The sequence below is a fragment of the Homarus americanus genome, unplaced genomic scaffold, assembly GCF_018991925.1.
Source record: "Homarus americanus isolate GMGI-L3 unplaced genomic scaffold, GMGI_Hamer_2.0 scaffold24922, whole genome shotgun sequence".
In the NCBI taxonomy this organism is placed as follows: Eukaryota; Metazoa; Arthropoda; class Malacostraca; order Decapoda; family Nephropidae; genus Homarus; species Homarus americanus.
Genome location: NW_024722610.1, coordinates 4,164,432 through 4,275,407, shown reverse-complemented (window position 1 = coordinate 4,275,407; position 110,976 = coordinate 4,164,432). Strand labels below are relative to the sequence as shown.

Here is a 110,976-nt window from a genome sequence, read left to right as displayed (position 1 = left end):
TTTTTGTTGTTTATCGCTGAATCCCTTTCCAAGAGACGTTTCCTTAATGATGGTGAACGCTTCCACGTGTTACTCCTCGCCATTGCTGATGTATATCAACCTCAATATTAATTTAAGTTGTTTAACACGATAATGCATAGATCCTAATAGAACCTGACCTAACAAACCCATAGGTTGGCTATGTTAGGTCAGGTTCTATTAGGTTCCATGCATTGTTTCCATTTGTGTGTTTAATATCATATTATAGTGTGCAGAAAAAATTTCAACCAATTCGGACAATTCCTTCTGGTGGTCACCCTTTTCTGCACCTTTACCAAAAAATAATCCTATTGATAATGGTAAAAAATCTGGGTAATTATAGACAAACCCGCGAGCGAAATTGATTGAAAACAATTCTGAAAACGGGATTTTCATTGTTATATTATAGTGGACACTGTTGTAGTCTGGAAATATGTTAAAAACTGGATACTTTAAAATAAATGCTACTTAACTTTTGCGGGTATGAAGAAAAGACCTACCTAACCTACCTAACTTCCCCGGTATATTAACCAGAAAGAACTTACTATGATATGGTGAAATTTAAGGCATTTTCTGGGCGTGAGATGATACGGCCGCCTCTGCACTCTGCAGCCCTGGCGGGTTAGTCCTATATATTAACCAAAATCTAAAATATCTATTGGGACAAAAACGAATATTAACCTTATTAATTTTTGTCAATTCACCAAATCATCGACGGCAACTAATTATTTCTTACTACAAACACCAATATAAACTACACTAACACCAAGGCAGCATAATATATAAAATGGCGGAGTTTATCTTTGCAATTACCTTTTCATAAAATATCTTCACCTAAATTTCAATTGATGACGGAATAAAACTCTCAGTAACTACTTGTTGGGTTGACAAACTACCATGACGGTAGTTAACCAACTCTCTAACATCACATGTAACTCAATTATGAAAATAAAAATACCAACAATTTACTAACCACAGAAGACAGTAGCGACATAAACTTGTGTTTAATTAACTTAATATAAAAATACTAAAAATTTAATCACCACATAACAGCCAGTCATAACACGGCCTTCCTTCACGGCTCACTCAGGCAAATAGCCTGCTAGTGACGTCACAAAGACTATAATAAGAAAGACGGGAAAGCGTGCACCTGTACCGATAAAAAATGTGAGCCACTGAGCTCCGATCTGTTGGCAACACGGTTAACTAAAAGCCCGGGGCTCGTGAGGGTAGCATGCCCAAGTTTCCACACTAAACCCAGCTTGGTTGGAGGATGAGACTGGGGTTGAAACCTGGCGGATAGGGCATGTCGAGGGGGTGGGCGGACGAGGGCATAGCTGAGGTCATGCTGGGTTCGGTAGGTAACCTGTAGCAACCTGTGAGAGTGAGAAAGAAGAGGGCCTAGGATGGGTGGGTTGAGGATGGTGGGAAGTGGTTGGCCAGAGGGGAAGGGGTAGGGTTGTGGGGGAGTCAGAGAGGTGTGGTGGTACTGTTGTGGGTAAACTTGTTGTGTTAGTGGTGAGGTTAGAGACTGGAGCAGGTTTCAGGGGGGAGAGCAGGCACCCACTTGGAGGGGTGAGGATGTGCTTTCAAGGGGGTTTTGAGTGTGTGTGTGTGGTGAAAGCGTTCAATCAATTAAGGGTGGTACACTTACAATGAAGGTCATAACAAAGTAACATTGAAACCAAGCAACCGTCCAAACGGCCTTTCAATTAATTAAGCCGAAAGGGCGGCAGATTAGTAAGCTGATAAAGAAGGTGAAATGACAAATGCAAACCAATAAAATTTTTCAGCAATAGTGCAGGGTTGCCAAAACTGAGAACAAACACTCCTTATTCATTTAGTGTCACCCATTCACTCATTGAAATATTCCCATAAATTCCAACACTATCGTAAAAAGAATTACTGTATGTATTTGTCATGGTACTTCCTCACCATTCACTTATTGCGAGTTTGGTATTTTAAGTTAGGGAAAATAACCATTACATTTTTTTATTATAATATGGTTTTCATCAGAGTGATACAATTGATTTAGCATACTATAAACTTAAATTCTATTGGTTTTACATACACATTATGTATACAAACTTACAAATAAATATGAGTCCCCAGGCTACAGTACATAATAAAAATCTAGAAAATATTTTTGTCATTTTGTCATTGTATTTAAAATCTAGGATACACACATTTCATTTAATAATATATACGTGTAATTTATATAAAAGACAACTAGAAAGAAGAGATAACAAAGACAGTGTATGGTAGGGAGGTCGAGACGGTGAACACAACATCAGCTGTAAACATCGATCCAGTAGACCCAGATGGACGTCCCCAGCCAGTACTACCCTTGACACACCTCGCCATGACAGTTTTATTACCGTCAAGGTGAATACTAGCCTAGTACTGTACACCACTATGACAACGTGTCCATATCCAAGACTAAGATGTAATTTAATAAGCCAGTAAGATTGAATTAATTACGTGTGGAAGAGCTCTATTCTGTGTATGAATGTTAATTATTTATATTTGGTTTTATTTAATAATATTGATGGAAGATAACTATTAATATGTATTAGAAATAAGAGCTTCGTTATATTACTGAAGTTTTGGTGTTGGAATTTATCACATGTTTGAGGTAAAATTAGCTCAGATAAAGAGGGAGATTGTGAGGTCAAAGTAACAAGAGATGTAGCTTCAGTTTATCTTTCTGTTCTCAATGTCTTATATATTTTTTTCTCCCAAGTTTATGCAATTTTTAGAAATCTGTCTGCAATTAATTATTATGGTTAGATTAAATTGGTAACTGGCTCGACTAGTTAATGAAATATCTCAGTAAAGCTGGCGTAGACCATTAACACCAGAAGTAACTTATGGAATTGAGTATTTTTTTGACAAGTGGACAACCATGGATTTTAACATAGGAAAAACACATTGTTCAACAACCATAAAGCAACAAAACTAACCTAACCTAACAAATGTAACCTAACCTTACAAATGTAACCTAACCTAACAACGTAACATAACCTAGAGGTTCGTTGGTTGTCTACTTGTAAACAAATACCTGGAATTGAACCAAAATTTCTGGAGGTACTATTTGCATGATACTGAACACAAAAATGGAAGCAAGAATGCACAGAAACTATTAGAACCTGACCTAACCTCACCTAACTTTTTAACCTGTGCATTGTCGTTTTAATATTCTTACTATCCAAAACACATCTCTAGAAAAAATGAATGAATGCAATCCAATATAAATCATAAATAAATAAGCCTGGTGAGATTATTGTTTGCTTCTTGATATTTCTACAAAGACCCTGGACACTCCCGCATAGCAGATGATGTAAACCAAAACACGGTTGCTGTGGGTGATCCAACGGTCCCATAATTATGGCAAATATTTTATTTTTTCGCCTACAAAGGATGTAGAGACCTGAAACTACCGTCATATGATCAGTGTTTGGAGTGTTTTTACCCCGCCATTTCCTTCTTCTTTCATGCTCTGCCCACTAACAATTAATTTATGATCCAAGGATAAGCTAAAAAGAAGACATAAACTATAAGTACTACAATTTTGTTGCCTCAATTTTATTACTCATCATCCTTCTAGTGCTAACGGTCTCCTTCACCTTTACCAAAATCTCATTCTTTCATAAATCTCCCATGAATGAGAGAAAAATTACCCTAAACCAGAAATTTTCCTGTTTCTTGTTGAATTTTCTAAATTTTATTTGTGTGGTTGTTAAGGAACAAATCCAAACAGTGGATAATAAACTATAAAAAGCTTGGTGGAAGATAATTAAGAGGAGAAAAGTGATGAAATGTAATACATGTACAGTAAAACTTGTGTACAGTACTGTAGCTAGTGCACATTGAATGGTTCATTCCAGCCAAAATCAGACATAATTTAGTGTTCACAGTTTTTAATTTGCTGGTGCTGAGTAGTGTCTAAGGCAAGTGCAATCCACTTACCACTGTGACCATAAACCTAGCTTTCATTGCAGCAAGAAAAGGCTTAAAAGAATAAAGAAAGAAAAACTGCATGCACAATACAATATACAGTATTTTCCATACATTAGATATGTAAATGTTTTATTTTGTATAATTTCAGGAAATAAATCAACAATGACAGCTGTGGGATCCCCCCTGATATGGCAGGGGGGGATGGGCGGGGTCACACTCCGCCCTCAACCCCGTCTAGATGTGAAATGGCTGAAGTCAGATCTACAGAGCCTCCTACAGCCGGACAATCTGCCTTCATTATACAACCAAATGGTTAAAGATGGAGAAGTTGCAGGACCTCATGTTGAAGGCATCCTTAACTCTGCTGGAGTTACTGCCAGGAAAGGTACTGTACTCATGCAGTTGTCCCTCTTCATACACACATCAGTGTACCTGTTACTGTACCTTCTTTGTATCTATTGAAGATTCCTCCCAGCTTACACCAGGAGATTAACCACCCTCATGTTAACCTAACCTGATCCCCCAGGTAGCATTAGAGTGGTTAATTTTTAGGTAATCTTCCTGCCCTCATCTGTATTACAACTCAGTTCATCATGATTTGTTACAATTAGTGACTCTGGACTGGATAGCAGAGTCTGTAATCCCAGAGTAAGTGATCTGCTTTTATGCGAGTTAGACTTATGGAAAACAAAATTTTACTGATAAACCAAATTTTCTCACTTTTCAATCTGCTCTTTACAGGTGAGAGTGGACACTACTATTGCAGTATGCGAGTATTGACTTGTCCCTGCTGTGATGGTATATGTGGGCCACAAAGTGGATGCAACTGTGGGCCTTGTCAAAAGCTTGATCGGGAGGAAGCTGAACGAGAACTTGAAAGTGGACAAGGTGCATCACCTCCTTCGTCATCCCTCCTTGATGGCTGGACGTGGGGACCACAACCACAAGGAAATGGTTTGAAGAAATGTCTCGATGCACTTGTCAAGGAACAGCGTCTGATGTGTTTAGAAGCAGCGTCCACAACACTTTCTGCTAGTCGTCTTCAACAGCGCTTTATGGTGGCTCATAGGTATCTTAACAATGTTTGCTGTCGTGTTATTATTGGGAATTGTTTAGGTGACATATAGAAAATTCACTACATTTGTTCCAATGTTCCTGCTACATTCACATATAGTACTTGTATATCTGTTGAATGTAAAGTTAAGAATTAGACAGAACTCTTTGGTTAAGCTATTTTGTAATAAAGAAAAAATAGAAATAATTAGATACACAGGAACAGTAATTTAAAATATAATTCCATTGGTCACCAGACATGTTGGGAGATGGTGGGGAAAATTATTTTGAATTCTGTGTACACTGTTGCTTATATGGTTCATATGGTACCCCTCCCACCTCCTCCCTGATTTACCATCCTAAAAGTAATTTAATAAGAATTAAGACATAGTAGTGTGGTTATCCAATTATTGTCAACTTGCCCCAGTGAGTTGAATATGTTTATCCCTTATCTTTTTGCTGCAAACTGAACTTGAGTCTGGTTTCAAAGGGCTGATCCTGTACAGTATGAGGTAAAGTCTGGGTACAGGAGGTTTTAGTGTACAGTACAGTACTGTTGAATGATTCTGAGAGAGTGATTCATTATTGATATGTGTCTTTGTTTACAGATATCTTGTTGCCCTAAAGCGAGCCAGACCACCAGAAACGAAGCCCGGTGAGCCAGTGGGCAAGAAAAAACCTCAGACAGCAAATGTCTGGGGTGAAGGAAGGGTTGGCAGAGGGGCCGGGGCAGAACGGGCAACTCTTGGATTGGCTCGAGTTGGATCAAGAGCCGCACTCAACTTTGCCTTTGCCTTTCTCAGAAGGGCATGGAGGTCAGGGGAAGATGCTGACCTCTGCACAGAATTATTGCAAGTAAGTTATGATGGTTTTTCAGAACTACTGCTTGATTTTTATATCATCTTTTGGTGTTTCAGTTGATATTTACTGTCTGTCTCCGACTCTTCTCTGTAGATGTTTATCTTCTACATCCATGGATGACTGATTAAAGGATTGAAATTATGCTGTCAAGAATACAGTACATTTCATATGATTTTACTGCTCTAGTATTATGTCAGTGATTATGTTTTTGAGAGTATGAATATTAATCTCCAAATAACTATTTTTCCTTCAGGAATCCCTTGAAGCTTTAGAAACATTACCTGAAGCAACATTGTTTGATGAGTCTACTGTCTCATCCGTCTGGCTCGATGTTGTTGAAAGATCACAAAAGTTCCTCACCTCTGTTGTTCTCAGCCAAGTACCTGGAGGTAAGTTGGCGGGTGAAGGTCAAGAAATTTAATTCTCCACTTTAGCCCTATACTCTACCATGCCATATGCATATTCTACCTTATTACTCTACTTGTATATTCTCTCCTCATCATTATTTTGCTCTTGTTCCTCCTATTCTTTCCTTTAACTTACCTCTACAGTCACATGATTTTTGTACGTATAGGGAATGAAAATGAATCCATCTCAAGTGTCTGCAGAAGATGACACTATGATATCTTCCTCGAACAGGGACAGGCGGGAGCAGTGTGACACGTGTGCCGCTTGGTGATCGTCACATGGCACTTTCTCTCCTACTTCACCTGGCACTTCAGCGAGCTACTTTGTCAACCCTGCTAACTGTTATTACTCTGCTGCTGCAACTGTGGGACTCTGGCAGGAATCAGGTAGAAATTATTTTTTCTTCATATGGTGTACAGTAGTTTGTTGTTCTTTCTAACTAGTATCTTAGTCCAGTAATGGTTATATGGTAGCAAAAGAAACACAGGGTCAGATAGACAGCTTTACTTCTGAAAAAGTCCTTTGTGACTGAGGTATTCAGATCTCGCAGTATGTATTGTATTTGTCATAGGACTTGTTTTTATTATTTTTTAGGTGGATAATCGTGTGAGCAGCCATGGAACCAGTGCTCCACTCTTGCCAGTACTGCATAGGTTTGGTGCCATTCCTCTCCTCAAGACTCAGTCATCCTCTACCATCTGGGATGAAAATACTCCTATAGAAGTATGCAAACGTTTATTTCTTTTATTTTGTGTGTCCTTGGTGATAAGTAAATCGCACAGAAAAATAGAATTATGCTTATACTATTTTCAAGACATTTTTCATTGACAATTTTCATCGTTTTTGTAATTACAGTAGGCTCTCGCCAATAACGACTTCCACAATAACTTTTTCGACAATAACGGTAAGTTACAATAGATACCCATTTTCGATAATAACGTCTGGATTCTCTTGAATAACGGAAATTTCGCGGGAAGCATCCGAGCGCATCAATGATAGCATTTGTTTGCCGCCATGTTGACTGACGTAGTTGTCCACTCCGCCTCACTCTCACAAACGCTCAGTGGAATACAACGCTGCGCCCACGTGTGAGATTTTCGCCACTATAACCAGTGGTTGTTAGGGTCGGTGATCAATAATGGCTTCCGCATTTTTGCCTGTGGGGGCTTGGGGAGGTGGTGGAGGGAGTGATTTGCCACCTGAATGACTGGGAACTTTTAAAGTGAGGAAATTGAACTGTCCTGAGTCTACAGTGCGAAATATTAAGAGGAACTTAGAGGAGACCAAGAAGAGTATTGTGCTGGCTAAAAATATTTCGGTAGTGATGGAAATGCGAGGCGAGCTATGAATGATAAAGGCGATAGAAACAGGTTGTTAGTGATAGCAGAGCATTTTCTCGTGAAATGGTTAGCCTGTAGAATAAAAGACAAGGCAAGTGTTAGCGGCCCTCAGATACGGAACAATCATCACACCAAGCACCTCAAAAACTTAGTGTTATGTTACTCAAACTCTTTATTTTGATGATTGAATAGCAATTCTTTTTATTTCAGCTAACAAAAAGTGTTAGGAGGGCTTCATGGGGAAAAAATGGGTGAAATTCTTGTGGCAGCGGCACCAATAAACCCTTTTTACATGTATTTTAATGTCACACAAATAACGTTTTCACTAATAATGGTGTTTTTCAGGCACCTATTAAACGTTATTGGTGAGAGCCTACTGTATGATTTTTACATCTGAGAGTGAAAGAAATACTATTGTAAAAAAGCATCATTATAGATAAATTACTACTTTACCCAACAGGTGAGCCCAACAGAATGCCTCCTTCGTTATCTAGAGTTGCCTGAGGATGAGGACGTGAGTGTAGACCTGGAACAAGCTGCAGTCATCCTCCTGTGCCATCTTGATCGTTTGGCAGCTCCTCACACTCCTCCACTTCATACACCACATGGCAGACCCACACAAGGCCAGGAGGTGAAGTTATTCTTTTGTAATAATGAAATACCTGTATGAATTTGAAGCCCCTACCAGAGTGGTATACAAGAACTTTATTGTTAATAATGGGCACAAAGATAGTCACTTTACCATGTCCAGTTCTGATACTAAATCATCCCATTGTTCTTTGAGTTTGGCACTGAAAAAGTGTGAAAGTTTGTGTAGTAGATCTTTTTATGCCCTGATAGTTGTAGTAGCTGTATGGTACATACAGTATTGCAATATGGGTCATGTTTGAAAAAAAAAAAGTCTGAAACTTTGACTTTCTCAAAATATATGATATGGTCAATGGGCTTACTTTGTGAAATTGACTAATACAGTTTCCATAAAAGAAACAATAACTTTGTAAGAAAACATTTTAGAAGGATTGTTAATGTGCATACTGTATTACAACAAGGATCATATCAGGTGATTTCATAATGTATAAATTTGAGGAAATGGTTATTAAGAATTTAGAGTAGTTTTAATTTCTTAAAGATGGTTGAGGTGTGTGTGAATTGATGATAACCTTCATGAGGCCATTAGTGATGAAGATGACTTTTTCTTCAGGGTCACCTTATTTTACAAGCAAGATCTTTTTATATTCATGAAATATTGTAACAATTAAAAATGTTAAAACATAAAGGATTATTTTCAAGACCTCTTCTTAAGTAAGTGAAAATGGATGATAATGTAATTACTGTATTGCGAAGTAATTTTTTCCCAAGTGTTCTTTCTTGCCATCAACAGGTTTTGTCATGGGGATGGCTGGCTTGGTCTGGAGTCTCCAGTCATTCTCGACCTCTCAACTACTGTGACTCTTTGGCAGAGTTGGGCATCAAGTCATTAGCATGTGCTGAGCGCTGCCTACTTATCCTCACACAGAAGGGCACCATGTATAGTTTGTACTATAACTCAGAGGCTCCATGCCCTCAACCAGTCCCAGGCCAACCAGAAGAGGAGATGGTTAATATTGCTGCACACCCTGATGGAAAGCATTATTTGGCCCTCACTACTGGTGGTCAGGTAAGTTTATCATCGAGTAAATATGTTTTCTGGCCGTGATGTTCTGGAGGGGCAGTCATGTCATGTAATAAGAAATGTTTTAATAACTATATCCACAAGTTTCTAAAGTACTTAATCTTATGCTCTTCTCCTTGACTACTAATTTTTATTATATTGTTGTAACATTGATATTATTATTGCATCCTGAAGGTATACTCCTGGGGCAATGGAGATGGTGGCCGCCTCGGGCATGGTGACAGTAGCTCTAGGGAAGCACCAACTCTTGTGCAAGAACTGCAAGGAAAAACAATAGTGTCCATTGCTTGTGGATCAACCTACAGTGCTGCCATCTCCAACCAAGGAGAATTGTATACATGGGGTCGAGGAAACTATGGCAGGCTCGGCCATGGATCCTCAGATGACCACAGCACACCCACACTAGTCACAGCTTTAAAAGGTATTAATGTAGGGACTAAGGATTCACTTTTACTTGCAATTGGAGGATATGAGGAAGTACGGTATGCGAGGATAATTGTATTTTATCTTGGTTCTTCTTTCATTTTCTTGTCTTAAACTACAGGCATCCCCCCCGTTACGGAAGCCCAGGTCACGGAATTTCGCTCTTACGGAATTTGTAAATTATGACCAATAATTTCGCGTTACGGCCCGTAAATCCGCCCTTACGGAAATTTGGGTAAATTTTAACAATTTAAAAAAAATTTCTATATAAAATTATAATTTTTTATTAAAATTGATAATTTGTTTTGTGTGGATTTCGTGGTGTTTGCTACCGCCAAGCGTGGTGTCGCCATGTGGAGTCACTCCGTTGTTTACATCCAGTGTGCGCGCATGTTTCGCGCCCCAGCAGTTTGATTTAACTTTTACAAACATACCGTAAGTACAGTACAGTGCATTACCCTTATTCAAGATGACTGGAAAGAGACCATCAAGTGGAAGTGACCGCAGTAGTGCAAAAAGAAGCCACAAAGGCATTACATTGGATATTAAACTTGACGTTTTAAGAAGGTTTGATGCTGGAGAAAACTTACCCAGATTGCAAAAACATTAAGTCTTGCTACTTCAACAGTGGGAATAATCTGGGATAATAAGGACAATATTAGGTCAAGTGCTCAAGCTGCTACTCCATTAACTGCTCGAACCATGTGTTTTCATCGAAGTGATGTGATGTTGAATATGGAACGACTCCTGAGTGTCTGGATTGAAGATCAGACTAAACGCAATGTGCCACTAAACACTATGGTTATTGAACAGAAAGCCATCAGTTTATATAATGATTTGCAGGAAGAGGAAGGTGCATCTTCTGAGGTTGAACCTTTTCTGGCTAGTAAAGGCTGGTTTGAAAGGTTTAAGAAGTGCCTTAAATTACACAACATAAAAATGAGTGGTGAAGCTGCCAGTGCTGATACAGATTCTGCTAAGAAATATCCTGCTGAGCTGAAGAAAATTATTGATGAAGGAGGTTACACACCAGAACAAGTGTACAATGTTGATGAAACTGGGCTTTTCTGGAAGTGCATGCCTGCTTGAACTTTTATTTCCACTGAAGAAAAATCAGCACCAGGCTTTAAAGCATCCAAAGATCGTCTAACACTTCTTGTGGGAGGAAATGCTTCAGGTGACATGAAATTAAAGCCCCTACTTGTGTATCACTCAGAAAATCCAAGGGCTTTCAAGGGCTATGCCAAGTCTAATCTACCTGTGATTTTGTATTCCAATAAGAAGGCTTGGATGACTATGACCTTTTTCCAAGACTGGTTCACTAACTTTTTTTGCCTTGCTGTTGAAAGATATAATGCCAGGCGTAACATATCTAATAAAGCATTGCTCCTCTTAGACAATGCACCAAGCCACCCAGTCAATTTAAATGATCTTTCTGATAATGTGAGAGTGGAGTACATCCCCAAGAACACAACTTCCTTGCTCCAGCCAATGGATCAAGGTGTGATAGCTAACTTTAAGGCATATTATCTTAAGAAATCTTTTTTGCAGCTCATAAAAGCAATTGATGGGGAGGGTAAACCTACAATTAGGGACTTCTGGAAAAAGTTCAACATCTTGGATGCTGTGGATAATATAGCCAAGTCATGGGATGAAGCGAAAACCTCAGCTATGAAGGGTTCATGGAAAAACATATGGCCAGAGTGTGTCCATGAATTTCAAGGTTTTTCACAAGATGAAAGTTTACAGCAAGTTCAACAAGACATTGTGACGCTTGCAAATAATGTAGGCTTTGAAAAAGTCATAGAAAATGATGTGGTTGAGTTGCTAAGAGTCCCATAGAGAAGATTTGACTAATGAAGATCTGATGATGTTGGAACAAGAGCGAGCTGCAGGACAAGAAGAGGATATAGAATCTCCACCCACCCCACTGCAGTTGACAACAAAGGATATGTCTAAAGCGTTTGCACTAATACAGGAAGGTCTGCAAATCTTTGCTGATTACGAGCCCAACCGTAAAAGAAACATCAAGATTGCAAGAGCAGTTAACAATGCTCTCAGTTCCTACACCGAGCTGTACAAGGAGAAGGTGCGCTGTAAACGTCAAACAACATTGGCTGAGCTATTCACCCTCAGAGAAAAGCCAAAAGCAGATGATGATGTACAGGGCAGGGCAGAAGAGAGTAGTGCCTTTCCCTCCCAATAACTCCCTTTGCACCACCTATCCTCACACAGCAGTCAACACCTTTTGTGGTGAGAACAGTACAATATTTTTATTTATTCAACTGTATTTCTCTTCATGTTACATGTATCTCATAAATTATTAATGTACTGTATTGTTTGTGTTTATAAATGTCTATTTTCATTCATAAAAGTGCTTGAATTACGTTTTTGGGGCCGAAAAAAATTCCGTAGGAATGCATCTCCAGTTTTATAATGGAAGTCAATGGGAAAATACAGTAAATTGTCCAGGAACGGAACCCTTCCGTAACGCGGGGATGCCTGTACTCATATGTATATTCTTCGTTGAACCTATCACACAACAACAGGAGAAGTGTGACAAAAATAATGAGATAGATAGTACAGTATTTATATTGTGTTCCCTCTCTGTGCAGTGTGATCATAAGTACAGGCAATCACTTTTGTAATCTTAATAGAGTTAGTGATGTGACTTAGGGGATATTATAACCTTTTGACCACCATTAATTGAGGATTGAGATTATTTTACCTTAAACATGGTAAGAAGAAAGGCAGGTTAGGGGGACCACTGAATAGGCACAATTAGCCAGAGAAAACTGCCAAATTAAAATTTTAGCGGAATGTTGGTGTGAAACAGACTTCATGCTTTATCCCCCCATATTATCTCTTGACCCCTTATCCTTGTTATGTTTTATTAGCCAACACTTTTCTGTTGGAATGAAAATACCAAGGAAATTTGTAGCAAGGTGCAGTATTTACCTGATAATGAAAAGTCACACCGATTATAATGATACAGAACAACTTGTTATTTTAAGCTCGATTTATTTCAGCTGAACGAGTCCTTGACGTCGCTTGTGGCAGTGGAGACGCCCAGACAATTGCCGTGACGGACTCTGGTAACGTCTACTCCTGGGGTGACGGAGATTATGGCAAGCTCGGACGGGGAGGGTCAGATGGCTCCAAAGTTCCAAAATTGGTGGACAAACTGCAGGTTAGTACAGTACAGTAAAAGATCTCTATGATCATCTCTTGAGTAAATGATGGAAGAGATGACTGGAGGAGGTTATGTGGAAGGGAAGGAAGCAAAGAAAACAGTATGACCTGCTTCAGACTACAGAGGAGATTATAAAAGAATTAATCTGCCATATAAGAGAAATTTTTTTTATAAAATGTCAAAGGAAGTTACTAGGTTGTCATTTGTGGTTTCAATATTGTTTTTTTTTTCTCAGGGTCAGGAGATTTGTCGAGTGTTCTGCGGTGCTCAGTTTTCTGTGGCTTTGAGCAAAACTGGGTCCCTCTTTACCTGGGGAAAAGGTGACAACCACCGTCTCGGCCACAGCAGCGAAGAACACGTACGCTATCCAAAACAAGTCAAAGCTTTAACAGGTATGGTTGTTATTGTATAATATGGACACGAAGTAGTACCTTAAGCTGTGTATTCTTATATTACTCTATTAATTATGTATAGTAAAGTATTACAGAACATGTATTAATCCTATGTAATATTTCCACTTATTGTGCACCATGTTATGTATGTGAATTATCATATTTACATATTATGTATTCAGCTTGTGAATGCTGGCATCTGTACATGCCAGCGCGGAGTGATACAGAGAGTTGAGATCGCTAGTCCTTATGGTGTGGAAGCCGACTGTCTATTAGTCCCTCTGTATATCTCCCGTACGAGAATAAGAACCTATTTTCAAGATAACAAGTGTTTGTGTATACCCTCAGTAGTGTAGAACATTTTGGGGGTATCAAAGACAAACATAGAGTTATAAATTTGTTTTCCATCTTTTTTAGTTTTTAGAGAAAGTAAGTTAATTGTATCTCATTGTAATACATAATGTAGGTTGTAAAAATGTATTCCCATAATATTTTTAAAAATTTTGGTGAGCAGTAAATGGATCATTGGGCCAAGATTAGATGCATTACAGTATACAGCTTTGTATTTTTAATTTTCAAGTCAAATTCAGAAATGACTTTTCTGTTCACAGATGACAAAGTTGTTATTCTTCTTTGAATACGAAAAATTTCGGTTGTAACAAATATGGTTTTGATAAGTAACCTGAAATTGGGTTGAGCTTAACCACATCTCAAAGATGAGTCTGATATTACTTGTTATGGGTTTGTTTTTTCTATAGCTTTATGCTTTTATGAAACAGACGAATACATTTCTTATTGTTGCAGGCAAGAAGGTCCGGGAGGTTGGTATGGGCTGTATGCACGTAGTGACTCTGACGGAGGACGGGGAGGTGTACGTTTGGGGGCGCAATGACCAGGCCCAATTAGGAGACTCCCCACATGTTGCTCTGGCAGAACCAACACTCATGTCATCTCTGCAGGGCAAGAATATCATTGGAATAGCCTGTGGCCCATCACAAGTAAGTAAAATAAACTTAAATTTTGAACTCTGTATGGTTGTTTCATTAATCAATATTTATGGATTAGAGGAGGAACAATTCTGCTACCACCAGAATCTAGATCCACAATTATATCCTCATATAGTTGAAATATACATCCAGGTAAGTCTTGAGAATAATAGTATTCATATGATGCCTTATGATTTTGCTTTTGAATATGAAAAAAATCTTCATCAGATTTTAAGGAGCAAGGATATGTGGATTATTTTTTATACATTACACCTGTATCCTCATCCTTCATCAAGATGTAACTTATTAGCTCATTGTCATAACTATATACAGTACATGAATAATGCTCTTGGTCAAATACCACTTAAGTGCACCGGTACTGATAATGTTTTTTTTTTTTGTGTCAAACAATTTAATCTTCTTTTATAGATAAGGACAATGTTATAATCAATATTATTTTTTTTTATAAATTTGTATTACCTTTATTTAAATTTTGCAGACTTTTGCATGGAGTACAAAAATGTCGTGGTCTGTTTCCATTCGGATTCCATATGTTGTGGAAGTTTGTGAAGAGACCTTTGTGAGGCTAAATGACCTCTTGGCTCGTGTTGGAGAAGGACTGGCTGATGATCGTATACCATCACAGGAGCAGGAGTGTATGGTAGTGGCAGGGCTCAACCTTCTTAGATTACAGGTAAGTACAGTAACACTTGTCTAGCTTGGACTAATTATGGCACTCTTTCCTACTTGCTTGAGTAACCTACACTTGAGACTTTTCACAAGATGGAGGGAATTGGGAATAGTTAGGTGGTGTCAAGTCAGAAATTAATATACACTATATCTGGAGATACAAATAAGGATAGAATAATAAATTTACAGTAACTCGTGCTATATTTACCTCCAATATTTTCTTTTAGCTTCACTCGGCTGTACAGAATCACACTGATGTTGACACTGTGGCTTTACATGTGGGATCATCACTCTTGGGCAGCCTCAAGCAGAGAGTTGTGAACCTGGCCAGCAGCTCTGGAGTTCTGCCTACAATACAGGTGAGAAGCTTTGCTGAACTTCTTTACAACCCTTTTCTTCTTTGACTTATGTTGCATGGTTTTGGACCAACTTTTTGAAATGTATTTGTGAAATTTTTTACAGTAATGCAATATTTTAAATGTTTCAACAACTACTGTAATGTGACCTGCATCCAGAACAGGAAATTAACCCCCACTCTTGAACAGCAACACCATCCTGGGTCCAACTGCTGGCAGTGTTGTCATAAGCTGTATGTGTAATGTGTCAGTAATTTTTTGGGTGGTAAATATTTTATTTTTATTCCAGGTTGCTGCTCAGGCGACTCTCCAGACAGGCTGGTCTATTTTACTGCCTACAGCAGAAGAAAGGGCAAAAGCACTCTCATCTCTTCTCCCAAGTACAGGTAATAATAGTTTGGAAGCTTTGCTAATGTCAAGTTGGTCATTTATCAGCAATTGAATAATGAATTGGCAGATTATTATATATACAGAGTACACTTGCTCCAAAAAGTGCATTTACGATTTTGTGTTAAACATTATGATACAATGGAGGAAGCATTTTGACAATCCTACCTAGACAGCAGGAGTTACAGTGTTCATTTTGAAATTTATTGGACCTATTCATTAAAATAGTTATTGTTGTGTGTACAGTACATTTATATGATAAGAGTTTGTGCTGTATCTACAAATGTTTAGTTGTTTGTTATTTGTTTGTGTTCTTCATCCCTCAGGATCAGACATCTCCAGCATGAGCTCAGGGCGACGATTCATGATTGATTTACTGGTGTCGAGTTTGATGGCAGATGGTGGTTTGGAAATGGCTCTTGGCGCTGCTATTAAGTGTATGTATTCATGACTATTGGGTATAGTGGCCCAACATGTGTCAGGCACCAGCTCTCTATGTACAGTACATCACTGAATTAAAATGGCAAAGGAGAACAAGCAGTTATATGTAAGGTTGAAATTCAGTATTTATTCAATATTGAAGTAAAAATATATAATTAACAAGTGATGAAAGATTGAGGAGAAGATTTGAAAGTAAGTAATGGTTAGTGATTAAATCTATTGAAGTTAAGAAAGATCAGATACGTACATGAGAGTAAAGGTGAATATTCAAGTCATATGCCAAGTGTGATCAATTCAGTGCTAAGACTATGATATAAATAAACCAATAGATAAAAGTTAGTTTGGAGGTAACATTGAAATGGGTTCGGTTGCATCCATACAAATATTCACTGGGTAGGTTTATTTGTATATACAGTGGTCCCTCAGTTAACGAGCACAATCCGTTCCAGCAGGTTGCTCGTTAACCGAAAAACTCGTTAACCGAAACCATTGTTTCAATGGGTTTTTGGGTAATTGGTTCCAGCTCACCGAAAATTGCCTAAATTCAACAAAAAAGGTAGAAAAGTACACTTACTTTGAGGTGTGTATGTAGAAGGCTCCTGGATGATGATGATGATGATGATGATGGGAATTAGAATGGGGGTGGAGGAGAAGGGAGAAGAGAAGGCATTGGGGTGGAAGAAAAGTCACCCCATGCCACCATTTCACCCAAAATTTTAGTTCTCTTGGTGTAATTCAAGATTATTTTCTTTAAATCAACACTGCACTGCATTATATATTGTCAATATGTAAAATAAATTTCAAAATGACCAATAATTTGCTTGGAAACACAGAAAAAAAGCGTTTAGTTGAAGAGAGTCTCAAGCAAGATGTTACCTCCACTGAAAACAGAGAGACTAACGCCTGTCTGGTGTGTTAACAGGCTGGATGGCACGCCAGAAACTAGTTTCTTTACCTTCAATTATGTTCAATAATTGTTAAAATGACTAAAAAAGTTAATATTAAACTTTTAAAATTATTGAATAGTATAAGCTTCTTGATATTTACTAAAATAGTAAGGAATTTAAGCCCTAAAACCGATTACTGTATTGGCGGACTAATACGCTGGTGGACCGCCAAATGCAAGCGAAAACATGTTGAAGTTGGCTCGTAAAAAACTCGTTAATCGAGGGATTGCTCGTTAACCGAAGTTAAGAATCTTATGGAAGGTAAATCGTTAACCGAAATCTCGTTAACCGAGGCGCTCGTTAACCGAGGGATCACTGTACTGTACTTGTACCATAACAACCTTGCCCATTTCTCTTGTTCTTTGTATTTGTCTTGCATCACCCTCCTCAACCTTTACTTCCTATTCAAGCTATGATATTTTTGTATCCAGGGGATGATAGGTTTCTTGCTTATACTTATATAAAATTTATTTTTATTTTGCCTTATAATGAATTTATTAGATGATATGAGCTGATTATTTTCAATTTTACCTGAATAGATAATATAATGGTTCTCTTACCTGGTCTAGTTGAAGTACAAGAAGCAGAGTGGACCGAGAAGAACAAGGTGGCCCAAAGTAGCACCATCAGCAGCGGCAACAGTGTGTTGGGGGGGTCCAATGTGAGCCCCAGGAAGAATGTGAGGGGTGAGGCTGCCTCTTCTCGCCGCTCTTGTGATAATTCTATGTCAGATGACCAGTCGGCTACTCTCCCTCTCCTGCATCTAGTCCGCCAGCTGTTGAGAAATGCCTCCACTCAGACACTGATGAGACTACAGGTAAGTTTTTATGGTAGCTCTTCTTTTATTTGGTAATAAATAAATTGAGTTAAAAAGTTAATTGAATATTGGAGCAAAATGATGTAATTGTGGGTCTTCAATAATACTTATTTAAAATTTGAATATAGACTAAGTATAGACTTTGAAATAAATCCTACATGTGTTCTTTTCCTCTGAATGGCAGATACAGAGTCTATTGGTACATGGATACAGAGCATTTCATTTCACTATTTATCTGTGATTAGATGACTTCTCAGTAGAAATCTTTAAACTTACTTCCTCTTACAGGCTATTGCTCCTGACAGCATGTCCATGATATCCTCGGCCGTGCTGGTAGATGGACACAATGAGCGAAACGGGGCCCTGATGGGAGGAACTACAGGGACTCAAGGGGAGCTCTCCCCCTCTATACAGTTACTCTTAAGGTTTCAAAGGTTGCTAGTCAGTCAACTGTTCCCTGTGGAGAGCAATGTTAGTCCAAAGCACATTATGCAAGGTAAGAGTACATGAAACTAAATTAAGGTTTATAAATGAAATATATACAGTAGTCACCCTTATCCCACAATGAAATTTGATCCAGACTGGTGTTGATTCCTCTGCATATTTTGCCCTCTTTTGTTGTTTATGTTTTGTAGCTGCTTAACACAATAAGCAAGGTAGCTGGAATGAAGAATGACATTGACTTAGGGAGAGTCTGTGTTGCTCTTTATTCTGGCTACCCTCTACAACAAAACAAATTGGTTTGGCTAAAGATTCCCTTTTATATTGTGTGATGTAAATGAAGACGTGATCAAGTACCAGTATATGCTTCTTACACACACAGTATCTTGCATCACTCTGACCTGTTAATTCCCTCATATCTTTTAAGTTTTATTTACGTTTTGGTTCACTCAACACAGGTGAGGAGGACAGTAAACGTAATATGTTAATTTACCTTTACCGTACAGAGAGTGAGGTTGAGGGAGCAGGTTGGCTACTCAGGAAGTACTTGTCCCTGTTGGTGGGTCATGTCTCTGATACTCTCTCCATTGCCACCTCCCTGGCCACCATCAACACCCGCCTCACTGCTCTCACCTGTACCATCCTGCAGAGAGACATAACAGGTAAAGTTCTTTGTTTTTACTATGGAATAACAATTGATTTAAATTTTTGACCCTGCATGGAAGAAAACTATAGAATGATTGTAAAACCTGTTTAATATTTGGCAATGGAGGATGAATATTTGAGAATTGATAGATTTCTGTGGACAGGTATTTAACTTTAGTTGTATATTTTGTAACCATTCATGTAGTTGTCCATACACTTACAAATCCCAACGACCACACATCACTGTTAACATAGTGATTAGGGTTATATGTATTAAAAGAATTACAATATCCCATTAGTTTTAAGACTAAATAAATGGATGAAAGGTAGATAAAATGCTTAACTTTTTTTTTTTTTTTTTTTATATGATCAGGTCTTCTGCTGAGTGAGCTCTTCATTTCCCTGCTGGTGGTGTCAGTGCACAACCCCAATGTCGTCCTGTCATGTGACCTTATCTCACCTCTGTTAAGTCTCTTGGAGCCTCTCGACCGCTTCAATCAACTTGCTCCCGGGGCCGACAGAGAAGATACAGAAGATATGGCTTGGCCGGGAATAATTGGTTTGTATTTTTTTTTTGTGCTGTTTGAATAAGATTACCTCATGTTTTGTACCTATTCATTTTGTGTACCACTTTCTTATGTTTGTACAGTACAGTACAATAATACAGTAATACTAATAATTATTCAGTAACATTGTCATACTGGTTTACAATTAGATAGACTGTACCATATATAAATTATGTAGGTATACAGTTGAGCATGAATATAGACACTATAGGTATATGGTGTATGTAGGCCGTGTGAATATACCGTCTCCTGTGTGCTGAGACAGTGCAGGTATACAACAATGGTAAACAGTAAGACAATTTGACCAAGGATAACCGACAAAACTGTCACATGCTAAATTCCAGGATGGCCCTTTGCTTTGTTATTAGATTATGAAAGATATTATTTTATTTATTTTTGTTTCTTCAGTGAACACCATCAAACAGACTGAAGAAATGCCAGTAATTCGTAAAGCTGATCTAGAGAACCACAACAAGGATGGAGGTCTCTGGATTGTAGTCAACGGGAAAGTGTACGATGTTCAGGAATTTAGGTGAGCTGGACATTTATATACTAATGTTTGTGTATATTTACTGCTACAATAAAACATAATTGACTCAATATAATTAGTGTCTTTCTTGAAATAAATAGTTAATAACCTGTAATAATCTCAAATGCCCCTCATGCTGTTATAGAAGCTGTGCTGGTGGTTAGGGGAGTCAAATTACAAGTGAACACATTTGAGTGAAGCTTTTTTTATATTGTATTGATTATGTTTACAAGAGGAAGAAGATGTTGTTGAATGGATTGGATGCTGATAAAAGGTTTCCTCAATGTCCATGATGACTTAGATACTGTGTGACTGTGATTTTATATTTCTCCTCAGTCACCCATACTCACTCTTATCAATGCCTCATCCATATGTATAATGGATATCAACAACTCGACAACCTCACACACACACACACAGATGACACTTAATCAATACAAAGTCTATTTTCACCTTATAAAAAGAGTCTACAGTAAGTTATATATTATCCTTGGTATCTCAACAGATCAACAGCTCCGTGTGGTAGTGATATCTTACAGTATTATGCTGGTCAGGATGCCACTCAGGTCTGGGAAATGGCTAATCACTCAGCCCGGGCCAAGGAAATGATGGGTAGTTATTTTGTCGGTAACTACATGGACCCCGAGCTGGAGGTGGTTCAGGTAAGGCTGTGGTGGTGGTGAAGTTGTGTTATATATCATATGTGTGTGTTTATAAAAGAGACCCCTCCCTTCCTTCCTTCCTTCCTTCCTTCCTTCCTTCCTTCCTAAGTTCTATCAACATCTGCTTCCTGGTACTAAAACATGTGAGTCTCTGGTGCTCCTGTTTTAGACCAGCCTGCATCATAAGGACTTCCAAGAGTAAAGAAAAAAATATGTAAAAAGATGTAAGATTTTTTTCCTCCCTCCTCCCTCCAGTTTGTCTAATAATGTTAGGTAACTGTTTATGTAATTGAAAAAGTCTCCTGGAAAGCCACCTTTAACACACATCACATAATCCTCAGTGCACCAACATTGGCAACCCTCTCGTGTTGTTTTTTGACTATCTTTTATTATTCCTTATGTCTGTTCTTGTGTTTTCCAACCTTTATAAGTAAGTCTAATGAATGGCCTGGTTTACCTTATTCACAAACTCACCACATTACTGAGATTATTATTATTATTTTTTTTTAACCTTTTGCAGGTTTTAGATGCAAGTACCCTTTCCTCACCATTGGTAGACACCGAGAGGGCTCTAGCAATGTTGGTGGGAGTGTATGCCAGCTGCCTTGCTCGTGGTCAGCCGGCAACACCTTGGGAACTTGGACACGAAAAGTGGATATCAGCTGAGTTCATGAGGGCTGGGTGTCAGGTACGCTATGAATGAATGTATTTAATATTCCTACTTTGACACTGGTAATATTTAATTACTTATATAAGAAGAATGTTGAAAAAAATTAATTGATGTTCTTGTAAGATAGCTTCATGCAAAATAGAAAAAGACTTTGACCAGGTAATCTGAGTGTTGATATGATCCTGTTTTTGATAACACAGACAGTTCAGCCACCTGACCCATATGACGAGGAGAAGGGAGAAGCAAGAACTGGATCCTCGGCCACCACTCCAGGTTCTGTCACAACTCCTGGAGATGTAAGACTACCCCGTCCAGTTGATCCTCTCTCACACAAGAAATCAAGAACACAGGGACCAAATTCAAGTCCTCAGGTGGAGATTGAGTCATACTTCTCAAATATGGCTGATTATTTCTTGTCGGCCTTGATGGAAGGAAAAACACAGGTACAGTAGTTATTTCAATGTTTCATTTACTAAAAATACAAAACAGGAAAGTACAATAATAGAAAAATTTGCTGATGTGTGAATAGGTTGTAAATTGGATGTGCCTGGTTAAACTGCTTCTAACCTGGTGAAATGAATACTGTGTAAGGAGAAAAATGAAGAGGCTTAGGAATATTAGCCATCATAGGTCTGTAATGATATGGCAGGTGTAGCCAGACACTTGAGATGAATTTTATGAAAAGTGAATGTTTGTAAAGTTTAAGGAATAAGTAGATTGTTAGCAACATGACTGTAGGGGATGGTTGAGGAAGACTAGTGTTGTAATAGTAAGGTAGTGTGTGAAATGTATTAAATGCAGAGATTATACTCTAGTGCACAGAGGAAGTATTGCATGAATCACCTCAAAGAGTTTTAGCCAGGGTCCTGAGGCCATTTTTTTGCAGAAGATTTAATTTTTCATGAGATTTTCACTTGTTTCCATTCAAATAATGAAAAATGTAGCTTGAATACAGATCATAAAAATCTCTTTGAAGTGTTAACATAATAAGTTTTCAAATTTTGTCTTTCAGGATCCGTACGTCCAGATGTTTCTCTCGGTGAGTGATCGGGAAATACGTCACTTAGGACGGCACTCTCTGCACACCAATTTTTCTCTGGATCACCCAATAGAAGAAGCTGGGCGTCTTATGTCTGCAACTCTCCTGCGTCACACACATCTCACACCTCAGCTAATTGAGGTTCTTGAGCAAGGTGAGATTACATGATGTCAGGGAGAGACTGTTCTTCCTCTCAAATATCTTCTCAAAGTTTTAATAATTATAATAGTGTCTTTATTTAATCTATCTTTCTTTGGGGAGACATCCTGTAAGATAAGACATGTTCACATAATAGTGGGACCTGTGAATATGATGATTATAAGCTCTAAGCAACCTGTAGCAGATGATGATAAATTCTAAGTAGTACAGTATACTCTAACAAACAGCTCTGCAGCACCATTAAATACATGACAAAAATGTTTACCCTGTAGGCCTGGCCCTGAGTGCAGATGACAGCCATGGTTGGGAAACAACCTTAGAGTTGCCTCGAGGCTTGCAGGAACTCATCCGTCACGTCCACAACACAAAGTGGCTGTTAATTAGAAGAAGACAAGAACTCACTCGATCTTACAAGGAGGTGTGTGCCCCAGTGATGGAAAGATGCAGGTGAGTAAAAGAGAACATGAAGTATCAAACTAGTGAAGTGGAAACTTTATGTATCATCGAGTTGTTACAATATGTTGGGACCAGATTATTGACTAGCCTTTAGAGATAGTACATACTCAATGGATTGGGTTTTGATCCCTTCATTATTTTTATGCAGGGAGTTTCATGTGGACAGACCACCTGATCTGAAATTTCAAATGCCATAGTAAAATTCTTTTCCACCATCCTTCACAGTTCATAGATACGTACAGCAAAATTTTATGTGTTCATTGCATTTTGATGATAAAAAAGGATATTGTACTCACTTCTTTACTGAAATTTACTTAGTACAGTATCAGCGGTCATGTTCTTATATTGAGTAATAACGTATGACAGATTGTGTCCTTTAAGTACAGTACTTTTACTGTGACAAAAGTAAAATATCTATACAGTTCTATATTGGTATTGGAAAATTGAATTTATACTTAAATCTTTTATCTTAATTTTCACCTCAGGTTTGTCTTTTATGAAGTTCGCCCTGCCAGCTGTGGAGAGGTTGAGGCCTTAGATAAGTTTGCTGTGCGTGGCATGTCAAGGTGGAGAAAAGCTACTCAGTTACTTCGTCTGCGGTCCAATGACACCACAGCCACAACTCAGGAGAAGGATGAACCGCAGGTGAATCTGTGTGTACCTGTTGTCAGCTGCTTCAACTGTTAAGAGTATGGATACATGGCAGGAACATGGGAGTGGGCAGAAATTTTGTCACCAGACAATTCACCACCAGTCCATTGAATATCGTTTTATATTCTTTATATTTAGATAATATTGTTTTTATTTTGGAGATGATAAAGCCCTGGCTAGGTTAGGTTAAAATATGTTTATACTGAACCGGTGACAAAATGTATTAAAACTGAATGTGGGATATCTGATCTAAGAAGAGGTAAGGAAATATGAAGGCATAGAAGAAAACTGCTTTCAGGATGATGAGAATCATTGTCAAAATATGTAAATTCTTTGCTCATTAGTTTTAGGTGTTAATTTTTAGCTTCTCTGCACTACATGTAGAAGAGCTTATGGCTTACCCTCATTGTCATTGTACTTTTATACAGTATTTAACTTGTGTTGTATAAAGTGGCAGGGATAGACTAGCTTTAGGGTCATGTGGAAGGGCAGTACCATGGCAGGACACATCTCTTGTCGTAATAACAATAAAGTAACGACACTGAATGGAATGGAAAATGTATGTGTGTTTGCTCTTGTTTCTGGCCACTTTGCATTTAGTGGAAAAAGACTTCAAAGAGTAAACAAAAAATATTGAAATGTTCAGCTCGTGATTAATGTTTTGTTTTTTGTTTTTTTAAAGGGTTCCAAGGAAGCAAGTGGTTCCATTGAAGATATCAGCATCAGTACTGGCAGTAATAGCAACAGCGAAGACAGAATTAATGGCCCTGGCGGCTGTGACGATGTTAGAAGTGGGCTCTTGGACAAACAAGAGGATTTGTGTAAGGACTTGACTGAACCCACCACCGACCTGAGTCACCTGTCTGAGGTCACCATGGACGACAACATGAAACTCGATGGGGACATGGACGCTCTAGAAAAGGAATTGAAGATTACTGCAGATACTAAAAAACAGCAAGGTGAAGGGAAGAAGGCATCTGTAAGTCTAAACCTGAAGAGATCTCCATCACCATCAGGAGCCACACGCTCGCCCTCCAGACCCTCCTCCCGTAAGTTATAGAAACGTTTAGTGTGGAGTGATGTGTAGTTGAAGGAGGTTGTTGAGGATAAGATGGAAGACTGACACAGTATTATGGTGTCATTACCTGTCTGCCACATAATATTCTGCACACACACACAACACACACACACACACACACACACACACACACACACACACACACACACACACACACACGTTATACTGTATTATGACATGGCATAACATTGATATTTTGATGAGACTTTGTGAATCTGTCAATTTAAGTCAAGCCTACAGGTTAAAAGGTCAAATGTGGCAGTGCCGTTACGGTATATTGAGGTATGACTCTTGTTAATTCTTCTTATTGCATTAAATCTGAATTATGATGAGGTTATTCCAACAGTTCTGACACCAACTGCTCCACCTCCTACCGCAAAAATTGTGGAAATCGCAACAAAAGTCATCGAATTTGTTTGTTCCGAAGAAAGCATTAATATTGAAGCCATGCGCAAAGCTTTCTTCACCCAGGTCAGTAATAGTGGTTCTCCTTTAGTAGTGTAGTGTAAGTAAGAGTGAACCAAATTAGAACTTTTTTTTTTTCATCTTTATATTGAACTCGGACATTCTGAAAGATAATTGGGATCACCTCAGGAGTCTCAACTCAATTTTATTTGACCTAAAGAATAACCACCCTAACATTAACCTAACCTAACCACCTTAATACTATATAGGGGGGTGAGGTTAGGCTGGGTTTGGATAGGATAGGTTAGGTTACTTTAAGGGTGGTTAATATTTAGGTGAAATAAAACTGCATTGGAGTTAGCTTAGGTGATTTGGTAATTTTATTTAGTGGGTTCTCACAGTGGCAATGATCCGCTTTTCAGATGGAGAGAGCAGAGATGCGATTGCGTGGTATTGAAATGTTCCTTGGCTTAGTTCAGAAGAGCAACTTCTTGCCATCTGTAAGGCTCACTGTCATCAACGGATGGCTCGGACTGTTGCCATTTGCCCCCAAAAATACGTAAGTAAAACTCTCAAAGTAACGAGCTATGTTCGTTCACGTACAGTAAACCCTCGATAACTGTGAGTATACGAGGCTCTAACCATTCTGATTTATCAAGGGTTTGCTGTTATTTTTATGTGTATGTGGTATGATACAGTATTGGGGATGCATCTTTGGTCAGATAAAGAAGTTTGCTATTCAGGGGTTCTTGCCTTGAGCAATACATTGCATTCATTGATGGTGCCTAGTTCATTACATATACTGTACTTTACTTATATTTTGGTATGTTTTGGGTATGTCCTCCTTCATGCAACACCATTAAAGTTTAGGGAGAATCTAATTTTGCTTAAGAATTTTTTCCCTGTCAACAGCCTTGTTCTTCCGGACTGCCTGGAAAACATTCCTCTAGTTCCTGTTTACCAACGGGCCATGCTGAAAGCATCATGGGCTAAAGTGTGGGAATGGTCTGTTGGTGAACTACGGGCTCATGTGCTGAAAGCTGAGCAATTCTGTGTTGCCGCCCATTCAACAGGCAGGTTACTAAAGAGCAAAGACAACCCTACCTACAAAGACTCCAACATCAGCTGTCGGGACCACAACATTTTGGCTTCCATGCCTCTTTCCAGGTGCTACACTGATTTTATATTTCAGATAAAAGATTTACTGTATGTAATATATTTGTCATTACAGTTGCCAGATCTTATATAAAAGTTTCTAAAATATCCTTAAGCTTGTGATCTGTATAATAAGTCTCCCAGGCTCTAATGAAAGATGTGTACAGGTTTGTTCTGGCTCTGGTGTGCTTATCAACAAGAACACACAGTGGAGCTGACCTGAGTCTCCTTATATCAGGTGGTCTGCTGGCCTTGATGCAGACGCTATTAAGACTCATTGGTAAGGGATTATGTTGAATTTATGTATATATTGTTTATTGAAGAATGGGTTAATATCTTATGAATTACTTTGAAGTTACATTGATTGCTATCTGTATCATATGTATTAACTTGGGTTCAGGTTAAACAAATTATATAATCAGAAGAATGCCATTTGATAGATGATGGTATTCCACTGCTTGATATGATACTATTTATATTACTTGGGATCTCTTACTGTTCCATTAATCTATTGGTTTACTCCATACCAAGTCATTCTCGAACTTGCATCATGGTGTTTATATTTTACGCTCCTCTTGCTGTCGGTAACGGTGCATTAAGTGTTTCTTCCGTCTGGTCCATTTGGTTAAAGTTTTTCACCCCAAATTGGATGCATGTATTTAACAAACAGTTTCTACCTTTGACAGTACAGTATCGACTTTTAGATTAATTGTGGGAGGAAAATCAACAACACGTAGCTGGCCTTACTCACTCACTCACTCTCTCTGAATGAAACTGTTTGAGGCAGATGTGGGTAAAAGAATGAGTGAAGTTACTATGAAAGAATAGGATGAAGGAGTACATATAGGAGGGGAGTTTTTAAGTGAATGTTTACAGTGTCAAGCGTTTTTGTCTGTGTCGTGTAACCTTATTTTGTTCACGTATCTTCGGTCTTTGATAATGAGATTTCATTGTAAATAGATTTGACAATGATACTTTTTAAATGTTGGAAAACTAAAATAGATGTGTTTGTGTAGAGGAGAGCATATAAGAACCACCCAGCTAAGTAAAGTATGAGAAATCTTTAATTAGTAGAGATATTTATTGAAATGAAGTCTATTTAAACAAGAATGTTATATGTATATTACAGGTCCATCATGTGCATCAAGCAACAGGAGTGACGACAAGGAGGAGATTGTGGCAATATTTGAAGAGGCAGCCAAGAAGCCTCGTGTACCGCCGCCTCCACTCTCTGGCCCAGAACTTGCAGCTATGATGAAGGTTTGTTTCTGATGGATGACCTTTGTACTTTATGTTTTCACTCCTTGACACTTCATTTATATGACAGAGAAAGGCGTAATTGGTAATCTACAAGCACCTACAGATTACCTCGTGTAAATAATATGACTTGTAATTTAGTAGTACACAGGCATATTGCTATTGCTTTCATTGACTTTATTATTTCTTGAATTACTCTTTTGTCAGCTGTGTTCTTCTCTTTTTTGATTCTCTTAATGTTACAACCTTCTCAAAAAGAGTCTTATTGAATTAAATGATAATGAATTTTCCAACAATACTGTTCCATAAAATTAACTGTATAATATAGTCTTATTTTTCATATGCAGTACTAGAAAATATTTATATGCAAATTATTGTTAATTTTCAATTCACCCAAAGATGTTGAATGTATTGATTGTCTTTATGTCAGGTGGGGACGAGAGTGGTCCGTGGGATAGACTGGAAGTGGGGTGATCAGGACGGTCCATTACCAGGTGAAGGAACTGTTATCGGTGAGTTAGGGGAGGACGGCTGGATTCGCGTCCAGTGGGACAACGGCTCGACCAATTCATACCGCATGGGGAAGGAGGGCAAGTATGACCTGAAGCTGGTCGACTCCCCCCTCCCACCAGCCCCGGAGAGTGACTCGGACACAGAGGAAGAGGAAGGTAGGTTGACACTATCATATAATTTTTTATTTATTTTTTCATGATTGGTTTATGGTTTTTCATGATTTAAATTATCTCAGAATGGCCATATTGAATACTGTACTGCAAAGGTTTTATGTTGAAGCTTGAATAACTGATTAACTATGACTCATCCAGGCTTATTTCTTCTTCTTGTATCTCCCCTTTATATATATTTTTTTATCTCATGAACAGGAACTTCTTCTTCTTCTTCTTAGTGTCTGTCTCCTCAAAACTTTGATGGGATTTCCAGGGGGTGAAGTTTTTAATTCATAAAAGAAGCCGGTATCCTATCTCATCCGTGCGGTGTTTTTTTAATCAGTCGTTGTTTGGAGTACCGGTATTTAGTTCTACGTTGATTTGTTGTTAATCTTGAACACTCCTTTTTCATATATTTTATTACATTAAAAATCTTAATAATGTGTCAATAATCAAAGGTGGGAATTTTTACATTTTTTTAGAAGGTGATCAGTTAAAGAGGTCAGCCATGTTTGTAGTCATGGATTTCCTTGAAAGATTATCTTCTTTGAAAATTAATGACTTGGAGTGTATCAGTGTTCTCTCAAAGTTATATTTATTTTATTGAAAAAGAATTTTATTTATGATTTATTGTTTGTTAACTACTGTATACGTACTGTATTTTATTACTAATAGTGGATGCCATAGCTGTAGAGCCTTTCAGAATACTTGTAGTGTATATTTTCCTCGTGACACAGCTTTCTTCAGCTCTAACTTCTGCCATAGTTACTGAAACACACAAGAGTACCGTAGTTATGAATGTCTTCATTATCCCAGTACACTACTAAAGATGCTGTTTGAACTTCCTCCATATATATTTTCTCTATATCTTTAGTATAGTAGCTTTAATTTGGTTTGTTATTGACTTTCACATATACAGTATTACACAACTTTAACCAGTCGATGATATCCTGTAATTTTGTTCTTTTTCTGCGCATTTTATAATATAATTTGTGACCTACGTGGAGGATTGGGTTCCCTCCTTGTGCACTAGCCCTTGATAACTCAGCAGTAAAAGAGAACACTGTCAAGTGTGCCTACTGGTGGTGGAACAGCTCTTAAATGGATTAGCAGCCTGTCTCTTGGGTTGGGTAATCCACTTGCTGCTGTAATGCTAAGAAACTTGGGATTTGTACCTGTCCAGCTACCCTGTATCATGGTAGGAAAAGGCTTGTACAAACTATGCATGACAAAAAGGTAAACGATATTGATAAATAAGTATTTTTAGCATGTACTCTGCTGCTGTCCACATCTCTCATACTGTTCCCTTGGTGAATTCACAGAGCAGCCTTACTAAAAAGAACATCTCTTCTTGACTACAGCTGCTGGTAAACCAATCACTCAGTCCTCTGATCCACCTAAAACAGCTCAGCTTCCATTATATGACTCCTGGTGCTACATCAGTATACATTGTGCATTAACTTGTTAATTTATAATGGGATGAAACCTTTTCAGATATTTATCAAAGCTTCCGATAATACGACCACTGATCTTATCTTCAAGTATATTTTTGTGTCTGCCTGTGTGATCCATGTACTGTACTATACAGCTGTCAGAATATGCAGCTTTTCTCTGACCTTGGTACACAATGTACATTATCACCACTCGGGGTTGAACTCTTATGTTGACATTTGTATTTCCTCCATCTGTTGTACTACAGAACACAACACAGGGCTTACAACCATGTTGAGATTTGATTTATAAGTTATCAAAGATTCTAGATATCACAGCAGTTGACTCTGAATGTATTAGAAGGTATTCTGTATTAACAATAAATAGTTTCACAAGAGAGCATTCAGTCACTATTTAACAACGAATAAATATTATATGAAGCTTTATAAGTTCATACAGTCTGCAAACACAAAATTAAGTGTTTTCTTCCTGACCTCTGGTTTAATTGTAATATACTTCTACCACAGCTGCTTCAGGGTAAAGTTTGTCACATTTTCAGTGGAAATTTTATGAAAATTTTGCATAACTCTTGTATAATCTGGCTTAAAAAATTTTCAATTGTCTTTTAGAGTCGTGTTAACAGTTCTTGTGTAAGGAGATTGTCATATTTTGATTAAAGTATGGAAGGAAGAAAATAACTTGATGTACTGTACTGTACCTAAGATGGTTATATTTCCACTAGAGTTTCCATCATTACAAGTCCTGCAATAAATGATCCAAATATTAAAAGCATTTTTTGTTTTTTTTTGCAAACATATTAGATAGTTGTGTCATACATAGTACAGTGGTCCCTCGGTTAACGAACACAATTCGTTCCAGAAGGTCGTTCGTTAACCGAAACCATAGTTTCAATGGGATTTTGGGTAATTGGTTCCAGCTCACCGAAAATTACATACAAACTAAAAATAAATGCAGTAAAGTACACTTACTTTGAGGTGTGCATGTAGAAGGCTCCTGGTTGATGATGATGATGATGGGAATTAGAATGGGGGTGGAGGAGAAGGGAGAAGAGAAGGCATTGGGGTGGAAGAAAAGTCACCCCATGCTGCCATTTCACCCATAAAATTTTAAGTACACTAGGTGTAATTCAAGATTATTTTCTTTAAATCAACACTGCACTGCATTATATATTGTCAATATGTAAAATAAACTTCAGAATGACCAATAATTGTACTGTAAAAACATAAAAATAGTTTATATTCAAGAGAGTCTCAAGCAAGAAACTTCCTCCACAGAGCTGGGACACACAATGACGCCATTTTGGGTGTGTTGAGTGGCTGTTTGGCGTGCTAAAAACTAGTTACCTGTTCTTCAATTATGTTAAGTAATTGTTAAAATGACTAAAAACTTTAATATAAGACTTGGAAAATTATTGAATAGTACAACCTTCTTGATATTTACTCAAATGGTAACGAATTTAAGCCCTAAAACCAATTACTGTATTGGCGGACTAATACTACAGCTGGTGAGCAGGCGAAAACATGTTGGGAAAAATTCGTAAGGAATTCGTTAACCAAAATTTTTTCGTTAACCGAAGTGAAGAATCTTATGGAAGGTAATTCGTTAACCGAGGCGTTTGTTCACCGAGGGATCACTGTAATATTTTAGACTACCTGTAGCTTAACATACAGTGATAGTGCACTTCAGGTCCTGTATATCAAACTCTATATACTGATTAGTTGTATTTAGTCCACCTCAGTACAGTATTACCACATGGATTAGGATAAATGTTAGATTCATGTGTTGTTTTTGTAATGTTGTGTCCCTTACAAGGTTTTAAGTAACTCACTTTCAAGTACTGTATATTGAGGATAAGAATTATTTCACTTGACCCTGATTGTAATTTGTAAAGTATCAGGTCTATACAATACAGTCTAGTTATTTTTGAAAACTTAAACCCTCAAAATTCAGGTTTTTTTTTTTTTTAATTAATTGGGAGATTTAGCAAACCTTCCTTCCCAGTGCAGCAGAATATTAATGTTTGCTGCTCACTAAAAACAGATGTACCGTAAATGGAAACTTGTTGACTACCTAAACTCGTACGTAAACTATACATCAAAAAGTTACAGACAAGGGTGTAGAGTTGGTTATGTTAAGAACCTCAAACATCACCATTATCTTATAGTATCACAGTGTCACAGTGGTTCATAGTAGTCTTTCATAATATCATCATTTACAGAGAGTTGTTCACTTACAAATTTCACACGATGTTCCCAAAAGGATTGAATGAATGTCATTTTTTTGCTCTGGTACCGTATTTCTTTCACCTCGGCAGTCACAATATATAATACACTAAAGCAGAAATGTACAGTACAGTAATAATATTGTTTGAAAGTGAGACTGCTTTCACTGATACTTAGGTCCTGTGTCCCCAACCTTGATTGACCATTAGTATATGTGATAAGGCTTGATGACACCACAAAGTACTCGTGTTAGTGTGTTAACTAGTATTTTTCTAGCTCTGAAATTTTAGTAGCTGTTAATTGAATGACAAATTTTGTCAGTGGTCCTTATTAATAGTGGTCCTTGAATATAAAGTACAGTATTCTCCCTTAAGTCTGACCATGTGTAGTCAGTGTCATGTCATGGGCTGATGGTAGTTTTCATGGTGTGTGTAGACTTTAGATATGACTCAATGTTTCTGTTTCTCTTTGATGTAAACATGTTGTGATATAGTTTCTCTCACTCTCTTACCTCTTTACATGGCCCATAGATTACATTTTTTTTATTTAGTTATCATTTGTTTGGGTACGAGTTGACCATTTGACTTTCTTGTCTATGGTAGAGTATCTTTGGAAGCTCTTGTATTGATCACATTACCAAAACTCCTCAACAACAGTATATTTTGCTGATTGAAGTCATAGCGGTTGGTATTATTCTGCTGCACTGGTCCCTGAAGTCATATTTTACATCATTCTTATTCATGCAGTAGTATATCATCTGATTAAAAAAAAACTCTTGCTTGTGCACAAAGCACCATTGAGTTTACAGCATGTATGATTATGAATTGTAGTCACAAGAGCCGTTTTCTATATTTAAAGCATTGTGGTCCATGCGGAATCTCCTCCAAACACTTCGGTCACGACATATCTCCGCACCTCCTGGTATGTCAGACCCAACACCAATGCTTCAGAAATTTGCCCAAGAATTTATGCATGTTGGCTTCTTATCATACAAGTGGAGCAGTTACATATTGCCTGCTTTATGAGTTAAAACTGTTACTATGTGAAAAGGATGAGGGATGCCTCTAGTTGGTGTGGTAACACAGGTAGAGAGAGAAAGAGGAAGAATGAGCATCAGGAGAGCAAGGGATTAAAAAACTCTGAGAATTAGGAAATAGTGATGATTGCAATTATGTTTTTGAGTCTGAGTTTGTCATTGACTACCAAGTCAGACATAACAGCAGTGTGAGTGTAGCCTAAGAAAATGAATCATCAGGTTATTGAGGAACACTTTGAGAACATTCTTCTCTTTTTCAGCACTACCCTTTTTATTTTTACTTCTTTTACTTGCACATTTATGCATCTCAGCCTCTAGTTAATGAACCTTATGCCTTTTCACTAGCAATCCCTAACTATTGTAATATGTGCATAACATCCGTTTGTACTTCCATCCTCACAAATCTTTGCCTAATTGTCTCAAGTGTTTTTCTTTCCCTTCTCTCTCTTAGACAAAATTCTCTCGTAACTTCACCTTAATTTTGTCTTTTTATGACTTTTTCACTACTACACTTTTAATATCTTTTATTCCTGTGATCTGTGTATTAGTCCTGTTTTCTGCTGACAGTTAAATTCTTCTCACTTTCACCACACACACACTCACTCACTATAGACAAGGCTAACACACACACACTCACTATAGACAAGGCTAACACATCATTATATCAACTGTTTTTCCCCAGAGACAGAATCAAGCTGTATGAGGAAACATCCCATCTTGGTACTTCGAGATTCTTGCTTGCAGTTGTTAAGATCAATCACCATATCAACCGGTTTGAGTGCTCACAGCATGACCCCAGCGAGCGTTCGGACAGTTGCCGCTCTACTTCATAGTATTGTCCAGGTTAGGATTTTCGAGATGATGTTTTGGGACGATATTGTTACGGTAAATTTGTGATGCACATCTTTTTAGGTGGGGTGAGTGGTGGGGAGGATGTCTGAATTACTTATGAGTTTGATGCCTAAAACAACCAAAAATTACTAGTGCTGTATATTTTATTGAGAAGTATAAATAATTAACAGGAGAGAGTAGCATTACATGGTTTAGGGGTTTGAACATGCTGCTGAAGATGGTTACTAAAGGGTATGTTGTAATACCTCAGGCTGGTACAACTCAGTCAAAAGAACGTGATCATCTCCTGGAGGAACAACATCGCTCGTGGTGCACCCTGGGTCTGGTGCGGTCCGTCAGCTGTTCTCCCTTATTGTGTAGGAACTTGGCCACTCCTCCTTGGGTCAGCTTACTCCTTAACCTAGCACAAACTTTCTTGGGAGCATCATCTCTCTATCGTCGGGTAAGTACCATTTGTGTATGCTTCCATGGTGGGACTTTTATGTTTGAGTTTTCATTGATCTTGATTAGAGTTGATGTGTTTGCTGGGGAACACTATAAAAGAACACCTTTGCTGCAGCAATTTGAGAGAATGAAGAGGGAGTCTTGTTTTTCTGTTGGAGTTTCTTTCACAGCCAGTGCTTTTAACATGCTAAAGTTGTATTAAAATCGCAGATACTTGCTTTGCGGCTCTTGACCTCTGTGCTGCCTCACCGTATTGACGACCTCGAGGAGAGACAACTGTTGCTCGACCGTATATTTTCACTACTGGGCAACACCATCCTTACCTGTGCAAACGATCCAGCTATTAGTGCAACAAGTATGTCTTCAGTTTTCTATTTATGTTGTTAATTTATGTACTATTGAAGGAAGTTTAGTGGAATTATATAAAAATGTTTGATGATAGATTCTTATAGAGTGAAGCATTTCCCAGAGCCTTGAAACCTTCCAGTTGCTAAAGATTTGGGCTTATGTATTATCTTTACTCCTCTCCCTGTTCCATGAGGGGTGGGCTAAGGGGCACTGATAAGGAAAGTAGTGTAGTGTAGAATAGACATACTGTACATAAAAACAGAAGAGAGGCAAAACAACAAATAGAAACATCCTCACTTATTTATTTTTATCCTTGACTTTGTATGATATATATGGACACAAAGTAGTACCTTCAGCTGTATATTATTATATTACTCTTATATTACTCCATTAATTATGTATAGTAAAGTATTACAGAACATGTATTAATTCTATGTAATATTCTATTTATTGTGCACCATATTATGTATATAAATTATCACATTTATACTTTATGTATTCAGCTTGTGAATGCTGGCATCTGTACAGGCCAGTGCGTAGTAATACATAGATAGATGTAGTAGAGAAGACCGAGTCCTGGTGGCGTGACCACAGGCTTCTGCGTCCTACTGTTTGTATATATCTCCCGTACGAGAATAGAACCTACTTTTAAGACAACAAGTGTTTGTGTATACCCTCAGTAGTATAGAACATTCTTTGGGTATCTGGCAATACGCTAGAGACTTCACCTCCACTACAGGGATGCTACTTTTGATATTTCACTTGGCTAATAGCAGACAGTTTTATTCAGCTCAGAGGCGGCCACATACACAATACATAGAGTGAATCTTTAGCATCCTCATTTTAGTAAGTAATTTTTTATAATACTCATTGATTTATATAATGATTTCTTTGTCTTGTTGTAATTTGTCTTTCTTTATTTGACAGGCAAGAAGGTTCACGGTACCTGTGTGGCCATAACGTCAACTCACTCGAGCACTGTTGTGGAAGCTGTAGTCTCCCTCGTCAGAACTCTTCATGCTCTCCCGGTCTGGAACAATGTTATTAATGATGCAATTATTGATCGTCTCGGCTTGGTGGTTCAATTGTTGTCTGATCTCTCACAGTTTCAGTTTAAGGTTAGTCTCAAATATTAAATCTGTAATCTGCCATGTGAAATGTTTTTATATACCCCGTGGCATTGTTATTTTAATTGTAATACTGTACTATTGTTTTTAGTATATATTTTTTCATAGGGTCTACCTCACCCACTGACCTGTGTCCATATCCAATGTAATAATACCACATTGGAGACTGTCAGCTGCTTGAATTACTAACTGGTACTGTACATAAAGTTGAAATAATTTGTCACCCAAGCTTGATATAGTGAAGCCTTACTGCACCATAATTCTTCCTATACATAATTGAGGTTGTATTTTTATAGAGTTTGGTCTAAAAGTATGTACAGTGTTATGTAGAAATTATGTAAGTAGTTAGAAGTTATTTAAATTAAAGGTTTATTGTATTTTTATCCTATGATAATTTCAGTAGTATTGCATTACCAGACTAATTAGTTTCCAAATTTGCAGTTTGATGATTGTCGTCCCGGCAGCTTAGCAGGTCAGGCTACAGGCATAGCAGCATCACTGGCAATAATTGGTGGTGTTGATGGTCGTCCCAGACTTGGGGGTGATGTTATCTTAGAGGAGGGGGCACTGGGTAAGTTTTAATCTTTGCCATTATTGAACTCTACTTTGCTTTTAGCTACTTTTGGTTGGTATTACATGACTAGAACTAAATATTAATGTTGTAATATTAAGATTTTCTTTAGTATTTATATGAAAACAACTCTTCCTTACCAATGTCCCAACAGGTACAATTGCTCGTATTGGTCAACACAAAGTCTATGTTCAGCCTCATGAGGGCGGGAACCTCCTCAGATTGAGTTTATCGTCTGTGGTGCCATCACCCACAAAACGTTTCACTATCGGTAAGTTGGGTCCATAAGTTATATGACCGCTAGCCTAATGGTTTGATTATGGCTGATCATACAGTATTTGAGGTTTAAGGAAGGTATGGGTACTAAAATTGTCTGAAATTATAAGTATGACAAAGAAATCCAAGAATGAAAGTAAACTATAAAGCTAGCATTTGAAGTCATTGTAGTGCTTAATCCCTTCATTACAGGGATGCCACTTCTTATATTTTATTTGGCTCAGAGGGGACCTGTACACAAGGGGTTATAAGGAGTCACTAGAAAGTCATAATGATACTCTCTGGCTAGTTGTGAAAGTTCTGATGTACAATTAGTTCTAAAGGAATGAGGTTTAGAATGATGCTCAGCCTTCTCATTTACAGTAGTGTTGTTCTTCAGTTGGAACACTATGTAGATGTAACTGGTAAAGGTAAGGCAGTAGAAAGCAGGAGAACATTAACAAAGAAACCATTCAAATGTATGAATGTAAATAACAGAAGAAATGCAATTGTGTTTGAGGGAACCAGAGTTTGAAATGTGTTCAGATGGTCATAAAAATGTTAGAGAATTGGAGATTAGTTACAGTATTTAATTAGTATTATTCAACCCACCTTAGGAGACAAAAGTTTTAAGTTAATTTTTGTTTTATTTGGCATTTTACAAGTGCATTAAAAAGAAGAGAGAAAGTGAAACACAATATAGATATACAGTACAAGGAACATTAATCTACATAGCATTTTTTTATCCTTATATGTGTTTGTCTGTCATGACTTGCAACAGCTGAATCACCACTGTAGGTCTTTAGTTAGTTCTGATAATGTACTGTGTTATTTACTATACATACTGTACTTTGCAGATCGACTTAGTGTAACAACAGCTTGTGTGCAAGTGTGGGTGTCCCTGGTGGCTCTTTCAGGAGACTATTCAAGAAGTTTTCATGTTAGCAGCCCTCTAGCTCTGTCCCCTACTCTATTAAGAATACAACAAGTAAGAAAAAATTATGTGTTAGTACAGTGTTGGTTTGTTGATGTGAAGTGTAGAGATATATTGACACTTTAGATGTATACTGCAGAGAGATACATCAATAAAAGCCAGAGTACTTTTCAGATATATACTATTTATATAACCTTTTGCTTGCAGTAAGTACCTTGTGTAAAACTCAAATAAATACATGGAAAAGGAGGTGAATTTTGTACCTTATTGTGCTTAGGATGGTATTCAGATCTTACGAATGGAACTAAGGCTTAATAAGGTATAATAACCAGTTGCAAATTAATTGTTCCAACAGGTAAGTATTATAAGCAGTATTAGATAAACACCTGTTAACCCCTTCACTATGGGGACATCATTTTTAATACTTTATTTGGCTGATGACAGATGATTGTATTCAACTCTTGGGAGACTGTACACAAAGGGGTTAAGTCTTTCTCTCGTGTTTCTTTAAAGCTACGAATGTTGGTGATGAATGCCTGCCGGGCACTCTTAAGTCATCAGTCTCTTCTGCGGCTGGTCCTTCTACAACACACAGCTGACATCAATAACTCTACCAACAACCTCGATTCAGTGGTCGATGACACCAGCCAGAGTTCAGAGGTCAGTGCCACCGAGTCACCCTGCAGTGAATAGATGAGTGACGGATATGTATGGAAAGTATGTATAGTGATGCATTATGGGATGTATGGAAAGTATGTACTTGTATAGAGTTGGATTATTGGATACATTACTAATATGTATTGGTATCATTTTCAGATTCTTTTGATCCAGAGGATGATCACGGCCTCAACCCCTCCATCTCCAGTGAAGGCAACATATACAAGGGAACAGCTGGAGGTAAGGTTATCTCAAGGCTAGTTCCAGTTCATAGTGTAGCCTGTGGTGGTATATGCAAGATCACACATTATGTTTGTGGTGGTGGTTGTGGTTTCAGAGTCGAATATTGTTGAGCAAATTCCTTGCGTGTTATTGATTCATTATTTTATTGACTCCTAGAGAATTTCAGTTAACGTATTTATTTATTTATCGTTTTACTTCTTTTCAATTATAGGTGTTTTTGTATTTTTTATTTTTTTTTACTTTTTACTTTCCCCCTAAAAATATGTTGGATTTTTATTATATATATATTTTTTCCTTATGCTTAATAGTTGAAGGAAAATCTTACTCGATGATAAATACAAACTTTCCAGACTGCCGCCTTAGCTCTTTGTGAAAGCCTCACGGAAGAGATATCCCAGCCTTCACCAACCACCCCTTGCTCCAATGACGACGTCTCTACACCTCTGAGTGAACATTCTCTGGGTGGACCGCCTTCACCTGGGATTCCAAGTGATAATCTGTTAACTCAGACTCGCCCAACTCGCCCGGCACAAACAACACGGGGGAAGAGAACGCGAAATGCCTCGCCGTCTCCTTTGGTTAGACAGTTCATGGAAATGGGATTCTCACGGAAAAGTGTTGAACATGCCGTTAAAGCTTTAGGTAAGTGACCAAATTACCCGGTACGGTACGTCGATGGGTCTCATGTCTGGTTCCTCGGGGTCTCCTCCGTGACAGGTGACCAGTAGTAAAAGGTTCACATTTGAGAATGGTTATATGATAGTAAAGTATCCAGACATTCATTACTAAGAATTGATAGAAGTAAACATATATGGGATGAATTGTTTCACCACCATCACATAAAAAAAGTTATCGCTGGGTTATAAATACTGTAATTGATTATAAGAACACAATTCTCTCATTTTGCAGGAGGTCTTGGCACAGAAATAGCCCCAAGTCCTGAGTCACTGGTCGTGTGGCTTATTGAACATGCAGACATTACCTTATCTGACTCTGATACTGCCCCAGAGGTTCTAGATTCTGATGCTGATTCTCTGACAGATGAATTCAATGATGATCCACCAGTATTAGAGGTACAGTATAGTAATTCTTTTTGTCTTGTATGGGGAATATTTAGGATTGTAGGGGATGTGGTAGTAGAGGAAACACAAGTGGACTTTAGGAGTTTTACATTTGACACGTGTTTCGTCCTTACAGATGAAGACTGTAAGGTCATAGGTCAAAACAGATAGATAGATGTTTATTCAGTAAAATTATTATACGAGCTTATGTTGATTCAGCATACACACATATATAGGCAATGCAGGTATACAACCAATATAACAGTGGTAAATGGTAAGTCAATTCGACCAAGGATAGCCAAGGTATTTTGTTTGAATAAAGACACGTAATGCATTTTGATTGAAGCTTGTGGAGAAATGGATTGATTGATTGAGTGTTGGAGTGTTAAGTGTCCATTATAGATGAAAAAAAATTGGAATTATGGAAGAAAATATACAGGAAAATAAAAGAGATAATAAACACAAAGAATGAGGGAATTAGTATCAGGGAGAGTTGTCACAGTTGATGAGAAATGTAAGAGAATGATATGTCTATGCCACTTGGAAAAAAATTATCTCTTAAGAATATGTCTAGATAGTGTTTGGTATTTAAGTATTTCTCTAACCCCCATAGACCTCTCCTGTTGTTGAGGTGTATCGCAAACGGGTGGAATTTACAAGCAACGATGAATATGCTGTGTACGTACGGGATCATATATCACCTGGTATGACCGTGCATTGCTGTCGCACATATGAAGAGGTTTATGAGGGAGACATCGGAAGAGTTGTTCGAGTGGACAGAGGCTCTTTGCATAATCTCAATGTCCAGGTTTGTAATTATTTAGCTTTGGCTCTTGTGTGAAATGAGATTATGTATTATTCTGTTGTGAGTGACTTATACATATACACTGATTAACTGGACATCATGGTAGTTATTACTGAAACAAAATCCCCATTAATTTGATTATAGAAAAATTATTAGTTTGATTTCAGTTGATGTCCATGTACAGTTATATTCTTCTCATCAGGCCTTCTTCATTTTATGGAGGGTGATGTTACTGTGTGATGAGGGGTGTAGTTTTAGACCGAGTAAGGTGCACTTAACTGTATGTCTCTTTAATACTGGAAAACTTAATAATTTTTTAAACAGGTTGACTGGCATCGAAAAGGAGGCACTTACTGGGTTCGATATATCCACATCGAGCTCTTGGACCAGTCACCACCACCCTTAGCTACCAATGGTCCTATTAGAGTTGGAGACAAAGTAAGAGTTAAAAGTTGTGTGGTTACTCCCAAGTACAAGTGGGGCTCTGTCAACCACCGCAACATTGGTGTTGTTACAAGTAAGTGTTGAGGACGTATTGTCTTATTGGAATTGGGTAACCTCATCATTCATTACCTTGTCTGTATTTTGATGAAGGCAGTTATGGTTTTCTCTTAATATTGCATTAATAGATTATTTTGAGGAGTGAGTGTGGTGACAGTTGATCATCCCCACCGCCTTGAAACTGACTAACGTGTGATTGATAAGTGATATTTTTATCATTGAATTATAACCTCAAGACTCTATTAATCTCCATGTCAGACAATTAAATATCAGGAAAATAATTACCAGTTTACTACAATGAATTTTTTGGATGACAACCTGATATGAACTGATAACCTTGGCCTTAATAAGTTTTTGTCATATTTTTTACTTTTTCCTTTGACCAGGTGTGAGCAGTAATGGACAAGACCTGATGGTTGACTTCCCACAACAACCCAACTGGCAGGGCCTAGTGAGTGAAATGGAAGTTGTACCATCGTGTCACCTTGGTGTTACCTGTGACGGATGTGGGGTCTCACCTGTTACAGGCAAGTGACTACTAAGTAACTAGAGACTTTTTTATACTTCTGGGTAAACTAATGGTCGTCCATTTGTCAATGTGATTGTAATGAGAAGCTTGTTGAGGAGAACTAGCCTGGTGAGTGGTTCATGCTTCTCTCTCTCTCTCTCTCTCCTTCACTGCTGGGATAGTTGTTTCTTGAGTCCTCATTCTTACCTGATATAGTGTGAGATGATGTGCTTAGTTAAAACATATTTCTATTGTGGTTTAGAATACCCACATCAAAGTCTGGAGATGTATCATAAGTTTGCAATCTTGCATATAATGTTCCTGAAAGGTACTGTAGGTAGATCTTCCCATAGATATAAACATTACAGCTATTGGGGTTGCATGTTTGGTTTACTAATTCACATTGAATGGATGACCAAGCAGAGCAAAGCATTGGCCTCACCATCCTCAAGTAGTTGAATTATTCTTTTCACAATTTCCCAGGTTCCTTACTTGGGACATCTCACTGTTGAGGGGAGCACTGCCAGGATGTTTGGGTGGTTGTATTATGTCAGACCAGTAAGATATATGTATGTTGAAGCACCATGTGAATATTATGTTATAAACTCATCATCTAGAGACAATGAGTACATGTTGGGTCTGGCTTAACCTTCTTGAATGATGTTTTGTGTGTGATGAATTAATACAGTACTCATGATAAATTGCCTCAACTCTGCAGGTGCAAGATTAAAATGTAAAGTGTGCGATAACTTCGACTACTGTGAAGAGTGTTATCAGACCAAGAGGAGTCATCGTCATCTCTTCAACAGGATTGCCGAGCCAGGTGAGATTGGTGTATAATTAACTTAATATTTTATTCTGCTTATTGATAACTTTATTTTGGAATTAAAACATTTTCTCACACGAATAGTTTTCATTTTATTTGTTGGAGATTTCTCGTAAAACTAAGAATGGTTACATTGTTCATATCATGTGATGGCAGGTAGTCCAGCAGTCTACGCGGGTCCTCCTGGCAGGGGTCGTTTCCGCAAGAAGGAAGGTATCTTGGGAGGTATTGATGGCACGGTGGAAGACTGGTATCGATGTGTACGCAATCTTAGTGTGTCTTCTCGAGAAAACTGGGCCCACAGGCTTATTGATGGCACTGGAAGCTATTGGCAAAGTTGTGGACAGGAAGGGAAGGTATGAATCAAGGTCATGTTCTGAATAAAATGACTTCACATTGACTTGGCTGTTCTAAAACTACATCTCTTAATGTTGTAATGATTTTGAGCTTTCTTGGTTTCACATTTGTGCATTGTAGTAAGTTAGAAGAGAAATAAAAGAAGTCTGGTTGTGACATTTTAAACAAGTAACACCATTTTAAATCTACAGCACTGGATACGTTTAGAGATGCAGCCCAATATTGCGGTCGAGTGGCTCCGATTGCTTGTAGATCCTGCAGACAGTTCCTACATGCCAACACTCTTAGCGATCAGCGGTGGTGACTCCCTAGCTAAGATGCGGGAGCTAAACACTGTCAGAATCACCCCATCAGACACATGGGTTACCTTACTTCGAAGTGTGAAAGAGGTAGGTAATTTCAGTGTTTTATTTTTCTTTGGTTTTATATTGAGGAAGATGTCATGGAGAACTTTAGGGACTTATTAAAAGGAGAGGTCTACTTGGCCTTTGAATTTTCCTGAGCCACGGTGTTAAAACTCTTGATAATTGGAAGATTTGAGTGAGTATGTATTGGTACTTTTATCTTGCTGACTTATCTCATTCCTTTTACTCTGTAGCTACAGTACTTGTCTATCACCAGTCTTCCCCTGTCATTTTCTGTCTTTCTTTGAGGTTTCTGTTCCCCTTGATTCAACACATGAAAAACTAGCAAAGGAGTTAAGGCAGTAGATAGATAGACTCTGCCCTGTGTCATACAATTAAATCTAAAATGGTAATGATAGTTCTTGTATTATGATTGATAATTATTGGTGAAAACTGGTTCTGGACTTCACAGTATTAATGACTTTACTTTACAAAGAAATGTGAGAGAGGAAACTTGTAGGAAGGATCATTAGAGAGCATTTTTATTTTTCAGTATGTCAAATACATCGAAATCAGCATTAAGCAGTGCAAAAGTGGTGGTATAGACTGCCGGGTCCATGGTCTGGCAATGATGGGGAAGATCGTGGATGACTTTGGTGACCCAGCATCAAGTGTTTCATTCCTAGCCTCTGACAATGAGGATGTGGAGGTGAGACACTAAGCAATTTTTTTTCAGCCAATAGATGAAAAAGTGATTGGATATGGTAATGTACTTAATCTCTTACAATGGAATAGATGTGATAGTTTACACTGATTGATAATATTTTGTGTGGACATTGAGTACTGTATATCAGAGTGTCTACTGGTCTGGAAAACCTGGAAAAGCCAGTGAATTTTACTTGGGGCTGGAAAAGCCAAGGAATTTTATAAATAAACCTGGAATTTTATGCAAATTCAGTTCAACTTCAAAATATTGTTATTTTGAAAGCATTCTTACTATAAATTAATAATATGCTACATAGTAGGTAATTAATTAAACTTTTAGGAACAAATTCCAGTAAATAGTCCACTCCAACAACTGAATAATTTTTGTACCTATCATATTTCATGTTAACGATCAAATAGCCAAATATTACAGGTTATACCTACTAATTCTGCAGTGAGTATTGTCTGAGATGAATTGTTCTTATAATTAAGTGACTTTATTTAAGTGGATTATTCCATATATTAATCATAAGTCATATAGGTGGATCAGGAATGTGATTTTTCGGTTTTTGATTGATTTCCGGCTTTTTTGGAATGTCCAGGTCGGTCTACGTGAATCGCACAAATTCGAGGAGAAAAATATGGAGGTGGGTGGGGGTTGTCAAGGTCTTTGCCGATGTTCATCACTAGGCTAGGGGTGTATCACAAAAGGGTCTTTAATTTCTTGATTAATATCATCTATATCATCTTTAAATTTTTCAGTAGTACTGTATATACATATTATTGAAAACCTTTAAATTTGTTATTCTGTCGCAATAAATACCGAATTAAAATACTTGGAATTTTTCAAATTTACACATGGAAAAGTCATGGAATTTTGTTTTGTCTGGCCAGTAGACACCCTGCAGTTCATATAGTTCATGGTTTTTATGTAATCTAATTCTAAGTGTTTTCTTTCTTTACCAGGATGACATTACTGATATGTCTAGAAAGAGTCTCACCTCAGTGATAAGCTTTGATGGAGAACCTAAGGTACTTGTCTGGGGCCTTAATGACAAGGATCAGCTTGGGGGTCTCAAGGGATCAAAGGTCAAAATGCCAGTACTGTCTGAAACACTAAGCAGCCTTCGCCCTCTCCATGTTGCTGGTGGATCCAAGTCCCTATTCATCGTTTCTCAGGAGGGCAAGGTGAGGCATATATTTCTTTCCTCACATTAATTTATTTATTATTTAATATTATTATTTATTCATGATTTTATATATTTTTTTTATTGGGGTTGGCACAACACACATCAATCAGAATTTAAGCTATTTGTTATTAGGAGAAACCAGGTCTCTCATACCCTCAAACTATCTTTTTTGAATAAGGATCTCTAAAGCATATGACATAGGACCTGTCTGGGTCAGCTGGCTACTACCCTCACTTAATTCACTGGTGGTTCTAATATGATTGGTAATACCCACAGAAAATATATGTTTGCATTATAACAGTACAGTAGTCCTATGGGCACTTGATGGAGCAGAATTCAATTGGCAGACAAAGACTCACAAGTAACACATGAAGAAAATGTTGAAATACCCAGTACATATTCCATTCACTTATTTCATATATATTAACTCTGGCTGCATGTTAATTGAGCTTTGTTAACTAATACAGTACTGATAAAACACATCTGGTATCCCACACATTATTGAATCACGATGAAAAGCTTAGTATACCAAGTAAGCAATATGTATTGGACTAAATTGGTCTTCACAGGTGTATGCATGTGGAGAGGGCACAGGTGGAAGACTGGGGCTTGGTCATTGTAGCAACATTCCAGTTCCACGACAGATAACAGCGCTTAGTCAGTATGTGGTGAAGAAAGTTGCTGTCCACTCTGGTGGCCGACATGCTATGGCACTTACTGTAGATGGCAAGGTGAGGTATAGACACTGAGGGTATTATTGAAGTTTAATATTAGTTCATTATCCCATGGTTGTTAGTTAAGTTTAATATTACTACATTATCCCATGGTTGTTAGTTAAGTTTAATATTACTACATTATCCCATGGTTGTTAGTTAAGTTTAATATTAGTTCATTATCCCATGGTTGTTAGTTAAGTTTAATATTACTACATTATCCCATGGTTGTTAGTTAAGTTTAATATTACTACATTATCCCATGGTTGTTAGTTAAGTTTAATATTACTACATTATCCCATGGTTGTTAGTTAAGTTTAATATTAGTTCATTATCCCATGGTTGTTAGTTAAGTTTAATATTACTACATTATCCCATGGTTGTTAGTTAAGTTTAATATTAGTTCATTTTCCCATGGTTGTTAGTCAGGTTTGAAAACCGCTTCTTATCCAATCAGCAAAGTTAGCAATGTTGGGTCTTGTTAGTACTTGGACTCTACTGGAAACAAGCTTCTCTTAGCTTTGTCAGCTGTTCTTGGTCATATTGACTGAATATCAATTATTATCCCAGCCTCTGGTATAGTAATATAATCTTTTGTGGTTATTTTCAGTGTAGCACAGTTAAATTTAACTAAAGTATGTGTTTCTGTGTTGAATTGTAATGACATACTGTACACTTAAACAAATGTATACTGCATATACTGTAGTGGGATATTGTTTCTTTATGAATCTTCATGTTTGGTCTTAGCCCAGGTTTGCTCTTTGTATATTTCTGAGCAGCTTATAATCTCTGATTCATTTACTAGGTCTTTTCTTGGGGTGAAGGAGAAGATGGAAAACTAGGCCATGGAAATCGTTTAAGTTATGACAAACCCAAACTTGTTGAATCTTTGAAGTCAAAACGTATCAGAGACATTGCCTGTGGGAGTTCGCACAGCGCAGCTATTACCTCCAGTGGTGAACTTTACTGCTGGGGCCTTGGAGAGTATGGACGCCTGGGTCTTGGTGACACCACAACACAGCTCAAACCAAAGTTGGTGAAAGCTCTACTGGGTCAAAGAGTTGTACAGGTTAGCATTAAATGTGAAATATTTTTTAATGTTCATAGATTTAATAGAGAGATATAGTTGTCTTTGTCTTCATTTGTGCAGGTAATGCAGACAGGTCTATGTTGATATTTTTTCCCCAAATTCTCATGTAAGTGATACCAACCTTAATTTTATTGTACGATACTGTACGTCTAGCTTCCCGTATTTCTGCAAATGAAGCACTTACCCTCTTAACTCCTATCAATCGACAGGTGGCTTGTGGCAGTCGTGATGCACAAACACTTTCCCTAACCTCAGAAGGAATGGTTTATTCGTGGGGTGACGGCGACTTTGGAAAATTAGGACGAGGAGGATCAGAAGGATGTGCACTGCCACAGAACATTGAGAGACTGAACGGCCTTGGTGTGTGTCAGATAGAGTGTGGTGCCCAGTTTTCTCTTACTCTTACAAAAAGTGGACAGGTTAGTATTTATAATGATTACCGTATTACTGTTGATATATGAGCACGGCGGTTGAGTGCATTACCGGCCATGCTGCCTCCTTGTGTACCGAAGGCTTGGTATGCAGTGTGCTGTATCCACAATATGTCTAGTGGACAGTGAGGCCTTCGAGACTCATTTTCACTTCATTGAATCACTGTTGATATGATATATGATATTTATATAGTTATAAGGTGAATTAATGTAGTTATTTATTGAATGAGATTATTATTTGTTTCGTCAGGTGTGGACTTGGGGTAAGGGAGACTATTTCCGATTGGGCCACGGCACAGACCAGCACGTACGGCGACCGACGATGGTGGAAGGACTTCGAGGCAAAAAAGTCATTCATGTAGCTGTTGGAGCTTTACATTGTCTGGCTGTAACAGAGGCAGGACAGGTAAATATTATGTATTGTAATCTCTTGGGCATGAAGGGTCTCTGTGCTGAATAAAATTATCTGGTCTTAGCCAAATAAAGTATTAAAAATGGCATCCAGTAGTGAAAGGGTTAAATGGGTCATCGGTTTCATATATTTATTGAAAAAAAAAAGAAGGCCACTTGGTATGAATTAACTTAATTTGTAAACAAACAAAATGCTTGAAGGAAGGAGAGGCACGGCCATTTCTCTTGCTTGATGATGCGTCAATTTTTTGTAGTGTGGATTCTGGTGTAGTTGATCAAGGCATTTACATCACAATTTTTATGTAGCACAGATCTACAGTATTGCAGCCAGCACTGTCTCACATTAACCCAAGTGAGGACTGTGGGAGGCAAAACATAAAAAATAGCCCATCATCTGCTCTCCTCAAGTGCCCAGTTTATTGTTATTTTTTTTTTTAGGGGTGCCAATTTTTCTGATAATTTATTTCTGAATTTTTGTGGTTCTACTGACAATAAATGGAGCATCATGTACAATATTAACAATTACAAACCTGAATATACTGCCACACTAACTAGAAACAAAATATGGATATTGATTTAATAACTTTTTCTGTTTTTTATGTTAATAGGTATATGCATGGGGTGATAATGACCATGGGCAGCAGGGTAATGGCACAACTATCGTCAATCGCCGGCCTGCCCTGGTGTGTGGCTTGGATGGAGTAAAAGTGGCGCGTGTTGCATGTGGATCTTCTCACAGTGTTGCATGGATGGCTCCTGACCCACCTCTACCAGCTGCCACCGAGCCTGTCATGTTTACTACCACAAAGGATCCTCTTGGGGCTTATGCGTTAGGTACGATTTTGTGTGTGTGTGTGTGTGTGTGTGTGTGTGTGTGTGTGTGTGTGTGTGTGTGATTCTACTTCATGATGGGAACAGCCATGCCCCCCCCCAAAGACAAATTAATGATGGGCATAGTACAGTGCAACCTCAAAAATTTGAATTGCATGGGCCAATGAAGTACAGTAGTACCCCGATTTACGCGGTCAATTGAACCCACAGTGTACCGCGGAAAGTGAAATCCGCGTAAATGGAACAACAGAACATATGGGATTAATTCCAATAGAGACTGGCCTGACCCCCAAACTCCACTTTTTGACGACACAACTATGTTGTAGTAAAAATTTTATCAACTTTATGATGGTATGCACAAACAAGTACTATAGAAGAGGTTAGGTTAGGAAAAATAAAGGTTAAGTTAGGAAAACTAAAAGTTAGGTGTAACACTTACGTTAGTAGAAGAGATGGGTCGGCATACGGGGATGGAGGCTGGTTCCTAGGCAGAGGGCAGATTACTGGCCCTCAGGTGAATCACCATTACTAGGTGCATCACCATCACTTTCAGTTACAGTTGTCAGGGCTTCCCTGACAAATCCCTCAAAGTCACCTTCACTGTCACTGGCTCTGGCTGGCTGTGGTGGGTTGCGGCAGAGGGGGGTAGGGATGCATGGCCAATCACAGTCCGATACGTCAAATGACGTCAGTGATAACGCAACAGAGACATGCACTGCGCAACCTTACCGCGCGGCTTGCCCAGGCGGAGGAGGGAGGAGGCGGGAGCAAGCGGGTGGGGCGAATCTAAAAATAGCGTCGAGCCGGAAACTCTGCGCGTATATGGGTAGATGAACTGTGGAAAGTGAAAGTTCGGTTCTGGCGAGGCACCGCGTATATGAGAAATCGCGTAAAGTGAAACCGCGTAAAGCGGGGTAATACTGTATACGAATTTTAGATAAAGTCGAATTTTAGATGTATGGAAGCGCCAGAGCAACTTGTTGTATCAAAACATGCTACAAAAATTATTTACATATCTAAAAACTGTCAATAAGCAATACCCGGTAAGTATAATAATTAAAAGTATTACTGTATTTATATTCAACAACATTTATTCCAATATATTTTGAACATTATAGCTACAGTGGTCTCCATGTAATCCTGCTAGTCTCCAGTACAGTCTCCAAATACTGTACTGTACAACACTCCGTCTCCATCCACATTCACTGTACTGGATACAATGCGTGACCTAGCATGTCATAGAACCAGGATGTGGTTGTTGTGCTCAGCATTATGATCGCATTTGAAAGCTTGAATTATTATGGCGATATTTTCAAATTCTTAAACTAAAATTTTGGCACTTATTTTTAATCAGATGCTATTCGAATTTTAGATGTATCCGAATTTTTTAGGTTTCACTGTAGTATTACCCAAGTACTGTACATCCATCCATCCGTCCATCCATATTTCCTATCATTAGGTTGCATTCAACAAGACGAGAATATGTAGCTACTTGAATTTTAACTAAATTTTGCCAGAGTATGATATCCATAAGAGATAAATCAAGTGAGATGTTGGTAGTTTTGTCTCTGTTCTCAATTTATGAAGTCTATACAGTCGCTGATGTATGTTCAGTAAGGACAGTGTGTTGTGGTGAATCTTAATTAGGTTGGTAAAATTAGGGTGAGTTTGGTGACGATAGTTGTGGGTGAGTTCTAGAATGAGTTGTGGCACTCAGGTGATTTAGAAATCCTGTAAGGATGTCGTGTCATTGTTGTCACTCAGTAACTACTGAGCACTAATAAGACTGACTGTGTGATTTATTATAGAGGTTTGAATGTGTAAAAACTAAATCAAGTTTGAAACATGCAGTTGTCAACCTGTTTCTGTAAGGAATAATGCCTCTTTTTGACTTGTAATGTCTCAATTGTTCATGAAGTTTTTAATAAAAAAAAAGAAGACATTTCAGAAGGGAAGGAAAGAAGACTTGGATAAACTATTAGAGGTGGTGGTAAATGAGACAGAGGGCCAGATTAATGTAATCCAACAGAGATGGTGATGAATGTGTCAAATTTTCTTTTACTTGCATTTATAGAAAGTACTGTAGTCTAATTCAAAGTATAGTAAGTTTAAAATTTTCTTTGGTGCAGGAGTAACAGACCCCCTTGGAGGAGACTCAAGTGCAAACTGTGGGTCATCCAGTAATGCAGGAGGGATGCCGCTCAACCCCTCTCTGTCACGGGTGGTACTGACGCTTGAGTCATCAGCTGCCAGGCAAGCATCACTCCAACACATCCTCAATGCTCTTCAAGTGATGTTTGCCAGGGATTGTGTGATTGCTGCTTTGGACTCAACAGTTTCAGCTTTAAGCCACACCAAGGATAACTTTATTAGTAAGTTACAATATTGTGGAAGACTTCAGGTCATCACTTAGATATATGAAGGTTCAGATAATGTTCAAAATGAAAACCTTGAAGTCTACTTGTATTAATTTAGCTTGTTTTCTGTTTTTAGGTTGTGAACCTCTCCCCAAAATTGGGGGACTTCCAACTCCAGAATCCATGACTGATGCCATAGCTGACTCATCCTCTTCTTCACTCTCCAGTCCCAATGGTGGGGAAATAGCGGAGGGTGGTGGCGAGGCCCCTGCTTCTGCCTTGGAGGCTGCTGCAGTTCCTACAGCTTTGGTAAATTTTGATGGGCTAATTCTTAGGCTTACAGTAAACCCTTGATTTCCACAGTTGTCCCTGGAGACTGCAGACCTGATATGAAGCTGATAATTTTTTTTTATACTTTATTCCTCTACTGTGGTTGTACTTTATTTATCTAATTGTTATTTTAATTCTACTGAAATAAAGGTACAGGTACATACAGGTATGGGACCATTTATCTAGCCTCCCAGTATCCAGAATGCTCCAAAAACTGGCTATGTTCTAGAGCAAATTATTTAAAATGATCTCCAAATATAATTCCCAGGCTGAGTGGGGAGATTGCCAACCATTCTCCACTTGTGAGCTATATGTCCTCTTTTTAGTTTTGTATGTATTATTTATCATAAACTAAAAGATCTCAAAAATTTCCTCATGGGTGTTTTAATGACCAGTACTTTGTTATACAGTATTATAATAGAACACATCTGTTATGGAAGTTAGTTAGAACTAGTGAAAGTTTTCATAAGGAGAATGATTTTGCTTTTATTTTCAGCATCGGTGTAGGGAAAGGCTTGTAAGACTGAAAGATAAAATGGATATACATTACAGATAAAAACTTACATACAGTATTAATTTTGTATTATCGAATTGACTCATACAGAGTTGTGGCACGAGTCCAGACAGTGAGGAGAGTGTGCTGCTTCAGTTGGCATCAGTTCCCTCCACCGGGTCCTTGTCCTCGAGGGCATCCCGTCTCTCACATTCTGCGATGAGCATTCTGGCAGCTACACTCACAACAAAAGCTGATGTGGTAATATACTCATTAAATTGATTTGAATATTACTTGCATTAATTTGATTATTATTATTATTATAGCAGACAATTAAAGTGTCATTTGATTTTCATCTGTCCCTCCTCATTAATGATCTCTGGCAGAGGGGATATAATACAAGACTCCATCTGTCTGTAATTGTTCCTAAAAATATATACCTGTAGTTGAGTATTATTTAACAGCATCTTACATGCCTGAAGGTGGTTGTTAGGGCAATGTTTACTTAATGTTTACTGTACAGTACAGTACTTTACAGGACCTACTTTTCAATGAGGCATTAGTATAGCTCATTGACTGTACACTTGCCAACCCAAGAGACACAGGTTTACATCTGGGTACAGGCAAGGTTGATGGGGCATTATCTGGTGTGATTTCACTGAGCCAGCCCATCGCCCCATCAGTGCCCCAGGATAGGTTTATCCTCCTCATCTAGAAATTACTACACCTATGAATTATGGGAAATAGTAATAGGACATTAGGTTTTCAGCATATATCTAGTAGAACTGATAAAGCAGATCGGTGCTCTGGCCTTCAATGGCTTCTTCCTTGATAATAATACTACTAATAATAATAATAAATGAACGGTAAAAGCAGTTTTTTGTATGTTAATAAACCATTGCAGGTGTCGGAGGAAGTAGATGCTCATGAGGATGATATTGGTTCTAATGGACTGGATGAGTTCACAAGGAAACTTACTGAAGATGATGCGCGAGTGCTGGTTGACCTTCTGAAGTTGGCTGTTGCTGGACGAGCTGGACCTCGAGCTGCTGCTGCCATCACAAAAGTCTTGACAGGTGAAATTAGTGATCATATTGCATAGTAATTTATAACTGGTAGAGAATATTGAGTATATTTCAGTGGAGTTTTCTTGGCATCATCTGCCATCTTAATGATATACTGTATAGTACAGTAAATATAGATAGATAGATAGATAAATATACATGTATGTGTTGTTGTGTGAATGTCTTTGTGCATAGATATATACTACAGGTTGAAGCTTCCATATCCAGCATTCTAACATACTACAACTCCCCAAAAATGGCATTGTTTTCAGAAATTCTACCCGGCAAACCTCTCATCAAGCAGCAGTTTCTTATAGTTCGCTGGCTGGCCGCTAATATTTTGGAAATTATATAAAATACAGTGCGTTATATACTGGTATAGGTATACAGTGGCCCCTCGGTTAACGAACTCAATCCGTTCCAGAAGGTCGTTCGTTAACCGAAACGTTCGTTAACCGAAACCATTGTTTCAATGGGTTTTTGGGTAATTGGTTCCAGCTCACCGAAAATTTCCTAACTTCAACAAAAATGGCGGAAAAATTTACTTACTTTGAGGTGTGTATGTAGAAGGCTCCTGGATGATGGTGATGATGTGCATTTGAAGTGGGAGGTGCAGGAGGAGAAGGGAGAAGAGAAGGAAGTGGAGGTGGAGGAGAAGCATTTTACTGCTTCTTGGAAGGTGAGTCACCTTCCATGAAAATGTCAGGAACCTCTGGACTGACAGATTCTCCACCATGAACATCCTCTCTCCTTCTTGAAGTGGAAGGCTGAGGGCTAGCATCTTGTTCCCTCTGCCTTTTACTGAAGAAAGTGTCAATTGTGGTCTGTGGGGCATCTGTCCTCCTCACCATTAACTTATGTTTAAAGAAGGAGACCACTGAGTCCTCAACATGACACAAAGCTAGTTCAGTTTTTTCCACTTCTGGGTGCTTTGAAGCCAGTTCCCTGAACTTCTCCCAGTGGTAAATCACATCTTTCAACTGTGTAGCTGACATATGGTCATCACTTTCAATTTCCTCCTCACCACTGTCAGCCTCTACCCGTAACATCTCATCCAGTTCCTTCAAGTCATTAGGAGTAAGTTCCTCCTCATGAGACATCACAAGCTCTTCCACATCCTTCTCCTCCACTTCAAGACCCAATGACTGACCAATGGACACAATCTCCTGGTCCAACTCTGTGTCATCCTCAAATCCCTCAAAATCATGGACTACTGATGGCCACAGTGCTTTCCATGAAGAATTGAGGGTTCTATTGGAGACTTCTTGCCATGATGACACAATCAATTTTACAGCCTCCAGGACGTTGAATTGTGTCTTCCAGAACTGTTTCAGTGTTAGTTCAGGATCAATGGAAGTTGCCTGATGACACCTCCTAAACATTTTCTTCATGTACAACTTCTTGAAGTTGCTGATCACATTCTGGTCCATTGGCTGTATGAGTGATGTAGTGTTTGGAGGCAAAAACAACACTTTCACAAAGTCAAATTTATACTCCAAATTTCTGGCAAGGTCAGGGTCATGACCAGGAGCATTATCCATGAGGAGAAGAGCCTTTACAGGAAGTTTATTGGTGGTTAGGTAGCTCTTGACAGAGGGGCAAAACACATCAATAGCCCATTCATTAAAGAACTGTCTTGTCACCCATGCCTTACGGTTGGACTTCCAATAAACTCCAAGCATTGTTCTTACCACTTTCTGTTGCTTGAACACCCTGGGGTTTTCAGAGTGGTAGACAAGCATAGGCTTCAGTCGGAAATCCCCTGAAGCATTGGCACCAAGCAATAGAGTGAGACGGTCTTTCATGGGTTTATGCCCAGGTAAAGAGGCTTCATCCTTGGTGATGAATGTTCTTTTGGGCATCTTTTTCCAGAACAGCCCAGTTTCGTCAACATTGAAAACTTGCTGTGGAAGATAATTTTCTTCTTCCATCAGTTTTTTAAATTCAATTAAAAACTTTGCTGCCCCTTCTTTATCAGCACTAGCAGCTTCACCATGCCTAACAACACTTAAAATGTCACTTCTTTTCTTAAATTTTTCGAACCAGCCTTTGCTAGCCCGAAAATCTTCAAATTCTGTTCCTGAAGAACTAGGTTGATCTGTCTTTAAATGTTCATAAATCTCCCTGGCTCTTTCACAAATGAAATCACCAGAAACTGAATCACCTTTCATCTGTTTTTCCCTAATCCAGATGATAAGTAACCTCTCAGTTTCTACGATTAGGGATCTACTTTTAAACACTCTTGTAGATTTGTCTCTCACGTTCACTTCCTTAAATTTGTCTTTTTGTGCAAGAATTGTCGACACAGTTGATGCCGACATGCCATATTCTTTGCATAGCGCATTTGATTTAATACCTTGTTCGTGTTTTTTTATTATTTCCTGCTTCATTTGGATTGAAATCACTTTTCTTGATCTCTTAGGCCCCATGCTGGATTCAAACAATGGCAACACGTATTTTTCAAAGTTAAACTAGCTGTAAATAAAGAATATTTTCTTTAAAATAACACTGCACTGCACTATATATTGTCAATATGTAAAATAATTTTCAAAATGACCAATAATTTGCTTGGAAACACAGAAAAAAAGCGTTTAGTTGAAGAGAGTCTCAAGCAAGATGTTACCTCCAGTGAAAACAGAGAGAGACTGACGCCTGTTTGCTGTGTTAAGAGGCTGGATGCCGCGCATTAAACTAGTCACTTTACCTTCAATTATGTTCAATAATTGTTAAAATGACTAAAAAATTGAATATTAAACTTTTAAAATAATTGAATAGTATAAACTTCTTGATATTTACAAAAATAGTAAGGAATTTAAGCCCTAGAACCGATTAATGTATTGGCGGACTGATACTAAAGCTGGTTGCCCGGTCAGTGCAAGCGAAAACATGTTGAGGTCGGTTCGTAAGAAGTTCGTTAAGCGAAATTTTTTTCGTTAAACGAATTGAAGATCCTTATGGAAGGCAGTTCGTTAATCGAAATTACGTTAACCGGGTGTTAGATTAAGCGAGGTCACTGTACAGTGTATTGGTAACTTGTTACAAGCACTGTACAGTTTCTCCTCGACTTACGACAACCCGGCCATGGTCATATAAAACATTTATTACATTACGTATTTTCGAGTCCCGACGTTAGTGATCGCTCTGTGTACTGACAAAATTTTCTTTTGTAATTCCATATAAAATGGCTGGCAAGCGTAAAAGTGAGAGTTCTCGTGGCACTGAGAAGAAAAAGAGACCCATTTTAGAATTTCTATGTATTATTTTCGCCTTTTCGACCTAGTCGTCGGGGTGGAACCCCTCGTAAGTCGAGGAGAGACTGTAATTTACATAAGAAATAGGGCCTTCTAAATAATGGTAATTTCCTTCATCCGGCTCGGAGCTGGTCCCATGGTTGCTGGATATGGGAGCCTCAACCTGTACTGTACAGTACTGTATGAATGATAAGTAAATGTAGTTTGTTGTCATAATCTGTCGTGTGATTTTTCCAGGCTTGGCTCGGGAAAATTCTGTCGTGGCGGGGATGCTGACCGAGCTGTGTGTAACAGAGCTCGAAGATGCGGCATCTGATACAGAAGCTATGCGCTCAGTGCCTCAACCTGTCGTCCAAGAGAGCTCACATCCATACACAGATGATGTCACACTCACTGGGGTGGTCAAAATTCCTGGTAGGTGACAATTACTATGAGTTATTGTATATACATTATAGTACAGTCAGCATTTATGAAGGCAATTTGTGATTTTTTCATGTATCCAGTAAGGAATATTTAAGTTACATAATGAAAGTGAGAAATCTTTTTGTATATACAATTGTGAAATTTTTATCTTTTTGTATTAGGTGCCGAAGCTTTGAGAGTTGAATTTGATCGTCAGTGTTCAACGGAGAGAAAACATGATCCCCTTACCATCATGGACGGGGCTAGCAAGATCATCTGTACTCGGTCAGGAAGGGAATGGTCTGATTGGTCAACTGAAGTTCGTATTGCTGGTATGTATTTTCTTATATCATATACTGGGTAATAAATATGGGTTAGTATCAGCTTCTTCTTGATTTTACTTTGTCATGTTAAGATTGATCCTTGATTTTACATCTACCAGTACAGTAATGTCCTAAAACATTAGGCATTTGCTATGTCTCTGTGGTGATGTCTGCCTCATTTTCTTTTGCCTTATTGTCTGGAAAAATTAGCAAAATTGGCAATAATTTATTTATATATTTTTTAAATTTGAAACTATCAGAAAATATTGTCAATGATATGAGAGCTGTGTTTTACATGTTTGAAGGTGAAAAAGAAGAAGAAAACGTTATTTTGCAAAACTTGAGTCTGTAAATATATTTTTATAGAGAATAAAAAAAAAAATGTAAATAAACTTATTACTTTCAATCATCATCAAAGAATTAGGTGGTAAGTTCATGAAATGAAATATCTCTCAAGAAATTTAAATGGTTGGGGCCAGTTTGATGTTGATATTAATATTTTATCTTCAGGTGACGAACTGAGGTGGAAGTTCACCAGTGATGGCTCCGTAAATGGCTGGGGTTGGCGCTTGACGGTTTTCCCCCTCATGCCGTGTGCGACTCCACGAGACCTACACAGCGACCGTCGACTCCTGTCTCGCCCCTTAGTGGACCTTCCCATGTGTCTTCTGGATTCTCTCTTACCTTTATGTACCCAGACTGCCATTCTGTCACGTCTGGCTGCATCTCTGGCCTTGTGTGCACAACTATCATCTCTAGGTAATTTATACTGTATGGTAAAAAAATATATAATTTTTTAATATATGTTCTTGCTTTTTTGTAATTTGTAGATACAAAAAATGTATAATTGAAATTATATTTGCTTTGAAGTAAAACAGTAGATGAAGTTTATTTACTTTATACAGTGAACCCTCGCTTTACGCTGTCAATTGAACCCACGGAGGCCCGCGTAAAGCGAGAAACGCGTAAAGTGAACAACATAACATATGGGATTAATTGAAATAGAGACCGGGCCGACCATCAAACTCCACTTTTTCAGACACAATACCTACGTTGTAGTAAAAATAACTTCTTGATTTTATGATGTTATACACACACAATTAATAATTAAGAGAAATATCAATAATATTAGGTTTTTTAACACTTACATTAGTAGAAAAGATGGCTGGGCACATGGGGATGGGGGGGTTGGTTCCGAGGCAGAGGGCAGATTAATTGGCCCTCACCTGTTTCACTTGTATCAACTGTATCACTATCCACCACAGAGGCTTGCAGGGCCTCTTTGTCAAACCCCTCAAAGTCCATATAAGTCCATTTCCTCACTATCACTGACTTGGGCCGGCTGTGGTGGGTGGCGGGTGAAGAACTCGGTAATGTTTTGATGACTGGGCGACCTTGTGCGCACCCTGCCCACGCCGCTCTCCGCGTAAAAGAGTACATGCACAGCGTAAAGTGAGCATTCCGGGTCTGGCAGGGTACCGCGTGAACGTGGAAACGCGTAAAAAAAAAACGCGTTAAGCGGGGTAATACTGTATATATTTTTAAACTTTGTCTCTTGAATAAGTTAGTGGTTAGTATGATTATCTACATTAACTATTTATTGCTTTCATTGCACAGAAAAATACTTAAGTAGCACCAATGTTATATTATTCCATTATGAAACACTTGGTATTTTACAGCACCTTGTCAGCGCATGTGGGGTCTCAAAACTCTTCGAAAGATTGTCACCACTGACCTGGGATCTGGCCTCAATATTCGAGCTCTTCTCTCAGCATCATATTCCTCAAGCTCTACTCCTGCTCCATCTCGACCCATATCTCCAGTCCCCCAGTCTTCATCTGTTTCAAGTGTGCCGACCTCAGCTCCCCAGTCCCTTGCTCCTCCCGCTCCTCCTTCATTACGTGGAAGTACAGAGAGCTTGGAGTCGTCCGGCAGTTTCGTAAAGCCATCAGTAGAGGTTAAAACTTCCCCCGAGATGCCACTTGTCAGTCTGCTGAAGGGGTTGCCAGAAGCTCTTCTCCGTCAGGCTGAATATGAAGATCCTCTTGTTCGTGGAGGAAAACACCTGATGCATTCCCAGTTCTTCAAGGTAAATTATGAATATTTCCTCTTTACAGTATTTTATAATCTCTATTTTATAATGGTATTGATCCTAGTCTCGCTTGAATGCTTTTCTGTCAGAAAAGAACTGATTGATCTCCTAGTAACCGTTCTTCCTTTATCATTGATTTCATCGTTTGTATTGGTTTGTGAGAAGCAGTGTGAAGATTGACATGTCAAGCCATGTAACTTCTCATCTTTGTAGAACTCTAGTTGGGCGCATAAGCTGTGGAGAATCGGAATAACACTTTACTCCCATTACCACAGTTTGATCCCATTATCGTATGAGGCATTGCCTGAAGAAACTAGCACTTGAGCCACCCAGTCCACAATCATGTTTATACCTGGAAACTGTTCTTCAAACACCCTATTTTCATGAATTGATGGATGAAGTGCAAAAACGCCACTGACCGTATGGTTCAAAGTCCGTAGACAAAAACCTAACTCTGGTCCGCATCTCTATCAAAGGTTAGGTTAACAGTATCGTTTCAAAAAATTATTTGCATAATTTGCAAACATTCAGCTTCATTTTAAAACAAACTGCAACATTCTAGCTAGAATACTTACCGGGTTATCAATTTCTGAATGTTGCAAACTTTGATTGCATTTCCTGACAAAAACTGAGAATGGTGCTTGTGCCTCATATCTGTTTAAGGAATTGTATTTGTCACTTGAGTGATACTAGCAACAGGTATTAACTAGATAGGTATCTTTGGCCCTTGCTGTGGAAGGGGAACACCATAACAGAACACATCTGCTTTGGTTGTTAAAATGATAGATAGGAATTGAAGTCTGGTTTACTCTGATTTTTGCTTTTGTATATACAATAGAGTCTTAGAGTATGCAAGGGTTATGTTCCTGGGATCCCCACATAAGTGTGAATTTGTGTATATATTCTGGCCCCCCTGTATGTATACAGTTTGTAAAACACCTTTTTAGTACGAAGGTAACCGATGCGCAACTTCAAAATTTGATGCGCCACTCCTAAGTAAGTCCAAAAGTTCTCACAGTATGCACTTTTTCTTTACTCTCTTACTATCATTGCAGTAAAATTCACTGGTAGGGAAAAACTTTACCAGTGCGAATGCCTGGGAGATGTTTACAGTACCAATGTGAGAGAGAGGACACCAAAGTTATGTTATAGATACTGTACTGTATTTGTCAACTCGTAATTTAGGGTCCACAAATGCACTCCCAGGCTCTTTATTTATTTTATTTTATAGTTTTATATTATATTTTCTTTATTTCTAAGCCACATCAGATATTGTAATGATTTTATTTTTTATACTATTTTATTTATCAGACGAGCACGGACAAGTGATAAACACGCTGAGCTAACGAGAGATGCTGGGTGGGTCCGCTAACTTGGGAGCAAGTCCCAAGCAGAAGGGCAGTTCAGGGGGTCAGACACGTATAAACAGGGTCCCTTACTTTGGATACGTGTACTGTGAGACTTTACTGTAATGTGAAGACTTACAAGTGAAAAGCAGGTTAACAATGAAAAAAAATAACATGATCATCCACTTGAACAATTTCCTTATTACAGGTACTTGTTGGACTTGCCTGTGACCTGGAGTTAGATAATGGTGTTGGTTCTGGTGAAGCACACAAGTGGGCTTGGTTTAGACGATATTGTGTTGCTTGCAGAGTCCTGAAATCACTCATTGAACGCACACCTCTGCCATCTGGATTTTGCACCGATGTATGTAGTACAAAATTGGTATATATATTTATACATATATATAATCCTTAGAAAATAAAATGAAACTGACACAATATTTCATGATAAAATATTTCTGTAAATAATTTAAATAGTTTGCCAAAATTTATAAATCCATTTTAAAGCTAAAATTGAATACATGAGAATCTAATGTTGAACAGGTAAGAAAGAAACTGTGTGAGATGCTTGGTGAAGGGGAAGTGTTGTCTCTTGAACAAGAAGATCAGAATCAGTTCCTACATCAACATGATGAACAACTACTACTGTGGTTTAGCAGGTACAGTGTATACAGTACAGTACATACAGAATATTTAAAATGTCAATTACATTGTGCCTGTAAGTTTTAAGTTGCCCTTTTATACATTTTCTACTGTATCTTTACGCTTTAGACATGTTAGTTTTTAGTTTCCAGAGAAAAGCGTTTTATTGTGAACATGATAACTGAACCTTTACCCATTGTCAGCATATGATGTCAAAATGTGGATTTTGTTCAAAATTTATACAAAGGTATTCTTTACGTGCTGGTTAAGGACTGGGTTCAGAATTTTAAAATATTAGTAATTAGTGTTATTCAATGAACTTTGAAATAATTTAGTACCTGTACCATTATTTTTGATGAATGTCTTTGTGTTGCTCTTTCTGTTTTGTGATAGCATTTACATAACATAACTGCATTTTTTTGTATAAATTTTGCTGATTTTCACCTGTAATATATCCAGTATATCTACGATATATGTTATACCAGTAGCTAGAAAGTAGTCTCAACAAAATTTAACCTGAAAAATATAACTGGAGTGCAGGAGTTCATATTAATATGGTACGTATTCTAAACATGACTAATCATAAAAGACTCAGGAAATTAAGTGTTATGAAAAGAATCCTATTTGAAGTACAGTGAGCCCTCAATTTAATTTTATTTTCTTATGGAAAACCACTGATACAGTTAAGCAGCCTTTTACTGAAAGGCTTAAGGGTCACACATGTGGCCCTCAGACCATCCATACTGTGTTCCATATTTAAGTAATTTATTTGTTGTTTGATAATTCAGTTCAAGAGATTGACTGTTCTGCACTTTACAGACGCCCTGAAGATTGGACCCTATCATGGGGAGGAAGTGGCAGCATCTATGGGTGGGGACACAACCACCGTGGTCAGTTAGGTGGAGTTGAAGGTGCCAAAGTTAAGCTGCCAACTCCTTGTGATACCTTGACAGCTCTGAGACCAGTACAGCTCATTGGTGGAGAACAGACACTCTTTGCTGTTACTGCTGATGGAAAGGTTTGTATAAATAATTTTGATATAACTGTACTCTCATAATTATATACTGTGAACTGGGTTATTCTTGGTTTATTTTAAATATGAACAGAACCAGAGATTACTGTAGAACCTCAGTCATCCAGTAATGTGACTGTTATAAAACTTGACAAATCCTGTTCATTGTTGATTTCAGTAGATCTGGATTACAGAGGGCATGCTATAATCTTTTAGTACTGTATCAAAAAGAATTACTGTATTAGTGTTTAGATCCATGAAAATACAGTATTAGTAATGTATCATAGAGGAATGTTAGATCACAAAGTAGAAAGAATTGTTTATGAAAGAGACCTTAAATTTAGCATATCTAGATCATCAAGAATGGGTTTATATTATAGATTACTACAGCTCTTATTCGTCTATTGTTATTAATTTAATGTGTGACGAATTAGGTATATGCCACTGGATATGGAGCAGGGGGACGACTAGGTATTGGTGGAGTAGAATCGGTCTCGACCCCCACTCTTCTGGAGTCAATCCAACACATTGTTATCCGGAAAGTGGCTGTCAACTCTGGTGGGAAGCACTGCCTTGCTCTTACTGCTGATGGAGATGTTTATTCTTGGGGTGAAGGTGATGACGGTAAACTAGGTCATGGTAACAAGAGGTGAGCCTTGGTTATGTATCTTTGTTAACATCTGTATCCTATTTTTACATTGTGTTATATTGAGTAATTGAATTTTAAGTTATTTAGTTTAGTAAATAAGTTGTGAATTATTTTGTTTTATCAGTCACTCATGTTTTCAGCCCCTATGATCGTCCTCGGCTAATAGAGACACTACAAGGGAAAGGAGTGATGGAAATAGCATGTGGTGGAGCTCACTCTGCTGCCATCACATCCTCGGGAGAACTGTACACATGGGGTAAAGGTCGCTATGGCAGACTCGGCCATGGCGACTCTGAAGTAAGTGTTGCTTTCTCATTATGTAACGTGTCTTCTGTACATGGGGATAGCATATATACAGTATATATATATATATTACACTAAATTCTCTTTACCTACGTCACTTGGTTATTGATTCCCTAGACTGAGAATCACAATTTTTAACACCATCAGTACTAATATGATAGCAAAATGGTAGGTTAACATTTCTAAAACTACTTAATGTGTTTAAATAATTCAGTCAGAAATAAAAAGTACAGACTTTTACCCCAATTTGTTTCGAGTGAATCAGGAATATTTTCTAGTTATTATTTCGAATCAGTTGCCGAGACAATTCAACTAATTTTTACACCTGTTTATATTTTTCATGAACTTGACTTGAGTTAATATCTAAATGTGTCTGTACACAGTGAGAAAACCAAGAGACAAAAGATGGAAATATTGTACAACTCTAATGCTTTTTCTTGCATCTGGTATTATGAAGAGCTTCTTTTGAACCTAATGTAGAGCTTAAATAAAAATGATGTAGGTGGAATTTGCAAAATCCAATAATTAAATATTGAGTAGAATCAACTGAAGTAGAGTGGGGAATAATACAACTTCAGGAAGTTTTATAGCAACTGATTTTATTGGATGTTGTGAAAATAGGATCTTGAACACTGTCTATAAATAATTCTTCTTCTTTCAGGACCAGTTTAGACCAAAACTAGTGGAGGCTTTAGTTGGCTACAGAGTAGTAGATGTGGCTTGTGGATCTGGAGATGCCCAGACCTTGTGCATTACTGATGATGATAATGTATGGTCATGGGGCGATGGTGACTATGGGAAACTGGGTCGTGGCGGCTCAGATGGATGCAAGGTTCCGATGAGGATTGATGGACTGGCAAGTCAGGGAATTATAAAGGTCAGTAGACAAGATGGTTCTGAATGCCTTTTAGTGTGATTCCTGTGAATATGATTAAAAAGTTACAAGTGGAAAATGAAGAACATGACAGTACAGTATGGTACAGTACAGTACATGTGTTGCTTTTGATAACCCAGTGCTTGTCTCATTATTTTGTTTTCATATGTTTGTGGTTCACTCCGTGCGAGTCGCGTTATTCTTGCTATCCGTCTTCTTACACCTGATATTGGTACATCTCTTTAACAGGTTGAGTGTGGATCCCAGTTTTCTGTGGCTCTGGCTCGCTCAGGTACAGTGTACACCTGGGGCAAAGGTGATTACCATCGCTTGGGTCATGGCACAGATGATCATGTTAGACGACCTCGTAAGGTTACAGCCTTGCAGGGCAAGAAAGTCATCAGTATTGCGACAGGTGTGTTTTGATATGGTTCTGTGTAATAGTGTGTATCTTGGCTTCAGAAAAAATACATTTAGTATATTTAAATGTTAATTATTTCGATAATACTGTATATGAAAAAAATCTGAAAATGATTATACAGTGTTTTTGTTTTTTTCTCAGGCTCACTTCACTGTGTGTGCTGTACAAGTGAGGGTGAAGTGTACACTTGGGGAGACAATGATGAGGGACAGTTAGGTGACAGTACCACAAACGCCATCCAAAGACCACGATTAGTTATGGCATTACAGGTATGGTGTATAGACCATTATAATTTACTAAGTAAGAACTATCTTTGGATTAAATATAACATGTGACACAGCACAAGGTTTTCATTTAAAATAAAAAAGTATGGTTTTATGCTGAAACAGATTATACCAAGATCAGTTGAGGGACTTACACTGAGGTGAATAAGAAAATTGCTTTGAGGACAAATATAAAATTTTAATTATGATATGGAAATGCAATTACAGGGTAAGAAAATCAATCGAGTGGCTTGTGGATCAGCACACACTCTGGCGTGGAGCACCAGTCGGGCAGTGAGTACAGGACGCCTTCCATCTGAGGTGCCCATGGAATATGACTTGCTGAAGGAGATCCCATTACATGCACTGAGGAACAGATTGGTATGAACAGTTGCTCTCCTATTCTGTGTCTGTATATAGTACTGCTCTATATTCTTCTACTCGTCACGTTGATAGTGGGTTTTTATATAATATTGTCTTCCTTGTATTTCTAGGTTCTTCTACATCATTTCTCTGATCTGGTTTGTCAGAGTATTTCAATGTTTGACCTTTGTACATCACCGGAAGAAGAAGGAGATGAACCAATGTTAGCCAGACTACGAGCTATTGTTGTGTCCACAGCAAAGGAGACCGCATTTAAGAAGGTGGGAAGACTTGATTCTCTATTTCATTACTACACACTACTTGTCTTGTAATTCAGTAATTAGAGGAAACAATTTTGTCATCTAAGAAATAAGATACAATTTATCATTTCACTGCTTCGTGTAATACAGTACAACTAACTACTTTATGAATATATCTTCTCCCTCTAAATGAAGTGTGTTGCCTTTAGGTTGTACAAGCCACGATGGTGAGAGACCGCCAGCATGGACCCATTGTGGAACTAAACCGCATCAGTGTTAAACGGTCGAGGTCCCGGGGAGGTTTGGCTGGTCCAGATGGTATGAAGTCTGTGTTTGGTCAGATGGTGGCCAAGATGTCACTTTTAACACCAGATGCTCTGTTCCTGCCCCATCGTGTGTGGAAAGTCAAGTTTGTGGGTAAGAAACATTGTGTATAACTTGCTATTTTGTTGTATTATCAGATTATATATTTGCTATATTATTAGACTGTGTTACATTACTGTTGTCCTCTGAATGCCACATCATTTTCATCAGGCTGCCCCTGAATGCAACAGTCAGCCATGTATTGGATCAGAATAGTTCATAGTACAGTATTAATATAACAGTTACGATAAATTAATTCTTTTTCTAGGTGAGAGTGTTGATGACTGTGGTGGTGGGTACAGTGAGAGTGTGGCAGAGATGTGTGATGAGCTTATGAATGGATCATTGCCACTCCTCATCCCTACACCCAATGGCAGAGATGAAGCTGGAACTTCACGAGACTGCTTCCTTTTGAACCCACAGGCCAATTCATCTCACAACCTGAACATGTTTACATTCCTTGGTAAGTAATATCTATATGCCATCAAGTTGTACAATTAATATGAATCTTGTAACCCACAGAAAGAGCCCCTTATCTGCTCTCTATCAGTTACCATTAACCCCACAATGGCTGTTAGTGCATGATACTGCTGGTTGGTGTCTAATATGTGAATTCTGAACAGCCACTTACTGTAGTGCATACACCCAGAACTTTACTCTCTGTTTATTATATCAGTATATATTTTCTCAGGTGTGTTGATGGGGATAGCCATAAGGACAGGCAGTCCTTTAAGTCTCAACTTGGCTGAACCGGTGTGGAAGCAGCTGGCAGGGATGTGTTTAACTCCAGCTGATATAACAGAGGCAAGTCCTTTATGCAGTGACAAAAGATGTGTAGATTTTGTTTTATTTAGCATTTAACAAATTCTTCCTTGGTATTTAGTTTACACTTAACAGTATACATATTAGTAAATATGAATCTTTTTTCTGCATTCATAGTGCTGTATTAACAAAAGCTATCCACTCAGCTGCCACCTGATCAAAAGTCACATTGGCAAGGTTTCCCGTAGGGGTAGGTTGAGATGCGTGAGCTTGAATATGGAGGGGAAGAGAGCCAAGGGTAGGCCAAGAATGATATGGGGAGAGGTTGTAAGAAATTATCTGAGATATGGTAAGAACCTGACAAGAAAGGCTGCAAGAGACTATGGTGCATGGATATTTGAATGCATTTATATGGTAAGATAGGAAGTAATTTATGGTTTTTGTTATTCTTCTTTGTTTTCCCTAACTCTGTCTCACTGACGCTTACCTGTAGGTTGATCGCCACTATGTCCCGGGGCTGATGTGTGTTCAGCAGATGGAAGGTGATGACAAGGACTTCTGCAGCATGGCCTTACCTTTCACGACCACTTCAGCTGCCGGTCATGATGTGCAACTTTCTACTCGACACACAAGGATTACATTGTCCACTAGACATGAATATGTTCGTCTGGCTCTCAATTACCGGTAAAACAATATAATCTAGTGTTAACAAGTCATCATGTAGAATTAGCAAGAGAAAGTAATTTTATTGGTGAATTTGTTGGGTGTATAGAATTGGGTGTTAAGTGAAAATAAGATAAGGTTTTAAATGATGGTAATAAATCATCAGTTAACATAAATTGAAACAAGTTATGGTATTAATAAATTCTTTGTTATTTTGTGTTGCAGATTACATGAATTTGATGCCCAAGTGTCAGCTGTGAGGGCAGGCATGGCTAGGGTCATTCCTGTGCCATTGCTGTCACTGTTCACACCATATGAACTAGAGACAATGGTGTGTGGCTCACCTGACATTCCCTTAAATCTCCTCAAGAGTGTTGCTACATATAAAGGTAAAACAAATTCAGTTTCTTTGTCATTAGTGTCAGAATTTCTATTTCATTAAATTTTCACCAAGCTTTTGCTGGCAATAGCATATTTTTGCCACGTCTTTCCATGGTTTTTTAAGGGCAAGAGATGAAGTTAATGAGAATGGATGCCCCAAACCTTTTCTCATCAGAGGGAGTAGAAAATGTTGGGAATGAACTATTGGATGTAGAGGCCTCTAATACCCAACTCTGGAAAAGAACCAGCCCACCACTAGGTCAAAGACTCTAGGGAGTTTTATTTGCAGGTATACAAACAATTTAATTATTTCCTTAGGTGTTGATGGAACAGCACCTCTAGTCCTGTGGTTCTGGGAGGTAATGGAAGAATTCAGCACTGCAGAAAGATCACTGTTTCTTCGTTTTGTATGGGGTAGAACACGTTTGCCTCGAACTATTGCTGATTTCCGGGGACGAGATTTTGTATTCCAGGTAAGTTCGTCACAACTTTCTGTTGACAAATCATAAATTACAAGGTACCTTAAGTTTGTCATACTGTACTAATTTCTGTTTACAGAAAAAGGCTTCACTAATGTCATGTATAATACAAGAATAATGGAACTGAAACTAAATGATTAAGCCAAACTTCTCCATGAATGTACAATACAGTAAGTAAAACTGAGATCCCAAATTTTAAATTTTACAGTATCTGAAGCTCTGATATGATACTAACCTTATATTGTTTTATGTTTTTATTGCACAGGTTCTGGATAAGTACACTCCACCAGATCATTTCCTGCCAGAATCATACACGTGTTTCTTCCTGTTGAAGATGCCACGTTACTCCTGCAAGGTGAGTCGTGTATTATACAGTACTGTATACAGGTATATTAATTAATCAGGGAAAAAAAGGTCTAACAACTGTTACCTAAAACTTTTTTTAGGTTTTTTAAATTTTAGACCGTATGCTGTATGTATGAGACGACCAGGAAAGCAAATTACATTTTTCCCATACATGTACGGGACAACCAGTTACCGGTCAAGCTCTCTAGCACTTTCCTACCCTGATCTCACATTTTATAACCATTATTTTTTCCCCCTTTTCTTTACAGGCCGTTCTGCGAGAAAAATTAAAATATGCAATTTACTTCTGCAAAAGCATCGATACGGACGACTATGCACGAGTGGCCATGATTGGTGCAGGAGGCGAAGACAACGTGTCATCAGAATCTGACACCGATGACTGGGACTCCATTGGTAGTGATGATCCTTTGGCATGCGTGTCTATATCCTCTACATGATTGTGCGATCAGCATTGACACTTGATCTGCACATGAACATTATGTGATATTGGAATTTCCATGTGGTAATATAGGAGGAGGAGGATACTTGTACTCTCTAATGCAGTGAAAAATGCTATTAGTGTAAAAAGGTGACACCTCTCATGTACATGTGAAAATTAAATTAATTTTTATTAATGAAGTGTAATATCTGATAACTAAACAATTACAAGTAAAGACAGTGCAATTTACTTTGTTACACTTCTGGGTCTTCCCATAATGTCTTGTTTTATCTGCCTCCAAGTTTTTCAATGAGATGAATTTAGCTAGCTATGCTGTGAATGAATTAAGTTTAACTAATTTATTTACTTCCACTCTATGTATTAACCTGCTGTCATGCTATTATACATCTTACAGAACCAAATGGGCAATGCTGGAGTTCTCTAGTTTGGGGGTACAATATAAACAAGCTTGTCGAGCATTTTTACTTACTTTTAACGATGTCATGAATCAACTGCAAGAAAATTCATCACACTTAGACTTCTATTCTGTCTTAGCCAAGTTTTCATCCATTGAATGCAGAACTAAGTTAATCCAAATTATTTAAACTTGATAAAAAAAAAAATAAAGACCGTTTGTGTTCAAAAAGTTATAAAACCAACATTTGAGGCGCCCAGTGGAAAAGTGATTTTTTTGACCAACCAAGGAAAAATAAGACATTTGTTTTAACCTGCTGCCAGAAGAACTTCTGTAAAACCAGAGACATTTTAGAAGGTACTGTCACCTTCACTAGTACATTTACAGGGGATTGTCAGGTTTTGTGCAGTGTGACAGCGCTGTATTTGTTTACAGGAAATGCGCAATGAATCAAAATAAACAAATATTTCAAATAATATATAAATATAAAGATTTATGTAATGTTTATATGTTTAATAAGAAATGCATTAAATGGACTGTTATTAAGATGGGATGTTTTGCCTAGTACAGTCATGGTGTTTGTGAATGATGAACTATTAACACTCAATTGAGGCTTAAGTTTGTCTATTATTTTCCTCGTCTCCTATATTATGCAGATAACATTCATACTGTTCATGTTAAACTTTGCCAATGCAACATTTCTTATTCATTAATCACAGTCGACAATGGGAGGTTTTCTTCTGATCTAGCATTTTGGTGTAATCATTGTATCGTGGTGACCAATGGCATATATCACTGCAATTAACTTCAAACCTCCTCTTGTTCACACTATGGTCACAGTTTAACATGAACAGTATGAATGTTATCTGCATAATATAGGAGACGAGGAAATTAATAGACAAACTTAAGCCTCAATTGAGTGTTAATAGTTCATCATTCACAAACACCATGACTGTACTAGGCAAAACATCCCATCTTAATAACAGTCCATTTAATGCATTTCTTATTAAACATATAAACATTACATAAATCTTTACATATCTATATTTGTTTTAATATATTTTTTACTTTGATTCTATAGTGTGTTTACTATTGCGAGTTTCCTATAAACAAAAACAGCGCTGCTACACTGCACAAAACCTGATGAGCCCCTGGGTAAACACATTAATGAGGGAAACTGTACATACAGTATGTCATATGGGATCGGTAAAAATGCCTTGAAAAATTATAGGATCATTGCCCTAATGTGTAGCACTAGCGTTACACGATAGGTTAACCGGGTGGGGTAATACTGGCTTATCAACAATGGAACATAGCCACTCAGCGGCGAGCAGTGCCGTGACGGACATACAGCCAATGTGTGGCCTGTGATGAAAGGGTCTGTGCAGTGGTATGCAGAAAAAGTTAAGTTTTTGTTGTCTTCTCATTAGCAATCATGGGTAATCGAGGTAATGTTTTCATGACTCCTCTAAGTGGAAGAAAGAGGTACAGTACATGTACTGAAGAAGAAAAGAAATCATGTTGAAGCATATGTAAGGATGATCAGCAATAAAGATGGAGATTGGGCCTTCAGCAATAAAGATGGAGATTGGGCCTCTCTCTAAGTGCGGCTGCCTAATACGTACAGTATACTGTACACCTATCTTCGACTTGTATTTCATTAACGTGTTTAATGACCATTTATTGCAGGTTTCAAGGTGACTTACTTCCTAAGTCATACTCTAATTTATAACTACTGTACGTATTGTGATCTTGATGACTTCAAATTTCTTTACACATTCAAAAATTACATTAAATTTACTATCATTTGACACGTACATTATTAAAATTGTGCGTTGGGTTATGGTGATGTGCTAAAAGTAGTATAAGTCAACTTTAACTGCAATTATCTCTGCTCACGGTTTTGGCGCATATGTCACTCTTCTACCGCTTGCCTCATTTCCCCAAGGTATATGACTCATGCCAAGACAACTTTTAGAATAATATGATTAATAATGAATTTTTGTAATAAAAAAATTATTTCTAATGCAAAAAAATGTTTTTGTAATACAATGAGCCTCCTAATAATATTGCCTCAGAATTTTGATGTATGGAATACTGAATACGAAAATATTCTAAAATTGTAAACAAGTTCACATGGCTTGACAAATTCTTTAAATAATTTTGAAGTGCATTTCACAGATTCCTATTCAACCCCTGAGAGTAGATATGAAACATTTTCATCAAATTAAGGAACACAATAATATAAGACCAGTTGCAAACACTTGATTTAAAAGACCATTTTGCATTTGTATATAATGAAATTTACTCTTTTAAATAAAAAATCATGAACAGTACGGCAGATACTTACCCCTACTTTATTACCTATTAGAGATTTGCAAGTTTGTTTTGTACTTAAAAAAAAAAATCTAATTTAGAAACTAAAAGAATTTTCTGCACATAATGTCAAGGAGTTTTTTTTTTAATCTTTAAGTTTGGTTTTATCTAAGAAAAACTCACTTTTTTGTGCCTTAAAATTATCAAATTTACTTCCTATGCATTGTCTGAATACTGTATCAATTTCTATGTAGCAATTTTGTTCTAAAGTTTTGTCATAGGAAAACCGAAAAATACAGTCCAGTAATAATTATATCAATGATTCAACTAATGTACTGTACAGTATAGTCTCGGTTTATGCGGATATTTTATACGCGGTTGGTCATTTACGCGGCACCTGTCCAGACGTGCCAATTATTAGTTATGCGGTACATTCCTGAATTTACACAGGAAGCGGCGCGGGCAAGCTGCGCGCTAGGTCGCTCTGACGTCACCACTGACGTCAGACTCGTGCTGATGACATTTCAGACTGTGATTGGGCCACGTGTCCTTACCACCCACACATCCCCTCCGCCGCGAGCTGTGGTTGGTCTATTTAACCTTGCTTGCCCAGTCAACAAAGCATTACCGAGTTCTTCACCCGCCACTCACCACAGGCAACCCAAGTCAGTGATAGTGAGGATATGGACTTTGAGGGGTTTGACAAGGAGGCCCTGCTAGCCTCTGTGGTGGATAGTGATACAGGTGAGGGCCAATAATCTGCCCTCTGCCTCGGAACCAGCCTCCCATCCCTGTGTGCCCAGCCATCTCTTCTACTTATGTAAGTGTTAAAAAACCTAATATTATTGATATTTCTCTTATATATTAATTGTGTGTGCATACTATCATAAAATTAAGATGTTATTTTTACTACAACGTACGTATTGTGTGGGAAAAAGGGTAGTCTGGGGGTCGGCCCAGTCTCTATTTCAATTAATCCCATGTGTTCTGTTATTTTGTTTACGCGTTTCGCGTTATACGCGGACCCCCATGGGTTTAATTGACCGCTTAAACCCAGACTATATTCTATTATAATGAAGCTTCAAATAACAGTATTCTTCCCTGTATCATGGCCTGCCTCTCACTCTCCCCATTGTATTTCTTCTAAATAGCAAAAAATTTATTAAAAAATTTGAAGACAAACAAATGATTTTTTGGTCAACGAACATGGGGAGATATTGAATAAGCTGTATGAAACTCGGTGACATTGAATAAAACACTCAATAGCTTTAAGTTGTACTCACTGTTTGTGGCTCATTAGTTCCTTTGCACAAAGTTTAGCTGTGTGTTGTAGGGTTTAGCACTTGTTTTTTTTATATTTTTGTAAATATATGTGTAACAGTAAACGAGTGAATCCTTATGTCTTATTTGGTAATCATAATTTCTGTGGCATTTTAATTGGAATGGAAGACTGGCTAACATACTGTATGTAAAAATTTTAACTGAGAAAGGTCTATCATTACAAACACTGTGGTTTGTGATTGTTATTCTGAAAATACAAAAATAAAAACCATTCTAAATATATATGAAAATATTTTTGTCATGTACAGTACAGAACATTTTGGAGGGACTCTGTCACCTTAGGTAGCAATAGTAGCACATAATGCAGTTATATGAGTGTTAAGTACTGTATAATATGATGTAATGTAGGCATTACTGCTACAATGTTGTGTTCAACCAGGAGTCCCAAGCAATTTTAGTATGATTCATTTAGTGCTTTGAAACATCTTTGTATTATGTGAGGCAGAGTTAATACTGTTGTCTAGTTTTATGTTAAAAAAACAAAAATAAGTAAATTTACTTATTATGAATTATTGAAAGCGGTAATAGCCAGTTTCATGCCAGATAACACAACATTTGACAGTTATATTGTTGTGGTCCAAGTTACTCACTTCAGTTTCATGTACAAACATACTAGATCTGATACCTTGTATTTCTACTTCCTTTAAACTGATATTTACTTCCTTTCCATAAGTGTGAAGCATGTAATAATATGCAATGAAAATATATTTATTTCATATTTCATAATATGCAATATACTTTCTTCTAACTTTTGTATGTAAAATTCAACCCTTTCTTTAAGCCTTTCATTATGTAAAGACTAGAAATTAAAGTAATTTACCGTGTAGCCGATGTATTATTTACTATTGATTTCCTTTGTCTCAAGATACAGTACATTAGTGCCTCTTGACCTACTTTTTAACTTGCATGAAATTAGGTATACCCAAATATTTCTACTGTATAAGTTTGAACAATGGATAACCTAATCTTGGCTGTAGGGGCTAACCCAGAGTGAGACAATGAAAGCCACATGTAGTAGGTAGCAGTCAGCTATCAAACAGGGAGGTACTACTGCCTGGGGAGATATTGGAAGCATAATGTGTTGTGTAATGGCACCCCTTTGTTCCAGCACTGGGCAACAGTGCTAGAACTAGAGCTGTTGGTACTGGTGTATGTGCATTCTCTGCACCAATCCTCATTCACCATGTACCTTGATGTATTGACGGTACTGGCCCCATGGTTCAATGCCCTAGACCACACTAACTATGCAAGGTGGGACATGTTCACCTAAGAGACATGGCAGAACTTGAAAAAAAAAAACCCAGATGTAGCCAGAGAGTTCAATACTGTACAGGCAACTTCACGGTGCAGAAGACGAAGAAGATATTCTCATCAATCCCGATTGATCAGGCTCACGAACAGAACAACGCCTGCATCAAAGGCGATGGTTTCTGGTCCAGAAGTTGCAAAAGTGATAGAAGAGTTCAAAGATGAGCACCGGTACTGGAGCAGGCAAAGAGACACTCACCATCATGACCAGATTCCTAGTGTGCAAACTTCATTCATCAAAGATGTCCACTCCCTTGTCAGTGTGGTAGAAAAGCTTGGTAACCCTTTTGAGGAGGAAAGCCTGGATCTGGTGGCCCTTCACACCAAGGAGATCGCCAGTCCTGCAGCTGAGATTGTCAGAAATGCGAAGAGCATTGGCCAAGACCTGTTCCATACCTTCGCCAGAGAACGTCTGATGGAAGGAACCAAGCCTGTCGATGCTCTTCTTCATTGAAACAAGCTGAAGGTGTTCAGTGTTTCCATCTCAAGTAAGGGAAGCAAAGAAAAGGAGCAGCTGGCCTCTCTCAAGCATGATGTGAGCCTTTTCTCGCGGCTGTATATTGGCTGCCAGACAAGGGATGGAAACCTTGAAGAATTCTTTAGTCACGAAAATCAAGCATGTCCTCCTGCACTCTCTGATGGAGGTAGCATCCGTCTATGCTGTTTCAAGGCCAGACTTGACCAACACTGGAGCAGGTTCAGAGACATTAAGGAGCCAGTGCATGCCCAGTACTTGCCAACAGTGCGTAACAGAGACGTGACCGATCACCTGAGTGGCTCGATCAGTGGCAAAGAGGCTTAAAGTAAAATTATACACAGGGAGGGAGGGAGGGAGGTAAGGGCTACCACCTCGGCCGGACACAACTTAGCTCCATAAATACATCATGCAGCATTGCTTTCAACATTCTAATACCAGCTTTTAAGATGTATGTTATGTATGTTTTTACGCATCGCCACCAAGAAGAACTGTATGTATACAGACAATAACCACTCCTAAGGATACATGAAACAAATGGTGTTTGTATATTTTGTATTTTGACTATAATCCTTAAGATATCACATTAAAAAGTCGCCGACCAATTTGTTAGTTTAATTTATAAATACTTACAAAAATATTTATGTAATGAATATACATACAGTACATAACGGCATAAAACAATAACAATTTAACTGAAGACAAGCACTGTTATCACGTTGAACATAATAAGATTCATTTAATTAGTTTGTGCTTGGGAAAGATAATTAAAAAGTTAACATTACTTAAATTGGTGTCAACATCTCTTCTATTCCTACGTACTGTATATAGCACCATTAGCAGGCTGTTGGTTCACTGTCTCCCAAGTTAACATTAACATATTATTACAGCACTGTTTAACATGATTTTATGAATATCCCTCCTCTACATACTAAACCCAGCACTACCACATCATGTTACAGTAGGCCTATCCTCACTTGTAACCTCTACTACAGGTACTACAATGTATGTTATAACCAACCACACCTCTACTCGCATTACATTGCCACATGATCACATAACGCCTCAGCTCTCACATTAGTCTATAACTATATTAACATACACAAGCACCAGGCACTTGTTATATATTCACATACAGCAGATTATGTTACATGTTATTTAGAGGTTAAATTAAAAATGTAATAAATAACGTATCATTTCAAAAGAGCTGTGACTCTTAAAGATTTGTTTGATTATACAGTACAAGTTCCTTCTCAATTTTCCGACTACATAAATAGTTCCAGTTGTCTCACTTAAAAAATACGATGATTATACACTAAACATAAGACAGTAGATAAGGGGAGTATGTGGCGAGTCATATCCCCTGATGAGTGACTTTCCACCGAGTCACTTCCTTTGATGAGTGAGGTCGTTTGGCGAGTGACTTTCCGGGGTAAGTGACGTCCCTTGGTGAATGACAACATCTCCCGGAGAGGAATGATTCTGAGTGAAGTCTTTTGATGAATGAAGTCCAAAGGGAATAACATCCCTGCAAAAGTGACTCTCCCTGTCGTAAGCTTATTCGTACATGACCAATGTCTGTAAGGAGGAAAATTTTATAACATACTCCCACAGTCTGAATTTAAAATGTTTGTAGAACCCTTCCCCTGAGTTTTGTTTATAATTTGAGTGGATCGTATACATCAGCTTCCCTGTAAACATTGCATTTACTGTTTGATCTGTACATCCACGAGTTAATAAAAAAGTAGGATCATATAAAAATTGGGCACCCGAGCTTATTTCACACAATTAAATTCCGTAATGCTACCTGGGGAAGCTATGTTAGGTAAGGTTAGCGTTATAGCATTTTTATAGTGGTCCTCGTAGCACCTGACTCTAAAACAACAACACTCCACAGGCTCTTCATGATGCATAAAACAATGCCATTTATTTAGCTGAACTCGGAATTAGATAAGAAGTAACAATTATATACTGTTAACAAATAACACGAGTGACTGACCGTATAGCCTCTCCTAGGTGGCTAGATATATATTGAACAAATGGTAATATCATAAGTTAAAAGATATTAAATCCTCAAAAAATAGCCAACTAAATATCTCGGATATCTAAAATATATAATATTGATTATAATATATGTCTCTCTAAATATATACCGGGTACTCATTTATACCGTTGTGTCTATCTTTTCCATTAGACTGTGTGTGGCGGTAGGAATAGACAGAACACTCGCCCCTTGTTCCAGGGGTTACTGGTTCGCATTCAGGGTACTTTACAGTTGGAGGAAATAAGAGCAGTCGAGTGCAATACTGACCACAATATTATCAGTGTGATATATATATAGGGAATGGTTAGGCCTAAGAAACCTACTTTCAAATTTGCAAACAAGAAAAAGTAAATACAATAAATAAACAACTCTACATGTGCCGGTAGAAGACTTGTTAGTTTATAACTAAAGTGTGTATACTGTATATAGTAATTTGGAATAATTTTCTAGAATTTTACTTTATTAGACATGTTTAAATGTACTTTCCTGGATGCCACAGTTTAGCACGGGGTCGTTGGCGACACTTGTGTGCTGGCGGTCTACCATGGAGAACATGTAAACACTAGGATAGGTATTACATATAATAACAAAGGCAAGAAATGTGACTAGCCTACCGGGTCGAGGCTGGCTTACTAAGTTTACAATAATAAAAACAAAAATTATGCGAGATTCAATCTTTTCCATTAAAAATATTAATTTTTACTTTTTTCTTTATCCATAATCCCTGATTAATAAAGGAGCCTATACTTATATTATAATATTCTAGACAAGATGCATTGGAGCCATAGGAGTGTCACACAACAGTAAAAAATATGTAATTATGATATGTGAAGATGTGCATTGAATATTGACTGTGTTTTGGAGTTTTTACACTTGACTAAGAGGTAGTGATGAGCATGTCTCTTTACTCCACAAGAAATACTGACAGAACAAACAAATACTATTAAGTTTTAATCTTACACTTTCCTCTGAGTTAGTTTTGATTACGGAGTGTTTCATTGGGAGAATTCTTTGATAACTGGAACATCTGCTATGAAGATTTGCTATAAGAAAATATAAATATAAATTAATAAGAATGAATGTCTTTAACCTACAGTACGTCTACATACAGCAGCTAGATCTATGGTAGCGACGGTTCTATCGGACTCTCGGACAGATTCTATTGGCTATTATTCTTACAGTTACAATACACTATTGTTAGCATTGCCATTCCCTGGTGTGTGTTCAATGCCAACATTATCTGTACTTTGGACTTGTTGCTGGTCTTTCTGGCAGTGTGGGGACTCAGGTGTATTGAGGCCACTTGTCGCTGCCTCCAGGAGCGGCGTCATGTTGGTGTGGCAATCTGCTGTTTCCTGTCGCTGGCGCTGTGACCGTTTCCGTCTGCTGAACAAGAACTTGCACTGTCTGTTTTCTACGTCCTGCAGAGTCTCCGGCAGCGGTCTCTTGTTGGTTTCGGGAAGGAAGGGCACTAAAAGACTGCCTAGGATCCCAGCACAGCCGAAGGTGACGCTGACTGCCCACCAGGCGTATTCTGCCTGTCATTCAAGTAGGGAAAGATAGTTTAGGTGGTATAATTCAAGTTAATACTGCAAAATTAACAAAGAGGTTTTTTGTTAGGGCTGAATTAATAGCCAAGCGAGCTCTCAGATGCGGACGTAGAGGTTAAAGTATTTGACAGACAATAAATTGGAGTTTCTTGTGGGTGTAATAATGAGCAATATTCATAACATTGGCTCTCACTGAGTTATCTATATTGTACTTAACAACTATGTTACGACAATACTTGCACTCATTACAATAAAGTTTAATAAAGACGTTTCACTGTTTCAATGCATACTTACTATAGTGGATAGTTATACACCTCAAGATTATGCCCGATTGCATACCTTGGTTAGAGAGTTTATACACACTGCAAAGAGTATACACACTAGCCAAAGCGTGTACAGCAACCATGACGTGTACACTAACTACGAGATGCTACGAGATGTACTGTACATTATGCTTACCAGGACGTAGGTGATAAGAGGGGCGCAGGAGAAGCCGACACTGCCCATAACGTTGACGAAGGCGAACCCCCTGGCCCTGGTCTCTGTGGGGAAGAGCTCCGGAGCATACACGTAGTTGACCTGTGGCTCCGTCAGAAGTTGCGAAGGTGGGTGGGAGAGAATAACCATATTGGTCAACTAGTGAGGTTGACCCGAACCACCGCAAATATGGTGTTGGTGGTCAACTTTTATCAACCAATGTATTAACTTTATCATGTGTAAGATGTTTGAGTGTTAAGTAATAATTTATACTTGAATTATTGGAAGACACAAACAGTTGAGAAAATGTTGGATAAAAATACTGAAAATTTTTAAGGTGCCATTGATGATTATTTGTCTTACCACAGATAACAGACATCAGTAAGGAGTGCCAGGTAGCAGTGAGGAGTGCCAGGTAGCAGTAAGGAGTGCCAGGTAGCAGTGAGGAGTGCCAGGTAACAGTGAAGAGTGCCAGGTAGCAGTGAAGAGTGCCAGGTAGCAGTGAGGAGTGCCAAATAGTAGTGAGGAGTGCCAGGTAGCAGTGAGGAGTGCCAGGTAGCAGTGAGGAGTGCCAGGTAGTAGTGAGGAGTGCCAGGTAGCAGTGAGGAATGTCAGGTAACAGTGAAGAGTGCCAGGTAGCAGTAAGGGTGCCAGGTAGCAGTGAGGTGCCAAATAGTAGTGAGGAGTGCTAGGTGGCAGTGAGGAGTGCCAGGTAGCAGTGAGGAGTGCCAGGTAGCAGTGAGGAGTGCCAGGTAGCAGTGAGGAGTGCCAGGTAGTAGTGAGGAGTGCCAGGTAGCAGTGAGGAATGTCAGGTAACAGTGAAGAGTGCCAGGCAGCAGTGAGGAGTGCCAGGTAGCAGTGAGGAGTGCCAGGTAGCAGTGAGGAGTGCCAGGTAGCAGTGAGGAGTGCCAGGTAGTAGTGAGTGGAAAGGACCCTTGTCACTCACCTGGAAAGCACCAGCCACCAGTAAGAAGCCAAGCATGACCAGAAGCCAGTCAACCCAGAAGTATCCAGAGTCTGTTAATAAACACAATATACTGCTAACTTTTATGTCATCTAACTCTCCACATTTTGCTATTCTAAAGTCATAATGTGATATATAAAAGAACAGTTGACCCAGATATTTTACATGTACTATACGCTAAAGCGAGAGAGAAGTGGTCAACTTACCCTCTGGGACGAGGAGTTCGAGCATGAGGAGGGCGCCACCCAAGGCTAAGCCCGCCCACACCATGACGCGACGACCCAGGTAACCGGTAAGGGGAGTGATAACCACGATGGCCACCGCCTCCATCAACCCAGACAAAGCCAGATACAGGAACGGATCAGTACTGAGGACAATATATACCGTCACCACCACACTACCAACACTGGTCACCACCTACACTGGTCACCACCACACTACCTACACTGGTCACCACCACACTACCCACACTGGTCACCACCACACTACCTACACTGGTCACCACCACACTACCTACACTGGTCACCACCACACTACCTACACTGGTCACCACCACACTACCTACACTGGTCACCACCACACTACCTACACTGGTCACCCACCACACACTACACTACCCACACTGGTCACCACACAGTACCTACACTGGTCACCACCACACACTACTACACTGGTCACCACCACACCTACACTGGTCACCACCACACTACCCACACTGGTCACCACCACACTACCTACACTGGTCACCACCACCACACTCACCACCACTACACTGGTCACACACCACACCTACACTACAGTAGTCACCACCACACTACCCACTGGTCACCACCACACTACCTACACTGGTCACCACCACACTGCCTACACTGGTCACCACCACACTACCTACACTGGTCACCACCACACTGCCTACACTGGTCACCACCACACTACCTACAGTAGTCACCACCACACTACCTACACTGGTCACCACCACACTACCTACACTGGTCACCACCACACTACCTACAGTAGTCACCACCACACTACCTACACTGGTCACCACCACACAACGCCGCCTTTTTAATAAATCATTGGATTTCTTCCTCACTCAGATGTTTCCAATCACGTTAGTAATTGGACAAAAGAATCGCTACAATATATATAATGTCGTTTACCCTGGCGCTGGTGCAGTGAACATATTCATTCTGTGTTAACTTTACAACTGACAACAAATCTGTGTAAATGAGTATAAGGTGTCGTCAGAAGCACCTTCAAGAGTCAGTACTGACCTGGTAAAATTATTAGCATTGATAAGGACACCCAGGTAAAGACAGCTCTGCAGGAACCACAGTATTGGAGTCACGATGATGATGGTGCGCATGGCGGGTGCGCGCAGGTACGACCACACCTGACGTACGGCAGATAGTAACAGGCTGGAGCCATGGGAAGCCCCGCTGGAGGTCGCTTTGCTTTCCTGGTGAAGTCCGTTCACCATAAAGTAACAGAAAATAAACAAGAGAAAAAATCATTAATGGAATTTGCACAAGCTTCTAAAATTTGGTTTCCAACATTTGCTGGCAGACACATATATGAGAAAAAATGATACTTAGCTTCCAAATACCGACGGCAATTTGTCCACACTATTGACAAACGGACGGACGGACAGGTGTCATAGTCATGGTCACAGTAGCACCTATATTCTATTAACCCCACCACTCATTTATATTACATAAAACATTATTTTCATGAGTTACCCGTATGACGTTTTCTCCACTACAGTACCCGTATAAGAAAAACACGATTTATCTTGAAATATATTTACATTAAGTCTTCAAGTATAAATTATTCAAAACCCCGAATGTTTAGCATTAAGCGCAGGAACAACATAATAGTGTTGTGAGTCTCTGAGAGCCAGTCAGAGGAAGATGAGAGTAGGAAAACTCACAATAAGATGGGGTTTGAGAATATTCGTACAGAGGCTCTGAAACTGTTAGCCCCCCCTCAAGATGTGAGGAGGCTAGGACAAAAGCAGGAAAGTGAGGTGCTTCCCCATTTGGGGTAATGTCACCCCGTTTGGTCCCAGAGGTATGCGAGAGACTGCTGTAGTGGACGTCTCCCCTACAACTGCGTAGCCGCATTCCAATGCCACAGTATCCTAGCAACCAGCCACCTACTACGTCTTCCCTAGCAACCAAACGAGCGGCCCAGGGGGGAGGCCTCACCAGATGCCACAGTATCCTAGCAACCAGCCACGTCTTCCCTAGCAACGGAGTCAAGAAACCGGCGACTTTCCACGGATTTACTTCCGGCGGCTGTGTATATAAGCTCTGTCTCTCCATTGAGATTCATTCTGGCCTCGGTTCCTGAACACGCAACACCTCCTCCTCCGCCGCTGCCTGGCGGCCCTCGCTTCTCCTCCGCCTGTCTGGCGGTCCTCGCTCCCGCCGGCGAGCATGGCGACCCACCAGCTGTCCTTCTCTGAGCGTCCTCACCAACCAGCTCTCTCATTCTACTCTACGTTCCTGAACACGCAACACCTCCTCCAAGCAAGCTCCTCGCTGTCCAGCTTTCATTCAACCAGGAGGCCAGCAACAGGCAACATCTTCTCTAACGAAGCTCCTGCACATCTACCTCCTTCAACACGCTACTCACCGAACGTGTCTACTGAGCAGCTCCTCACCACACGGCATCTCCAGCACCAGACTGTCTACCATATAACTTATATTATATAAGAAAACCACCACCTTAGAGTTTCCATCCATCCTGAGTGCTAGACAACATAATATCACGAAACCCTACACTGCCAATTGATTGAAAATGTCCAGATTGGTGCCTGCTCTATGGAACCTCAGTTACCCAGAAAGATTAGAACGCCTGCAACTTCCTAGCTTGTACTACAGACGAGCTAGGGGCGACCTAATCGAAACGTATAAACATCTCAGGGGGCACAACTCGATCGAATTTACATGCCTGGAGCTGGCGGACGCCCAACCCACAAGGGGTCACAGGACAATGTTGAAGAAACCACAAGCCCAGAAAACGGTAAGGGCAAAGTTTTTCCGAGTGCGATTTGTGAACTCTTGGAACATTCTGCCAGAGAGTATTGTGACAGCACTGGGCATGAGGTCATTCAAGGCCAGACTTGACCAACACTGGAGCAGGTTCCAATATATAAAGGAGCCAGTACATGCCCATTACTTGCCAACAGTGCGTAACAGAAGCGTGACCGACCGCCCAAGCGGTTAAGGAGCCGATCAGTGGCGAAGAGGATAAAAAGTAAAAGTAACAAGCTTCGCCCCCTCAGGATCACACTGATCAGTGAGGATAAGAAATGGAAAGCTATTTGGCACGCAAAACACTTAGCAAGGAGCGATGCATTTCGGAATATATTCATACACCCAGATCGCACGGTGATGCAGATAGAACAGCACAAAAAACTTCTATGGTATGGGGACGTACAGTACGTGCATGAGTTATGTACAAGGGGAGGGTAGTGGAAACAAATGCGCCAACACAGAACCAGGGGAAAGCAGAACACCCCCATCCGCTCTACAGGAGGAGACGAGCTCCATGTGAACAATATTATCTCTGACCACACCCCACAAAGTACAATGTATTCAGTAAACGCTGCAGCTACTGAGAATGGGGGGAGGCCGAAGTCACTACCAAGATCAGAGACATTACCAAGAAAAAATTTCGCATTGAAAGTCATGTACACTAATACTAACACGTTCCTTAATAAGAGAGCGGAGTTTGAAACACTACTGAAAGTACATCAACCCGATATAGTATGCGCTGTAGAGCTGTTGTATAAGAACAGAAGAATTAACCTGGAGGAATGCGAGTTCAATATAGACGAATATGACTCATTTACGAACCTTTCTTAAGCAACTTACAAGAGGGGTGTGGTTATCTATGCTAGGCAAGACCTTAGAGCCAGCCAGGTGAGGATACAGGGGGAGGATGTTTTTGAAGAATCAAAGAAGTATGAAATTAAATTAAAGGAGGGAGGCTTATTTATTGTTGGATGTATCTACAGATCCCAAAACTGTCGCTTTTTAACCAAAGAAACTCATGAGCCTTAATAGACAATGCAACGGTGCTCAATCCTAGCCACCTCCTTGACAAGGGGGACTTTAACTATGGCGACATCGACTGGAGAATTGAAACCACGCCAGCTGACCTTAATAATCCCGCGACCCTTTTTGTAGAAACTCTAGAGACAATTTTCTATTTCAACATGTTAAAGATCCGACTCATTACAGAGGGGAGCAAACACCCAAACCACTGGACCTCATCATAGCTAACAAGGAGGGTATGGTGGTGGCCAAGCTGGAACACCTAGCCCCCGTTGGAACCAATCACTACGTAATGTTGTCCTTCAGATTTAACTGTTACTTGGTTCATGATAAAACGAGACCGAGGTTCAAATATTACAATGGTAATTACGACGGGATAAGAGAGGAGATGGGGGGTATTCACTGGCATTCAAAATACCGTATGTTTGTGGTATATCGCACAAAGAGTGTGTAGTGGACGTCTCCCCTACAACTGTGTATCGCATTCCGACGCGCTGCCGTATCCTAGCAACCAAGCGAGAGCTGACACCAGATGGTACGGTAGCCTAGCAACGAAACTATTCACCGGCGACTTTCTGGGTTTTCCCAACATGATTCATAGAGGACTGGCGGCTGCTGCTGGGTATATAAGCTCTGTCTCTCCATTGAGATTCATTCTGCCCATCTTCCTGAACAAGCAACACCTCCTCCAGCAAGCTCCACGCTGTCAGCATTCATTCAACCAGGAGGCTATAGTGGAATTCTCCCCTACAAACGCTGTTTGTCGCTGCCTAGCCGACCCCACCAATTCCCCAGTGTATGCCTCGTGGTCTAGGTCAACCAGCGCCGCCATACACCACGGAGCGGGGGTCAACTGCTAAGCCACGCCTACCCCCGCTATTTAAGACCTGACCTCGTGGTGATCTCTCTCTTTCTACCTACACCAACCAGCCAGCAACACCTCCGCCTGCCTGGCGGTCCTCGCTCCTCCGCCTGCCTGGCGGTCCTCTCTCCCGCTGGCGAGCATGGCGACCCACAAGCTGTCCTTCTCTGAGCGTCCTCACCAACCAGCTCTCTCTACATCACGCTTGTAACCATGCTGCCTTCCCAGCACCAAGCTGCATTGTACATCCAATACAACATGTATATAGAGAGCACATTGTGAGTTTCCTTTCTCCATCCCATCCTGAGTGTGAACCAAACAATTTCATACCCCACAAGGCCAGCAACAGGCAACATCTTCTCTAACGAAGCTCCTGCACATCTTCCTCCTTCAACACGCTACTCACCGAACGTCTCTACTGAGCAGCTCCTCACCACACGGCACCTCCAGAACCAGACTGTCTATCATATAACTTATATTATATAAGAAAACCACATTAGAGTTTCCTTCCATCCTGAGTGCTAGACAACATTAATATTTCGATACCCCTACAAGTGTCTCGAAGAAAGTTACAAAGAACAAGCTGAGTATGTTCAGTTGACAACCAGAGAAAAGCAAATCCCTCTGTCACAGAAACAGTTTCCATCAGTGAGGCAGGATCGAAGTCTGCTCCCTAGCCTTTCCATTGCATGCCAAGTCCGTGATACCGACGTAGCTGACTTCTTCCACCATGAGAATCACACTTACTCTCCATTATTATCTGCCTATGGCGGTACGAGATTTGGAATTGAGTCAGATTTCCTCTTCTCGAAGATTTGGTCCCACACCATGACAGTACCAGTTTCCAAAAGTATGCAGATATGGTAATTCTTGATGGTGTAGCAACTGTCAACATGGTCAAGCAAAGTACTTGCAAGAGTTTTGATGATCATGTACACCAGATCAAGGAATACATCAGGCGTCAGTTTTAAAGTTCTGCGAAACATGTTGACATGGTATTTGATGTATACAAAACAGGTAGTCTGAAATCAACCAGAAGGGAAAAAAGGGGACATGGTACCTGACGACGAGTTGAAGGAAGATCAAATTTCCCAGGGAATTGGCCGGACTTTATGCGAGAGAGTGAAAATAAGAAAGAGGTTTTCCTCGAGGATACAGTAAAATATTCTCCAGGACTGTGGGCAAGGATGCTGGGGTGCTCTACATAGGCTTAACTACAAAGATAGGCTATGAATGTCTTTGGTACGGGACGGTCCTTTCGCTATCTTGATTTTACACGGCTGGCTGAGGTATTAGGGGAGGAAAGTTGGTTTCAGGAAGTCAGAGAAAATGGACGGCACCTAAGCCAGAGAAAATGCGTTTCTTCCTAGGGATAACTCACCAGTTATCCACATGTTTTGTGGGCATGGAGCATAATATGAATCATCAGGTTTCAAACAGACCAGCAGTCATTGTGACCATAACATCAGCCCAGGCAGTGCCTGCGAGAATGGCACTGACAGTCTGACACTTTAGCTGTTACCATCACACGGTGAACACCCAACCTATTCAGTGTGAGACCTTCAACACATATGTTCAACCTATACTTAAGTTTATTCAGGTAGACTGTGTCCATTGTATTGTTTATCACTGTGACAACATGGAAATATGGCAATTAAACATTTATGTATGATTACCTACGTATAATTTATTATTTGAAATCCTAATTATGAATTGTATTCAACAGATTTCACCGAATTATAAAGTTCAAGTTCAACGTGATGAGTCTTATTATCCCTTAATAGCCATATGGAAGATTACAAACACACTGTTATTCCTTTTATCTGCTATTTTTAAGTCTTTCTGTTGTGATGCATGATGTGTATCATACGAGTTTGGATATATATGGCTATTATTGGCTATTTATTTTGTTCATAGACATTTTAAAACTATGATTTTACAGATATCAATATGATTTTTTGTGACACCATGTGATATTAAAATTTTGTCCTATTATGTTATTGACATGATTCTATAGGTTTTGTGTTAATACATTCCGTCATACCTTTATATATAGTAGATGTGTAGTAAGCAATATTAATTATATTTTTTACTTTTTACTTTTATCCTCTTCGCCACTGATCGGCTTGTTAGCCGCTTGGGCGATCGGTCACGACTCTTTTCCTTTATATTCTTCACCAAAAGGTCGGCTCGCTAGCCGCCCGGGCGATCGGTCACGTCTCTGTCACGCACTGTTGGCAAATACTGGGCATGCACCGGCTCCTGAATGTACCTGAACCCGCTCCAGTGTTGGTCAAGTCTTCTCTTGAAAGAGCTCACACTCGGTGCCGTCACAACACTTTCTGGTAGATTGTTCCAAGAGTTTACAACCCTCACTCCGAAAAAGTTTGCCCTCACGGTTTTCCGGACTTGCGGCTTCTTCAATCTTGAGCTGTGACCCCTTGTGGGGCGAGCGTCCGCCAGCTCCAAGTAAGGACACTCAACTGAGTAGTGCCCCCTGAGATGCTTATAAACCTCAACTAGGTCCCCCCTTGCCCGTCTGTAGTATAAGCTAGGCAAGTTCAGGCGCTCCAATCTCGCAGGGTAGCTGAGATGCCGAAGTGCAGGCACCAGCTTGGTGGCCCTCCTTTGAACATTTTCAACCAACTGACAGTCCCTAGCATATCTCGGGGACCAGATGGGGTGACAGTACTCCAGATGGGGAAGCACTTCACTCCTGAAGATCGTCACGAGGGACGGACCGTCTAGATATCTGAACGACCTTCTTATAAGACCCAATAATTTATTTGCCTGATTTACCTTCTTCTCACAATGGCCCGAGAACTTCAGCTCATTGTCAACATACACACCTAGGTCCTTCTCACACACAGTCTCAACTAGTACATTTTCTTCATCCCGTTGGGACATATGGTACGCCTCCTTACCGTTGGTACGCCCCAGGTGCATCCTCTTACACTTCGTGACATTGAATCTCAGCAGCCATTCCTTCGACCATTCCTGGAGCCCACAGAGGTCCTTCTGCAGCTCTTCACAGTCCGCTTGGTTCTTAATTTCCCGAAATAACTTGGCGTCATCGGCAAACATTTGTATGGAGGAGTGTACAACGTCAGGCATATCATTTATGAAACAAACAAACAACAGCGGGCCCAATACACTACCCTGCGGTACCCCACTTGTTACAGGTACAGATGACGATTTCGTGCCATTAATCACCACACATTGCTTGCGGTCATGTAGAAAGTCTTCTATCCACGCTAGGACATTTCCCCGAATTCCGTACCCTTCCAGTTTGATTTTCAGCCTTTCGTGGGGTACACTGTCGAAAGCCTTGGCAAAATCTAGGTAAATATTGTCGATATTACCACCCCGTTCTAGAATATGGGTCCAAATATCCAATACCTTGAGCAATTGTGTCAAGCAAGAGCGCCCCGGCATAAAACCGTGTTGGCAATCTTTTACAAGGTTGTTTCGTAGTAGATGTTCCATCGCTGCATCTCTGATAATACTCTCAAGTACTTTACATATTATGCTGGTCAGGCTCACCGGTCTATAGTTGTTCGTGGAGTGCCTATCGCCCTTCTTGAAGATAGGACTCACATAAGCCACTTTCCATTCACTGGGGACCATTTGTTCATCCAGGCATTTACAAAACAGAATCTTCAGGGGCTCTGCAAGCTCGTTGCACAGCTCCCTTAGCACTCTAGGATGCACCATGTCAGGTCCAGGACTCTTATGGACCTTTAGCCTGGACAGTTTATTTCTAATACCCTCTTCTGTGAACACAATGTGGGTCAGTGCTGTGTCGAACCGTCTGTCCTCAAACGCAGGAAGGTTAGTTGCATCCTCTCTTGTGAACACTGAGGAAAAGAAGCTGTTCAATGCCTCAGCTTTATCCTGGTCAGAATCTGCGTAACTACCATCTTCAAGCCTCAGGTCTGATACTCCTACTCGCGTTTTCAATTTCGACTTTGCATAGCGGTAAAACGCCTTTGGGTTTGACTTGACCTCGCGTGCAACCAGCCTTTGGAACTCCTTTTCAGCCCTCCTACACTCTATCTTTGCTTGGTTTCTGGCTCTTGCATACATCCTCCTGTCTTGCTCATCGTTTGACCCAACCCACGTCTTGAATTTCTGGGTTTTCTTCTTAATTTTGTCGACCGCCGCATGGTTCATGTGTAGGGATCCCCTCGTATTCCTAGAAGCACTGGGTTTGGTCTTGGGTATATATTTATCGATCAAATGGGTCATTTTACTAGTTATGATATTCAGCGTAGTGTTGCGAAATATGCTGTCATTTGAATTTCGAACACTATTTTCTGTGTTGTATTAATAATCTCAGTGCAACTTTAAATTTTGATAGTCATTTTCTGAGGTGTTAAGTTCACCAAGAAGTGTCTAAATTTTAGTTTTGATAATACCGACATTACTCTTAAGTTGTAGGCCTATGTGCCATGAGAATGATAAAGGAATATAGTACCTACAGTACATGGATATTACATTGGATTTTACTCTTGGTAATATTACTGCACTATATGTATGTACTTGATCACCTTTTGATGTACCAAAGTATACAGTGTTACAACAGTGCGTGACAGAGACGTGACCGATCGCCCGGGCGGCTAGCGAGCCGATCAGTGGCGAAGAGGATAAAAGTATATATGGGTGTAGACTATTGGAACTAAAAATTTAAATAAATATTAGAATGATACACATATAAACAGTTATCCAACATGTGCACGCACACTCTGTTCACATTTAAGATTTACTAATTTTGAAATTATTTTTTTTATAAATTATCTCAAAATTTCATTATATAATTCGTAACAACTCTCGGTTTTATTTATGTATTTATTAAATATCTATATTTTACCTGTCAACTTAAATTTCAGACTGAATGACACATCTTCCAGATGTACCAATATTACTATTAGATTCCTTGGGCTAAAAACGTGGGTAACGCAATAGAAGCCGAGATATTACCTATTTTAATGTGATGTTGCGGCCATTTTGAAAATGGCCACCACGGCCACCAGCAGGCAGATACAGCTTGCCTCCAATCTTTAAAACGGCCCCCATGGGTCCTAGTATCAGTGTACAAAGTATGATTCTTTAGTAAAAAGTGCACAATTTGGCTAAAGATTGTTCCTTATCCCCTGGACAGTATATAAAACCAAAAGGTTGAGAAGGAGGAGAGGGCTTCACCTGTATGAGTTGTTCCATGAGGGTGTTGAGGGGTGCTGTCAACTGGACTTTGTTCTGCTGCAGGGCTTTGTGCATCACTCTGGTGGCCTCCTCCATCCTCGCCTGCTGAACCAGCCACCGCGGCGACTCATCAGTCATGCTGGGGGAAAAAGACATATATTTGGAGGTAGCTTGTGTACTTAGGTTAGGGTGTGAGGGGCCTCCAGCGGGCATTATATGTAGGTGAGAGGGTACTGGATTCGCCCTGTGTGTGTTTGAGTCTGTTACATAAATATACCCACTAATAAATGCTGGATAATGTAAAGACCAGGGATGTGGTGGCTGATGAGTGGTAACAACAGTCACTTCCTGTCTTAAGGGCTATTATTTTATATTCAGGGCACCTCCAGTCGATCCTGCTGTGAATGAGTCACCTAACTTTACAGTTATGGAAGTGAAAGTGGTTAAAAGCTGCGTCAGACACGTGGCCACGTATGTACCAAAGGCTCAGTATTCACTGTAGCTCCCCCTCAGAGTTATTATGCCCATTTTCACTAACAAGTGTTTAAATTATTCCCACAGTTTACGCTTTTTATAATAGTTGGAGGGGTAAAGAGGAGAGTTAAGGTTTATGCTGCAGCAAAGATTAAAACTGTGAGGCTTATGACAAGTGACGATACTCACAAAGCCACCGGGAGGAGTATGAGGATGGGTGAGGAGCACACCAGCAGGAGGATCCGCCACTCCCGGATGAAGCAGCCCACCACCGCGAGCAACACCGTGCTGGCTGAGAACGGCAACCCTAACAGCATCCCCACCCGGCTCCTACACCCTGCTGGCGTCGACTCCAGGGCTGTGGGGAGGACAGGGTGACACTAGGGATATGGCAAGGGCATGGTGACACCCCAGGGCTGTGGGGAGGACATGGTGACACTCTAGGCCCTAGGGATATGGGAAGGACATGGTGACACTCCAGGGCTGTGGGGAGGACATGGTGACACTCCAGGGTGGGGGAAGGACATGGTGACACTCTAGGGATATGGGGGGAAGGGCATGTGACACGCCAGGCTGTGGGGGAGGACATGGTGACACTTTGGGGATATGGGAAGGGCACACGCCAGGGCTGTGGGGAGGACAATGTGACACTCTAGGGATATGGGGAAGGCATGGTGACACTCCAGGCTGTGGGGAGGACATGGTGACACTCTAGGGATATGGGAAGGGCATGGTGACACTCCAGGGCTGGGGGAGGACATGGTGACACTCTAGGGATATGGGAAGGGCATGGTGACACGGGAGGACAGGGTGACACTAGGGATATGGCAAGGGCATGGTGACACCCCAGGGCTGTGGGGAGGACATGGTGACACTCTAGGCCCTAGGGATATGGGAAGGACATGGTGACACTCCAGGGCTGTGGGGAGGACATGGTGACACTCTAGGGATATGGGAAGGCCATGATGACATTCCTACTAAAGAAATTAACAAAATATGTTTTATATATTTCCTGATCGAGAATGAGAAAGCAACTTACTGAGACTCCATGCGGGGACGAGCATAGCCATGACAGAGCAGCCGGCCACAAAGCGCAGGGTGATGAGGAGTGGGTAAAGGGGAGTTAGGGCCATGGCCAACACCACCACCAGGTTCACCGCACATGCTCCAACCACCGCCCGACGCCGACCCCATCTGATAACACCATCGTACTGTACTACACTGTACTGTACCATGAAACTCATCAAGAAATATAATTATAGAAATAAAAGACGGCATAAACACTGAAATATAACCATAATAACAAATCAACAAATATATAAATACAATGATAAGTGAAAACACGTAAATAATTACCCTGCTTTCAGTATTAATAAATAGCTCAAGCGGCTAACAGGCGGCCAGGACGAGTAGTGGCGAAGAAGATAAAGTACAGTAAAGTTAGACTTAGTGGGTGGGGGGCATGGATTTGAAGCCACACAAGGATACTTTGCCTTTATTTTACCATTTTCGTCACTGGTTGGCATTTTTGTGATTCCTAGGTGTGAGTCTTTGTGTGTGTGTGTGTGTTAGGTACCTGTCGCCGATGTGGCCGCCAAGGATGCTGCCGATGATGCCGCCGACTGTGAAGAGCGTCTGGAAGAGGGGTTGGAGGGTGGCTCTCTCACACACCAGGTCCCACTGCAACATGTCCCACACTTGGTGCCGAAATAATTGCAATAATCAGCAAAATGGGGAGTATTGTGGGCAATGTAGATCGGTTGCCAAGATCAGTTTGATAACGAGAAGATAAACCAAGAAGTGAAATGTTCTAATGGTTTTGATAAAAACTTATTTCTGTTTTCGTGTCAGCTTCTTCAGCATTTTTTGAACGAAGTTATAATTCCAAGTATATACAACTGGAGAATTGAAAGTAGCATAAATCTCCTATAGGTCTAAATGGCCCTGGTTTAAACTTAAATTTGAAGTTGGGTGAGAGGTAGGCCTATAATCAAACGAGCGTACCACGGCAGGTGTGACAAAGATATGTAAATGGTAACAAATATCAGGAGTCGGCCAGCATGCAATATATATATATATATATATATATATATATATATATATATATATATATATATATATATATATATATATATATATATATATATATATATATATATATATATATATATATATATATATATACAGGTAAGTCACTAACAAATTTTCCCTAATTCGAGTAAAAGTTTGCAAAAGGAATAAAAACTCTTCCAAGAACACATTGTGATATATATATATATAGAAGCGAGACAAAATTATTATCAACTCAAGAGAAAATATATGTAAGTTAGTAGACGACCCGTGACGACTTTTCCAGAAAGTTTCGAGACATCTAGTAGAGGTTGAGAGAAGGTGGAAACTTCTGAAGCCAATATCAAACATCATTATAGACTTCTTACCTCAGATATAACTGTTGAAGTGAACACTGAAGTATCATACTGGATTAATGGGCAGGAGGGAAGGCTGGTGGTCCTCCATGTTGTGAGGTGAGAGATGTCTTGTGAGGAGTGAGTGGTGGTGATGGATGGGGTGATGACGGAAACATTGACGGCAGCTGCGGTGGTGATGTTGGTGACAGTATTAATATCGGTGGAGGTGTTGGTGAGCGTGGTGGCGGTGGTGGTAGTAGTGTTGGTAGGGAACTGAAGACACTGTTCGTCGAAATGAGACGACGGTGACCACGTCGTACTGGTATTGCTGTTGAAGCCACCAGATACATTACTATACATGTACTATTGTGGAAAATCACACACACACACACACACACACACAGTCGGGGATCAATTTTACAAGTCTCATATCCCATTTAATTCTACCCAGAGATTTCAGTGCAACAACATATATTAATGTAAAACAATGTAAGATATGCTTCTGAAACCTCCAATGCCTGACTCCCCTCTTTCCCATCACACCTCCACTAACTCATTTAACTGGCCACTTTCCATCATGTTCTTACAATTCTCTGCGAGGATATAAGCCATATGAGTCGTGGTAACTCGGTTATCGTTATGGATGATGATTGATGACCATGTGGTTGGTGGACTTGTTCCTTCACAAATATGCAGACAAATAAAGAGAAGACATAAAATGATGAATGTAAGAGCGAGGCACAGCTCTCAAGTAAAAATTGCCGAGACAGTACAGTGTATGATTGATGGGCTTCCTCCTGCTGGGCTTGCATCAGACGGTGCTGGCGTCTTAATGTTGAGTGTTCTTGTTTGATCCTGTCTCATCTATCTTACTCACATTTGTTAGACTATTTGTGACTGTGGGAGGGCTGTGGTTTTTCCTCCCGTTGTGAAACCGAAGGCAGACCAGTGGGTGGTGATGATTGTGGGCGTCAGCGGCAGCTCTGTGTGAAGCACTGGCCGTCGTTGTTGCTATAATGTTATTACGAAGGTCTTCAAGCGCGTGGCAAGGTTAGTAATACACTAGTCCAACAACGAAAAAGAAATGAGAGATAAAACTCTCTGCTTTTCCTGTATGTAAAGACATATGCTCTTGAGCCACACTCTACGGCAGTGGTCCCCATATTATGGAGCCCACAAGGGTTTATTAGAAAACTATTAATTATTTGGGATTCTTTGTACGAGTGAAATTAAGATCACAGATTACCGGGCCCAGAGAGAGAGCCAGCCTTCTCACTGGGGTAAATACACACGTCCCGTCCAGGAGAAACTGTAAAAAGTATGTAACTGGTAACAGCCAGACGTGTAAAACTGCAAATAACTGTACAGTATATATGAGATTTTTTTTCCTGAATATAGATCCAAAGTTTTGGCGCCCTCCACTATATTTACAATCATAAATGTGGCCCAGAGTCTTCAAAAGGTTGGGGGACCTCTGATATACGGGCTACCCTAACATTTTTTTTTTTAGTAAAACTGGATCATTATATTAGCATTACAGTATTACATTACTACTTTACACAGGCAATGATTAAGAAAATGTGCTTTTTTGATTCATCGCCTTACTGAATTGATGTGTCTGACTGGGCGCACGCAACCAGATACTGCAATGTAATATTATTGAATTCCTCAAAACATTATGAAAAAACAAAATATATAATTAAAAGTTTTGAAAATAAATAGCATCAATGTTGTGAGTTCCTTTATGCAGAGCTAAAATCAAAGCATCCGAACAGTGGGTGCTATTGTCTTGCTCACAACTAGGATGACGTTTCGTCACGCGAAAACTGAATCAACACTTTCTTTATTTTCCAAATTTCAGGTCCACTATATTTGGAAACTCTGCTGTTCTCATTACAAAATCGAAGCTTAACTGACACACACCTGTTCTCTTGTTCCACCTCAATACTACCCAGAAATCAACTCCACTGTAAAATACGTAGGCTATATACTTGAAATATAAATGTAAAAAAAAAAAGAATAAAAATAACGAAGTGATAACCGTGATAACAATCTGACATGTTTTTACTACCACCACATTACGCGGGATCTCATCACAAATTTAGACTGTTAAATTTTGTTGAAAATTTTGTCACTTGTACAGTTTTTTTATGCCGTTTCTAAGTATGCAACTCATTTTTTGCGGAAATAAATATATAACATTTTTATGGCGTTTGTTTGCAGGAACAGTGTCTGTTTTTGCTGCTGAATGAAAGAAAAAATAAAATTATGGTTAGGGAAATAAGTAATTGGATCACATGAAAATTACATCCCCCAACTTTTTTCATTTGATGATTAAACAACCTAACCTAACAACCCAACCTGATCTAACCTTACCTTCTGATTCATAGACCTGTAAGTCACAATAAAACGTTTCCACAAAACATGAGTTTCGCATTTAAAATCAGCACGGAAAACTGTACCTTTAATGCACGTTTAAAAAATTTGGAACACAGTCCAAATTTTTTAAATATCATTTTTGCGTACTATTCCAGATGATACCAAATGTTACATAATACTTCCTTGCGATAATATAGTAAATATATTGTAGGAATTCGTGGTATAATGTTGTCTAGAACTCAGGATGGATGGAAACTCTAAGGTGGTTTTCTTGTATATTATAAGTTATATGATAGACAGTCTGGTGCTGGAGGTGCCATGTGGTGAGGAGCTGCTCAATAGAGACGTTCGGTGAGTAGCGTGTTGAAGGAGGTAGATGTGCAGGAACTTCGTTAGAGAAGATGTTGCCTGTTGCTGGCCTCCTGGTTGAATGAATGCTGGACAGCGAGGAGCTTGCTGGAGTAGGTGTTGCGTGTTCAAGAAGAATGGCCAGAATGAGAGCTGGTTGGTGAGGAAGCTCAGAGAAGGACAGCTGGTGGGTCGCCATGCTCGCTGGCGGGAGCGAGGACCGCCAGGCAGGCGGAGGAGAGGCGAGGGCCGCCAGGCAGCGGCGGAGGAGGAGGTGTTGCGTGTTGTGGAAGTGAGGCCAGAATGAATCTCAATGGAGAGACAGAGCTTATATACCCAGCAGCCGTGAGTCATCTATGAGTCATGTTGGGAAAACCCGAGAAAGTCGCCGGTCTTTGGTTCCGTTGCTAGGTTATGGTAGCATCTGGTGACGCCGCTCGCTTGGTTGCTAGGGAAGATGGTAGCAGCTGGTGGCGCGGCTACGCAGTTGTAGGGGAGAAGTCCACTACAATATCAAGTGCCTTCAAGAGAGCTCAGGCTCTCAACTGGCTCAGCCATGTTTATATTGTTATTATTATCCACTCTGTATCTGTGTTTTTCTGGCTAAATAAACTGTTTCAATATCAATACCTGCTGAGATAGTGGCACTGTACTATCATGCCCGACGGCCACTTATAACTGTCCATGTTTGAGGGAGAACGGATGCTGGGTGTACTGTATTCTACCTAGACCAGTGGCTCTCAACCTTCTTCACTCCATCCCCCCTTGAGGAATTTTCAACATCCTCGTGGCCTCCTTCATTTTTCTCCCAAAACTGACAAACAGACAAGTGATAAAGACTAAAGAATGATAAAGAAGGACAGATTATAGGACAAGAGTTAGAATGGCAAACACACACACACATATTCACATACATAACACGCCCATGCACTCACACATAAAGCACACATACAGTCATACACAAACATGCACACAGGTAAACATTCACACTCAAGCTAGCAAGTTGAAGTGTACTTCCTGTAAGCAAGAACACGCCTACTTTGACAAGCTCTGCCCAACTTGGAAGAATGAGAAGAATAGCGAGTCATACCAATTTAACACTAAAAATGGTAGGATTATGTAAGTAAAGAATGACTATGAACAACAATGGCACCAATAAATAAGGAAATAATTAATAAAGGAAGTGTACAAATATTTCACCCACGTAAAGCAGCGACCACATGAATTATGAAACAAAATAAGTAACACCAATACGGAGTATATTATGCTTGAGTCAAGCTCAAACACAATATATGGTTCAGAGACAATACACTCCACTGTTTTCGTGATGGTATCCCAGGCCAGACTGAGATCATTCGGTCCTATCACCACTTGCAAAGGGATGACACACGGACACGTACTGAACAAGTCAGTTCAGCAGCTCGGTCCAGCGCCTGTCACACAGACAGGGACTGGACCTGTGAAATCTTAAATAATCCGTAAAAAATAAAAAAATAATTAGCACCAGAGTAGGTAAATATTAAAATTGTATTGTCGTTATGATTAAACAAAATGACAAAAAAAGAATGAAAATTCTCTTTTGCCAAGTCAAAATAAGTAATACAAGTTTTGTTTAATTCAGATTCCCAACATTATTTGGAAACGTACAATTTATAACAGCTCGCCGTGGCTCCCCTAAATTCTTGCCGTGGCTCCCTTGGGGGCCATGGCCCCCAGGTTGTCTCTCCACCGTACAAAACTGAATTGGATAAAAATAGTCCACCCACACAACATAGCAGCCTATCATACACACACTGAAACAAAATGAATTTTTTAGGTGTATACCAGAAATAGGTTAGGGTTAAGTTTTAAGCCAATTAATTTTGTTAAACACATGTTAGCTTAAGTTAATATTCACGTCAGGTTAAGTTAGGTGAGTCCTAGATATGAGTGACAGCATTACAGAGAACCTCAGACAGATGTAAACACATAATAAAGGCATTAGTATATAATCCGCCCCACAAGGTTGAAGAAGTCACAAGTCCAGAAAACTGTGAGGGCAAACATTTTCGGAGTGAGAATTGTGAACTCTTGGAACAACCTGCCAGAAAGTGTTGTGACGGCACCGAGTGTGAGCTCTTTCAAGACCAGACTTGACCAACACTGGAGCGGGTACAGATACATCCAGCAACCAGTTCATGCCCAGTACTTGCCAACGGTGTGTAACAGAGACGTGACCGATCGCCAAGTATAGCTACCGAGCCGATCAGTGGCGAAGAAGATAAAAGAAGTAAAAAGTAATATATGATTGACCTTTTTACACTGAAAAAGTCTGATAACTACCGAGACTAAGCACACAATAGTAGATATCAATAATGCATTAAGGTTTTATGTTAAACGGATGATCATGCTAACTAACACTCACAATATACAGTACCTACATAAAATAACTTGACATTATGACCTGAGAGTTAGTGGGAGGATGGAACAGCGGAATGTGACCATCCTGACCACTTGCCTGATATTGATTGGGAGGATTGAGCAGCATAACGTGACGTCACGACCACTCACCTGAGATTAATTGGGGGTGTTGGAACAGCAGAACGTGAAATCATGACTACTCACCTGAGACTGAGTGGAAGGATGGAACAGCGGAACGCGAGAGGAGCACTGAGTAGCGGCGAGCCAATCAGATGGACGGAAAACTGCGACATGGCTGGTGAGAAAGAAAAACAACGTCAGGCTTCAATCACATCCACAACACAGTGACACGATAAATCTTTCAACACAGGTACACACACACACTACTACTACTTTGCTGTCACTCGGAATCGAGTATGACGATCATCCAGCTATGATACAATGATATGAGTTATTAGGGATGTCACCTTCGCTGGTGAGTTTTAAGGTGACTAAAGAAGCCGATACGGGACCGGCGGGGTCATTCACAGATGTTGCACATGTGGATGGCTCCATCTACTGCGGGAGGGGCGGCGGCAGCGTCTTTGAAAAATGGGCACCACTATAGTATGCGGTCTACAGCACTGAAGCTACTACAGTATCACCTATACCTTGTTTAGGCAGGCTGACACGAACCAAACCCTCGGCCAGTTCAAAAAAATACACCAGGACTGGTTTGATGAATATGATGCGGCAATCAAAGTACACATCGATGATAAACGTGCTGCTTTTACTGACTGGCAGAACAGCCCTCAGTCTCGGACCAAAGCTGATACTTTCCGCAAGAAGAAAGCGGCAGCCCAGCGGGATCTTCACAATCTAAACAACGACTGGCTTAAAAATAAAGTATGGGAAGCATAAAAACTTGCAGATCATCACAAGATGCGAGAATTTTTTATTTCCACTAAATCATTTTATGGGCCAGTCATTCGTGGCACAGCCCCCCTTCGCTCATCTGACGGTAACCACATTATTAAAGACCTCGAAAGCCTCCTTCAGCGCCGGAAAGAGCACTACCATTCATTGCTCAACCGAAACCCCGACGTGGATGTCCTGACTACCCAGCAGGTTCCTCAGCATCCAGAGCTGACCCACCTCCGCTATTCTCCATCCCTAGATGAGGTGGCTACTGCCATCAAACAGATGAAAAATGACAAAGCCTCGGGGCCTGATGGACTCCCAGCCGAGGTGTATAAAGCAGGAGGACCTCTACTTTCCAGCCGTCTACACTCTCTCCTGGAGAATATATGGGAAAAGGAGGAAATCCCCCAAGCTCTTAAAGATGCCTCCATTGTCAATATTTATAAGAACAAGGGGGGGCGGTCAGATTGTGGCAACTACCGTGGGATCTCGCTGCTCTCCGTAGCTGGCAAGATTATAGCCCGATTCCTCCTAAACAGACTTCTTCCTGAGGCGGAAAACTTCCTCCCAGAATCTCAATGTGGTCCTAGACCATCACGTGGCACCACTGACATGATCTTTTCCGCCCGCCAGATACAGGAAAAGTGCAGAAAACAGCGTCGTGACATGTACAGTCACGTTTAAGATTCTCCAAACACTGCTGGAGACAGCTGGCAACTCCAGGCCGTTTGTTTACTATAGTACGAAGTAAAAATTATGAATTAATGTAAAAGGTTATCGGTGATTGGTTACTTAGTTCCCTGTTTCTTAATTAATGGTTGCGCTTTGTTGTTTCGTATTATATTATACTACGTAATATAAATAAACAAACGGCCCCGAGTTGCCAGCTGTCTCCAGCAGTGTTCGAAGAATCTTGAACGAGACTGTACAGTACATAGCTTTCATCGACCTAACCAAGGCCTTCGACTCGGTCAACAGGGAAGCCCTCTGGTGGACCCTCAGCCGTTTTGGCTGCCCACCAAAATTCATCGCCATTGTGAGGCAACTCCACGATGGCATGCACGGCAGTGTCCTGCACAATGGCACCCAGTCAGAGTTCTTCCCCATCCAAACAGGGGTTAAAGAAGGGTCTGTACTGGCACCAACTCTCTTTTCCATCATCTTGGCTGCCTTCCTTACTCGTGCCAGTGCCACTTTAGTCAGCGGGGTGAACATCGAGTACTGGGTAAAGGGGGGTGTCTTTTCAACATAAGACGACTCCAGGCAAGAACAAAGGTGTCGGCAACTTCCATTACTGAATTTCAGTATGCAGAAGACCTCACCCTTGTTGCTCACACTGAACACGATCTACAGGAGATCCTGAACACCTATGCAGACGCGTATGCACACTTCGGCCTTGAGGTGAATGTACGCAAGACTCAGATTCTCTTTCAACCTGTCCCTGGTTCAGACACACCTCCACCATCCACCCAGCTTAACAGTACTACACTCTAATGTTGCCCACTTTCGGCTCCCACCTGTCCACCACCGCAGACATCGATGAAGAGATTCAGCATCGGATCAGATGTGCATCTCACGCCTTGGGCGGACTCCGAAATCGCGTCTTCAGCTGTAGGGAGATGAAATTATCCACAAAGCTGCACGTATATCGAGCAGTGATCCTGCCCACCCTACTATATGGCAGTGAGACACGGGTCACATACAGGAGGCACCTCAAGGCACTTGAAAACTTTCACAAACGTAGTCTACGTTCCTTCCTCCGAGTTCGCTGGGAAGACAAGAGAACAAATGCCATTATTCTTGCTGACACCATCTGTAGGAGCATCGAGGCTACCATTATCCACGAACAACTACGTTGGACTGGTCATGTTACCCGCATGGACGACAGTAGACTGCCAAAGCAGGTACTTTACAGTCACCTAACGAATAGTAAACGCAACGCTGGTGGGTAATTTAAAAGGTATAAGGATAGTCTTAAGACAAACTTGAAAAGGTGCCAAATCGACCTCCTCACCTGGGAGACGATTACTCCACATCGTAACGCTTGGAGGAGGAGGAGCACCACACGAGAAGGTGTCAATACTTTCGAGTTAGCCAGACTGCAAACCGAGGCAGATGAGCGCCAACTTCGGAAAGACGCTGCCATCGCCCCTCCCACAGTAGATGGAGCCCTCCACATGTGCAACGAATGTGGACGACGCCTCCGGTCCCGTATCGGCCTCTTTAGCCACCTCAGTGCTCACTAACCTAGGTGACATCCCTAATAATCCATATCTTTGTATCATATCTGGATGATCGTCATACTCGATTCCGAGTGACAGCAAAGTAATAGTAGTAGTAGTAGTAGTAGTAGTAGTAGTAGTGTGTGTGTGTGTGTGTGTGTGTGTGTGTCTTATTGTTAATTCAAATATTTATTATTTCGTTGAATAACTTTGGGCTTACATATGTGGGACAGCCAAAATACATATTTTCACCCAATTTCACATTTAATCAACTTAATACAGAAGATATGGTACCAGACACGGTAGAGAGGGATAAATGGCTCTTATCCCGCAAACCAAATTATCCCATCAACCATGATTTAGCATGACGTCAGCAAAAGACATGTCTGCAAATTTTCTTCTTATTTTCGTGTTGACAAGAATATTTACTGACACAGCTACCTTGTTAGGTTAGCATTTTTCATGTACTTTATCCTTCTAAGGTAGATTTAACGTTAAGAAAACCCATCGGCGATATGCATATGAAGGCGTTTCTTAAATGGCGTCACATCGTTTCGTCACACCCGCCAACTAAATCATAGCGATGACATCATGCAGTGCAACCACCTTTCGCGGCTTTCCTTTCAAATGACGTCAAGTAAGTTAACCAATCGGAATGTTACACGGAAAAATAAAGTCTATTCCTTTTCTTTATCCGTGTTCAACGATATTTACTTGCTATTAAAGGTAAGGGGAGAGAGAGATGATGAATTAATGCCCATTATTGTGGTGCAGAACAAGTGTGGCCCAGCAACAACCACGTCATCCCGCTGGCCATAGAGTGGCCCGTCAGGTCCGTCTTGACCCTGTTATTCAGGGTGGTGGCGGCCGACCCCATGGCGCCATACACATTTATGTCTAGTGGGTTGGCCTCTTATTGATATACAGTTTACGGTCACGCAACTGTGTGTGTGGTGTGTGTGTGTGTGTGTGTGTGTGTGTGTGTGTGTGTGTGTGTGTGTGAAACAAAGGGTGAACTTTGGTGTAATCTATATTTTAAATAGTAACAAATAGCCTACTAGCGTTAATATATACTGACCATAGTTGTGACGTTAGTATTTTGACCTGACAAGTCGCCTACAGAGCTGAAGTGTGTGATGCTACGACTGGACAGCGTAAAATGATATATAACTCTGTGTCTTTAAACCTATTAATAGATACGTTTTAAAAGAGTATCACTCCTCTGCAATATGTTCACGTGGTATATCTATTATATAAAAGATAATTCTCTTGTTATATGGAGACAAAATACCCGAGGGTCGAGGGTCACACTGTCTGGCAGGATGAACATTTCTCCAGCTGAAGATGTAAGAATATTCCTCACTGTCTGACTAAAGCTAAATCACAAATAAAATATTAAGATTACACTGAGACCCTAGAATAATTAACAATGTTCCTTATTCCAAGACAAACTATTTTTTTAGTTCATCAATAGTAATAAAAACTTTTTATATCGTATAAGAAATTAATGAGACATCAATATGTAGATCGCCCAGTATGTGTGTCTGAGTTTGCTAACCTTACAGCATAAATCCTTGCAAGTATATCAACAAAGCTAACACTATCTTGTTTCCCACAATTTATGAGAAGGTAGCCCCCAGGACGAGTGACCAACTCAGCACATACCATAGTAAATAAACCACAAACCCTTCCTGGCCATAGGAGCGAACTCGTGTCTCTTGTGATGGGGGTTGGGAGTGTAAACGCCATAGACAAGTACTGTACTCTACTTTAGACACTCGTGTTTTTCAATGATTTTTTTAACTCAAACAAAAACTGTTAGTCTGGTTAATTGACAAAACTTCAACAATTAGTTTTGTTAAGGAGTTTAATGTTATTATATAATAATATCCCATAATTCATAAAAAATAAGTTATATAATACAATTACTAATAATAATGATAATAATAAATCACTATTATATTTCCCGTGGTTTACACATATTAGCATATTCATAACAAAATTTAGCCCCAGTTGGTCGTTGTCATGCCAGTAAGGACAACCGATCGAACTACTCTCAACTACTCTCGCGTGTGTTAGGTGCCATGGTAACCCAGCCGAGGTCTACCCGAAGCATACCAGTGACAGCCCTCCTGTTACCTGGACATGTGTACAGTTTGATAACACCAGTGACTAGCTAACATAACATAGCATAACCTATTCTAACTTAACCTACGCTCACCACCAGGTAGTGTTAGGGTGTAAAATTATCGATTAAAATCAGCTGATGGACTAATCTTCAGGTGATCGGAAAATATTTCATCAGTGATAAGCAGACTGTAACACACCCGTCAGCTAACACGCCACACCAAACTCAGCACTTCCTAGCACAACTTTGAAGGATATCGACAAAATATTATTGTGGGGGGTACTAATACAGTGATACGTCCACAGGTGGCCACTGCTCGTTTTATTGCACTAGGTTGACGTAGAACAGTCCTCACAGGTTTGGTTTACCCTCGAACTTAATCTGTATATGCATATAAAAGACATTCTTTTAGTATCCTGGTGGTCCAGAGGTAGCATTCCCCGGTTACAGTCATGGGCTCGTGGGCCGTGGGTTCGAGTCCTGGTGGGGTGTATATATTTATATATATATATATATATATATATATATATATATATATATATATATATATATATATGGCCAGGAAGGGTTTGTGGTTTATTTACTATGGTATGTGCTAAGTTGGTCACTCGTCCTGGGGGCTACCTTCTCATAAATTGTGGGAAACAAGATAGTGTTAGCTTTGTTGATATACTTGCAAGGATTTATGCTGTAAGGTTAGCAAACTCAGACACACATACTGGGCGATCTACATATTGATGTCTCATTAATTTCTTATACGATATAAAAAGTTTTTATTACTATATATATATATATATATATATATATATATATATATATATCATATATATATATATATCATAATTCCATATAGCACGCTGACTTCTATATACAAACAATGCTTCACTAGTCGGGAATCGAACCCTGGACCTCTGCGTGTGAACAGGGATTACTACTACTGCGCCACAAGGACACCAAAAGTAATTCTAGGCTTTGTTATATTTCACACAATCCCCAGTGGAGGCTCACGGCGCCATAAGCACGATGAACAGGCTTTATTTTTTAACTCTGTTTGTAATCACGACGACCTCCGTCAACGGAAGAGGGTCATTAAAACTCCGGGCGTAAACCCCTCCACATGTAAGCCACAGTCAGGCACGAGAACGGTTCCAGTATGCTTAATCAGAAGTATGATCTCACTGCCCCACGTGGCAGCCGCTACCAAATGTGAGAAGTGAACGATAACTCTGGTATGAACAAATTAGAGAAGTGTACCTTGCTTTGTGAAAGTTTTCTTAAAGTTAGTGTACATTGGACTTCGGAAGAGGCACTACCCGTTTACTGAAAAATATACAAACAATTACTTTACTGCACCCTAGTGTTCTAGTCTCACCGACTTGGTAAGTTATGTTGACTCGAGACTACCAAAACCAGTGAGCCAAGGTTACATACACACACACATACACACACAAGCATACACACATATATGTATACATTCAAAAAACACACACACACACACACACACACACATATGTACACACACATATATATACACACACACACATATATATATATATACACACACACACACATACTCACACGCACATACATACACACACATATGTACACACACATGTACACATTCAGAAAACACACACACACACACACACACACTCGTCAGTGAAGTTGTCAAATCCTCCAGTTTCCGTCTCCACCTCCTCCGCCGACTCAAGTCCCTCGGAGTTCCTGCCCCCCGAGCTCCTCAGTGTTTACTCAATATTCATACTTCCCAAGCTCACCTGTGCCTCCCCTACCTGGACTACCTCCCTAAATGCCACACAACGTAAACACCTAGAAAAAGTGCAAAAGAGGGCATGCAAGATTAATCTCTCCCCTTCTTACTCCACATATCAAGAAACGGTCAACACACTGACCCTCTCGGCTCTCTCTGATCATCACCATGACCTCATCTGCAAATTTGGTGAGAAGCTTCTGCACCATCCTCGACACCGGCTCCTACTACCACCCGAGATCCCTCTCCCGAGAATTGCTGTTCATCACCACAACCACATCCAGCCCATAAGAGCACGAACTGGTCTCTATAAGAACAGCCCAGTCCCAACCATTGTAAAAATTACCAATAACTTGTAATCAACCAGTGTATTCACTCCCAGTCAATCTTACTTTTTGCACTGTCACTATGTTGAAATGCCCTGTAGTTTGAGCTTCTCCCCACCTAGTTACTATATAACATATTTGTATCACTTATGTTACTTGTATATTATTTGCAAATCAAGAGACCCATTCCCCAATTATGTAACTGTATATTTTCAGCCCTCCGGCTGCCATGCTTTTTCAATAAACCGTTAATTATTATTATTATTATTATTATTAATATTATTATTACGCACACACCCATACACCGACACATACATACTGTACATACATACATACAGTCGTCCACAAGAATGGGTATTCACGTACGGTTCGTATTTGAGACAAAATATCTGGTAACTCTGTCCTGAACAGAACAGACAAAATTACAAAATGACCTATAATTTATGTTTTATTCCTACATATATATTATAAATACATTTGTTGTGAATGTTTTACAAGTGTCTTGTGTTTATATTACAAGTAATGTATTGTATCCAATGATAGTAAACTTGTTGCTGAATGGGATTGCAGTTATCGTACGGCTCCCTCCTCCCCCACTTTTTCTCTTGTCTCTACTTTTTTTTACTTATGTTTGAATTAGTAAAGGAAGGAAGAGGAGTAAATAGAAGAATAAAGAAGGGGAAACAGAAAATAGTTAGAGATAACAGGTGGGAGCAGCTGAGTTTCATCATGCGTCTGGATGTGCAGTTTCAACGTTACCAGACCATTTTGGACCTTACAGCTATGGTGTGTATACTTATTCCTGTGGCCGACTGTGCACACACACACATAATCATACATACAATCACACACACACACACACACACACAGTGGACTACTGCACCATCGTCGTCATCGCCACCTCCTGCCACCGGCAGTCCCCCGCCCACCTCGCGCAGTCCGCCACTACAACAAAATTCAGCCCATAAGAGCCCGCACTGATAGATATAAGAATATCACCATCCCATCTATTGTTAAAATAATAAACAACTCCTGATTTATGTACTGTACAGCCCTGTAACTGTATTCAATGCATATCATTATGTCTAAATCAAATGTAAGTTCGTATAGTTTCAGCCACCGGCTGCAACTCTATTAATAAACCGTTTATTATTATTATTATTATTATACACACACACACATACATACATACACTGACACACACAATCACACACATATACATACATAAATACACTCACACATACAATGATACACATAATGACAAACACACACACATACATACACTGACACACACAATCACACACATATACATACATAAATACACTCACACATACAATGATACACACAATGACAAACACACACACATACATACACTCACACACATAATCATACATACACTCACACACACACAGGTTTCAAAAGCAGTATCATGTCACCTTTGAACTCCTTTATGGTGTGTTGGAGGCAAATCTGAAACCTGGTACTACATCGCATAAATTCCTTCCATACCTCTACCTCTTCCTTCTTTTTCCTAGTTAATAATGTATTCAGAAAGCATTAAGCTACAACAAACGTGATGATACTCTTTAGGTGTATCAATTTTAACTTGGGGAACTGCAGGATAGTTATATGGGGCGGGGGGATGCTGTCGGGTTGTCAAGCCCAACACAACTGCGATACCCCGACCGTCCTCACCACGCCCTCCTCATCCTAACACAGCCACCCCTTCATCACGCCCTCCTCATCCTAACACAGCCACCCCTTTATCACGCCCTCTTCATCCTAACATAGCCACCCCTTTACCACGCCCTTCTCACACCGCCATCCGTTCACCTTTAGTCTGCCCAGGCTATATATCTCTTTTCTTCTTCATAATAGTGGTCCTCTGTACAGTATTGTCAAATTATTTCCTTCTTTTCCTTCGTATGCAATGTTTGGGATCCCATTTCTTTTCGTTTATATTTCACTCCGGAACTGTTCATCGTCTCTCCCGTTATCCGCGTGAATTCGGTTCCTGATCAGTCGAGTCTGTGCGTGTTGTAGTCTACTGATGTTACAGGTGATATATGGATAATCATAGAGTTGTTTACCATCATAATGCAGGTAGAAAAACAACAAATTATAACCAGTCAAGCCAAATTATAACCAGTTTAACTTTATACTGTTTTGCGTTTATATATTCCACGAGAGAATTTAGATAATACAATACTTATCAAGCATATATCTTAGTTTCATATGTGATTTTTTAATTATCTTTTTATTGCAGTCTTCTTAATGATATTATGGTTGAACCCCCAATAAAGTACAATTTTAGATGCCTTTCAAACATATTTAGACCAAATGAAATGAAAATATACATAAAATTTGATTTACTACAAGTCCAACGTAAAGATTAAAAAATCAATGAGATTTACGTATTTTTTGGTAATTTCACCAAATTCTCAGTGTGGGAGAGTTTGATCCCTTACTCTTGGTGTAGATCCTCAAACAATGATATTAATGTCCTGAAAAAAAATCGTGGAATTCGCTTAATGGACGACTTGCTCTGACCCCCAAATAGCAATATAGATATTTCCAACTATTTTATTTTACTTTTTTTTTCCAATCTACGACGGCTAAACTTCAACAAATCAAGTGGGACTGAAAAGAGCAGACATGATCGCTCGTGGATGTTGGACTTTTTTTTTTTTCATCACTAACACTTCTAACATACAACATTTACCCTGGCACAGCCTCACGCACGGAATATCCCCGGAAAACGTTATAATGTGACGCATGCAAATTTTAATTGTAGTGCTGTCAACGTAATTTTTTTTTATGATAAACCCTGAAACTGAGGTGAACGAACATATATTTACACTTGCACGACAGTCGCAGTAGTATTTTGTTATTATAACTTATTTATAGCCTTTATCCTCTCAATTGGAAGCTATTTCTTGACAAAAATGTACAAGAAAATTAGGGCGAGGCGGATTAGTAGACAACTCTTGCCTCCTTACTTTTGGGGGAGGCGCCCCAGGACATTCCTAGTCCACCCATCTGTGAATGGGTACCTAACAAGCAGTCAAGCCTATGGGACCCACTTAAGAAAAAAAAAGGAAAAAAAGAAAGGTGGTAGTATCTATTAGGAACCACGAGACACTCGTATCAACGAGGTTAAAATCTATTTCCTGACACTCAAGCTTTGTACATTTTCGTCACCAAAAACACCAGATTATACATGCATGTACTCACCAAGTACTGTCACCATGAGGGATGGAAGTTGCCATCTTCCGAATCCCAAAGTCGACAGTAGATCATCAAAGCTGTCACCACCAGACATTGTTTTGTTGCTTACTGATGGAAGACGTTATACCTAGATTGACAGTTGTGAGAATGTTTTAATACACTTCTTAAGGTAAAGTCAAGGTCCAGAGGTAAGGAAGTATCCAGACACTGTATCGCTTAAAACCTAGTGAATCAATAAAGACACCATCTCTGACGGCAGCATCAGTTAATATCACTGAGTATGAAAGTTTTACGTTTAGTGTCGAGTTAGCGTCGTAAGGAGATGCCCAATCCGCTTACTCATATCCTTTTACGGGTGGGGGGATGAGAGACACTTATTCTAACACCAAGTCGTGAATAATTCAGAAAAAACTTTTGTACATTCTTACATAATACAGTGAGTAGCGACACCTTATATACAGTCTCTCGTAATGTTAAAATCTATTGACAAGAGACAACTCCCGGCGCTGTGCCCCGCGCAGTGTTTGGTCAAGAAGATGAGACACACTTTCTTATACACTGTCTCGCGTACTGCTAAGGTGAGGAGAAGTTAGTACTCTCACAGTGTGTCAGATGGAATTAAGATGTGGGAGAAGGGTGGACTGCCTGTGACTGAGCGAGACACTGTGTGGGGCGTAATCCATACCAGGGAGTGTGTTGGCCCGCAGTGCGGCACCGACTATGTCCAGGGTGGGGTGCGCTCACGGCAGGTGGCGAGGGCCCTGACTCACCAGCTCCACCTCCTCTACATCAACAAATGTTGACCCTATAATAGTGTTGCTGTCTGACAAATTGGAATACTTTTTTATATTGTTATAACTCCATGGAAATTAGTTCATATTGGTAAAATTTTGCTTTGTTTAACTGAAGACGCTATTTATTATCATAATATACCCAAACTACACCTAAATTAGGTTGAGTTAGTCATGATGCAATTTTTTAAAGTCTGTGTTAAACAATCAACATTACTGAACCTAGTTACTGACCAGTGTATGTGTAGTTAAATACCCGGACAAGAACATAGTTAAGTATCATACACCTAGGCAGCACACCGTCGTGCCCCGAGTCATGATCCTACAATTTCTTCATTGGTCAGAAATGCTGCCAATCATGCAGTACAGTCTCTTAACACGTTCCCTGGTATCAATCACCTTGTTCTTGTCATTGCGTTCTGATTGCCTGCCAGTTCTCCCTCATTCATCATTATATAACATTGAAAGATTCTGAGGATCACTGGGCCATGATGTTTTGTTTTGTTTCTCGTAACATTGAGGTAACGAGTCTAAGATTCCTCTGTTGGAACTGGTTGTGGTAAGACATAGTCTTTCTTTAAATAATTGCAAATTATTTTTTAAACAGCGGCGAGGCGGAAACTTAACTGGTGAAAAGAGGAAAAATTAAAGTGAAGGAAGACATACAGAAGGGAGAAGGAACAGAAATGAAGAGAATCGTCTTTTCTTCAATTGTTTTCGTATTAATAAAAATATCGTCCTTTTCCACTGTTAGGCGAAGCAATGCACTTGAACACAAAACATTGGTGAGTGGGGGACTTAAAAAAATCAACCACAAAACCATTAAACTAAAAAAAAAAAATAATAATAATAATATGCGGGAGGGTTTCTAGACAATAGACCTAACATAATCGAAGAAGAAGTAGCAGAATTTATGTCCTAGCTAAAACACGTACAAGTTTCGTTTCCCGTAACATATTATTGATTCTTTTTTCATTCCTACTCAAGGCCCAAGATTAATTGAGCAAACCATCACTGACTGACACAGAAAAGTTTTTTAACTGCAAGAACATTCATATATTATTGGTTTAGCTATTCAAATAATCTTCGTTTGGAAGTAGTGTGTGTTGATTTACCGTTTAAAATAATTCATTTTTATTTTGTTAACGCGATGAGCAGTTACCGTGTTCCATCCACTAACCTCATAAAATGCGCGAATACAACCCTTAATTACAGTCGACGTTACCTCTTCGACTTCGGTATCCTCCATGCCTGTTACTCTAATCTGTTGGAAACTTTAGAATGATATCCCTGGTCTTTTCTTTATATGTTTGTTGACGCAACACAGCATCAGTGATATGGTTTGGTCAAAATGACTTCGTGTTGCTGGTGACAGGATGATCTAATCTGCTGTTGGTAAACAGCCAGTCCCCCTGGTGGTAACATAATACCTATGCCTTCTTTTGCGAGTTGTTTTAATAACATCATATCAGATCTGTGTGTTTGCAGGACAATTATTTTTCGCCCGCTCTCCTTATCACTCACTCTCAGCATCAGCGAGAACAAGGCCACAGGAATTTTAAAGATTATTATGTAATATCAACCAACAGGGCATAGACATCTCAGGAAATGTATGACAAGAGAATGGTTCTGGGCTAAAGGCAAGAGACGTGCTAATAGTTGAGCTAAAGAGAAAAAAAACAGAGTTCGGGTTTACCTATGATTAGAAAATAGAATAAATTATTCATACAGGGTATTAACGTTAGAACTAGAGTCGAGAAGTAATTGAATTTTCAGAACTATTAATAAAATTCTCCTATTTCCTAATCCTACCTCGTCTGGTTCTATTTATAAGGAGCTCCCATTATATTTTTTTTATAAACAACGGTAATTATATAACAATAAACCACGAGACCAAATATGCAAAAAGTCTGAGGGGGACGTCTCGCCAGATTTAATTATTTTATATAAAAATTTAGTAACAATGGAGCAGGTTTTTAACAGAGGAAATCAATATTAGAAGTGTTCATATCATTTTCAAAATAAAGAGGAAAATAAGGTTCCTCCTATATTTTCTAGTTTAATTTCTATTAAGAATAGCAAAAATACTGTGTATCTCTGAAAACACTGATTAATAAAGAGGGGATTGTAACCCCGTTGTAAAGCAAACAGAACCCTTAAAATGGTTCATATAATACCTGTACTGCAAAATTCACTTTAAGAAAGGAACGAAAAACTCTCTCAGCCTGCTAAATCCTTCACCTCATGGCGGCTGGTGGTGTCGGTGATCCACCTCTGAGAAGAAACATTGACGGGCCACAAGTCGAGAGGTTTGGATTTTTTTTTTGTAAGAACGACACCAGTCATAGAGTGTGAGGAAGCAGCAACAGTAACAGTATGGAAGTGCAGTATGTACTGTACAGCAACAGTAAGTAATGGAGTATGTACTCGTACATCAACAGTAACGGTAAGAAGTGAAGTATGTACATCA

At 39.5% G+C, this 110,976-nt stretch overlaps 2 protein-coding genes across 5 annotated transcripts; one reads left to right on the top strand and one right to left on the bottom strand.

Annotated features, from left to right (window-relative positions):
• The first annotated feature begins 2,270 nt into the window (after nucleotides 1-2,270).
• LOC121862905 (E3 ubiquitin-protein ligase HERC2-like) lies at nucleotides 2,271-70,861 on the top strand. 2 transcript variants are annotated; one of them, XM_042361311.1, is made up of 86 exons: nucleotides 2,271-2,403; nucleotides 4,127-4,363; nucleotides 4,720-5,047; nucleotides 5,640-5,886; nucleotides 6,146-6,281; nucleotides 6,532-6,686; nucleotides 6,895-7,023; nucleotides 8,101-8,271; nucleotides 9,022-9,297; nucleotides 9,487-9,733; nucleotides 12,765-12,925; nucleotides 13,164-13,320; nucleotides 14,125-14,318; nucleotides 14,806-15,000; nucleotides 15,224-15,355; nucleotides 15,642-15,738; nucleotides 16,066-16,176; nucleotides 17,697-17,944; nucleotides 18,233-18,440; nucleotides 18,892-19,047; nucleotides 19,404-19,589; nucleotides 20,005-20,128; nucleotides 20,631-20,787; nucleotides 21,308-21,475; nucleotides 21,658-21,900; nucleotides 22,470-22,650; nucleotides 22,928-23,102; nucleotides 23,597-23,756; nucleotides 24,445-24,811; nucleotides 25,187-25,311; nucleotides 25,668-25,804; nucleotides 26,158-26,412; nucleotides 26,568-26,680; nucleotides 27,530-27,660; nucleotides 28,088-28,325; nucleotides 32,855-32,917; nucleotides 33,715-33,875; nucleotides 34,135-34,326; nucleotides 34,539-34,683; nucleotides 35,604-35,794; nucleotides 36,245-36,374; nucleotides 36,529-36,645; nucleotides 37,487-37,617; nucleotides 38,077-38,223; nucleotides 38,380-38,460; nucleotides 38,814-39,105; nucleotides 39,373-39,536; nucleotides 40,138-40,332; nucleotides 40,654-40,846; nucleotides 41,217-41,357; nucleotides 42,057-42,161; nucleotides 42,321-42,520; nucleotides 42,713-42,910; nucleotides 43,419-43,574; nucleotides 44,537-44,758; nucleotides 45,330-45,491; nucleotides 46,279-46,542; nucleotides 46,773-46,982; nucleotides 47,245-47,400; nucleotides 48,014-48,239; nucleotides 50,366-50,608; nucleotides 50,730-50,902; nucleotides 51,528-51,677; nucleotides 52,321-52,492; nucleotides 55,969-56,145; nucleotides 56,316-56,465; nucleotides 56,967-57,215; nucleotides 58,136-58,545; nucleotides 60,103-60,258; nucleotides 60,438-60,553; nucleotides 61,356-61,554; nucleotides 61,983-62,197; nucleotides 62,338-62,494; nucleotides 63,162-63,377; nucleotides 63,624-63,789; nucleotides 63,937-64,064; nucleotides 64,287-64,439; nucleotides 64,553-64,702; nucleotides 64,891-65,098; nucleotides 65,313-65,507; nucleotides 65,736-65,848; nucleotides 66,300-66,490; nucleotides 66,695-66,858; nucleotides 67,169-67,323; nucleotides 67,595-67,684; nucleotides 67,944-70,861. In XM_042361311.1, exons 2-86 carry the CDS (start codon nucleotides 4,141-4,143, stop codon nucleotides 68,130-68,132), a joined length of 15,258 nt encoding a protein of 5,085 aa, XP_042217245.1. In that variant the 5' UTR covers nucleotides 2,271-2,403; nucleotides 4,127-4,140; the 3' UTR covers nucleotides 68,133-70,861. The 2 variants fall into 2 exon arrangements, with proteins under 2 accessions (XP_042217245.1, XP_042217246.1); XM_042361312.1 differs by lacking the exon at nucleotides 32,855-32,917.
• A 3,648-nt stretch (nucleotides 70,862-74,509) lies between these two features.
• On the bottom strand, nucleotides 74,510-108,459 carry LOC121862904 (solute carrier family 22 member 6-like). Of its 3 annotated transcripts, XM_042361308.1 has the most exons (12): nucleotides 107,722-108,459; nucleotides 97,345-97,435; nucleotides 92,044-92,341; nucleotides 91,182-91,285; nucleotides 90,645-90,799; nucleotides 89,795-89,963; nucleotides 89,132-89,270; nucleotides 80,278-80,462; nucleotides 79,210-79,370; nucleotides 78,986-79,056; nucleotides 78,022-78,141; nucleotides 74,510-77,550 (listed from the first exon to the last, which is right to left on the bottom strand). In XM_042361308.1, exons 1-12 carry the CDS (start codon nucleotides 107,807-107,809, stop codon nucleotides 77,194-77,196), a joined length of 1,938 nt encoding a protein of 645 aa, XP_042217242.1. In that variant the 5' UTR covers nucleotides 107,810-108,459; the 3' UTR covers nucleotides 74,510-77,193. The 3 variants fall into 3 exon arrangements, with proteins under 3 accessions (XP_042217242.1, XP_042217243.1, XP_042217244.1); XM_042361309.1 differs by lacking the exon at nucleotides 78,986-79,056; XM_042361310.1 differs by lacking the exons at nucleotides 91,182-91,285; nucleotides 92,044-92,341.
• Nucleotides 108,460-110,976: the final 2,517 nt, after the last annotated feature.

Coding starts and splice junctions, on each gene's coding strand:
- LOC121862905 (XM_042361311.1), top strand. CDS start 4,141: ATGACAGCTGTGGGATCCCCCCTGATATGGCAGGGGGGGATGGGCGGG. Junction 50,609..50,729: donor CACCAAGGATAACTTTATTA/GTAAGTTACAAT, acceptor TTCTGTTTTTAG/GTTGTGAACCTCTCCCCAAA. Junction 58,546..60,102: donor TGCATTCCCAGTTCTTCAAG/GTAAATTATGAA, acceptor TCCTTATTACAG/GTACTTGTTGGACTTGCCTG.
- LOC121862904 (XM_042361308.1), bottom strand. CDS start 107,809: ATGTCTGGTGGTGACAGCTTTGATGATCTACTGTCGACTTTGGGATTC. Junction 80,463..89,131: donor TCATGGAACAACTCATACAG/GTGAAGCCCTCT, acceptor GGACTTCACCAG/GAAAGCAAAGCGACCTCCAG. Junction 77,551..78,021: donor CTCTTATCACCTACGTCCTG/GTAAGCATAATG, acceptor CTTGAATGACAG/GCAGAATACGCCTGGTGGGC.